Source organism: Anolis carolinensis, chromosome 6 (assembly GCF_035594765.1).
Source record: "Anolis carolinensis isolate JA03-04 chromosome 6, rAnoCar3.1.pri, whole genome shotgun sequence".
In the NCBI taxonomy this organism is placed as follows: domain Eukaryota; kingdom Metazoa; phylum Chordata; class Lepidosauria; order Squamata; family Dactyloidae; genus Anolis; species Anolis carolinensis.
Genome location: NC_085846.1, coordinates 31,259,266 through 31,381,505, shown reverse-complemented (window position 1 = coordinate 31,381,505; position 122,240 = coordinate 31,259,266). Strand labels below are relative to the sequence as shown.

The following is a 122,240-nucleotide window of genomic DNA, read 5'->3' as shown; positions in this document are numbered from 1 at the left end:
ACTAAAACTCAGTCCAACACTTTCCATGCCTCATATTGGCTTTTCTGAAAATGACTTCAGAAAATGATTTTCTTGAAGTCACATGAAGCAAATGTTGCAATAAAAATTTGGAAGGAAAAATGCTACACTGTGGAAAGGACAAGAAAAATATGGACATTTCACCCAAGAAAGCTCAGTGAATGGTAGCTACATGGAAATAGTCACACAGGTATGTGGAATTTTCCAGTGCCTGGAAATATCTATGGGTTTTTTCCGTGAACCAGTTTCAGAGACATTTTAAAGCACTGAAAATACACAGTAATATATTAGTAAGAGTTTCAACAACACATTCCTGACAACATTTCTGAAAATGCGTTAACTCGCAACAGCCCATCAAAACAAACAACCGCAGTCTATAAACATCTTATTCTCCAGCACGGTACACAAAGCAATTATTTCCAAAGAGACTTTCCAAAAGATAATTTGAGAATAAACTGTTGTCAAAATTGCGGGGTTTTTTCTTCATATCTTCCATTTAATTCTTCCTCTGCTAAGGAGGAGTACTTGGGGTATATCTACACTGTAGAATGAATGTAGTTTGACACTACTGTAACTGTCATGGCTCAATACAATGGGTTCCTAGGAGTTGTAGTTTAGCGAGGCACCTGCACTATTTGGCAGCAAAGGCTACAGACCTTGTAAAATTATAATTCCCAGATTCCCATAGCATTAAGCCATGACAGTTAAAGTGGTGTCAAAATGTATTTCTTCTACAGGGCAGATGCATCGCTGGACTTTTTTTTTTTTTTTTTTGGCTTGTGTTACTAAAACATCACAGCCACTGATGATATTGTATCATCTATATATATAAAAGAGTGATGGCATCACAGCGATTCACAAAACAACAAAAGTACAGGCCCCCCAACCTCAAAATTTGACAACACAACCCATCATCCACGCCTCAAGGTTGATACAACAAAAAGAAAAGAAAAATAAAGTCCTAATTAGAGGGAGAGCAATAATTTTTTTTATCCAATTGCTGCCAGTTTAGAGGGCTAATCTCTGCCCACTTGGTTGCCTAGCAACCAAGGGACAGCCAGGTTTCAGTTAGGGGAAAGGCAGATTTAGGCCTCACTTAGGCTTCTTCCACAGATTATCTAATTTGCACTGGATTATATGGCAGTGTAGACTCAAGGCCCTTCCACACAGCTATATAACCCATTTATAATCTTATATTATCTGCTTTGCACTGGATTATCTTGACTCCGCACTACCATATAATCCACTTCAGTGTGCATTTTATACAGCTGTGAAGAAGGGGCCTCATATAATCCAGTTCTGAGCAGATAATATAAGATTAGAAATATACAGTAGAGTCTCACTTATCCAACGTAAATAGGTCGGCAGGATAAGTGAATATGTTGGATAATAAGAAGGGATTCAGGAAAAGCCAATTAAACATCAAATTAGGTAATCGTTATACAAATTAAGCACCAAAACATCATATTATACAACAAATTTGACAGAAAAAGTAGTTCCATGCACAGTAATGCTATGTAGTATTTACAGTAGAGTCTCACTTATCCAACACTCGCTTATCCAACATTCTGGATTATCCAACGCATTTTTGTAGTCAATGCTTTCAATATATCGTGATATTTTGGTGCTAAATTCATAAATACAGTAATTACTATATAGCATTACTGTGTACTGAACTACTTTTTCTGACAAATTTGTTGTCTAACATGATGTTTTGGTGCTTAATTTGTAAAATCATAACTTAATTTGATGTTTAATAGGGTTATCCTTAATTCCTCATTATCCAACATATTCGCTTATCCAACGTTGTGCCGGCCCATTTATGTTGGATAAGTGAGACTCTACTGTACTGTATTTACAAATTTACCACTAAAATATCACAATGAATTTAAAACACTGACTACAAAAACATTGATTATGAAAAGGCAGACTGCGTTGGATAATCCAGAACGTTGTATAAGTGAATGTTGGATAAGTGAGATTCTTCTTTAATATGAAATAATTACTGGGATAGAATAATGCAGAACAATATAATATCTAAAACCAGGACAGTAAATAAACAGGGGAATTACACACAGGAAACAATCAGGGCCAGCTAGCACCTCCCAACAAAGTATTCCCATCATCAAAGTCTGGCAAATCCTGTTTTCTCAGGGCCACAGACAGTAGAAGCACATAAAATATCGCAAACAACACCACTCTGAAAACAAGGGAATTCCAGACAGGAAACAATCAGGGCCAGCTAACACCTCCCAACAAAGTATTCCCATCATCAAAGTCTGGAAAATCCTCTGTTTTCTCAGGGCCACAGACAGTAGAAGCACATAAAATATCGCAAACAACACCACTCTGAAAACAAGGGAATTCCAGACAGGAAACAATCAGGGCCAGCTAACACCTCCCAACAAAAAATTCACTCAGGGAGGAAACAGCCAGGCTTTAAAGCTGCAAGGCCATTACATCCTAATCATTTTTCCTAATTGCAGCATTCATACTTGCCTCCAACAAACAAAAAAAACCAATCAGAAATATTGTATATTCACAACCTTTAGGAAATAATATCCCCTGATGGCGCAGCGTGTTAAAGCGCTGAGCTGCTGAACTTCTGGACCGAAAGGCCACAGGTTTGAATTGGGGGAGCGGAGAGAACCCCCACTGTTAGCCCCAGCTTCTGCCAACCCAGAAGTTCGAAAACATGCAAATGTGAGTGCATCAATAGGTACTGCTCCGGCGGGAAGGTAACACCGCTCCATGCAGTCATCCCACATGACCTTGGAGGAGTCTACGGACAACGCCGGCTCTTCGGCTTAGAAATGGAGATGAGCACCAACCTCCAGAGTCAGACACGACTGGACTTAATGTCTGGGGAAAACCTTTACCCTTGACCTTAACTACCACCAATTCCTCAATACTTTATTTCCCATACCACCAGACTTCGCCACAGCAACGCGTGGCCGGGCACAGCTAGTTCTTACTAAAATAAAAAACTAGAACACTGTTTCTGTATTACCAAACAATTTACTGTTTTTCAGGGTCATGGAACTCACTGCAATTGCTGCAAACTGAGCTCAAGGTGCAAACATAGTTTGAAACTATGTATAGTATACACTAATCCCCCAGATGTTTGTGCCAACTGGAGCAACCTTTGCTGAAAATGAGAGTATTATACAGACGACATCCCTGTGCTTTTAATAACAACCAATCAGATATAAATTAAAGAACTATGCATATTCTGGCTTGGAGAGAAAGCAAGGAGGAAATGATTCAGTTTCCTAGTTTTTAAAAGACATGCAAAAAACAGGCAGCTGTGGTTAAGTGTTTGGAGAACTCAAAAGCAAGCAAGCTTTTTAAAAAAAAAAACTCTTTATTAATTTGCAGAAGTACATTACAGCAACCATCCCTTTGAAATGTGCCATTTTCTGGTATTTTGGTTTATTTTTATACAGGTTCTGCCCCTAGATTCTAATTTATATCATTCAAGTTGTAGGAACCCTTCCACACCGCCATATAACCCAGAATATCAAGGCAGATAATTCACAATATCTGCTTTAAACTGGATTATCTGAGTCCACACTGCCATATAATTCAGTTCAATGTGGATTTTATCCAGCTGTGTGGAAATGGCCCAGGACACATCAAAGCTGAAAAAAAGAGGTGGCACTATTATCTGTAACTGGTTCTTTTACATGTGAGATGAGTGGGAACTATGTGGGCTTCAAAATGATGTTGAACTACATCTCCCAGGAGGTCTATCCTGCAAAGGAATGGTGAAGGAATGTTGGAAGTTTTAGTCAAACAACAGTCAGAAGGTTCCATAGTGAGGCTGGATCTACACTGCCCTATATCCCAGGATCTGATCCCAGATTATCTACTTTGAACTGGATTATATGAGTCTACACTGCCAGGCAATCTGGCATAAGAAAATAATCTGGGACCAGATCCTGGGATATAGGGCAACGTAAATCCAGCTGTAGACTCATATAATCCAGTTCAATGCAGTTAATCTGTATTGTGAAACTGAATGATATGGCAATGTAGATCCAGTTTGAGGAGCAAGTCAGAAGACAACTGTTCCCCATTAGCCTGGACTTTTTTGCCCAACTTCTTGAGTGCATCTACACTGTAGAATCAATGCAATTTTCCCTGTCATGACTCAATGCTATGGAATTGTGGGAGTTATAAGTTTATCTGTCAAAAATTAGTGGCGAATCACCAGAATACAATGTCTGCAATTGAGCTATGGAAGTTAAAGTGATGTCAAACTGCATTAATTCTACAGTACAGATGCGCCCCTGCACCTTGTTTTGAGAAGTGGGCCAGCCAAGCTCCCAGCTACAAAGAAATGGACGAGTTCGTCTGTAACTCTAGCTTTTGCCACCAATTGGGCCAATAAAGTAGCAACTGTCCCATCACCTCTCAACTTCACAAAGTCATAAAAGTCCCAGTGGCAATACCTTGGAATGAAACTACATGAGAAACAAGATCAAATTTATTAAAATCACTGAGTTATGGAATTCATTATCAGGGGACATGGGATAATTTTGGCCACAAATTTAGAAAGCTGTGAAAATAGATTAGACAAATTCAGGGAGGATAAGACTTTACGTGGCAATTGCTTTTTTTCCGTATCAGAAGCAATGGGGATCACAGATATCATGTTGGCCACTATGGCCACTTCCACACAACTACAGTAGAGTCTCACTTATCCAAGCTAAATGGGCCAGCAGAAGCTTGGATAAGCGAATATCTTGGATAATAAGGAGGGATTAAGGAAAAGCCTATTAACCATCAAATTAGGTTATGATTTTACAAATTAAGCACCAAAACATCATGTTATACAACAAATTTGACAGAAAAAGTAGTTCAATATGCAGACTCTACTGTATATCAAATCCATATTGAACTGGATTACATGGCAATGTGGACTTAGGCCTCTTTCACCAAGCTGTATAAAATCCACATAGTACTGGATTATAATAGGAGCCGCAGTGGCGAAGTGTGTTAAAGCACTGAGCTGCTGAACTTGCAGACCGAAAGGTCGCAGGTTCAAATCCCGGGAGTGGAGTGAGTGCCCACTGTTAGCTCCAGCTTCTGCCAACCTAGCAGTTCGAAAACATGCCAATGTGAGTAGATCAATAGGTACTGTTCCAGCGGGAAGCTAACGGCGCTCCATGCAGTCATGCCGGCCACATGATCTTGGAGGTGTCTATGGACAACGCCGGCTCTTCGGCTTAGAAATGGAGATGAGCACCAACCCTGAGTCAGACACGACTGGACTTAACATCAGGGGAACACCTTTACCTTTTACTGGATTATATGGCAGTGTGGACTCAGATAACCCAGTTCAAAGCAGATATTGTGGATTATCTGCCTTGATATTCTGGGTTATATGGCTGTGTGGAAGGGCCTGCTAGTCTTGTTAGGCCTTTGATCTGAGCCAGCAGAGCACCTCTTGTATTCTCAAAATATTATCATAGTCAAGGATGGAGAAAACCTGATGTCTGCAGGACAAACAGCATGGCTGAGCATAGGACTACAGTGCTGGAGACCAGGGTTCAAATCCACTCTCAGCCATGGAAACCCACAAGATACACAAATCCCACTATTAACTCTGTCTTAGGGCCCTTCCAGACAGGCCCTATATCCCAGGATCTGATTCCAGGTTTTCTGCTTTAAACTGGATTATATGATTCCGCACTGCCAGATAATCTGGGATAAACAGAAAACCTGGTATCAGATCCTGGGATACAGGGTCTGTCTGGAAGGAAGGCAAAGGAAAAACCCCTCTGAACAAATCTTGCCAAGAAACTCCTGGGTTAAAATCGCCATAAGCCTGGAAATGAGGACACACAACAACATCCTGCAGATATAAACAATCTTCTCCATCTGCTTGCTGTAAGGCATTCCTAACCACAGGGTTAAGGTTATTATGAAAAAGTGGCAAAGGGAAGAATCTCAAGAGAAGAAAATCCGGTTGGAAGGTATGTTTTTGTCTCGAGGTGCCTCTGGAGAGATGGACACGATATAACAAGGACTGAGTTGTCTTGAAGGTCGTTCTAGGATATCCTCCAATCAGCCTGGTTTATCAGAATCAAAGTATAACAGAGTAGTTTGCATCATATGTAGAATGCTATGGCATAACATTCCAAGAAAATACATATATTGGAACATCAGGACTTCCTTTCCTCTCAGCCCAGAATTAGATCAGTAATTTGATTGATCTGTCTATCTATCTACTGGACCAAACTTGGCACAAATACCCTTCATTGTTAAATTTAAAATAATGGAGGGGTTTGAACTAAAAAAGTCATCCCTTCCAGACCCAGAGCAGATGGAAAGAAAAGGAACAGAGTTGATTGTCTGTAGCTAGGTGAGGTGGCCCTTTTCAGGTGGCTGGAAAATAAATGTAGTGAAGCGGATTGGATGGATTACATGAGTCTACACTGCCAGATAATCTGGGATAAGAAAATAATCTGAGATCAGAACCTGACATATAGTACAGTGTAGATGCAGGCAAAGAGAACCCCCTCCAACTCCTGAGCAAAGCCGGGTATATATGCTGATGAGTGTATTGCTACTCAAATTCTTTCTTTTTTTTTTAATTGCCCATGTAGGATTACAGATTCTTGTGGACAACGATTCCATTCTTAAACTTGAATCCTGGTTAACTGACTGAGCCGCATTCCTCTGTGGCTTGTAGACAATCTGGTGCAAGGTCAACCAAGAGAAACACAGTTTATGGGGTTAGCACTCCAAACAAAACAAGGATCAGGTTTTAGCAGGTATATTCTTGTTCCATCTGGGATCACAGCAAAACAACATCCACATATTTTTCTGCATTACATTACTGTAGAGCAGTAAAGACAAAGATGGAAAACCAGTTCAGATGGTTTGGATGTTTCAGATCCCTAAAGGCCAGTCCTGGAGGGAGGGGGTGTCAGTCTAAAGCATCTGACAGTTAAAAGTTCACCACCCCACAAGATATCCTGGTTGAATTTGTCTTGGAGTGCATCTACACTGTAGAATTAATACAGTTTAACACCACTTTAACTACCATGACTCAATGCTATGGGATCATGGGGTCTATCGTTTTACAAGATCTTTTAACCTCTGCCAAAGGGTTCTGGTACCTCACCAAACTAGGATTCCATAGCATTGAGCCATGGCAGTTCAAGTGGTATCAAACTGCATTAATTCTATAGTGTAGAAGATGCACCACAAGTTGGCATTCTATATTATCTGAAGTATTATGCAAGCATGGATTTTTATTTATTTATTTTTATTTTTGCTTGGCTTTATAGAATCTGCATGGTCCCATAAACTGAATAAATACAAATCCTCCGTTTTCTCTCAGCTCAGTTAGGTGCCTTCTGTCTGGATCAAGCCTCAAAAATTGTTGACACAAGGCTAAAAAGGTTATTGGTTTTTAAAGAACTGTTGGTACAAACCATCAAGATACTGGCTGGATTAAAAGGTCACAAGAATAGGATTAGAGGTGTCTAACCCAAGTTGAATTGAAAAAAAAACCCAACTATGCTCAGCATCTGATACACACAAGGAAAAGGCAGTTTACCATAGGGGCTCTTGTGGAGTTTTAACTACTAGCAGATATATCAATAAATATTTGTTAGGCATCAAGGGCAAGAGAAGTAAATTGAATACAATCAGCCAGTATTTTATTTATTTGGATACTTTCCTATACTTCTACAAGCAGAAATTCAAGAGACAATACTTTTTCTGTTATTTCAATACACCAGGTATGGGCAAACTTTGGCCCAAAGTTGAAGTCCAAAACACGTGGAGGGCCAAAGTTTGCCCATGCCTGGGATACACCAAAATGTTTCACTTGTTGAATGCTTGCCTACTATATAGTACCATTACTCTATTAGAAGAAAATATTACTTTATTGTTTTGGAAATTAGTCTCAAATGCATATCAGCTATTATACTGTGTTATTTGGTATCTCCTCGGGTTTGGTTCTCAGATTCACCGTGGATACCAAAATCCTTGGATGCTCACGTCCCATTATATATAACGGTACAGTTGTCCCTTATATGAAATGCTAGGTATGATTTTGAGAAGATGTTGTTGTTGTTCTTATAGCTGTTGAATATTTTCAAGTGAATTATTGAATATGTGGGTGCAAAATCCATGGATTCAGAGGATGAACTAAGTATTTTTTGTATCTTACAATGACAAAAGATACAATGAGAAAAGTAATTTGAATTATTCCTCTTCTTCCTTATGGAAGCCAATTTAGTAATTCACATTCATTGTTGACTTTTTTCATGGTGTGTTTTTAAACCATCTAGTGGTGTTTCTGAGAATATTTACAGTACATTTCCTCCCAGCAATTAAAAGCTCGCCATTTTGGTTTACAGGGCCCAGCTCTAATTTTAGAAAATTAAACTGTGAAGAGATCTACACCTATCCACAAGGTCTCCCCAAAAATGTATACACCTATGACATTGTATAATTCTTTTTCAAGAAATGCTTATGTCATTAATAGGTTTATAAATTCTAATAGCAGAGATTATAAGAGGAACCTTTAAGTGAAGTTTGCAGCTCTGTGCTTCAACAATACAAGAAGTGCATTGCCATGCAGGAACAAAAATTTTAACTCTTTACATAAAGGTTTTTGGGGTGTTTCTTGGCCATATCTCCTTCTATATTCCTCAGGAGAAAGACAGGTATGTTATCTCTCAACTCTAGGACTAAAATAGAAGCCAATTTATAATATAAATTCTATTTTAATGTGTTATATGTTATATTTGTAGAAAAAATCAGATCACTGGGTGGATACTGGTCAGCCTGGGATTTTTACACCAGCTTATAGTGAAAGAGCGGGCTGAAGAACTGAATAGTAGTGATACCACAAATTTGAGGTTTTTCAAGGACCTGCGGATACAGAGGGATGCCTGGCAAGCTTAGCTAACCATGAATGTTTTGAGTCAGGAATCAGGAATCTCACCAGGTTGAAGGCAAATGACAGAAGCATTTGTTCGGTCTGCACAAAAGAGACACTTGTACAGCAATGGGTGCTCAAAGGGTATAGAAAATGTGTTGTTGAAGGCTTTCATGGCCAGAATCACTGGGTTGCTGTGAGTTTTCCGGGCTGTATGGCCATGTTCCAGATGAATTCTCTCCTGACGTTTCACCCACATCTATAGCAGGCATCCTCAGAGGTTGTAAGGTCTGTTGGAAACTAGGCAAGTGAGGTTTATATATCTGTGGGATGTCCAGCGTGGTAGAAAGAACTCTTGTCTGTTTGAGGCAAGTGTGTATGTTGAAATTGGCCACCTTGATTAGTGTTGAAAAGCCTTACAGCTTCAAACCCTGGCTGCTTCCTGCCTGGGGGAATCCTTTGTTGGGAGATGTTAGCTGACCCTGATTGTTTCATTTCTGGAATTTCCCCTTTTTTTAGTGTTGTTCTTCATTTACTGTCCTGTTTTTAGAGTTTTTTTAAATACTGGTAGCCAGATTTTGTTCTGTTTCATGGTTTCCTCCTTTACATTGAAATTGTCCACATGCTTGTGGATTTCAAAAAAAAAAAGGGGGGGGAAACAGGCATCTTTATACATAAAAGTTTTCATGCATTAACATTGCTATGGTTCAAAATTCCCTCCCATCTCCCTGACTGACCAGCACCAAGAAGCTGGCTGGCATTTCCTAGTCCTTTGATTGACCAAGAAATGGGCCTTAACTGGTATGCTTGCTGATTGGCAAAGGAGGCGATGATGCAGTCAGGGATATCCTCCAAGCTGGAGACAGAAGTCCTGGGGCTTCCAATGCGCCAAAGGACATAGTCTCTGGGGTGGAAAGGTCTCCAGGGGATTGTGTCCACCCCTGGATGTGTAGCAATAGAATACTGGAAACAATGAGAGTCCAAAAAGGGTGAATGATGGGATTTGGCAGATACTGGGTCTGATTGTGATGACAATGAGCACTGAATTCTCAGACATCTTCCCATGTTGGGAAGACAAAAGAAAAGATCCCAGAAATGTCTATTGGCAATGGGAGAGCAATCAAAGTTTCTTTCTAAGCCTTTGTCTAGCGGATAGCTAAGATCTCCAAAGAGGAAGTTCTGGGTGGCAGGCGGGAGGCCTCACGCTGACAGGCAGGAAGTATTTTTGTGCAATAAATTATGTCTTGTCCCAGGTTTCCACACAGGGTTTGGGAAGGGTATCTGGAGTGGCTGAGATTGCTTAAGAGATTATTAGAGTTCATGCATATCTGCCTTTTATTTCATACAGTTTACTAAAATAAAGTAATAAAAATATAAAAATAAAGTTGATGTGGTGTTTCAATATAAGTTCTCAGGTGGAAGGAAGGGTGAAGGGAGAGGGGTCTCGTCGTGGCTGCATGCAGGATGGCGAAAGTTATTTGCTTTATTTAATTAATTCATCTGCACTTTTGTACACATTTGCAGAAGAGAAAAAATAAAAATAAAAGATACGTTGCATAGTAGAGTCTGGAAATGGAGGTGTAGGATACACTGTAGCAGCCTGAGCTGCAACTTGGTTGGGATGCGAGTGAGTGGGGCCATGAGGCGATCTCCAGCGGAGCTACGGATGATTGCAAATGCGGACTGGCTGAGACTGAACAGCTGAGTCCGGGTGCATGAATATGTGTGTGGGGTTGGGGGCGATGGAGTTAGGGGTTCTGCTGCTGGTCCCGGGAGGCTCGAGAGAGAGAGAGAGGCTGTAGGGACGGTGGCAAATGCAGTTTATTTGGCCCTCTGTGCTTGGGGAACTATGATTTGCTTGGAAGTAGAACTGGTTCTCTCATTTTACTGGGGGGGGGGGGGGGGTTGGCCGTGTTCGATAACAGTAGTGAGGCTAACCAGAACCATCTAGTTGACTACAAGGCAGTCCCCTGGTAGGAGTACTGTGTTGCTGGACTAGCCATCTGATCGGCCTGATAGACTGGGAACACACCCACTGACTGTATGTTAAATGTTGCATTAATGTTGTATAATTTTTCTCTCCACCCGCCCCCCTTTTTTTTTTAAACTTTGGTGGTTTGTTTGACTCTGTATTGTTTTCAATTCAATGTATATGGGCAATACAGGTTGTGCAGGGCAGAGGGAGATATGGTGATGGCAGGTTCACATGTCCTTAGAGGGAGGAAAGAAAAGTGCTTAAACCTATCTCACCTTCCAGTTACCCTGCCAGCCTGGGAGACTTCGAGAGTGAGCCAGGCAACGCACCAAACCTCACCTTGTTCTTAAATAATGTCAGGTCAGTTGAGAATAAGACACATATTATCTATGATCCTCAAAAATGAAGGGGCTGACCTGGCATGCTTCACTGAAAGTTGCCTGGGGGGGGTGATAGTGTTTCATATTTGACTTTGGAATTTTTCAATAACAACTGAACTAACCTAGGGTGCATCTATACTGTGTGAATTAACGTTGTTTGCCACCACTTCAATGCCATGAAATGCTGGGAGTTATAGTTTTACAATGTCTTTAGCCAAAAAGTAGTGGTGCCTCAACAGATGACAATTTCCATGATTCCGTTGCATTTGAACCAGGGCAGTTCATTAACTATGTTAATTCTACAGTGCAGATGCACCCCTAGACTCATTAACCTCTACAACTCTTTCAACATGTAGGATTAAAAACTAATCAAAGGACTGAATCTATTAGATGTATAATGAACAGGACTTTATTTCAATGAAATCCTCACATTTCCCCCTTTAGGGTCATCTATTGAAATCAAACTATGTAAGAACACAATGTTTACAAACACTTCCTGTTGCCCTTCTGAGAATGACATTGTTTCTAAGGCCCTTTCCAAACTGCTGTATAAAATCCACCTTGAATTGAATTATATGGCAGTGTGGACTCAGATAATCCAGTCCAAAGCAGATAATGTGGTCTATCTGCTTTGGTATTCTGGGTTATTATGGATGTGTGGAAGGGCCCTAAACCATGTCAGTTATGGATGGTCGTGTGACTCAGCTGGAACCTCAGATTGACTCTGATGAGGATGTTGAGATTCAGGTTCACAATCAGGTTCAAAATGTCTCTGTTGTAGAAGGTGAGGAACAGAGAGTGCAAGTTCATTTTCCCACAGCAAGGAATGATGTTGATGATACTGAAACTTTACTCTCTTTTTTTGAAGTCTTTTTTAGTTTATTAGAAAATAGAAAATAGAAGATAAACGCAAACAAATCAGGGCCCTGGCTGGCAAGGAAGATAAGAAAGAAAAAACAGCAACAACATATAATAAAGATCAGAGACAAAGACAAGGAGTATACGACAGATGAAGAAATAAGAGAAGAATTTAGGAACTACTATAGCCAATTGTATAAGCAAAAAGAGGAAGATTTGGAAAAGATTACAAAATATTTAGGAGAACAAAAACTGGACAAAATTATGGAAACAGAAAGGGAACATCTCAATAAAGAAATAACAGAAGAAGAAATTAAGAAAGCAATAAAAAATTTAAAACCTAACAAAGCACCGGGTCCAGACGGATTTACCGCAAGTTTCTACAAAGTTATGAAAGACGAGTTAATCCCATTTTTGAAAATACTAATGAACCAGGTATTGGAAAAAAACATTATTCCGGAATCGTGGAAGGAAGGAGATATTATCACAATTCACAAAGAAGATACAGATAAATCGGAGGTAAAAAACTACAGACCAATTACGCTATTAAATTTGGACTACAAAATTTTTACGAACATATTGGCAAACCGATTCAAAAACTTCTTAACAACATGGATTGGGCCAGAGCAAAAAGGATTTCTCCCGGGAAGGCATATGAAAGAAAATGTGAGAACTATAGTAGATGTAATAGAATTTTACGAAACACATCATCAAAAAGAATTGGCACTACTCTCGATCGACGCAGAGAAAGCATTCGACAACCTAAATTGGAGATTTATCAAATTACTATTTAAAGAAATTGATATAGGTTATCAATTTTACAATGCGATTGAAACGATATACACGGAGCAGAGGGCAAGAATTTTAGTAAATGGTCAATACACGAAAGAGATACCAATAAATAAGGGAACTCGCCAAGGATGCCCATTATCACCATTAATCTTTATCTTCGCAATTGAAATCTTAATAAGAAATATCAGAAAGGACGATCAATTAAAAGGAACGAAAATAGAAAACTATGAATTCAAGATGAGGGCTTTTGCTGACGACCTTATATGTATTATTGAGAATCCGAAACACCAAATTCAAAAGTGGCTCGACCGTATAGAGGAATATGGATCAGTGGCAGGCTTTTATCTAAACAAAAAGAAAACAAAAATTATGACAAAAAACATACCAAAGAAAAGACAAGAGGAAATAGAGAAAGTGGCAAACATCCAAATAATACCTAAAATAAAATACTTAGGAATCTGGTTAACAGCAAAAAATGCACACCTACTGAAAAATAATTACCAAATGAAATGGAACGAAATTAAAAAAGATTTACAGAACTGGAAAAACCTGAAAATCTCTATTTTAGGACGTATATCAATAATAAAAATGAATGTCTTACCAAAACTGTTATATTTGTTCCAAAATCTTCCAATAATAAGGAACAATAAACTTTTTATGGAATGGCAAAGGGAAATCACAAAATTTATTTGGAAGGGGAAAAAGGCAAGAATAAATTATACAATAATGACAGATGATAAAAGAAGAGGGGGATTCGGACTACCGAACTTAAAATTATATTATGAATCTTGTGCATTGGCATGGGTTAAGGATTGGGCAACCCTAGAAAAAAACAGTATGCTAGCATTGGAGGGCTTTGATTTGAGGAGGGGATGGCATAGCTATCTCTGGTACGGTAAAAGATTAGTAGAGAAAAACTTCGGAAATCACTTTATCAGATCCTCATTAATAAAAACTTGGGAAAAATATAAGGGAAGAATATATATGAAGACACCCCTATGGATTTCACCTTTGGAAGCTAATCAGAAAAAAAATTTGGATTGGACAAAATGGCCAAAATACAAAGAAATATTAAGAAAAAAGGATGGGCAATTTCAACTAAAACAACAAGAGGAAATAAGACAAAAATACAACAAAATGTCATGGTTTCAGTATGCCCAGCTAAAAGAACAATTTGGGAAAGATAAAAAATTAGGATTTAATGAGACTGAAAATTTCTGGGATACCATGATGCAAAGTAGCAAGAAGGAAATTGCGAGAATATACAAGAAGTTACTAGAATGGTCTACAGAGATAGAATATGTAAAAATATGTGCCACAAAATGGGCAAAGAATATTGGACGTTCAATTATGATGTCAGAATGGGAAGCAATATGGAATATAAAACAAAAATATACGTACGCCTCAGATTTACAGGAAAACTGGCTCAAAATGTTCCATAGATGGCACATCACACCAAAAAAGATAGCAACCATGTATAAAAACACAGACAATAAATGCTGGAAATGTAAAAAGCAAGAAGGGTCATACTTTCATATCTGGTGGACATGTTCGGAAACAAAATCATTTTGGAAAGCAGTACATGAAGAAACACAGAAAATACTACAAAAATCATTCCCAATGAAGCCAGAGTTTTATTTACTTGGGTTGACAGAGAGTATAATGAAATTGAACTCAAATGAGGACAAAATATTTACATACGCAGCGACAGCAGCAAGAATAACCTTTGCAAAATATTGGAAACAAAGAGAAATACCAACAAATCAACATTGGTTGGAGAAATTGAATGAGATATATGATATGGACAAATTAACATATCTAATGAAAACAAACAGGGGTAATACAATAAAATCAACTAACTGGGAAAAATATGTAGAATACAAGGAAAAGGCAAAGGAGAAATAAGCAAAGAAGAATCCGAGGACACTCACAATGACCAAAACTAGTCCAATAAATGTAAAAAAGAAAGAAATGGAACAAAACCTAGCCCACAAAGAATAGAAAGCGGAAGGACTTCTGTATCCCCTCCCTCCCTTCCCCCTTCCTTCCCTTTTTTTTTCTTTACCTCTTCTCCCCTTTTCACCAACCCCTGTGAACCATCTCCATTTTTATTTTTTACTGTACTGTATGTATGTGTAAGAAAATCTGAATAAAAATTTATTTAAAAAAGAAAAGAAAATAGAAGATAAAAAGTTATTTAAAAACAAAAGTAAAGTTCCAAAAGATCACTACAAAATAAAGTCTTAGAGCATAATTCAAGAAATCACCAGAAACAAACAAAGTCCCATTAGAGCATGACAAAGTCCCAAGACATGAACACAAGAGCTGCAAGATAATCCAGGAAAACGATAGCTTGCTTCTTGGTTGAACGAAAATTTGCTTTGACAAAGGTCTGTCTCCACATTGCTTTAATACCCTTTGCAAAACATGAAAGCATTTCTTTGGCCTCTGACCTCCTTCTTGTTTGCTATTCTCACACTCCTTCAAACTCTGAATTCCAAACCGTCAGCTTGATCTAAGGTTCCCGTTTCATCAAAGTCAGGCTGCTCGTTAGCGTCAGCCTGCTTGCTATCAGACTGAGAACTGGCCTCCTTTTCTAAGTCAATCTGCACCTGGCTAGTTTCAGTATCATCAACATCATTCCTTGCTGTGGGAAAATGAACTTGCACTCTCTGTTCCTCATCTTCTACAACAGGGACATTTTGAACCTGATTGTGAACCTGAATCCCATCATCCTCATCAGAGTCAATCTGAGGTTCCAGCTGAGTCACAACAGATGGCAGATTTAGAGCCCTTCCAGGCAGGCCCTATATCCCAGGATCTGATCCCAAGTTTTCTGTTTATCCCAAATTATCTAGCAGTGCTGACTCATATAATCCAGTTTAAAGCAGAAAACCTGGAATCAGATCCTGGGATATAGGGCCTGTCTGGAAGGGCCCTTAGAAACACTCTCAAGCAATTTGTATTTGTGGGGTGCATAAAACAAAGCACGTTTTACATTATTTACTGAATGGCCAGCTTTATCAAAACTGTGTTAGAGATTCCTGGGAAAAACTTCTTTACAGGCTGAGAGCTATGGAACTACCGTATGTTATCAGACTGTGACTCATACATTACATAAGCTGTCCTTATTTGTTAGAACTGCCAGAAGTACTGGTCATATATATAGGGGGGGGGGGGGGGGGAGAGACGGTGCAGCAGAGTCAATCTGATGTCATGGGCCATCCAATCCAATCCTCTGCCAAGAAGCAGGGGGGGAAAGCACCCCCCACAGAAGACTATCCAGCCTCTGTTTAAAAGCCTCCAAAGAAGGCGCCTTCACCACACTCCAGGGCAGAGAATTCCACTGCTTAACAGCTCTTCTCACAGTTTGGAAGTTAATATTAATATATGAATTACTTTATTTTTATATCCTGCCCCATCTCCCTGAAGGGACTCGAGGCGGCTCACATAGGGACCAAGCCCACAATACAAAATACCATCACGTACATTTAAAACATATAAACATAGAATCATAAAACATAATAAAACATACTCAAAACCAATAGCCAATAGTCTGGCACAGTGAACATATTCCACTGGGAGCAAGACAAATGTTGTCTGTGTACAGTATCTTACAACCTCTACTGAATGGACCAGAAGTGCAGTAACTGGGTCTAGGTGGAGGTAAGTTCTTAATGTTCAGGTGGAATCTCCTTTCCTGTAGTTTGAAGCTGTTGTTTCACATCCTATGGCCCTTCCACACAGCCCTATATCCCAGAAAATTAAGAAAGAAAACCCCACATTATCTGAGCGTGGACTCAGATAACCCAGTTCAAAGCAGATATTGTGGGATTTTCTGCCTTGATATTCTAGGATATAGGGCTGTGTAGGAGGGCCCCTAGTTTCCTGGGCAGCAGCATTGACTTAGGGCCCTTCCACACAGTCCCTATATCCCATAATATCAAGGCAAAAATTTATTTATATATTTATTTGCTACATTTATATGCCGCCCTTCTCACCCTGAAGGGGACTCAGAACGGCTTACAAATTAAATTTACATAGAATATATTATTATCATAGTACAATACTGGTAATAAATTACTATATTGTACTGTATCAATATATTGTAATATTATTAGTAATATTACATGTAAAATATAATATATAATTAATATTATATTGTATTATTAGTATTATATTGTATTACAATATATTTTGAATATTATATGTATATACAATATGTTATAATTATTATATATTAATGTAAATTATATTGTGTGTAATATAATAAAATGTATAATATAATAAAAATCCCACCTGCTTTGAACTGGGGCCCCTTCCACACAGCTGTACAAAACCCACATTGGATTGTATGGCAGTGTGGACTCATGATAATTCAGTTCGAAGCAGATATTGTGGATTTTCTCCCTTGATATTCTGGGTTATATGGCTGTGAGGAAGAGCCCTTGGTTTTCTTGAATCTACTGCCATATACTCAATTTCAAAGCAGACAATGTGGGATTTTATTCAGCTGTGTGGGGACCCTTCCACAGAGCCATATAAAACAGAATATCAAGGCAGAATAACCCACAATATTTAATTTGAACTGGGTTATCTGAGGCATCTTCCACACTGCTGTATAAAATCCACACTGAACTAGATTATCTGGCAGTGTGAATATTCCAGTTCAAAGCATCACCACAGCCACTATCAGGAGTTAAAAGCTGGATTTTTCTGGGACTAAGGGCCCTTCTACACAGCCCTATATCCCAGAATATCAAGGCATGAATGTGGACTCAGATAACCCAGTTCAAAGCAGATATTGTGGGATTTTTGCCATTCTGGGATATAGGGCTGTATGGAAGGGCTCTCGGTGAACAAAGGCCTCTCCTCCATTGCGCACTTTCCTGGGAAAGATTTGCTCTCAATCCAAACGACTTCCGCCCCGCCCTCGCAGCTTTGTGAGGAAGCTGCAGAGAACGCAAAACTGTTCGCCCCGCCCCACCCGCGTTATTTTGGACCAATCCCCTTCCTCGGCTGCTTTGCGCGGTTGACGTCACAAGGAAAACCAGCCTTGTCCTGTTTACCCGCAATGAATGCGCAGGCGCACTAGGAAAGGAGGCAAAGGGAAAAAAATTGCTCTGGCTGCGCAAGTGTGACGGACAGACGGCAACAATGCTTCCCCCCGCCCTCTATTCCGGCCAGCCAATCCCGTCTCTCGCCTCCCGGTGCGCGCTGACGTCACAAAGGCCGACGAGTTATATAAACCGTCAGTTGCGTAACTCCGCCCTTCCTGCTGCTGCCTGTTTTTCTCCCCCCGTCTCATTGGCCTCCCTTCACAGAGGTTGAAGAGCCGCCTTTCTCGCCGCCACACCGTCTCGCCTCTTCCTCCTCCTCCTCTGCTGTTGTTGCCTCCGACCCGGAAAAAAGGGAAGAGAAACGCGTCGTATGTCCGCTATCCAGAACCTCCACTCCTTCGGTGAGGAGAACGGAAAAGGGGGCTTTTAAAAATCTCCTTAAAATGAAGGGGGGGGGGGGGGGGATAAGGCAACTCTGTGGTAAAATTTTTATCGAAGGCCAAAGCGAGCGAGCTGGCCTCAAAATGGCGGCGGAGGCCATCTTAGGCCTTGAGGGGGTAGCTGAGGAAACTCCAACGAGGTTTCCTCAGCTAAGGAGGGAGGGGTTGTATTTGAGGGAGGGGATGCGCCATTTTGGTTCTCGAGGCGATTAGTAGGTTGAGGTAACATGGCATCTAGCTTTGAGAGGCTTTGGAAAGAGGCTTATGGTTTATGAGGGAGACTTTTACGTGAGACAAATGCCTTGGAAGCTGTTCTTGGCCTGTTTTTCTGTCTTTGTCCCGCGCTGACTGTGCCAAGTCGGAGACCGCCGCATTGTTTGGCGGCTCCGCCATCTTGTTTCCTTTCTCCCTTCCTCGCTGACGCAGCGCCTAATTGTTGGCGGTTGCGTCATCCCCGTGGAGGGCGGGGCTGCCTTTAGGTCACGTGAGCTGCAAAGGGGAGGGGCCTCGTCCTGGTAAAGGGGGGGCGAGTGAGTGAATGCTTTGCGGTGTTTGTTTGTTTATCTCTCCATACCGCGACTCAAAGTAGCTCACAGTCAAAAACATTACAACTTAAAATAGACAAATGTATAATAATAGAACAGTAAATCATATATTATCAGTAGTAATTTAATATATTAATATTACAGTGTTATTACATATTATATTAGTATTGTATTGTGTTGTCGAAGACTTTCATGGCCGGAATCACTGTTGCTAGGAGCCCCGGTGGCGCAATGGGTTAAACCCTTGTGCCGGCAGGACTGCTGACTCAAAGGTTGGATTGCTGACCTGAAGGTTGCCAGTTCGAATTCAGGGAGACTTTGGATGAGCTCCCTCTGTCAGCTCCAGCTCCCCATGCGGGGGCATGAGAGAAGCCTCCCACAAGGAAGGTAAAACAACAAAAAATCATCTGGGCAAACCACAGGCTGCCAATTCTCTCACACCAGAAGCGACTTGCAGTTTTTCAAGTCACTCCTGACATGGAAAAAAAACTTTATGTGAATTTTCTGGGCTTTATGGCCGTGTTCCGGAAGCATTCTTGCCTGACATTTTGCCCACACCTATGGCAGGCATCCTCAGAAGTTGTGAAGTGTATTGAAACTAGATCAGTGAGGTTTATATCTGTGGAAGGTCCAAGGTGGGAGAAAAGAACTCTTGTCTGTTGGAACCAACCTGGACACCTACTTGAGAACACAGAAATGCTGGACCACTCTTAACTACCACCATGTCAGACCACACAGAGAAGCCATTGAAATCCACAAGCATATGAAGAATTTCAGCAGAAAGGAGGAAACCAAGAAAATGAACATAATAATAACTTTATTTTTATACTCTGTCTTCCCAAAGGGGACGCAGGGCGGCTTACATGAGGCCAAGCCCGAATAAAAACAATAGCAGTATAAAACACAACAATAGACAAGAGACATGCACAATTATAAAAAATTAAACATTACCCAATAAAAACAAATGACAAAAACTAATAAAAACATGGATTAAAATGGAGAGGTTGTAAAAGTAGACTGGGTAAGGTGCACCATATAAATATTGTAAACACAAGGTGACTGAAATATTGTAAACACAAGGTGCTGCAAATTCTTGGAAGTGCAAATTGGGATGGGAGTAGACCCTGTGTCTATATCAAGTTGACAAAGGTAAAAAGTGCAAACCAGTACGAAATGGTCACAGATACAGGATTGTTATGGGGATGAGCAGTCTTTATCCAAAGGCCTGAGTGAAGAGCCAGTTTTTCAAGCTCTTTCTGAATGCTACCAGGGTGGGGGCTTGCCTGATTTCCCCTGGGAGTGAGTTCCAGAGCGGGGGGGGGGGGGGGGGCACCGCGGAGAATGCCCTCTCTCATCCCCACCAACCACGCCTGTGATGGAGGTGGGAGTGAGAGGAGGGCCTCCCCCAACGAACAAAGAGATTGTTCAGGTTTGTAGGGGGAAAGGCGATCACAAAGGTAGGAGGGTCCCAAACCATTCAGGGCTTTGTAGGTGATCACCTGCACCTTGAATTGGGTCCGGAAGGTGAACCGCAGCCAATGGAGCGCTTTAAGCAGGCTGCCAGTATTAAAACTTTTAAATTCAGTACAGTAAATAAAGAACAACACTCTGAAACCAGGGGATTCCAGACATGAAACAACCAGGGCCAGGTAACACCTCCCAACAAAGGAATCAGGATTTGAAACTGCAAGGCTTTTCAGTGCTAATGAAGGTGATGCAGCATTCACACTTGCCGCAAACAGACAAGAATTTCTCCCACCTTGGATATCTTCCACAGATATATGAACCTCGCTAACCTAGTTTTCAATATACCTCACAACCTCTGAGGATGCCTGCCATAGATGTGGGTGAAACATCAGAAGAGAATGCTTCTGGAACATGGCCATACAGCCCGGAAAACTCACAGCAACCCAGTATTATATTCTCCAAGAGCAAACCAAGAATGAGCAACTTGGAAGTTGGCAGTTCAAAAGACAACCTGGCAAAATGACACTACTTAGAAGAAACCTCCACCTTGTGTGATTGTGGAACAGAAAAACAACTCTGCATCTATGCTTGCCCACAGTGCCCTGCCTTGTGCACAGAGGAAGAACTGTTTAAAGCTTCAATGTGGTAGCTGTTGCTCCTTTTTGGTTTAAATACACAGAAGTTCTAGTGTGGTGATGTCTGGGAGGGGCTGTTGTGCCTTTTTGAAGACAAGATGGACTTCCAAATGTTCTTGTATGGATTTGTCTTGAATGTCAGGATGCTGTATCTAATGGCCAGTACACTTCCTTTTGCTTTTCAGACCCCTTTGCTGATGCAAGTAAGGGTGATGACTTACTTCCTGCTGGGACTGAGGACTACATCCATATAAGGATCCAGCAGAGAAACGGCAGAAAAACACTCACCACAGTCCAAGGCATTGCTGATGATTATGATAAAAAGAAACTGGTGAAAGCCTTCAAGAAGGTGAGTAGGAACGGGGATTTACATCATTTCCGAAAGTCATTTAAGCTAGAGTAAGGAAAGCATAATAATGAAGGTAAGAGTTGTTTGTATCTTAGCATACAGAAACCAGTCTATTACACAGATCTCAGTACATTCAGCTAGAGTTTTACTGTTTAGAAATAAGTTTACCACTGTAGTAAACTAAGAAGTTAATAGGGCCTACTCAAACATTAATATTGGTTATGTTCTTGTAGAAATTTGCCTGCAATGGTACTGTGATTGAGCATCCAGAGTATGGAGAGGTGATTCAACTTCAGGGGGACCAGAGGAAGAACATATGCCAGTTCCTCATTGAGGTAAGAAGTTCTGGAATGTCTCTTAAAATCTTTGCTTTTAACTAATTTAAATCTGTTTTTTTAAAAATTGTGGGCAGAAATAAGTTCTGTAACATTAGAGTCAAGGCAATTAGCATGAACCCAAGAAAGTACTAACATTTTGGCTTAATCTTATATTGATGTGATCATAGTTGGTGACTTATCTAGCTACTGGTTAAAAATCAGTATTAAAATATATTTTTTCTAGTATTTGAAATCCTTTCTTTTTTCCTTCTGCAGATTGGATTGGCTAAAGACGACCAACTGAAAGTCCATGGGTTTTAAGTGCCTGTGGGTCACTGAAGTCTCCAGGGAGAAAACATCCCTGCAATGAGAAATTCTTTGTGTCCCGCGTCACTAGTTTAATAACAAGCCATCTTGCATAATGTAATCGCATCAGGTTCCCTTTAGTCTGGACTAGTGTAACTCAGCAATGTAATAAACTGACAAGAGCCCACGTTGTGTCGTCTTGCTGTCCCTCATTTAAACCAGGCCCACTTGTGGTATCAAGCCAGAAGTTTATTCTGCACAAGACATTTCTGTTAGAAGGCTCATGGATGTTCTGGCTCTGCTGGGGACTTGTCTATACGTTTAGAACACCTCTTGCTGCAGATATTCAGGACAACAACTAGCAGTGTCTGTCCGAAATGAACTGTTGACAACCAAGTATCAAAAGGCAGGGGCTGGGTCTGAATTTACCTTGGCATATCCGAAGGAATCTCTCCTCAAAAGTATTGGGGAATGTGGAATTCAAAGACCCCTTGGGACAGGCACTGAGGTGATGAAACCAGATATACCAGTAGCAGGCTCAGAGTTGAGGGAGCAGTTTTTAAATAGGATGTCTTTGCAAAGCACTGCTTTAGTAACTAACAACCCTGTGAAGCAACAGATTTCTTGGTTTGAGTCCTGATGTTCTGTGTAATGTATTTAAACACTTATTTAAATAAAAATGATTTTCTGAAACAGTTTCCTTGTGCTTTTGATACCTGGGTAAAACATGGGAGTTTTATCAGTTCTAAGTAATTTACAGCTGTCTTTTGTGTTCCCCTTAAATCAGTGATGTCAAACTTGTGGCCCTCCAGTATTTTGGACTTTAGGTCACAGAATTCCTGACTATTGGGCAAGCTGACTCAGGACATTTGGAAGTCCAAACACCTGGAGGCCACACCTGCCCTAAATGGTGCACAACCCCAGCACAAGAAAATGCCAACCTCTTTTCAGCAGATAAGGCTGAAAATGAAGGAAGGCCAGGCGTAATGCCACTATCTGGGGATGATCCTGTTAACATCCTCAGCATTGTGATGCAATTACAGGGTTAACCGCTTACAGCATAATTAGATCAGCATTTGGGTTGCGTGGTGTTGGTTAGGCTTTGATGTGATATAACCCTAGAGAACATGAAAGGCTGAGAATAGGAATTTATACTTTACACTAGCCAAAAATAAATCCTGGAAAGAATCCTTGGATATTAGTTGGACTGAAAGTGACCCAATGCACTTAATACATTTGAAAAGAGATCACTGGCATTAATAAATGCGCAGTAACTGCTCTTAACTGTATACTATTGACAATAGCTGCTAAATACCATGCCACAGTTCTTTCCCTGCAGCATTAAGGAGTGGTGTATGTTTTCGAGGCAATCTATTGACCAAAGATAGGTGAATGTCAGTTTTCTTATGCAAGGAATAGTGTGGTAGTTATGCCAGTTCTTTTCTCTACAATATAGCCACAGCACCTGGTTTCTTGTTCAGGTAGTAACTAGAACTAATCACAGCTTTTAGGAATTGCCGAAAGCTAAAATGCTGCATTTGATGTATTCCACTAATGAAGTCCATACATTTTAAAGCAGGCTCCTCATATACCTTTATGTAGTGAACTGTAGAAATCCTTTCAGAACCTTTCATCCCCACAAACTATTTCAGTCCAGTCACATCCAACCAAAGAACTAAATAATAAACTATTAGGCCCTTGGAAATTATGAAAATGCAATTGTTTTAACTGCCTGGAGATGGCATGTTTAGTATTGTGGTACTAGTCTAGCAAATCTATTTTTTAGATGTCTTTATCAGAAACCTAGACCTGCAGTGGTGATTATGCTATCTGTCTTGTATCAGATCTGCAAGTCCCAGATAAACTTGGTAACTGATCCTAGAGGCCAGACACCTGAAAGGCACCAATCTCGGAAAGCAAGCACGGTTATTACTGAAGGCAATCCCTTTTTCCATACATTGTAGTCCAAACATTAATGAAGTCACTCACTAGAGCTGGGAACGGGTTGTATGTACACTATTCTTAGCCACTTGGGATCCAGTGATACTAACCCAAATTACAGCTTTTTCAGAGAAAGTGCAAACCTATCTGCAATTGAATATAGTGAGTTCTCGGAGCAGCCCAATCAATAGTGCAGAATTTAGTAGTCCCACTAGTTACAGCCTCCAAAGAATCAGAGTTGGAAGAGGCCACAAGGGCCATCCAGTCCAACCCCCTGCCATGCAGGAAAAGCACCAATATGGCCTCAGTTGACAGAAGAGAAAATCTAGTTGGTTTTCCCCAAATCCCATATGAGTAAGAACTATTGAATCAACTCAGCACAACTTTTATGGGGCTGAACAGAAACACATAAGTGACTCTTCTAGAAATAACCATGTAGGTAAGAACTGAACCAATTGTTTTGCCATTGTCAGTAACTCCTTTCTTTCCTCATCCTTTCTCCATCTGTAGCATTGGTCTCCCAAGTTACCATGAAAAGTAAGCAGAAGGAAACTTAGGACTGAGTTCTTCAAATACCAAAGACTGGTAAAAAGACAGATGGGTCCTAGGTAAAAGTAAAGGTAAGGGTTTTCCCATGACATTAAATAGTCGTGTCTGACTTGGGGGGGGCGGGGATGCTCATTGTCATTTCTAAGCCGAAGAGCCAGTGTTGTCCATAGACACTCCAAGGTCATGTGGCCGACATGACCTCCTGGAGTGCCGTTACCTTCCTGCTGGAGCGGTATCTATTGATCTCACATTTGCATGTTTTCAAACTGCTATGTTGGCAGAAGCTAGGGCCAACCACGAGAGCTCACCCCACTCCCCAGATTCGAACCGCCAAACCTTTTGGTCAGCAAGTATAGGAGCTCAGCGGTTTAACCCGCTGTGCCACCAGGGGCTCCAACATGGATCCTAGAGCAAATCAAATTCAAACTCTACCTAGAAGCCAAGATGAGTAAACTGAGACAGTCATACTTCAGACATATCATGAGGAGATAACATTGGAAAAGATAACATTTGGCAAAAGAAGTGTAGAAGGCAGCAGGAAAAGAGAAGACTGCATTCCAGATTGATAGACTCAGTGAAGCAAATCACAGTGCAAGAATTGAGCAGGGCTCTTAATAACAGGACAATTTGGAGGTTTCTCATCCATAGAGTCACCCTTGGTCAAAATCAATGGCAGTTAACAACAATAATGTCATGAGATGATCTTTCCCAACCCACAGGGTCAAATTTGTCTCTGTCCAGCTTTCACAGCAATATAGTGGTCCCTCTGGACCCGCAGGCTCTGGAGTGATGATTTCAATCGACTCCGGATTCTTATACTCTGTATTAAATGCCAGTGACACAAATGTGGACACACTGAAGTTGTGTTCACATTGTTGCCATTTCCAATCCCCACAGATACTGTGGGTGAATTTTCCATAGAAATGACAAATACTAAGGCATGGATGAGTCTGATTTAGATATTTCATGATACATTGTTGCATTTGAGGATCTTATTCCAAGTTTTAGCCTCGAATACCTTGATTGCAATTGTGAGCTAGTAAGTCTTTTAACTATTTTGATGTCTTCATATTCACTCCAAAGCTATATATATCACAATATTCATTCTTAATATTCAATTGTCGTACTGCTTTTGCACTTTCTTTTTGTTTTTCCCTTATTGTTAACATGGCTATTTGTACAAACCAAAGGCATTGAGACCTTATTGGTTGTGCGCATACCTTGAGAAGTCAGACTTGGCCTTGGTGGTCCACGCTCTTGTTACATCCTGAATAGACGACTGCAACGCACTCTATGTGGGGTTGCCTTTGAAGACTGTTTGGAAGCTTCAAGTGATCCAACGGGCGGCAGCCAGATTTCTTACTGGAGTGGCGTACAGGGAGTACCCCCCCCCCCCCAGCAAAATCGGGTTAGCTCCCTCTCTCCTGACCATCAGAAAGAAATTAAAAACATGGCTGTGGGACCAAGCATTTGGACAGTATTGCAGTACAATAAGTGATGATGAAATATATGCAATCACAACTGGAATGGCTCCTTGACTATGATTTCAGATTGTTTTGGGTTTTTTTCAAAAATTGGTTTTAATGTTTATATGCTTTAACTTTATGTTTTTAATGTATATAACTATTTTATTATATGTCTGTTTTATGTGGCATTGAATTGCTGCTTATTGTAAGGCCGCTCTGAGTCCCCTTCGGGGTGAGAAGGGAGGGGTATAAATACAGCAAATAAATAAATTAAAAAGGAAGGGGAAATTTAACTGTTTAATTGTCATTTAAACTAAAACTAAATGTCTTTGGGCCCCTGGTGGTGGTGCAGTGTGTTAAAGCGCTGAGCTGCTGAACTTGCAGACCGAAAGGTCCCAGGTTCAAATCCTGGGAGTGGAATGAGCGCCCGCTGTTAGCCCCAGCTCCTGCCAACCTAGCAGTAGGTTGCAAATGTGAGTAGATAAATAGGTACCGCTCCGGTGGGAAGGTAACGGCGCTCCATGCAGTCATGCCGGCCACATGACCTTGGAGGTGTCTACAGACAATGCCGGCTCTTTGGCTTAGAAATGGAGATGAGCACCAACCCCCAGAGTCGGTCACGACTGGACTTAACGTCAGGGGAAAACCTTTACCTTTACCTTAAATGTCTTCACTAAAAAGCCTTACCAGAATGAAGCTGATAAATTTCAAAATGAAACCATTTTTCAGGATTGCTAAAACAGACCTTCATAAAAACACATCTCGGTTTGAATCTGGGGAGAGTGGCTGAGCTCCCTCTGTCAGCTCCAGCCTCCCATGCAGGACATGAAAGAAGCCTCCCACAAGGATGGTAAAACATCAAACATCCAGGCACCTTCTGGGCAACGTCCTTGCAGACAGAAGCAACTTGCAGTTTCTGAAGTTACTCCTGACATGGAAAAAAATGCCTTTTTTTTTTTGCTTTCTTTTCCCTTTATTCTCTCTTTTTCATTCACTTCCCTCATCTCTTTCCCCCATTTAATTTGTCTTCCTCTGTCCATGTTTTTCTTGAAAGTCACTCAGCCTCAAAGCAAGGCGCAGACACATGTACACATACCTTCCAAAATATAAATCCTCATTAAATTGCTTATTTCCTGCTGGGGTGGATTTTCCGACATTTAGAGCAATAGAACAGGTTTGGCTCTTGGCATGCACGTCAGTGAAACTGTAATGTAGTGTAACTTCCTGTGTTTTCCTCCATGATTATGAAGACACATGCAGATAGATGTTAAATAAATTGAGGCAAGAGGTGGCATGTGTTTCTATTAATTTCTCTTTAAATATTTGACAAGGGCCCAGACTGGGAAGACTGACAGTATCTCTACATAAAGATGTCATTGATTTTCTCCCTAATGGGCTGCATCACCATTCTACAATATTTACAAGATCTGCACTTGCGTTGTCAACAGAATGACTTCTTAGTGATTCTTCCTTTAAATAAACATTATTAACCTCAGGAGCTTGTAAATCAATCTCTTTCTTATCTATTAAGTACCGGAGTCAATTGCAGCTTTCATCTTTTCTTGCTATGAGGGCGAGGAAACCAACAATTTTGTGATATGTTTGTAGCCAAATATGCTCTTGCATATCAAATTTAGACAATGGAGTGACTTTTTTATAATCATCAGCTTGAAACATGGGATCATTTTCTTTAGCAGAATGATATATTTTAAAGTACTGTAATACAATAACAGCCATCTGTTGTGTAACAACAGAGGGTATGTTTCTGTCCTTCAAGTGCATTGTTTTTTTGTTTTTTTTAACAAGGAGCCAACTGAAGTATCAGCTTTACCCAGGTTAGAAATCTGGTCTCTGGCTTTGTTGTTCCTGGTTAGACAAGTCACATCTAATGGCAGAGTTGGTCCTACAGACTGCGAAAATATTTTAAAGACATATTTAAAAGAAGAAAAAAAATAGGGATGTAATCATTTCCAACCAGTAGTTTATTGGTATTTATGGTGAGTTTCAGATGTTCTAGGACAGGGGTCAAATGCATTTTCACTGCAGGTCACATCAGTCTTACTGATGCTTTTGAAGGCCACGTGTTCTTATGTTGTTTGGGCCACTGCCCCATGTAAGCCGCCCCGAGTCCCCGTGGTGGCGGGATATAAATAAAGTTTTATTATTAGTTTTATTAAGATTGTAAAGAGATAACTATGTTGCAGGCCTATAGGCAAAAAAAAATAAAAATTGGGGGGGGGGGGGTTGAAACTTTATTTCTCTGAAATTTCTTTTCAAGTCAGAGTCTCCTGATTTGGCACGAGAGCTCAACAAGGCTCTGAAATCATTATGCATCATTATGCAAACATTCTTCACGGGTAATAAGTCCTGAATTATTGCTACTTCTTGTCGGCCACAAAGGCCTGTAGTGTTCACAACTGGCAGAAGTTTCTTTCTGTTTTCTTCTGCTATCTTCTTATTTCCTTTATCATGATGACTGGTTACATCATCAAAGAATTTTCCACTCTGAATTAGCAAGTTTTCAGCCAATTGCAAGTTGTTCTGATGGTACTGTTTTTGGGTGTCAGTGGAAGACTTCTATTGCATTTTTCAATCGCACCAATGGTTTAGCAACCAATGCAGCAAGCTTCTGATGACCACCTTTACTCCCAACTTCTCCAAACACCACACCCTACTTACAGAGTGCACCTTATACATGAAATGAGTAGGCCAACCAGGGAAATATATTGAACCATTTGGGTTGAAAACTTAGATGCCTCTTCTTATCCACAGGAAATACATAACCTGGCAATGGAGTCTGGATTTTGCACTCATTGAGCTTTCCCTTGGTCATCAGAAGCAGTCTTGTTCATATAAAGTCCAATGACACAGATTCTTATCTTTGCTCCTGTTCCACTGTTTCTTTGGCAGGGTTTGGATTAGCTGAACCAATGGTAGACACCCCAGTTTCCATAAGTTTTATCTGCAATCCAGGTCGAATCCCTCCACCCCCACCTTAGGCTTTTCCTGCCAGCTGTGTGTAGACCAATTTGATTGCTTCCACTTTGTCAACTATTGCTACTATTGCAATGTAAATTGGTAGAAAGGTAGGTAGTGGTAGTGTGACTAATCAAAATTTGGTTGAGATAGTGCTTGCAGTTCTGGAGGGACTCTAATGTTTGGTTCTCATAAACTTCTAATGATTTTGTGCGAATTTGTCGTTTAACCATTGCAGTTAGAAGCTGCCTTTGAACCATATTAAATGATCAGTGTAGATGAGGGTCCTAGATACTTCCCCAATTATCTGCACATTTTCTGGCATTTTAACAATGCAGTTGGGAAGAGACTGAAAAATCCTCGTCCCTTCTTGGAGTCTTTCTCATTCTCTCTGGGATGGATGTAGGCAACAACCAATGGGATCACTCCACAGATAATAATAACTAATAACTTTATTTATATCCCACCACCATCTCCCTAAAGGAAGAAAAAGGCCTCCTGGCTTTTTACCCACTATTGGAGGGCACTAGATGTATAACCCATGGCAGTAGCCAGAGGGTGAGGTTTTAGGGTTCAACCCCTCCCCCCTCCCAAAATGTGTCAGGTTAAAAAAAAACTGGTTTACTCATAAATTTTAACTGGTTAACCAATTTATGAGTAAACCAGTTTTTTTTTAACTTGACATATTTAGGGAGGGGTTAAACTTTTTACCATCCCCCTCTGACTACGGCCCTGTAACTAGCCCTCTTTCCCCAAAAGCAGAAGTGGGCAAATAATAATAATAATTATTATTATTATTATTATTATTATTGTTATTTTATTTTTATACCCTGCCTCCATCTCCCCACCGAGACTTGGGGCAGCTAACCTAGAGCCAAGCCCAAATAACTACAATAAAACTAGTGGCAAAAAGATTCAAGTTTTGGAATACTTCAGATTGTGAATAAGGGAGACACATCCTAGATTTAACTGCGTTTTACAAACTCTTTTAAATGAATGTTTTTAATAACGTTTGTATTATCCTCTGTTTTTAATTCGAATTGTGAAGTTTCTTGAGTTCTGTTGGGGGGAAAGTAGTTAAAGGTAAAGGTTTCCCCTGATGTTAAGTCCAGTCATGTCCGACTCCAGGGTTTGGTGCTCATCTCCATTTCTAAGCCGAAGAGCAGGCGTTGTCCATAGACACCTCCAAGGTCATGTGGCCGGCATGACTGCATGGAATGCCGTTACCTTCCCGCCAGAGTAGTACCTATTGATCTACTCACATTTGCATTTTTTCGAACTGCTAGGTTGGTAGAAGCTGGAGCTAACAGCGGGCGTTCATTCCGCTCCCCGGGTTTGAACCTGGGACCTTTTGGTCTGCAAGTTCAGCAGCTCAGCGCTTTAACACCGGAGGCTCCAAAAGTAATTAATGATTTATAAAATATTTGATTTGTGGGAGAGAGTAAATGAATAGAAGTACATGAAATATGAACATATCTCCTCTACATGTCCTGCTATATATGTGTGTTGTGTTGAGAGGTGGAGCCTAGTGTGGCAATGTATACAGGAAAAGAGTCCTGTCCTATTTGTTTTTCCTTGAAAATGGAATATACTGTGACAATTACATGATTGCAGGGTCACTATTTGAACACAGGAGGTCACCCTACATACACAGTGTTTGCGCCATAAAGGGTGATTTGTTGTGGATGTTGCACAGCCAAAGTTGAGGGACACTGTTTCTTTACTGTTGTCTGAGTACCACCATTCTTCTATTGTGATTGCTGAGAATAAAAAACAGCTGAATAGCAACTAGTGAATGCTCAAGGCATAAGCTGCTCTGAAAAACCCAACACTATCTACACAGTTATCAGTTTGACACCTATAGTGGTTGGTGAGTCCCATGTCAATCATGCAATGAATCTGAAGTTACTTTCCCCCCTAAATTTTAAACACTCTTTCTAGGGTAGTGGTTCTCAACCCATGGTTCCCCAGGTGTTTTGGCCTACAACTCCCAGAAATCCCAGCCAGGTTACCAGCGGTTATGATTTCTGGGAGTTGAAGGCCAAAACATCTGGGGACCCACAGATTGAGAACCACTGGTCTAGAGGCTGAACTCTGTCCCAAAGTAAATAAAGCACCTTGGATAGCTTTTAAAATTCAGACTATAATGTAAAGTGGATTAGCTGCTACACTGGCATGGATGCTACCATTGGCAAGGATTTATCCTATTGAATCCTAAGATTTGAACATTGGTGAGGGCTTTGCTTATTTATTTATTTGCAGCATTAGTAAGCTCCTCTCCAGCCAAAAAGTTCTGAAGGCAGTTTGTCAATGCCTTCAAGTGGTTTCTGACCTATGGCTACCCTGGGTTAAATCCTTGTACCGGCAGAACTGCTGACTTAAAGGTTGGGTTGCTGACCTGAAGGTTGCCAGTTCAAATGCGGGGAGAGCATGGATGAGCTCCCACTATCAGCTTCAGCTCCCCATGCGGGGACATGAGAGAAGCCTCTCACAAGGATGGTAAAACATCCCGGCGTCCCTGGGCAACATCCTTGTAGACAGCCAATTCTCTCACACCAGAAGCGACTTGCAGTTTCTCAAGTTGCTCCCAACACGGAAAAAAATCATTAAAAATAGAGTTGGAAAAAACCACAAGAGCAATTTGATCATCCATGCATGCAAATATTGATATTTAAATATTTCGTTAAAAATGTAAAGTAACCTGAGTCCTGATTTTAAGGGAAGGGTAGAGTATATAGTTGTAAGCAAATAAATAAGAGTCTGAGTTCTCCAAAGTGTTGAACCCCAGTCCCCATCCCCGTATCCCTTCAAATACATCACTTTCGTTAACTCAGATGAAATCTGGACTGAAACTGAAATACATTTAGCACCACTACTCTGATCTGGGAGCCAACAAACTCCACTGCTCTAAAGCACTAGTAGAAATCCACAAAGGCAAAAAGATGGAAAGAACAAATGACGTAGTGCTGTTGATACTGGGGGTAAATACAGCCCTTTATTGAAGTAGTCCAGGCAAACTTATAGTGACTACTATGGTAAAGGTAAAGGTTTTCCTCTGACATTAAGTCTAGTCGTGTCCAACTCTGGGGGCTGGTGCTCATCTCCATTTCTAAGCCGAAGAACCAGCATTGTCCATAGATGCCTCCAAGGCCATGTAGCCGGCATGACTACATGGAGTGTCGTTACCTTCCCACCGGAGCAGTATCTATTGATCTACTCACATTTGCATGTTTTCAAACTGCTAGGTTGGCAGAAGTTGGGTCTAACAGTGGGAGCTCACCCCACTCCCCAGATTCAAACCACTGACCTTTCGGTCAGCAAATTCAGCAGCTCAGCGGTTTAACCCAATGCACCACCAGGGGTCACATAGTGACTACCATGAGCAACCATTTTCTGTCGCTTAAGCATCCACACTGAAATTCAGCCATTGATCAGTTGAGGAGAGTGTTGCCCATTGCCCATATGCTGCATACAATGTGCTCTCAAAAGTCATCAAATCAGAACTGTAATCCAACAAAGTTTAGAAACCACTTGTTTGTAACATTCCAGACAATTCTTTAGCTCTGTGCTGAAGTTTCTAGATATAATACAATCAGTTGTGTATGTTTTAAGTAAGAGTATATTTGGGGGTTTTTAATTAGTCTAAATAAAGCATCTTGGACATCTGCACGCTGCATTCATGGTTGAGATTTTGACTTTGCCAGCTGTACGTGTGGTGTGTTGAAATTCTATAGGTACTGTATACGTGTAAATAAATGCTTGCCCACAGACTAAAATGTCTGATTTTTCAGGAATTATACAATATGCTGTGATAAGGAGCTCTACTGGTTGCACATCTGCCTAGCACACATGCTCTCATTCAGGGAAAAGTAATAGTTAAGAGCTCTGCTTCCACAAACCTTTTTTTAAATGTCCAACTACAAAGTGATCAATCTTGTGCATATAGATGTTTGACTGGGATCAGCCAGGAAAGTGCTTCTTGCCATCTTGATGTGCCAGTAAAGAGAGAATAAACTGTTTGCATTCCCAACGGAAGTGCTGAATGTTGAACAATTCCTGATAGGTGTGATCACTTCCTCATTAACTTTTTCTTTGGCCATTTAAATTTCAATTATTCCCAAGTAAGAAACAATTTGTTTAGAGAACAGCTCTCTGGTCCCTAACATTGAACAGGATGTCAAAAATAGACAGACCCCAACATATGGAGGTCAAAATAGGCAGAGGCCGATAATACGTTCCATTTAAAGAGATCACCTATTCCATCTACTTATATTGTGTGTTCATATGTATGTATTAATTGGACCTGTTGCCATGAGATTTGCTGACTGTGTTTTTGAAAGTGAGGCAACTGCCTCAAACAGCAAATTCGGATAATATTTAAATGTATCAAATAGTCACTTATTCAATTTCATATGTATTTGTTCCCTTTAGGCTAGAAAGAAAGGATTTTCTGATCCAGGTGCCAGAATTTGGCTGGCACTAGATATGATTCTCTTTGATTTGTGCAAGAGGGACCAGGTACTTTTACCACCCGAATAACCAAAATATCTCAAGCCTGTCCACTTAGGAGACTGATTTTACACTGCCATATAAAATCCAGATGATCTGCTTTGAACTGGTTTATATGGCAGTGTAGACTCCAACCTTTCAAATATTTAAACAAGAGTATTATGTTCCCTCTCAAGCTTCTTTTCTTCTAAACATACCAAGCTCCCTATGCTGATCTTCACGGTTTCCAGACCTTTTTACCATTATGTCACCCTCCTCTGGACACGTTCCAGTTTGCCAATATCCTTCTTGAATTGTTGTGCCCAGAAGTGAACACAGTATTCCAGATGAGACCTCACCAAAACATAATAAAGTGATACTATTACTTCAATTTATTAGACACTACCATTTCCCCTCACAATTGCATTGGTTTTTTTAAACTGCTGCATCAAACTGTTGCCTCATGTTCAGCTTGTGGTCTGCTAAGTCTCATATTTATTTATTTATATTTATTTATTTACATCACTTTTACCTCGCCTTTCTCTCCAAGGAGACTCAAAGCGGCTTACAGTAAATGGCAAAAATTCAATGCCTAAAAACAATGTAAAAACAACAATTCATATAAAACAATCTACAAACAACAGTTCATATAAAACAGATACCATTACAAAATAAAATCACATTATATAACATTTTAAGAATGTCCAAGATTAAAATCCATTCATCCAGAATCCTCAAGTCTTCGTACAGGTCATGTAAAGTCCATGTTCTCATTCATTAAAAGCTTGCATGCACAACCATGTCTTTAAGGCTTTCCTGAAGCCTAGGAGAGTTGGTATCTGCTGTATGTTGCTGGGGAGGGTGTTCCACAGCCGAGGAGCCACCACCGAGAAGGCCCTGTCCCTTGTTCCCACCAGCCTTACCTGCGAGGCTGGTGGGACCGAGAGCAAGGCCCCTTTAATGACAGGCGTCACCAGTTTTATATCTCTGCATTTTGTTTTTCTGCCTAAGTGTAGTATCTTGCATTTCTCACTGTTGAAATTCATTTTGTTAGGTTTGGTCCAGCTCTCTAATCTGTTAAAAAGTCGTTTTGGCTGTTGGTCCTGTTCTCTGGGTTATTAGCTAAATGCTAATGTTTGTGAACCTAGAGATACTCCTAGATATTGAGTCACACAGAAAAAGGCAAATGAAACACACATTTATTGTGCTATGTGACAGAAATCCTGAGGTCTACTTCTTTAACTCGCTTCCTCAATAACCCTTATGGCAGCAGGCACTCTTTTCATATGATCTATTCTATTTACTGAACCCATTTAGCAGTGAAGTATTTGGCTTCCTTAAAGAAATATGGAAAAATAACAATAAGGACAACAGCAGGATAAATATCAAATGATGATATATGTATAATGAAATTCATATTATGGTAAGGAAGACATGTGGTTGCTGTCTTCTGTGCCATGTATGACTTCAATTGGGCTTTTAGCTCTGTGTGGTTTTTTTCAAGTTGCTGATAAATTATTCTTTTGCTTCCTATTTTCAAGTGGCCTTTGGATGAATATTCAAAGCTGTATCTGAAGGCTGACATCTCCTGTTTTTGAAGCAAAATATCTTGATGGGTAGTGAGTGCTGTCAAATGGTCTCTATTTTAAATGAAATAGTTGAAAACTGGTACGTCTACTAACTGTGGAATAAAGCAGTCAACTAAAAGAACTTTGGGGTGTTATTTTTTTGATATGTGATTGTATGCATTTCCAAAATTTTGGCTTTGATGGAACTGTCCATTTAAATACTTCTCATGCTTTAAAGCAGTGATTCCCAACCTGTGGTCCATGTATCACCTGTGGTTCCCAAGAACTAAAATATGGTCTGCGGACTCACCGTTACTATACTGTTACAAGAGCAACTGGTCTCGTGAAATCTTCTTATAGTGCTGAGGCAATGGGGATGAGGGGAGAGGCTGACTACCCACAAAGGTGCAACAACAAGCCTCCTGACTGCTGCTTCTCCTCCTCCCCCCTCCCCCAGAGCAGAGCCATTCCATGTGGTGCCTGGAAGCGGGAACGCCTTGGTGTCTTCATTTTTAGGCCTGTTCCTGAGGTTATTTGGGGTGCTGATTGAGAAAATTACATTGGATAGACCACATCAGCTCTATATCAAATATGGTTTTCTGTGGGTGAGCGACTACTAGATGGCATATGTTTCACATCAGAAACCAGAGCTGATGTGGTCTATCCAATGCAATTTTCTTAATCAGCACCCCAAATAACCAAATCAAATCTAAAATTGACCAAAAACTGATTCGTAACCCTTTTGGTACTAATGTTGGAGAGTGGTCCCTGGTCAAAATGGTCCCTGGTCAAAGTGGGTCAAGTGGTCCTTGGTCCAAATAAAGGTTGGGCGCCATGTTCCCAGGGGCGCTATTGAGCCCCTGGGAGGCGTGGCCACACTTGGCCCCGCCTCCGGCGTCCTGGCCCTGCCTCCCGCGCTGTGGGAGGCATGGCCGCGCGACGCGGTAGGCGTGGTCAAGTCTGGCCCCGCCTCCTGTGGCGCCTGCCGTAGGGACAGGGTGCCCGCCGCGGGAAGCAGGGCTGGCCACGCCTCCCGCGGCGGGCACCCTGTCCCAGCCAAGCCGCAGCGCACGCCCGCTGCAGCTTGGCTGGGAGAGGGTGCCCGCCGCGGGAGGCGTGGCCAACCCCGCTTCCCGCGGCGGGCACCCTGTCCCAGCCAAGCCGCAGTGCACGCCCGCTGCGGCTTGGCTGGGAGAGGGTGCCTGCCGCGGGAGGCATGGCCAGCCCCGCTTCCCGCGGCGGGCACCCTTGTCCCAGCCAAGCCGCAGTGCACGCCCGCTGCAGCTTGGCTGGGAGAGGGTGCCCGCTGCGGGAGCTGTGGCCAGCCCCGCTTCCCACTGTGGGGGGCGGGGTCAGGGCACCCGCACGCAGCGTAGGGGGCGGGGCCAAGTCTGGCCCCGCCTCCCACACTGCCCCACGCCGTGGGGGCGGGGTCAGGGCACCCGCGCATGGTGTGGGAGGCGGGGCCAGATCTGACCACGCCTCCCGCGGCGCGGTGGGGGGGGCGCAAACTTTTTTTACGTACCCCTGAAGATTCCCTTGGGCCGGTACTGGTTGGGAACCACTGCTTTAAAGGCAGGGATGGATAATCTGATGCTCCTGGAGAACACAATTAAAATAGGGAAGGCTTAGGCATGTAAAAGATGAGGCATGGCATTCAAATAAAGAGAGAACCACAAATAATCCAGAGTGATGGCTGTTCATGGGTTTGTGGGAAGAGTGGCCAGCAATCAGAAGATCATCTGTCAAATAAAACAGTTGAGTCTTTCCAGATGAGTGTTAGTCAGCTTTTAGTTATCTATGTCACTTCTCTTCCTCCTTGTCCTTGTTTGGTGCTATAGGCAAAAAAGGAAGAAGAAACCATCATTTGGGAAGAAGCAATACAAAGGTTATATGTGAAAATCTGCATGTAGATCTGTCTAAGGCAATGCTTCCCAAATGCTGGTCCTCCAGACAGGCCTGTAGCGAGGGGGGGGGGGGGGGGTTAGGGGTTCAACACCCCCCCCCCCCGAAATTTTTCAAGTTATAAAAAAAATCTCGTTTACTCATGAATTTTAATTGGTTAACCAAATCCCCATGCTAAGTCTATGAGATGCAAAACATTCCCTCCAGGCACTATCTCAAGCAGATATTGACAGGTTTGTAGCGGGGAGGGGTATGTGCTAGGGGTTCAACCCCCCCCCCCCCCCCGAAATTTTCAAAATCCCTCCCGAAATTTTTTTCTGGCTACGGCCCTGCCTCCAGATGTGTTGGACTTCAGTTCTCAGAATTCATGAACAAGACTGACTGGAGCTTATGGGAGACTGAGTCCAGAACAATTGGAGGACCAATGCTTGGGAACTACTCCTATAAGCATCTACTGCTCTCAAATCAACAAATCTCAGCTGCTTTAGAGCAGAGGGGAAGTTGTGAGATCCTCCAGATGTTGAGTTACACCTTCCAGCAACCTCATGTAGCATATTAAGTGGTAAGGGAAGCTTTGCAGCTCGTTCACATCTGGAAAGCCACATCATTCGAATTCCATACTTTAGATCAGGGGTCCTCAAACTTTTTAAGCCGAGGGCCGGTCCACAATCCTTCAGACTGTTGAGGGGCCGGATTATCATTTGAAAAAAAAATCTCAGTTACCCTTGTTGTCTTATATGTGTTTTATTGTATTGAGAAATGAGAATTTTTGTTGTTATAAGAAATGTATGGAGTTGCTCGGAAACCTCTCAATAAAAATTAATTATAAAAAAAGAAGAAAAAAATACAAACAAATTCTGATGCACACTGCACATGTCTTATTTGTAGTGCAAAAACAACAAAAACAAAAACAATGAAAGAACAATACAATATTTAAAAATAAAAATAATTTTAACCAACATACATTTATCAGGATTCCAATGGGAAGTGTGCTTCTGGCCAATGAGATAGTCAAGTTAATTAGGGTTGTTGTTGTTGTTGTTGTGTGCCTTCAAGTCATTTCAGACTTTGGGCGAGCCTAAGTCTAAAATGTATTTATTTATTATTTATTTATTTACTACATTTGTATCACACCCTTCTCACCCCAAAGGGGACGCAGAGTGGCTTACAAATTATATGTACATACAATATATTATATTATTAGCATAGCACAATATTAGCATTATATATTACTATATTGAACTATACCACTATACTGTAATATTATTAGTAATATTATATGTAATATAGAATATATAATTAATATTATTATTAGTGTTAAATTGTATTACATTATAATATTATTATCAATATTATATGTATATACAATATATTATATTATAAAACTGAGGGCGGGGGCCAGGTAAATGACCTCGGAGGGCCGCATCCGGCCCCCGGGCCTTAGTTTGGGGACCCCTGCTTTAGATGATGGGAAATGCATAGTTTAGCTGTGCTTTTAGTTGCACTGAAAATAATGTTAACTCGTGACCAAACAGATATGAAGAAGGAGAGGGATGGAAGACGTTCAACGCTCAAGCTTATCAAGCCAATGAAATAAAGGAGGAGGAGGAGGAGCAAATCCAACTCTGACTTTAAAAGGGCAGCTAGTTGTGTCAGAAGAAACAGAGAAAAAAAAATTTCACTGAAACTCCTGCAGGTAAGAGATGGAACCCTTGGGTTAGGGTGATTTATCTAAAAGTGTAACATAAACCTATTTTCTTATTTGTGTTCCCAGGAATCCTTCAGCATCTCGCCTTTAGATTTTCCCTTTTTCTTCTCAGATGAGTGCTAATTCATTCATATGGATCATTCATTGGCTCTCTGAAATATATTATGACTTTTTTTCTATCCATTTGAAGTTTAGGATGGTACAAGGAAAAGGGGGAAATCTGTGCGCTCTTGGCCATAAACTGTTCAGACAGATGTACTGTAGTTAACAGACCAAATGTAGTATTTATTGTTTGCATCTATATAACCAACTATAATTTTGTTTGCATGAAAAGGAATCTTGTAGTACCTTAGAAACAAAGTGAGAGAATGAGGTTAGTAGCATAAATTCTTGCAGTCTTAGAATTAATGCAATAGAATCGTGGTCTTTGGAATACATTTTAAAAAGGCATTCAGCCTAGGGTTCAACAGATATAGGGCCCTTCCAGTCAGGCCCTATATCCCAGGATCGGATCTCAAGTTTTCTGCTTTAAACTGGATTATATGAGTCCACACTGCCAGATAATCTGAGATAAACAGAAAACCTAGAATCAGATCCTGGGATATAGGGCCCATCTGAGGGCTCTTCCATAGAGCCATATAACCCAGAATGTCAAGGCAGATAATCCACAGTATTTGCTTTGAACTGGGTTATCTGAGTCCGCACTGCCATATAACACAGTTCAAAGCAGTAATGTGGGATTTTGTACAGCTGTGTGAAAGGGGCCTGGAAGTTCCCATAGTTGCTCAATTCTGTTCCTCATTTCTATTGGAAATGTGGAAGCTCTTGGTTTTCAGATAACCTATTCACAAATAATGAGGAAAACAAATATAATTGTTTTTTAAAAATCTGTCAAATCTGAAAATTTTAAGAATACGATTTGCACAACAACAATAAAACTGGAGAATTCTGGCAACTACTGTCCAAAAATGTAATTTCCCCAAGCTCCAGAAGGAGGTGGCATTAATTCTTCCAAATACATTATACAAGGAAACATGACTTTCATAGGCAAATATTATTTTATTAGAATGTTTGCTGTGTATGTGTACTGTGATCCGCCCTGAGTCCCCTTAGGGAGATAGGGCAGAATATAAATAAAGTTTTATTATGTTGTTATTATTATTATTATTATTATTATTATTTTCAGTGCCATGATTACAGGTTTTTAAAAATCATGTTTACTTTCCTTTTTAAAGGGCAATTCTCATTGTTTTATTATGTTCTTTTTTTTTAGTATTAGTATCTATCCTGTGAACTGCTTGAAATAAATGGCTCTTGGGTTGTATAGAAATTGAATGAATGCAAAAATCAACAGGAACTGAAGACATATCAATACGCCAAGAAAAGTATTGATGAAATATATATGTGGGGGGGGGGGCTTCCAGACAGACTGTATATCCCAGGATCTAATCCCAGATTATCTGGAAGTGTGGACTCATATAATCCAGTTTAAAGCAAAAAACCTGGGATCCAATCCGTGGGTGGGGTCTATCTGGAAGGGCCCAGAAAGACCTGAAAGGCTTGGAAACACTATTCTGTGGGCTACAGTTCACGCAATTTCCCTGTCTGCATGACCAGAGGTCAAGAAACCAATACATTCTGGGAATTATGGTCCAAACATTAATTTTCTATGCTACATGAGACCTGGGAGATTGTACACATCTTCTAACCTCCTCCTAATCTCTTTCCAGAAATGTATACCAAGCTGTTTGTCACCCTTCTGCTGGTTGCCCTCATAGGCACCAGTCTCTCAAGATCTGTGTCCACATCCTACCAACTGGATGATGAGCTAAGCATGAAAGCAAAGGCTGTGGTACCAGGACTGGACAGAATGCAAAGGAGAAGCAGTGGGGAGCTGGTCCGGCGAAGCTGGTCTGGACCTCTGTCTATGGACCAGAAGCATCTGATCTCCCAGTTTCTGCCTCATCTCTATGCAGGTTGGAGAAGTTGCACATGTTCCTTTCACTGTTTCTGGTACAGCCTTCCCAGTCAATCTTAATGTAGGGCTGGATTTATTCTGCCTAACAGTTCCCAGAACTAGTTCAGAACTTTGGATAACCTCTCTAAAGTTAAATCTAGAGAGAATTTCCAATATATATTTATTTACATTTCATTCTTGATCTTACCACGAAGAAACCATGGATAACAGTAAACCCAATTCCACCAAAAATTACCATAGAGCAACCTTGAATGACCTTGAAAATTCAGAGTTACTGTTAGGAAGTTGATGGTCCTCCACAGTAAATAATAATAATTATTATTATTATTATTATTATTATTATTATTATTTATATTACGCCCTTCTCCCCGAGGGGACTCAGCAGATTGCAATATATAAACAGACACAGGCAAACATTCAATGCCTCGATTACAATGACATAAAATTAGGCACAAATACACAGACAAAGGCAAAGGCTTCTCCTTTCATTTCTAGCTCTGGAGGTGGTGCTCTTCTCTGGCTCTGGGAGAGATGCTCTTTCCAAGGTGAGGAGACAGTGTCAGTAGATACCTCCTGGTCATGTAGTCAACATGACTACTTGGATCATATTTTTCCGCTGAAGCAGTACCTATTGAGCTACTCACAGTTCAGCAACACAAGGGTTTAACCCATTGCAGCACCGCCGGCAATACCAGAGAATGGCCTGGAGGACTTAGAAATTTTTAGAGAGGGTATTTTATCTTGGATGCAAATTGGTGGAATCACTGGTGTTAGTTCTACAGATATGGAGATAGTACTGTATACTTATATTTATATTTTACTTCCTGCCTTTTTCCTGGCATGATGGTTTACAGCATAGAATAAATAACAAATAAAATCCTGAAAAATATTAAACAAGCTATCATATTAAAATACCACTATTTAAAAGCAAATCAAAGCATTAAGAATAAAACAATAATGGACACCTGATTTAAAAATCCCTCTGTGGAACCACTTTAAAATGTCTATTTAAAAAGAGCTTTACCTGCTGGCAGAAGAAGAGCAGAGATGGGACTAAACTGGTCTGCTCTGGGTGAGATTTAAATTCTGCTAACATGGATATTATTGGCTGCCACCAGCTTCCAGATGTATTGGATTATAGCTCCCATTGCTTCCAGAGGTTACTAAGTTGGGCCCTGCATATGAAATAAATTCCTAAGCCAAGGGTCTATCTGGCTTCATAAATACGAGCGTACAGTGACGGGTAGACATGGTGTTAAATTCAATATTGGTTTATCTGATCCATTCCTTCCTTTTTGTGTTAAAGATATGAATATTCACACATTTATCCACCCATTCCTTTTATTTTCTTATAAAAGCTCTGTGAAAGGGGGTAGTCAGGCAATTGGCAACCAGTGATGAGCATGGAGGATGTGTGCTTCAGACCTACAGGACTCCTCAGTGTTTCTGTTTTCAGACTTTGATTGGGAAGAGACATAGTAAAATGAATCAAATGGAAGCAATTACAAATTATTCCCCACTCTCTAAAAATGATTTTGTATCTTCACCTTAAGATAGTCATCTTTCTAACTGAACAGATGGCTGCATCCTTATAACTCAAAATCGTTACACTGTCTGGAAGATATGAGTAAGGACTATACTCTAAGTATCCCCAAAAAAGGTATATGTTAGGATTTCAACTTTGTTTCTGGATTCTCCGTGAGTAGCTTAATTAATAGGGAATATAAGTCATATTAGCAAAAATACAAGGGATATATCTTTTTAAAGGTTTAACTGGCAACATGGAACAATGGCCCCGTCGATCAGATATTAAAATACTCTATATAAGGAAGGCTGTACAAGTTTTCCTCCCCAGACCAAAGTTCATAGCTTGAGGGCAGAACCACCCACTGATGAAAGATTAGCCCAAGGATAAGATATTATCCCTCCCCTCTAAGAGCAGGTGTAATGGAATAGCATTTCATATGACCTACCTCTGCCTGCAGTTAACCACAATGTCTATTCCCTCCAACAGAAGAGCTGACTGGCAAGGAAAGTAATGCGCAAGACTTCAACTCTCACTTCCCCACCTGGATAGATTTTGGACGAAGAAGCCTTGAAGACTCAGGTGTAGATGCTTAAGTGATTTGCTACCCAGGAATGAATCCAGCCTCAGGAGGGAATGCGTGGCTGATTGAGAAATCTGTGGATATTCAAGAGCATCATTTTGCAAGCGTTTTGTCAATTTCCTCAGCAAATTTTCATGCATGTTTTTTGCCAATTAAAAATGCACATCTTTATATGAAATCTGTATATGAGTGATTGCCAAAGTGGGGACGGGGCAAGGTTGATCTCTTGGGTTCTAGCATGGTTTGCTGATGTGCAACTTCAAAAACAGCTAGCAGAGCAGAATGCGTGCCTGTGTTCATGTTTGAAACAGTGTACACTAGCTAATAGGGCAAATAGCACTGGGCTTCGTGAACACTGACAACTACGACCACACATTTCTGACTCTGTTAGACTAAGAATAGCTGATTTTAGATGGAATTTGAAATAAGGGGGATTCCTATCCACCCCAGTCCAAACATACTCAATCTTATCTAAATTTAAATACAGTAGAGTCTCACTTATCCAAGCTAAACGGGCCAGCAGAAGCTTGGATAAGCGAATATCTTGGATAACAAGGAGAGATTAAGGAAAAGCCTATTAAACATCAAATTAGGTTATGATTTTACAAATTAAGCACCAAAACATCATGTTATACAACAAATTTGACAGAAAAAGTAGTTCAATACGCAGTAATGTTATGTTGTAATTAATGTATTTACGAATTTAGCACCAAAATATCATGATATATTGAAAACATTGACTACAAAAATGGCTTGGATAATCCAGAAGCTTGGATAAGCGAGGCTTGGATAAGTGAGACTCTACTGTAGTACTTGGGGAAATAGAAGCCATTTACTAACAGGATAAGGAAAAAATCATTCCCAAACCTCACAGTCATTGCTGTCAGAGTTAATAATGCAATAACAATGTACTAACCTTATTCTAAATGCCCCACTTGTCTTGATGTTCCATAACAATGGCAATATATCCCAATGAATGTAAGTTGGAAAAATGTACATTATTCTAGACCAGTGACTCTCAACCAGTGGGTGTCCAGGTGTTTTGGCCTTCAATTCCCAGAAATCCTAACAGCTGGTAAACTGGCTGGGATTTCTAGGAGTTGTAGGCCAAAACACCTGGGGACCCACAGGTTGAGAACCACTGCTCTAGACCATCTTATCCTGCCCAAATAGTGGTGCTAGTCATGGAGAAGGGGCAGGGGGGGGGGAGTGAACCTAGGGACCTTATCCCATGGACCTTGAGAAGTGTTGAGTTTATCAAAAGGAATCCTTCAATTAAATCCCCAATTGTCCTGTTTCATGTTCTGTCTTCCCATCACATGTGTTTTCCCCCCATTGTTGCCCAGTTCCAAACCATCAAAGAGAGAATCCTTTTCTTCACCCTCTCTGTATTATTTTTTTAAAGTCAGGGAATACTTCAGTATCAAAAGCCAAGATTATTATGGACCTCATCATATGGGGGTGGGGGAAACAGGTGAATTTTAAACCTCTTTGCAATAAGTCTTTCCAATACCCTTCATTAGACAAGTGTAATTATAACCCCTTTGCAGCAATCCCCTCTTGCAAGTCATTGCTTCCCTTCATTACACCAGTGTAATTTTAAACTCCTTTGTCACAATCCCCTCCTTCTAGGCTTTGCTTCCTTCTATTAGACCAGTGTTATGTTAAAAAGCTGATTCAACACAGGTGAATCTGTCAGATCCCACCCTACTTCATTTTTGTACTTTAGAAATGGAATATAATGCATCCTAGTCTCCTGAGACAATTTTTGATTGTCTTGTCCCCCCCCCCCCTCTTTTTGACACTGTTTTCAATGTTTACATTATGGAGCTTGTCGGGAGCAGACAAGAAGTCCCCCTGCGTCGTGGGATGGGCTCAGTCGCTTTCCATTCCCTAAATTGATTAAAACTGTTCAAAAACGACCCAAAGTAAATGGGAAAAGATGGCTCAAATACAAAACCACAAAATTACGTTTCAAAACAAGAGCTAAGCATTTTAAAATCCTACTTCAAGTATACCTTGCCAACCCCATAGTGCTGCAGCCCCATACAAAAAACTCACTGTAACAATACGGCTATTGATCTCAGTAAGCAGCACACACCGAGAGAGAACACACCACCTTGCAGTATAGTTTCAAAGTTTAGGAGTCAGTTATTCCACTTCTTGGCAAAATTCCTTTTTAAAACTGCATTGCCCAGAATTCCCCTGACATTGGGGTGTCCATGCTAATTGGAGGATTCTGGCAGCTATAGCTTTTGGAGAGGCATGACTTTTTAGAGATCATAATCTTTTGGAGAAAAATAACATTCACAACCATTTGAAAATCATGTAAAAGTATGATTTTTTCAGAGAAGAGCCAAAAACTTGTTTGAGTAAAATCTTCTCTTCAGTGGTATATATTGACATGTACTTATGCAAGGCAATTTGGATTTCAGTTGTCAGAATGATAACCTAGTTGACTCCGATCTGTTAGGAACAGAGATTATGTCAATGCACAAAATATATCTACTCTCCCATAAAATATCTTGCTTCTATATAACACTCTCAAGAGACAAAAATAAAGTAGACTTTGTTAAAAGTAACAACTGGTTTACTCACCACCTTCATGTATTTAGCATACAGGTACATAACTTGTCAATCCAGTTACAGATAGGATTTGAAGTACCGGTAGTTTCTTTGTGCAAATAACACAGGGCATTTTTCTTATAATCAACAGAAATATGAGTTTGCTCCTAACAATCCATAGTCTAATCAGTCTCATAGAGTCTCATGGAGTCTGTGCTCTAATGGAGCCTGAGATCTCAGCCATCCCAGATCTGATCATGTGGCCTGTAGCCCCGCCCACAACCTCAAGAAACAGAGTACAGTAGAGTCTCACTTATCCAAACTAAAGGGGCCCGGCAGAACCTTGGATAAGCGAATATCTTGGATAATAAGGAGGGATTAAGGAAAAGCCTATTAAACATCAAATTAGGTTATGATTTTACAAATTAAGCACCAAAACATCATGTTATACAACAAATTTGACAGAAAAAGTAGTTCAATGTGCGGTAATGTTATGTTGTAATTACTGTATTTATGAATTTAGCACCAAAATATCACAATATATTGAAAACATTGACTACAAAAATGCATTGGATAATCCAGAGGCTTGGATAAGCAAGTCTTGGATAAGTGAGACTACTGTAAATGGAACGCTGCATACCAAAACATACATATGCAATACGGTATATATATTGGGGCCAGCAACATGGAGCAATTACCCCATGGATCAGAAATGAAAATATTCCACATAAAGAATACAATACATATACAATACAGTAAACAGAATCACATACAAAACGAATTATTAGTGGAGGCTTGAAGAAGGTTGCTATTTCCAACAATATCTCACAAGATAAGCTTTTCCAGGCTCTGACAAGCAACATTCAACATTTAGGATGAATCTGTTAGATCTCTCCCTTTGAATTAGTCAATTGCCTAATTCAAAGTAGGAAAACAGAAACATTTAACTAAAGGACAGGAGGCAGGACAAAGTATCCTCGACTGTGTTGGAAGATGGAGAAAGCTCAGTAGAGTGCCCAAGTTCTTTCCCAGGAACTGACCAGAAGATATTATTAAGAAAGAACTTTTCAAAGCAAATCCACCCAACTACTCACCACTGAGATTGTCTTACATCACATTATGCGCTCTTGAAACTATACCGTGATTTGTTTAATGTCAATTGGGGGGGGGGGGGGGAGGCAAGGAGGAGAAATCTATGTGAGTTGAGATCTGGCATGTCCCACTGGTCTAACTATATCTTTCCAGTTCTCTAAGTTTTATGAGGTTGTTCTGTTTCATGCTGCTCCCCAATGTCCTAAATCAGCCCTGAGTCACGTTAGAACTTTCCTCTGCCCTTCCTAGCCTCCAGGCTTCACTGCTCCCCATGGTAACTTTAATATTTGATATTCCTCAACCAAGAAGAACTGCAAGTAACACCGACAATGTACAAAGGTTGCGTTTCAATGCTGTTTATGTTAACTGCCCATGTCATCCAATCCGCTTAAAGCACATCAGATCCCAAAGTGCCATTTTCAGATGCATGCTTGGATACACAGCCCTGGCTTTCACCTTGATAGATCTGCCATCTTCTATCAAAGGAAATTCTGGGTCTTTGCAATCTGTTTTTGGCATTCAAGCCCACCTGAAAGCCCCTTCTCTTGGGGTCAAGAGTAAATCGCTTCTTCCAGAAGCTTCCAAAGCAGTCATTCGCTTTTTGAATGTACTCATCCTTCCATATTCACTGGGGTTAGAGGCACAGGACCCCCAAGAAAAGAAAAAAAGCAACTACTCTGTAAATTAAAAAGAATCTATTTCTTTTTGATCTGAGAGAACATGTCTCTGTGGCCCCATCTACACTGCCATATAAAATTAAGCTTATCTGGTTTCAACTGGATTATATGGCAATATAATGCTGTTCAAAGCAGATACTCTGGATTTTATATGGCAGTGTATATGAGGCCTATGAATTTCTAGGTCCACCCATGTGGTCAATTTCCATTAAAAATGATCAAGAAGCACACTGGACGATCTAGAGAGACATACAGTGGTGTTCTATCTAGAAATCTTTAGTTCACTAACAAGCCATAGAATCACACTGACGGTAAAGGTAAAGGTTTCTCCCTGACATTACGTCTAGTCGTATCCAACTCTGGGGGTTGGTGCTCATCTCCATTTCAAAACCGAAGAACCAGTGTTGTCCGTAGACACCACCAAGGTCATGTGGCCAGCATGACTGCATGGAGTGCAGTTATCTTCCTGCCAGTACTTATTGATCTACTCACATTTGCATGTTTTCGAGTGCTAAAAATCAGCAAAGGTATTCCAACTACAGTAGAGTCTCACTTATCTAACACTTGCTTATCCAAAGTTCTGGATTATCCAACGCATTTTTGTAATCAATGTTTTCAATACATTGTGATATTTTGGTGCTAAATTCATAAATACAGTAATTACTATCTAGCATTACTGCATATTGAACTACTTTTTCTGTCAAATTTGTTGTATAACATGATGTTTTGATGCTCAATTTGTAAAATCATAATCTATTTGATGTTTAAAAGGCTTTTCCTTAATCCCTCCTTATTATCCAACATATTCGCTTATCCAACATTCTGCCGGTCCGTTTATGTTGGATAAGTGAGACTCTACTGTATATCATATATTTTAAGTGATATACAACAAGGGATAAGCACCCGTTGCTCTTGGCAACAACAACAACAACAACAACAACAAAATTTATTTATATACCGCTCTATCTCCTGTGGGGACTCAGAGCAGTTTACACATAATAAAAACATTCAATACATATACATCATACAAAATACAAGAAACCAATATAAGAGCAATTAACAAAACATATTTAAAATTCCAACATTTTACAACATAATACCTTAATAAAAGCAAATGCAATGGCTCCCTTGGGTGATTACACAGCCAATGGGTATACAATATAAATTGAACAAGATGGCAGTATGGGCCAGGGTAGGACTCACGTGGTAAAAATAGGCATAAACCAGAGGTGAAGTGTAATAGCAAGGAACCTAGGCCAGGATTACACCACTTCAACCTACTGTATAACTATGCCAGAGGCATTTGGATGGCGATTCTATGAATTAGAATACTGGACTAAATGGATCATCTATCAATCTTATCCAGTGGGCTCTTCTTATATTCCTGTATGATGTCTTCCTCTTTTGTGCTGCAAGCCTTTACACAGTGGAGTGATTACACTATGCAACACAATTTTTGTCACTGGGTTATAAATGTCATTTCCTAAATTGCACTATCATAAATAGATGGAAAAAGTTTATTAAACTGCAAAACCTTTGTTTTTCTGGGACATCCTGCAGCTCATTTTGCTACAGTTTTTCAATGAATGTCTCATCAAGTCTCAGCCAGTTCAACATAGTTCGTGGCAGTGACAAAAACGAAGTTTCTGGAGTAGAACAAATACTTTCAAAGTAAGTACCGCACAATTGAACAGGAAATAACATTTTCAAACCAGGAACATGTTTTTTCCTCAAATCTTGTTACATAGTGTTATCATTTTTCCAGTAAGCAAAGACCTTTTCAAGGGGAGGAGCAAATATGAATCCATCTTTAAAAGAGCAGCCTGCTGTGTCAGGAATAGCAGAGGACTTCGAATCTGGTGCAGATATTTGATAAGATTAATCTTGCAGGTAAGAGCAGGATGCCTTCCTTTTCTTTGTCCATATTCTTCGGGGGTTTCTTATTATTTCCATTTTAGGATACATCTACACTGGAGAATTAATGCAGTTCGACGCCACTTTATCTGCCATGATTCCATGGCATTGAGTTTTACAAGGTGTTTTGCCTTCCCTGCCAAAGAGAGCTAATGCCTCACCAAATTATAATTGCCATGATTCCACAGTATTGAGCCATGGCAAATTAGTGATAGCAGATTGCACTGAATTTACAGTGTAATTGCATCCATAGACACAATTTTGGCACTATTGCCACAATAGTAACTCTCTCCCCAACCTATTTTAGCAGGCAGCAGCTGCATGGGGATCAGGAGGTACATTCTAGGAATGATTGAAGGACATTTAAATGATATTTTCATCAAGTTTGGGGTTTGGGGTGGAGAGTGAGGTCTAGAGGATTTAGTTAAATATACTTGACTAAAGGTTGATCTTCACTGTAGAACTAACACTGCTTGATACCACTTAAATTGCCATGGATTCATGACAGTTATAGTTTGGTGAGGCACCAACCCTCTTTCGCAGAGAACTTACAACTCCCACAGTATTGTGCCATGGCAATTAAAGTGGTGTCAAACTGCATTAATTCTACAGTGTAGATGCACAAAACATGTGCCAGTAATAACCTCATCATCTCTGTTTTTTTCTAAGCTGTCACAAGATCCCTTTGCAGACAAACAAAAATGCAATTGGATAAATAGGTGAAATCAATAAATATTACATTTGGTTTGTTAAGCCACCTGTGATGAGCAGGTTAAACTGCTGAGCTGCTGAACTTGCTGACCAAAAAGTCAGCAGTTTGAATCCGGGGAGTGGGGTAAGCTCCTGTTGTTAGCCCCAGCTTCTGCCAACCTAGCAATTCAAAAACATGTGAGTACAGTGTTCCCTCACTACTTTGCGGTTCACCTATTGTTCTACAGTGTTCCCTCACTTATTGTGGGGGTTACGTTCCAGCACCACCTGCAATAAGTGAAAATCCGTGAAGTAGGGACACTGTATTTATTTTAATATTTATACATTATTTTAGTAGTTATGCATTATTTTAAGTCTTATCAACCAATCGTGTGTTGATAAATCGCCTCCTTCTCCTCCCGTTGCCGCTTGGGCTCCTTTTCTCTCTCTTCGGCTTCTTCTTCCTCCCTTCCTTAGGCTGTAAATTGTAAATCTTTATGATTTACAATATTCTTTTAGAGTTTATTGAAAAACCGCAAAACAGCGAATATGTGAAAGTGAACCACAAAGTAGTGAGGGAACACTGTACTCACATGTTTCAGAGTGCAGAATAACAGCATTGAACGGTATTATATAGCAGTGTAGACTCATATGATGCAGTTCAGTGCCGTTCAATCTGCATTATATGAGTCTACACTGACCAATAAAATGCAGTTCCATCTGCATTATATGGCAGTGTAGATGGATCCCCTAAGTGGTTGAGAAAAGTAAAGTCTGAGAGATGTGTGCATTTGCAGAGGGGACAGTGATGAGATGGGACGTGATATTGGGCAAACAATGTAATCTGTGCCTAATCTTTTCTCCCAGAGATGCATACCAAGGTGCTTGTCTGCCTGCTTCTAATGGCTCTCATTGGCACCAGTCTCTCAAGATCTGTCTCCAATGATGAGAGCGATGACTTAAACAGGAAAGGGAGGGATCTTCCAAGACGAGACGACAAGATTAGAAGCCTTCCTGGTAGGATTGTGAAGAAATTGACCTTGTCTGCTAACCCATTGCCAAACCAGATAGCACAGCTTGTAAGCCACGTATGAAATGGAAGTGCAGGCAGTCCCCAAGTTGCAAACAAATGACTTACAAATGACTCACAGTTAAGAATGGGGGTGAGACAACAGGAAGTGAGAAAATCTATCCCTCGGAAGGGAAATTCACTCCTGAAAGAATTATCATGGGAGAAAAGTGTCTCCAATGAAAGTTTATCACCAATCCTTTTTTTTTTTCAAAATTCTAATTCTCACAGGGATAGAAAGTGAGATGAAATAATCTGAACAGGGGCACAGCCAGCAAAACAAACACCACAGGGGGGTTCACCTATCCCTATGCTATCCAAAGCTGACAGAAAGCGGAGTTACACTAAAAAATGTACCTACATGCAAATTCAAGTTATGAACCAACCTACAGAACATATCTTATTCATAACTTAGGGGCTGCCTGTACAACCATTTCCTCACATTCCACCTCCTCTTACATACAGTGCCAGCGTGTTGAAGAAAGAATTGCTTAGACAGGTTTGTCTAGTCCTGGGTGGAGAACGTTAAGTTTTTCACCTCTAGACTCTAAAAACCAATCTGTCCTATTAAGCAAGGGTTAGGTTCATGGATGATGGGAGGTGGAATCCTAGAGCATCTGAAGAGCCATATATTTCTTACTCTAAGATGCCATTAAATAATAGATATTATTTTTCTCAGATCTTGAATGTAGCCTCCTTCATGAGGAAGAGTAGGTTTCCCAGGCATATCTGACGCTCTAGTGAAAATATGGCTATCTGCTGGGCTGGGGAATTGGCTTATCCCTTCACGCAATGTAAAATTGTGTCCTTTACAGTATTTACAATGGGAAAATCGTGGTTTTTTGGCTGTTTAAAAAGCATTTTCAAGCTGCGGATGGTGGAATCAGTGAATGCAGAATCTATTAATCCAGAGTACCAACTGAATACTGTATATAAACAGCTGTCCTCAGCTGTTGGGGAGACCAGAAACTGCAGGCTTTATTTTAGACCACATCTACACTAACCATTAGGTTGATGTAGAGCAGTGGTTCTCAACCTGGGGTCCCCGGATATTTTTGGCCTACAACTCCCAGAAATCCCAGCCACTTTACCAGCTGTTAGGATTTCTGGGAATTGAAGGTCAAAAACATCTGGGGGCACCAGGTTGAGAATCATTGATGTAGAGCCAGGTCAGCTTCATGGTGGCCAAATGATACATGGGGCTGATCTGGGGTAGCACAGGGCAAGACCACCTTTATATGGATTTTGCACTACTGGATGATGGGACTCACTCACATCTCTGCAGAGGCTGAGGAACTCTCTGTCTGACCCCAATCTGGTGTAGGGCATGCCGGCTCAACATTGGAATATGGGTCAGTGCACTCTTGGATAAAGGAACTGGGAAAACCTCTTCTGAGTACTCGTTGGTTAAGAGAACTTTATGAAATTCATGGATCTGTTGACCATAATCAACAGGTGACTTGAAGCCCTTCTAGCTGTAGTAGAGCCACCACTCGCAGCATTCTTCACTATTGTTTATGCTGGCTGAGGCTAATGGAAACTGTTGCCCAATAAAATCTGGAGGCCCATGTTTTGTCCACTCACGACATTGCCAGGCAGTTTTAACCAATTTGTGACAAACTGCTTTCAACTTTCTTCTCTCCAACAGGTCCTCAGATCCCTTCCTTTAGTGGCGACTGACCTTATGACTTCCCTGGGGAATGAGGTCAGCCCCTCCCTCCTGACCTTCCGTAAAAAAATGAAGATGTGGCTTTTTGACCAAGGCTTTGGAAATCTGGTGGCGTAATAGATATGAAAGATGTGCAACTGACCACTGGAACGGCCCAGACTATGCTTATGAATCCATAAGGATGGATTTAAATACTTTAATTGTTTTAATGGTACAGTTATTTTAATAGTCCTGTTTTTAAAGGCATTGTCTATATTGTAAAGCCGCCTTGAGTCCCCTCCAGATTGAGAAAGGCGGGATAAAAGAGTCGCAAATAAATAAATAAATAAATAAATAATCAATTCTGGTGGAAGCATAGATTTTTGACACTTCTAAAACTCTGAAGTGGAGATGTCTGAGAGATCTTCTACCTAAGAACGACAGCAGAGAGAGGTAGAAGAAGTGGCACGGAGTCCCAGGCAACAAATCATAAGCATGTTGTTTTTCCATCTATGTTTGTGTCAATAAAAATATACTCTCAGCATCTCAGTTGTTCTCAAACTCCAAAAAGGTAGTCTTCAGGATTCTGGCCAAGCTTTCTAACAAATTATCCCAGAAAGAACAAACAGAGCTCTGTGCATGTCCGTCTGTGCCCCATGTGATGTGAATGAGGTCGATGGTACTCTAACTGCTGTGAATAACTAACTAATCACGCACCGTTGAATCAAAATGAAGAGTGTTTGGGAATGGCAGAACAATCAATTTTTGAAGTGTAACCATTGGTTTTAACAGTCTTCATATCTACAGCCTTGAAAGAAAGTCTGGAAAAAACTTGGTCAGATGTGTTGATCCAAGTCAGCAAATTGGCTGTAGTCTTTTTCGGCTCTAGCAGCAGTTGGGTTTTGAAAACCCTAACTATTTTTAAAAATTAAATAGCTATTTTAATTATCAAAACATTTGTTCCTTGCCTCTCAGACCACCAGACTTCCAAAATGAGATACAACACATAAAAGCAGATAAAGCTTCATTTAACAACCTTGTTGAATAGAGTGTTTTTGCTTTTGGCAATCACCTTTTCCATTAAGGTTTCCTTGTTCCTTGGGAACTGGCCAGGGCAGCTTCTTAATTCAAATTCCTCTGAATGGAAGTAAAAGAGGCTGCCCTCTTTTTTGGGAGTTTGGAGCACAGAACCCTCATGAAAATGAAAAAAAAAACCCCCACAAATTAAAAAGCACTATTTTTATCCTCTGGGTATCCTTAGGTCCTCTAGCATAATTCTTATGGTCCATCTTCATTGGAAGTTGACCACAGAATTACACTCGATAACCAAATGCCTAGGAATCTCTAGGTCTTCCAGCATAATTCTATGGCACTATTTTACCAGAAGTTGATTATGTTGGAGAACCTACAGATTCCTACAGAGAACTGGCACAATTGCCGTATTTCTTTGATTCTAAGATGCCATTGATTGTAAAACACATAGTAATTTCAGTCATACCTACATCACTATATCTATATATATAAAAGAGTGATGGTATCATGGCGACCCACAAAACAACAAAACTACAGGCCCCCCAACCTCGAAATTTGACAACACAACCCATCATCCACGCCTCTAGGTTGATACAACAAAAAGAAAAGAAAAATAAAGTCCTATTTAGAGAGAGAGGAATAATTGCTTTTATCGAATTGCTGCCAGTTAGAAGGCTAAGCTCCTCCAACTTGGTCTCCTAGCAACCCAATAAAAAATAATAAAAAACACTAAAAAATTAATACAATAAAATACTAAAATAACAGAAAATAACTAAAAATACTACAAGAAAATATAATAAATAAAAATATAACTTACAATAAAATTAATAAAAAATGCAAAGAATGTCAAATAAAAATTACACAACAATTTTTAACCAATACCACCACTACTTTGCCACAGCAACGCGTGGCCGGGCACAGCTAGTATATATATATATATATATATATATATATATATATATATATATAGCACACACAATTCTAAGAAACACCCAATTTTTAAAGATGTTTGGGGAGGGGAGTGCATCTTAGAAATTCGGGAAAAGTCCAGCTCCTTTGCCGCCATAGCAGCCTCTGCTTCCGCTTGAAGAATCTGAGCTTTAAGCCTCATTCTCTCTGTTTCTTTGGAATTCTGGGTTGCCAAATAAGCACTGCTATGATAGGAACAAGCACTATCTCTGTCATGATTAGAATGTGAGCGATGACTACTGGCAGATGACATATTTGACCGGTGTGTGACAGAACTTTTGGTGCTCTGTGGCCGAGAAGGGTAAAACCCCTGACTGACTTGAGAATTCTGAGATGGGGATGTAAAGTAAACCTCACTCAACTGAAATTCTTGAAGCTGAGACTGAGAGGCTTCAAGCACAGCATTAACTCCACTTTCTTTATTTTGTGAGTCAAAGAGTAAAGCTTGAAGCCTTTCTTTGGCCTCATCATTATTAATGTCTTTAAGAACTTGTTGTTGTTTATCTATTAGGGCTTTCCATTGAGAAAAGGTGTCCAGGAGCCCTTTTTTATAAAATGCTATTTCCTCAAGGTTATTGGTGGTTGACAAAGTACGCATGGCATTTTCCAATTTTTTTCCAAGCCTTTTCAGCCTTTATAATTAAGCAGCTTTCGCTTTCCAGCAACCGTTGCAAGCCCTTTTCTGATGGGTGCTTTTCTCTATGGGAGCGGGTGCTATGCGAATGTCTGCTTGAGCTTCCCTCAGAAAGCCTATCCATTATGATAGATCACTCGTAAACTCTGTGTGGAAAGAGGACTGAACGTGTGACAGACTGCACACAGCCTACAATACCACCTATACTATACGGTGAAATCACAAAATATGGAATCGGTAGTGAGTATTAACTCCTTTCCTCAGGCAAAAGGCAAAACAAACATGAAACAAACTATTCCCCGCTCCTTTCAACCAAAGCACACATCCAAAGAAATCTATATAGAAAAGGTGGAAACAAAATAACTGCCAACCCTCTGCTTCACTTCTGTGAGGGAAGCTTAAAAGGACCAACACAAATGGCTGCCAAGCAGCAAACCCCCTTTTGGCGCCAAAACGCCTCTAGTAAGTGAAATAGCAGTTGGGAGCTCTGACTTTTAACTTTCTCAAACCCCTACACAGGGAGAAAGCCTATATTGTCTTTAAAAGGATGAACAGATCTTTACACTTAGAAAACCTGCTCTTTTCTCTCCCTCACACGCACACACGCACATAGCAGGGAGAGAGCTCAATATTTGTCTTTCAATAAGTAATCCTAAAATGGCAGGGTCAAACAGGATACTTATATCACTGTGGAAACAGTGTTTTCCTTTCTCTCACACGCTCAAAGGAGCGGGCACTATCTTTAATTTCTATAGGCAAAACCAAAAAATGGCGGGGCCACACAGGTTTTCTTGTCACTGTGATGCAGTGACTTTCTTAACACACTCCTGACAGGCAGTGGGCACTATCTCTCAACTCTCTAAAGGCAAATCCAATCGGCAGGGCCGAGCAGGTCATAAATCACTGTGAAGGCACGCTGGGGGAAAATGGCTATCTCTAGGTCTGGCTACCCAAGCAGCTTCGGTTTACCTTATAATTATACCTCAAACCCCAAAGTAAATACTCTAGAAGCTGATTAAAGATAACCAAAAATATGTTTATTGAAAACAAAAAACAGTCCTTTTAATGTATTAGAAATAATATGAGGTAAAATCACTGAAATTATACAGAAATAAAACTATATTGATTGAGAATGAAAGCTATAGAGATTATAAAGGATAAACACACAAGCTATGAGGAAACTATAAGGTAAGGACTATAGGGTATGTACAAGGCTATGATAAGCACTATCTATAATGACTTTAGTGGTAAATACCAGCTATAGTGAACTATCTATGACTATATGGTAAGTACTATCTATGATGGTAAGTACTTTACTATGAGGTATACTATCCAAGGTATAGGTAAGTACAAGGCTATGAGGTAAACTGTAAGGTAAGTACGTGGCTATGATGAGCTCTATCTGTAATGGTAAGTATGAGGCTATGAGGTAATTACATAAGCTAAGGTGGTAAGTACGAGGTGAACTATAAGCTTTGCTATCTTTGAGGTAAATACCTAAAGCTATGATGTGACTATAAGGTAAGCACGTGATTTATGTTGCCTGTTTGAATTTGCCAGGTCAAAGAACCCAGACCAAATTCTAAGACCTATCTCTAAGAGGTTTTTCTCTGGAATGCCAAATGAAGGGAAAAAGCCTCTAGAGCAGGGGTCCCCAAACTTTTGAAGCCGAGGGCCGGTCCACAATCCTTCAGACTGTTGAGGGGCCGAATTATCATTTGAAAAAAAAATACAAACAAATTCCTATGCATACTGCACATTTGTAGTGTAACAACAACAACAATGAAAAAACAATACAATATTTAAAAATGAAAACAATTTTAACCAACATAAACCTATTAGAATTTCAATGGAAAGTGTAACACAATATTAGCATTATATATTACTATATTGAACTATACCACTATACTATTATATAATATGTAATATATAATGTGCCGTCCGCCGGACAATAAAAAACTATAAAACTGAAACGTGCTGTCCTTTATCCGGGCGAACTGCAAATCCCTATAAGCTGTCCTATAGATATTGAACGACTGAGTCTGGATAACTTCAAAAAGGATGTTTATTCATACAAGGTTGTAAACCTGGCACAGATCTTAAAGTTGCAGAAAATGAAATAAATTTCTATAGGTTTTAGGTACAGAATTATCCCTGGTTCCAGAAAGCAAAGGTGATTATAAAACCACTATACCCTAATCACGCTGCCTATATTAGAAGGAGAAACTCTTTCCTTCCCTATCTTTACAGCAAAGATTAGTTCTAGAAGCGACAGAATAACCCTGCTCCTCTAACTAGATTTCCTATTCCAGATCAATATAATTCAATACTTATCTAATTTGGATAGGCTTAGATTGGCCTGGTTTTGAGGATGATTTGTCCCAGTTAGCCTTGCACAGCTCCAGCACGTTGGAAGACTATAGCCAGAAAGAAGCTCCAAAATGGAGACTAGACCCTGGTAAAAAGGGCGGTCCTAAGATGTTGCATTCTTTGACCAATCACTGCAAAGAAAACTGCAGCCAGCTCTTGCAGATTCCAAGCCACTTTTCCTAGGCTTTTGCAGCCAGAGGCTCAAACAAAATGTAAAGGAGGGAAAACAAACAAACGACCAATAGGTAAGGCAAACCATCGTCCTGGGGGACGGAACACTCCCCGCTAAATTCCCAGGATGTGGGAATTTACCAATCAAAAACATACAAACACCTTTGTATACACAACAATACAAACACTAGAACTTTAAACATCTCCAATAAGCAACACGAGGTCACTAATTGGTCTGTCCAAAATGGACACTTTGCCTCTGTTGCAAGTCTTTAATTGAACTTTCCTGACCTTACCGTCCGGGCAGGGAAAGGTCTTTAATACAATGCCCATGGGCCACGCATGGCGGGGCAAGTCTTTGTCCTTTAACAACACAACGTTGTTAACCTCAATGTTGTCCTGTGGGCTTTGCCAGATTCTTCTAGCTTGAAGCTGGCTTAAGTACTCAGCTTTCCACCTTTTCCAAAAGTGGTTGGCCAAGGACTGCACCTGTTTCCACAGGGCACGGTGAGTTCCGTCCGGAACTGGCAACATGACGTCCTTCCATCCTGGCACCTTTTGTGTCAAAATAAGTGCAGGAGTCAGTGGTTGTAAGTTCTCAGGGTCACTGGTAAGGGGAACCAGCGGCCGGTTGTTGATAATTGCAGTAACTTCCGCCATAAGTGTCACCAAAACATCATGCCTCAATGACCTATGACTCAAAAACATGGCATTAAGGATTTTGCGACTAATACCAATCATCCTCTCCCAAACACCACCCATATGGGAGGCGTGAGGAACATTGAAAGTCCACATAATTTGTTCAGTATTCGTAAAGTTCTGAACCTTTGGGTCTCTCCCAAACCTAGACACACAATTGAGTTCTTTGGTCGCACCTACAAAATTGGTGCCACAGTCCGACCGAATTGACTTAATTGGCCCTCTGAGGGCTATGAACCTTTTTAATGCGTTTAAAAATGATGAAGTGTCCATCCCTTCTATGACTTCTATATGGACAGCTCATATTACTAAACAAGTAAACAAAACTGCCCACCTCTTGTTATTTACAACACCACCCCTGGTTTTCCTAGTGACAACCTCCCAAGGACCAAACACATCGATTCCCACATGGGAAAAGGGTGGGTCTGTCAAAGTCCTATCCTGAGGTAGTTCTGCCATCAACTGACTTTGACAGTTTCGCCTAAGGCGCCTGCATTTAACACATTTGAAAATACAACTGTTGACCAACCTTTTGGCATTAACTACCCACAGACCTTCATTTCTAAGGGCTGCCTCAGTTAGAGTTCTACCCTGATGATGGATCCTTTCATGGTGATGCCGAACGAGCAGCAATGCAGTGTGACTATTAGGGGGTATGATGATGGGGTTTTTTACGCACACCTTGAGTTTAGCCTTGGCTAACCTTCCTCCAACTCTCAAAATACCCTCCTTGTCTAGAAATGGGTTTAACTCATTTAGAAGACTTTGATTAGGGATGTTGAGCCCTTGCTCTAGCCTAGCTATTTCCTGCTTGAAAGCAGATCTCTGTACTGACTTGAATATGACGCTCTTAGCCTTTATCATATCCTGGACCTGTAAAGGCTCACTATCTTTGCAAGCTAAACGATGTATAAGCCTAGCAACTGCTCTAAGAAGACTGTGCCACTCCGAAAAACATTCAAAACGGTGTGGTTCCAGGCAAGATCTTTGGCCCATCTTGATTTCTGTGGTCATCTTGCAAACTTTCACCTCTGGAACGGACTCGGGCAATTCTGTATTATCGGTGGGAGAAAAGGCTGATGGAAAATTGACTTCGGTCAAGCATCTGGGGCCTGTCAGCCAACTTGAACTTAACACTCGTTGAGTTGAAGCTCCTCTGGAAGCGATGTCAGCTGGGTTGTTGCTGGTGGCGACGTGGTGCCACTGGCTAGGCGTAGAACTGGATAGAATGTTGTTGACTCTATTAGCCACATACACCTTAAATTTCTTGGTCATGTTGTTAATGTAACCAAGCACAATTGTACTGTCTGTGTGAAAATAAACATAACTGTTTAAAAGATCTGGTCCCTTTAGCAAAACATTATTAAGAGAAATGCCTTGGCATGCGGCACTGGCATCGAATACAATTCGGACCTTGTTAGGCTTTTGGGGATGCGTGACTTTATGGAAAGGCAGGAACCAGTTTTCTTCATTGACCTCACTTTGATCAGAGACCTCGGCGTAGTTACTTTGGAACATGTCTTCCATAAAGCCAACGATTTGCTCCTTTACCTTGGGGTCTTTCTGCATCTTCTTCTTCAGTGACCAGAGTCTATTTTCTGCCACATGCCTGTTGTTTGGCAAAGTGGGTTTTTTTGCTTTAAAAGGCAGAGGGGCTATCCAATTTCCCTCGGGACTCCGGGAAACTTGAGAGTTCATGATCTCTAAAAACCTCTGTTCATCTTTGGAAAGCGCTGTAGTTTCATCCCTTTCGGAGACTTCAAAGATGGAAGAATACTCTGGTGTTATCCCCTGACAATAGACCGAGATATGACTCAAACAGCTATGCATTAGTGTGGGGCGACTACCTTGAAGCACATGCGCTTGACGAGTGCCCACCAACGATGGAGGGTGCATCCTATTTATGCACACTGGGCCTGTAACTGTCCAGCCTAGTGGTAGCAGCTGAGCAATGGGCGCCCCTGGAGGTCCCTTAACTTGGTCGTTCACATAGAACAAGTTCGGACAGTCCGCACCAAGCAGAAGGGCAATGTCCACATCTGGACGGAAAGCAGGTAAGGCGTTCTTCAGCCTTCGCAAGTGTGGATGAGCCTCCACAACTTCTCTAGTTACAATCTGCCTTTTGTTCCGGGGAATAGAGGAACACTCAATGAGGTCTGGTAACTCGAACAGTCTCTTCTGGTCACAAGAGGAGACAACAAAGCCGGATGCTATGCGACCCTGCAACTTCTTCTTCCCTACACAGGTGGACATGGTGTAGTCGACCGTCTGGGTTTTTATGTCAAACAGTTGGAAAAACTCTGGAGTCGCCAGGGAGGCGTCGCTTTGTGAATCCAAAGCCACGTAAAGTCTCTTTTTAAGCCAAGGTCTTCTGGCTGGATATACATCTGCTAGGCAGATGGGATGGCAGACTCTGAACTGGTGCACGTCAGAGCATAGTTCAGTACAGGCGACCGATGGGGCATCCTCCTGCATCCGTGACGCGGTCTGCATGTTGGTGGCTTCAGTAGATGACCCTTCTTTGGAAGACGTGTCCCCTTTGGCGCGGGAGACAGCGTCAGAGTTGTGCATCGCGGTGCAATGCTTAAGGCTGTTACACCTTGCGCATTTGACGTCCTCTTTGCAGTTGGATGCAAAGTGAGGAGTTGCTCCACAGCACCTAAAACATATGCCCAGCTTCTGTACAATCTGTTGTCTTTCTTTATAAGGCTTCTTGCCAAATTCCCGGCAGTTGGCCAAACTGTGAGGCTTTTGGTGAATGGGGCAGAGCACCTCCTTCACCTCTGACTTGGCTTCGTTGGCCCTGTGCTGAGTTTCAACAGCCTTAACACTAACCGGTCTTTTGGCCTCTCTGGATGGTTTTTTCTCCACTTTAGGTGCCTTCTCTGGCTGGGTCCCTTGGTATAAGGTGGGGAGGCCCGTCTGCGGATCATTCCTTTCTCTGGCCGCCCTGGTGATGAACTGGACCAAATGAGAAAATGGAGGGTATGCCTGGGAGTGGGCCTCCTTGTAGTTGAAGACCTCCTGTCCCCAGCGTTCTTGCAAAGTGAAGGGCAGCTTGGTCAAGATCTGCCTCTGGGACAGGTGCTGATCGAGGCACTTCAAACCGGGCAGTTCTGGATTCTCCTTGGCCGACTCTAATTCCGTAAGGAGATCGCTGAGGTCCCACAAGAGTTTGAAGTCTTTGAGTTTCAAAGCTGGGAACCTTTGGAGCTTGTCCATAAGAGATGCTTCAATCTCTGTGCTGGCCCCATACCTCTGCTGCAACCTGGCCCAGGCCTTTTCCAGGGCTTTGTCGGGATCGGCTACGTGGGCTGCGTAGATCTTCTTAACTTGTGAGGATGAGGCTGGGCCCAACCATGCAGCCAGAAGAGTCAGTTCTTCCTCAGGCAATAACTTTAAGTCTCTGATTGCTCTCTGGAAGGTGGCCTTCCAGAGAAGAAATTCCTCAGGCTTGTCCGAAAACTTTTCGACATCCTTGTCCTTAAGATCTCTTCTGGGGCTTCTGATGATGGAGACAAGCTGGGACTCTGGCGTCGAAGGGAACAATTGAGGAGTTTGCTGTTGTGGAGTGGACTCCCACCGTGCACCTTGCGTCAACCTTTGGCCTCTTGGAGGGATGACATCGACCACTGACGAATCGGTGGCTCCCTGTGCAGCTGTCTGTAAGGGCCAACTAGCACTTGGCCTTGAGGCCCTGATTGACTGACCTAGGGATTTAGCAGGAGGCACAGGTAGCTCGGGCAAGGGTGAGCTCCCCGCTATGACGCTCTGCTCTGCAGGAAACTCAAAAGTGACTTTGGGGCCCTGCTCTGGGTAAGGAGAGAAGTCTTCCTGTTCCTCATCCGAAAACTGGCTGTTTAAGCTATTAAGATGCACAAGCACCTTGGAAGAAGGGTCCTGCTTCGGCAACTGACTTACATTTTCTTCTGTGAGTGGCTCAATTAGGGCCTTGGCCAAAGTCTCAGCCCTTACCCTTTTGGCTGCGGCATCCATCTTTATTCTAAGCATTTCTATTTCACATTGCCTTTGGGCCTGTTCTATTTGCATTTTGCTTTGCAGTCGTTGCTCTTCTTCTTTAAAGGGAAGGGTGAGATCAGCTGCCTTAGCATCAGCCTCCGCCCCCGCTACCTTGCTCTTTAGCTCCAGACGTGCAGCCTCCTTAATGTGCAAGGCAGCTAGGGAAGAGATGGCACTCCCAGCAGCAGAAGACTTGCTAGAGTGGCTATGTTTAGATGATGCACACTCCCTTAGTTTAGATACCTGGCTAGAGCGGTTGGACTTAAGACTAAGTGCCACAGCAGGTGATTTTAAAAGATTGGTCTCATGGCTGCATAAGGAAGACTGATTTCCTTTTGGCTCAGACCTTAGATTAACAGGTGGAGAACTAAATTCCAAGGCATCTAGAATTGCCCTCACCTTATTTTCTTTCTCATTAGTGTCAGCTAAGACACTCACTATTTCTAACTCTGAATCCTTGGCGTTAATGCGCTCGAGGACCTGGACTATCTTAGACACCAAACCCCTCCAGAGACCGAAGGTCTCTTCAAGGTCGGTCTGTAATATGGATGGCACCCTTGTAATACCCAAGCTCTCAATTCTGTCCATCAATGTTACAATTCGCTCCCATGCCGAACCTAACCTCACATGGAGGAGCTCCTTTTCATCTATTAGATGGGCTAGCATCTTGGCTGAAGGGTGCTTTATCCTTTGGGGCCTTTCATTCCTACTTTCAGCCTCAGAAGGAGGTATACCATCTGTATCATCTTGAAATTGCATAGACATTATGTATTCTTAATAGCAAGTAAATTTACAACAAAAGCAAATACAACATACCAGCAAGTAAATTTACAATAAAAGCAAATGCAATATATAATACAATGCACAACACTTAACCATAGCAATATATATCACTAAGTAACTATACTTTTCAAAGATTGTGACCTTTGGCGCCAGATTTTAGTGGGCAAGCTGCAAAATGCCAACTGACAGCAACTTGCCACTTGATACCTCCCTTGCCCGAGTGACGTAAACTGCCAAAATGGCGACTTCGCCAAATTTTCAAGCACCTCGTGCTCTGCGGCTCGAGGCCTGCCGCCGAAGGAGCACCGAGGCTGGCTTTGGAAAGGAGGAGAGAAAAGACGCCTCCTCCCCGCTGTGAAGGGAGGTCACCACCGCAGGTCGATGAAACAGGTCACCACCGCAGGATGATGAAGCAGGTCACCACCGCAGGACGATGAGGCAGGTCACCACCGCAGGACGATGAGGCAGGTCACCACCGCAGGACGATGAGGCAGGTCACCACCGCAGGACGATGATGCAGGTCACCACCGCAGGACGATGAGGCAGGTCACCACCGCAGGACAATGAGGCAGGTCACCACCGCCAGGCGACCGTCCCGGCCGAGCGCTTCTGGACTCACCACCTCCGTGTAAGCCCAGGACCTACTGCTGGAGCTCCGCGGCTCGATGCCTGCCACCGAAGGAGCTCGGGGTAGATTGCTGGGTTTTGCACAGCCGTGCAATTGCAGAAACAGCCGCAGGGCTACGCGCACACACGCAAGCTGAAGAGCAGGATACTGCAGAGGCTGAAGAAATGGAGCCCCACTCTCTCACTTGCCTTTCGGCCTGGCAGCAAGCTTTCACTGCAACAGACCACAAAATCAAAGTCTCTATGGCCGTGCAAGCTAGCTGAAGCGGAAAAACCGCTGATCGTCCTCAAAACTGTGCCGTCCGCCGGACAATAAAAAACTATAAAACTGAAACGTGCTGTCCTTTATCCGGGCGAACTGCAAATCCCTATAAGCTGTCCTATAGATATTGAACGACTGAGTCTGGATAACTTCAAAAAGGATGTTTATTCATACAAGGTTGTAAACCTGGCACAGATCTTAAAGTTGCAGAAAATGAAATAAATTTCTATAGGTTTTAGGTACAGAATTATCCCTGGTTCCAGAAAGCAAAGGTGATTATAAAACCACTATACCCTAATCACGCTGCCTATATTAGAAGGAGAAACTCTTTCCTTCCCTATCTTTACAGCAAAGATTAGTTCTAGAAGCGACAGAATAACCCTGCTCCTCTAACTAGATTTCCTATTCCAGATCAATATAATTCAATACTTATCTAATTTGGATAGGCTTAGATTGGCCTGGTTTTGAGGATGATTTGTCCCAGTTAGCCTTGCACAGCTCCAGCACGTTGGAAGACTATAGCCAGAAAGAAGCTCCAAAATGGAGACTAGACCCTGGTAAAAAGGGCGGTCCTAAGATGTTGCATTCTTTGACCAATCACTGCAAAGAAAACTGCAGCCAGCTCTTGCAGATTCCAAGCCACTTTTCCTAGGCTTTTGCAGCCAGAGGCTCAAACAAAATGTAAAGGAGGGAAAACAAACAAACGACCAATAGGTAAGGCAAACCATCGTCCTGGGGGACGGAACATATAACATATAATTAATATTATTATATGGTATTACTACTAGTATTATATTGTATAACATATGATTATCATCAATATTATATATATATCCAATATATTATATTATTAAAACTGATATAAAATATTATATCTATATATATAAAAGAGTGATGGCATCAGGGCAGTGGACAAAACAACAAAACTACAGGCCCCCCAACCTCGAAATTTGACAACACAACCCATCATCCACGCCTCTAGGTTGATACAACAAAAAGAAAAGAAAAATAAAGTCCTAATTAGAGGGAGAGCAATAATTGTTTTTATCCAATTGCTGCCAGTTTAGAGGGCTAATCTCTGCCCACTTCGTTGCCTAGCAACCAAGGGACAGCCAGGTTTCAGTTAGGGGACAGGCAAATTTAGGCCTCACTTAGGCTTCTTCCACAGATTATCTAATTTGCACTGGATTATATGGCAGTGTAGACTCAAGGCCCTTCCACACAGCTATATAACCCATTTATAATCTTATATTATCTGCTTTGCACTGGATTATCTTGACTCCACACTTCCATATAATCCACTTCAGTGTGCATTTTATACAACTGTGAAGAAGGGGCCTCATATAATCCAATTCTAAGCAGATAATATAAGATGATCAATATACAGTAGACTCTCACTTATCCAACATAAACAGGCCGGCAGGATAAGTAAATATATTGGATAATAAGAAGGGATTCAGGAAAAGCTGATTAAACATCAAATTAGGTAATCGTTATACAAATTAAGCATCAAAACATCATATTATACAACAAATTTGACAGAAAAGGTAGTTCCATGTGCAGTAATGCTATGTAGTAATTACAGTAGAGTCTCGCTTATCCAACGTTCTGGATTATCCAACGCATTTTTGTAGTCAATGTTTTCAATATATCATGATATATTGCTAAATTCATAAATACAGTAATTACTACATAGCATTACTGCGTATTGAACTACTTTTTCTGCCAAATTTGTTGTCTAACATGATGTTTTGGTGTTTCATTTGTAAAATCATAACCTAATTTGATATTTAATAGGCTTTTCCTTAATGCCTCCTTATTATCCAACATATTCGGTTATCCAACATTTTGCCAGCCCACTTATGTTGGATAAGTGAGACTCTACTGTACTGTATTTACAAATTTACCAGTAAAATATCACAATGAATTTGAAACACTGACTACAAAAACATTGATTATGAAAAGGCAGACTGTGTTGGATAATCCAGAACATTGTATAATCGAATGTTGGATAAGTGAGATTCTACTTTGATATGAAATAATTTCTAGGATAGAATAATGCAGAACAATATAATCTCTAAAACCAGGACAGTAATAAAGAAATAAAGAAAGTAAATAAAGCAAGGAAATTGGAAATTCCACAAAGGAAACAATCAGGGCCAGCTAACACCTCCCAAGAAAGGATTCTTCCAGAAAGGAAGCTGAGAAGGCAGTGAAGCACTATGTATTACCAAAGTCATTATTATTACTATCATTACTATCCTTATTATTATTATTATTATTATTATTATTATTATTATTATTATTGTGTTGCGGTCAACCGTGAAAATGAATACAATCTGGCTCCAAGTATTCAAAAACACTAAAATCAGAATATATAAAAATTAATGTGGTATAATAAAACAGAACAATACAATCTCTAAAATCAGAACACTAAATAAAGAACAACACTCTGAAAATAGGGGAATTCCACACAGAAAACAATCAGGGCCAGCTTACACCTCCCAACAAAGGATTCCCATCATCAAAGTCTGGCCAATCCTCTGTTTTCTCAGGGCCACAGACAGTAGAAGCATATAAAATATCGCAAACAACACCACTCTGAAAACAAGGGAATTCCAGACAGGAAACAATCAGGGCCAGCTAACACCTCCCAACAAAAAAATCACTCAGGGAGGAAACAGCTAGGCTTTAAATCTGCAAGGCCATTACATCCTAATCATTTTTCCTAATTGCAGCATTCATACTTGCCTCCAACAGACAAAAACAAAACAATCAGAAATATTGTATATTCACAACCTTTAGGAAATAATATCCCCTGATGGCGCAGCATGTTAAAGCGCTGAGCTGCTGAACTTCTGGACCGAAAGGCCGCAGGTTTGAATTGGGGGAACTGACAGAGCCCCCACTGTTAGCCCCAGCTACTGCCAACCCAGAAGTTCAAAAACATGTAAATGTGAGTGCATCAATAGGTACTGCTCCGGTGGGAAGGTAACGCTGCTCCATGCAGTCATCCCACATGACCTTAGAGGAGTCTACAGACAACGACGGCTCTTTGGCTTAGAAATGGAGATGAGCACCAACCCCCAGAATCAGACATGACTGGACTTAACGTCAGGGGAAAACGTTTACCCTTTACCTTAACTACCACCAATTCCTCAATACTTTATTTCCCATACCACCATTCTTGGCCACAGCAACGCGTGGCCGGGCACAGCTAGTTGATTTTATAATGTTGATTTTAATGATTGTTTTTATTGATGTTGATGTTTTTTACTGGGATAATTGTTTTATTGCTTTGTTACTGTTTTGTTTGTTTTATCGGGCCTGGCCCCATGTAAGCCGCCCCGAGTCCCTTCAGGGAGATGGGGCGGGGTATGAAAATAAAGTTATTATTATTATTATTATTATTATTATTATTATTATTATTATTATTATTATATTATAAAACTGAGGGCGGGAGCCAGGTAAATGACCTTGGAGGGCCGCATCCGGCCCCCGGGCCTTAGTTTGGGGACCCCTGCTCTAGAGCCTAGCTCACAGGCTGAACCAACTCATACAAACCTAAAGGGGAGTCCCAAGCTCCACCCCCAAAACAGGAGCCAATGGAACATTCCACCCAAGAACAGCAAAGCAGGAAATAAGCAGGGGATAGGAACCCAGTAAGACAGCACAGCATATCTTTTCAGTTCTTTAGGCTTTGTGAGATTGTCACATTTTTTACTGTCCTCTGGTATCTTGAATCAAATCTCATAATTGAAGCCACATCAGAGTTTTGCTTCATGCTTTGCAATCATTGCCTAATATCAAAGTATTGATTCTTTAGTCCTGGCTCCTGGAAGGAGGAAGAAATCCCTTACCTGTGTTAATCAGTCAGGATGCATAGTCACTTAGGGGAAAGATGTTACACCTCACAGATAAAATACATAGTTTCAGATGTTTGTGTGTGCATGTCTGTATGTATGTGTATATATGTATATGTGTGTGTAAAAAGAGCTTTACCTGCCGGCAGAAGAAGAGCAGAGAGGGGACTACACTGGTCTGCTCTGGGTGAGATTTTCATTCTGCTAACATGGATATTATTGGCTGCCGCCAGCCTCCAGATGTATTGGATTATAACTCCCATTGCTTCCAGAGGTTACTAAGTTGGGCCCTGCATATGAAATAAAATTAATATGGTTATTCCTAAGCCAAGGGTCTATCTGGCTTCACAAATACGAACGTACAGTGACAGGTAGGCATGGCGTTAAATTCAATATTGGTTTATCTGATCCATTCCTTCCTTTTTGTGTTAAAGATATGAATATTCACACATTTATCCACCCATTCCTTATATTTTCTTATAAAAGCTCTGTGAAAGGGGGTAGTCAGGCAATTGGCAACCAATGATGAGCATGGAGGATGTGTGCTTCAGACCTACAGGACTCCTCGGTGTTTCTGTTTTCAGACTTCGATTGGGAAGAGATATAGTAAAACAAATCAAATGGAAGCAATTCCAAATTATTCCCCACTCCCTAAAAATGCTTTTGAATCTTCACCTTAAGATAGTCATCTTTCTAACTGAACAGATAACTGTGTCCTTATAGTTCAAAATCATTAAGGTGGAAGATATGAATAAGGACTATACTCTGAGCATCCCCAGAAAATGTATATGTTAGAATTTCAACTATGTTTCTGGATTCTCAGTGAGTAGCTTAATTAATAGGGGATATGTCATATTAGCAAAAATACAAAGGATATATCTTTTTAAAGGTTTAACTGGCAACATGGAACAATGACCCCATTGATCAGAAATTAAAATACTCTATATAAGGAAGGCTGTACAATTTTCCTCCCCAGACCAAAGTTCATAGCTTGAGGGCAGAACCACCCACTGATGAAAGATTAGCCCAAGGATAAGATATTATCCCTCCCCTCTAAGAGCAGGTGTAATGGAATAGCATTTCATATGACCTACCTCTGCCTGCAGTTAACCACAATGTCTATTCCCTCCAACAGAAGAGCTGAGGCAAGGAAAGTAATGCGCAAGACTTCAACTCTCACTTCCCCACCTGGATAGATTTTGGACGAAGAAGCCTTGAAGACTCAGGTGTAGATGCCTAAGTGATTTGCTACCCAGGAATGAATCCAGCCTCAGGAGGGAATGCGTGGCTCATTGAGATATCTATGGCTACTTAAGAGCATCATTTTGCAAGCATTTTGTCAATTTCCTCAGCAAATTTTCATGCATGCTTTTTGCCAATTAAAAATACACATCTTTATATGAAATCTGTATATGAGTGATTGCCAAAGTGGGGACGGGGCAAGGTTGATCTCTTGGGTTCTAGCATGGTTTGCTGATGTGCAACTTCAAAAACAGCTAGCAGAGCAGAATGCGTGCCTGTGTCCATGTTTGAAACAGTGTACACTAGCTAATAAGGCAAATGGCACTGGGCTTCGTGAACACTGACAACTACGACCACACATTTCTGACTCTGTTAGACTCAGAATAGCTGATGATAGATAGAATTTGAAATAAGGGGGATTCCTATCCACCCCAGTCTAAACACACTCAATCTTACCTAATTTTAAATACAATAGAGTCTCACTTATCCAAGCTAAACGGGCCAGCAGAAGCTTGGATAAGCGAATATCTTGGATAATAAGGAGAGATTAAGGAAAAGCCTATTATACATCAAATTAGGTTGTGATTTTACAAATTAAGCACCAAAACATCATGTTTTACAACAAATTTGACAGAAAAAGTAGTTCAATGTGCAGTAGTTATGTTGTAATTACTGTATTTACCAGTTTAGCACCAAAATATCACAATATATTGAAAACATTGACTACAAAAATGCATTGGATAATCCAGAGGCTTGGATAAGCAAGTCTTGGATAAGTGAGACTACTGTAAATGGAAAGCTGCATACCAAAACATACATTTGCAACACGGTATATATATTGGGGCCAGCAACATGGAACAATGACCCCATGGATCAGAAATGAAAATATTCCACATAAGGAATACAATACATATACAATACAGTAAACAGAATCACATGCAAAACAAATTATTCGTGGAGGCTTGAAGAAGGTTGCTATTTCCAACAATATCTCACAAGATAAGCTTTTCCAGGCACTGAAAAGCAACATTCAACAGCTAGAATGAATCTGTTAGATCTCTCCCTTTGAATTAGTCAATTGCCTAATTCCTATCCCTTTAGCTGCAAAGGAGGAAAACAGAAAGATTTAACTAAAGGACGGGAGGCAGTACAAAGAATCCTCGACTGTGTTGGAAGATGGAGAAAGCTCAGTAGAGTGCCCAAGTTATTTCCCACTAAGCTTTCCCTGGTCCCCCAGGAACTGACTAGAAGATATTATTAAGAAAGAACTTTTCAAAGCAAATCCACCCAACTACTCACAACTGAGATTGTCTTACATCACATTATGCGCTCTTGAAACTATACCGTGACTTGTTTAATGTCAGTTGGGGGGGGGGGGGGGGGGGAGGCAAGGAGGAGAAATCTATGTGAGTTGAGATCTGGCATGTCCCACTGGTCTAACTATATCTTTCCAGTTCTCTAAGTTTTATGAGGTTGTTCTGTTTCATACTGCTCCCCAATGTCCTCTGCCCTTCCTAGCCTCCAGGCTTCACTGCTCCCCATGGTAACTTTAATATTTGATATTCCTCAACCAAGAAGAACTGCAAGTAACACCGACAATGTACAAAGGTTGCTTTTTAATGCTCTTTATGTTAAATGCCCATGTCATCCAATTCGCTTAAAGCACATCAGATCCCATTTTCAGATGCCATTTTCAGATGCATGTTTGGATACACAGCCCTGGCTTTCACCTTGATAGATCTGCCATCTTCTATCAAAGGAAATTCTGGGTCTTTGCAATCTGTTTTTGGCATTCAAGCCCACCTGAAAGCCCCTTCTCTTGGGGTCAAGAGTAAATCACTTCTTCCAGAAGCTTCCAAAGCAGTCATTCGCTTTTCGAATGTACTCATCCTTCCATATTCACTGGGGTTAGAGGCACAGGACCCCCAAGAAAAGAAAAAAGCAACAACTCTGTACATTAAAAAAATCTATTTCTTTTTGATCTGAGAGAACATGTCCCTGTGGCCCCATCTACAATGCCATATAAAATTAAGATAATCTGGTTTCAACTGGATTAAATGGCAATATAATCCTGTTCAAAGCAGATACTCTGGATTTTATATGGCAGCTAGCTGTGCCCGGCCACGCGTTGCTGTGGCGAAGAATGGTGATATGGGAAATAAAGTATTGAGGAATTGGTGGTAGTTAAGGTAAAGGGTAAACGTTTTCCCCTGACGTTAAGTCCAGTCATGTCTGATTCTGGGGGTTGGTGCTCATCTCCATTTCTAAGCCAAAGAGCCGGCGTTGTCCGTAGACTCCTCCAAGGTCATGTGGGATGACTGCATGGAGCGGCGTTACCTTCCCGCTGGAGAAGTACCTATTGATGCACTCACATTTACATGTTTTTGAACTTCTGGGTTGGCAGAAGCTGGAGCTAACAGTGGGGGCTCTCTCCGCTCCCCCAATTCAAACCTGCGGACTTTCGGTCCAGAAGTTCAGCAGCTCAGCGCTTTAACATACTATGCCATCAGGGGATATTATTTCCTAAAGGGTGTGAATATACAATATTTCTGATTTTTTTTTGTCTGTTGGAGGCAAGTATGAATGCTGCAATTAGGAAAAATGATTAGGATGTAATGGCCTTGCAGATTTAAAGCCTGGCTGTTTCCTCCCTGAGTGATTTTTTTGTTGGGAGGTGTTAGCTGTCCCTGATTGTTTCCTGTCTGGAATTACCTTGTTTTCAGAGTGATGTTGTTTGCGATATTTTATGTGCTTCTACTGTCCGTGGCCCTGAGAAAACAGAGGATTGGCCAGACTTTGATGATGGGAATCCTTTGTTGGGAGGTGTTAGCTGGCCCTGATTGTTTTCTGTGTGGAATTCCCCTATTTTCAGAGTGTTGTTCTTTATTTAGTGTTCTGATTTTAGAGATTGTATTGTTCCGTTTTATTATACCACATTAATTTTTATATATTCTGATTTTAGTGTTTTGGAGCCAGATTGTATTCATTTTCACGGTTTACTGCAGCACAATAATAATAATAATAATAATAATAATAATAATAATAAAAGTAATGATAGTAATGATAGTAAAAATAATGACTTTGGTAATACATAGTGTTTCACTGCCTTCTCAGCTTCCTTTCTGGAAGAATCCTTTCTTGGGAGGTGTTAGCTGGCCCTGATTGTTTCCTTTGTGGAATTTCCAATTTCTTTGCTTTATTTACTTTCTTTATTTCTTTATTTCTTTATTACTGTCCTGGTTTTAGAGATTATATTGGTCTGCATTATTCTATCCTAGAAATTATTTCATATCAAAGTAGAATCTCACTTATCCAACATTCGCTTATACAATGTTCTGGATTATCCAACACAGTCTGCCTTTTCATAATCAATGTTTTTGTAGTCAGTGTTTTAAATTCATTGTGATATTTTACTGGTAAATTTGTAAATACAGTACAGTAGAGTCTCACTTATCCAACATAAGTGGGCTGGCAAAATGTTGGATAACCGAATATGTTGGATAATAAGGAGGCATTAAGGAAAAGCCTATTAAATATCAAATTAGGTTATGATTTTACAAATGAAACACCAAAACATCATGTTAGACAACAAATTTGGCAGAAAAAGTAGTTCAATACGCAGTAATGCTATGTAGTAATTACTGTATTTATGAATTTAGCACCAAAATATCATGATATATTGAAAACATTGACTACAAAAATGCGTTGGATAATCCAGAACATTGGATAAGCGAGTGTTGGATAAGTGAGACTCTACTGTAATTACTACATAGCATTACTGCACGTAGAACTACCTTTTCTGTCAAATTTGTTGTATAATATGATGTTTTGGTGCTTAATTTGTATAATGATTACCTAATTTGATGTTTAATCAGCTTTTCCTGGATCCCTTCTTATTATCCAATATATTTACTTATCCTGCCGGCCTGTTTATGTTGGATAAGTGAGAGTCTACTGTATATTGATAATCTTATATTATCTGCTTAGAACTGGATTATATGAGGCTCCTTCTTCACAGCTGAATAAAATGCACACTGAAGTGGATTATATGGCAGTGTGGAGTCAAGATAATCCAGTGCAAAGCAGATAATATAAGATTATAAATGGGTTATATAGCTGTGTGGAAGGGCCTTGAGTCTACACTGCCATATAATCCAGTGCAAATTAGATAATCTGTGGAAGAAGTCTAAGTGAGGCCTAAATCTGCCTGTCCCCTAACTGAAACCTGGCTGTCCCTTGGTTGCTAGGCAACGAAGTGGGCAGAGATTAGCCCTCTAAACTGGCAGCAATTGGATAAAAACAATTATTGCTCTCCCTCTAATTAGGACTTTATTTTTCTTTTCTTTTTGTTGTATCAACCCTGAGGCATGGGTGATGGGTTGTGTTGTCAAATTTCAAGGTTGGGGGGCCTGTACTTTTGTTGTTTTGTGGGTTGCCGTGATGCCATCACTCTTTTATATATATAGATGTATATGAGGCCTATGAATTTCTAGGTGCACCCATGTGGTCAATTTCCATTAAAAATGATCAAGAAGCACACTGGACGATCTAGAGAGACATACAGCGGTGTTCTATCTAGAAATCTTTAGTTCACTAACATGCCATAGAGTCACACTGAAGGTAAAGGTAAAAGTTTCTCCCTGAGATTAAGTCTAGTTGTATCCAACTCCGGGGATTGGTGCTCATTTCCATTTCAAAGCCGAAGAACCAGTGTTGTCCGTAGACACCTCCAAGGTCATATGGCCAGCATGACTGCATGGAGTGCAATTATCTTCCCACCAGAGCGGTACTTATTGATCTACTCACATTTGCATGTTTTTGAACTGCTAGGTTGGCAGCAGCTGGGGCTAACAGAGAGAGCTCACCCTGCTCCCTGGATTCAAACAGCTGACCTTTTGGCCAGCAAGTTCAGCAGCTCAGTGGTTTAACCCACTGCGCTGATGCGGTCTCTTAGAGTAACACTGAAGGACCCAGAAATTCCTAGGGAGAGTATTTATAATCAAACCCATAATTAGCAAAATCCACATAAGTCAAATCCGGAAAAGTGGAGGGACTATTACAGGTTGAGATACCATCCGGTTCACTCCCACGCAAATTGACCCCCAGATTTGCCAAAGGTTTTCCAACTATATCATATACTTTAAGTGATATACAACAAGGGATAAGCACCCGTTGCTCTTGGCAGCAACCACAACAATCTTTATTTATATACTGCTCTATCTCTCGTAGGGACTCAGAGCGCTTTACAGATAATAAAAATGTTCAATACATATACATCATACAAAATACAAGAAACCAATATAGAGCAATTAACAAAACATATTTAAAATTCCAACATTTTACAACAACATAATACCTTAATAAAAGCAAATGCAATCGCTCCCTTGGGTGATTACACAGCCAATGGGTATACAATATAAATCGAACAAGACGGCAGTATGGGCCAGGGTAGGACTCACGTGGTAAAATAGGCATAAACCAGAGGTGAAGTGTAATAGCAAGGAACCTAGGCCAGGATTACACCACTTCCACCTACTGTATAACTATGCCAGAGGCATTTGGGTGGCGATTCTATGAATTAGAATACTGGACTAAATGGATCATCTATCAATCTTATCCAGTGGGCTCTTCTTATATTCCTGTATGATGTCTTCCTCTTTTGTGCTGCAAGCCTTTACACAGTGGAGTGATTACACTATGCAACACAGTTTTTATCACTGAGTTATAAATGCCATTTCCTAATTGGCACTATCATAAATAGATGGAAAAAGTTTATTAAACTGCAAAACCTTTGTTTTTCTGGGACATCCTGGAGATCATTTTGCTACAGTTTTTCAATGAATGTCTCATCGAGTCTCAGCCAGTTGAACATAGTTCGTGGCAGTCACAAAAATGAAGTTTCTGGAGTAGAACAAATACTTTCAAAGTAAGTACCGCACAATTGAACAGGAAATAACATTTTCAAACCAGGAACATGTTTTTTCCTCAAATTTTGTTACACAGTGTTATCATTTTTCCAGTAAGCAAAGACCTTTTCAAGGGGAGGAGCAAATCTGAATCCATCTTTAAAAGAGCAGCCTGCTGTGTCAGGAATAGCAGAGGACTTCGAATCTGGTGCAGGTATTTGATAAGATTAATCTTGCAGGTAAGAGGAGGATGCCTTCCTTTTCTTTGTCCATGTTCTTCGGGGGTTTCTTATTATTTCCATTTTAGGATACATCTACACTGGAGAATTAATGCAGTTCGACGCCACTTTATCTGCCATGATTCCATGGCATTGAGTTTTACAAGGTGTTTTGCCTTCCCTGCCAAAGAGAGCTAATGCCTCACCAAATTATAATTGCCATGATTCCACAGTATTGAGCCATGGCAAATTAAAGTGATAGCAGATTGCACTGAATTTACAGTGTAATTGCATCCATAGACACAATTTTGGCAGTATTGCCACAATAGTAACTCTCTCCCCAACCTATTTTAGCAAGCATCAGCTGCATGGGAATCAGGAGGTACATTCTAGGAATGATTGAAGGACATTTAAATGATATTTTTATCAAGTTTGGGGTTTGGGGTGGAGAGTGAGGTCTAGAGGATTTAGTTAAATATACTTGACTAAAGGTCGATCTTCACTGTAGAATTAACACTGCTTGATATCACTTAAATTGCCATGGATTCATGACAGTTATAGTTTGGTGAGGCACCAACCCTCTTTCGCAGAGAACTTACAACTCCCACAGTATTGTGCCATGGCAATTAAAGTGGTGTCAAACTGCATTAATTCTACAGTGTAGATGCACAAAACATGTGCCAGTAATAACCTCATCATCTCTGTTTTTTTCTAAGCTGTCACAAGATCCCTTTGCAGGCAAACAAAAATGCAATTGGATAAATAGGTGAAATCAATAAATATTACATTTGGTTTGTTAAGCCACCTGTGATGAGCAGGTTAAACTGCTGAGCTGCTGAACTTGCTGACCGAAAAGTCGGCAGTTTGAATCCAGGGAGTGGGGTAAGCTCCTGTTGTTAGCCCCAGCTTTTGCCAACCTAGCAATTCAAAAACATGTGAGTACAGTGTTCCCTCACTACTTTGCGGTTCAATTTTCACATATTCGCTGTTTTGTGGTTTTTCAATAAACTCTAAAAGAATATTATAAATCATAAAGATTTACAATTTACAGCCTAAGGAAGGGAGGAAGGAGAAGCCGAAGAGAGAGAAAAGGAGCCCAAGCGGCAACGGGAGGAGAAGGAGGCGATTTATCAACACACGATTGGTTGATAAAGACTTAAAATAATGCACAACTACTAAAATAATGTATAAATATTAAAATAAATATAGTGTCCCTACTTCACGGATTTTCACTTATTGCGGCAGGTGGTTCTGGAACGTAACCCCCACAATAAGTGAGGGAACACTGTAGAACAATAGGTAGCGCCCTGGCAGGAAGGCAAGGGTGCTCCATGCAGTCATGCCGGCCACATGACCTTGAAGGTGTCTATGGTCAACGCCGGCTCTTCGGCTTAGAAATGGAGATGAGCACCAATCCGCACAGTCGGACACGGGCCATACATTATTCACAAAACACACTGGGACCCACATATTAAAATTTCAGTTTTTGTTGGCCGGCCAGAATCCTAAAATAACACACAAAACAGCCCTTTTCCTATTCAAAGCCACACAGCTGAGAAGTGCATATCTGGAATCAATTGGGGTAAACTGTGGAGGTGATGCAGATATTTGACCTGAATGGGGTCTTGTTAACAGCTTGTTTATTTTAACTTCTTTTTTTACCGCGGGTTGTATGTTGTATGTTGTATGTATGTCTATGTGTTAAATGTTTTGATACGGCCGATGGGCTAATCAATAAAACGTGATTTGATGTTTGTTTGACTAGACTTAATGTCAGGGGAAAAGCTTTACCCTACCTTGGTTTGTTAATTACATTTCTCTGAATGGTTTCTGGCAAGAAGCACAGATTTTCCTCCTTTTCCTTGTACTATACTAAACCTCTAAAGATTGGGAAAAATTCATAATCTCAAAGGACAAATGAACAAACCTTGTGAATATCAATTCTGCAGCGTAAATCCACTCCCAAATAACATCTGACCCAAACTTCACCCCAAATTCAATAGAAATATCATGAAACCAGCTACTTAGTTAACTAAGGTCTACACTACAATATAATGCAGTTTCAGCGTGCAGAATAACAGCATTGAACGGTATTATATAGCAGAGTAGACTCATATGATGCAGTTCAATGCCGTTCAATCTGCATTATATGAGTCTACACTGACCAATAAAATGCAGTTCCATCTGCATTATATGGCAGTGTAAATGGATCCCCTAAGTGGTTGAGAAAAGTAAAGTCTGAGAGATGTGTGCATTTGCAGAGGGGACAGTGATGAGATGGGACGTGATATTGGGCAAACCAATGTAATCTGTGCCTAATCTTTTCTCCCAGAGATGCATACCAAGATGCTTGTCTGCCTGCTTCTGATGGCTCTCATTGGCACCAGCCTCTCAAGATCTGTCTCCAATGATGAGAGCGATGACTTAAACAGGAAAGGGAGGGATCTTCCAAGACGAGACGACAAGATTAGAAGCATTCGTGGTAGGATTGTGAAGAAACTGACCTTGTCTGCTAACCCATTGCCAAACCAGATAGCACAGCTTGTAAGCCATGTATGAAATGGAAGTGCAGGCAGTCCCCAAGTTGCAAACATCCAATTTACAAATGACTTACAAATGACTCACAGTTAAGAATGGGGGTGAGACAACAGGAAGTGAGAAAATCTATCCCTCGGAAGTGAAATTCACTCCTGAAAGAATTATCATGGGGAAAAAGTGTCTCCAATGAAGGTTTATCACCAATCCTTGTTTCCACAATAAGCCATTTTTTCCCCCCAAAATCTAATTCTCTCTCATAGAAAGTGAGATGAAATAACTTGAACAGGGGCACAGCCAGCAAAAGATACACCACAGGGGGGTTCACCTATCCCTATGCTATCCAAGGCTGACAGAAAGCGGAGTTACACTAAAAAAATGTACCTACATGCAAATTCAAGTTATGAACCAACCTACAGAACATATCTTATTCATAACTTGGGGGCTGCCTGTACAACCATTTCCTCACATTCCACCTCCTCTTACAGACAGTACCAGCATATTGAAGACAGAATTGCTTAGACAGAAGGCTTGTCTAGTCCTGGGTGGAGAATGCTAAGTTTTTCACCTGCTAGACTCTAAAAACCAATCAGTCCTATTAAGCAAGGGTTAGGTTCATGGATGATGGGAGCTGGAATCCTAGAGCATCTGAAGGGCCATATATTTCTTACTCTAAGATGCCATTACATAATAGATATTATTTTTCTCAGATCTTGAATGTAGCCTCCTTCATGAGGAAGAGTAGGTTTCCCAGGCATATCCGATGCTCTAGTGAAAACATGGCTATCTGCTGGGCTGGGGAATTGGCTTATCCCTTCACGCAATGTAAAATGGTGTCCTTTACAGTATTTACAATGGGAAAATCAAGGTTTTTTGCTTGTTTAAAAAGCATTTTCAAGCCACGGATGGTGGAATCAGTGAATGCAGAATCTATTAATCCAGAGTACCAACCGAATATATAAATTCTTAACAAAAATATTTAATTTCTTTTCTATTCCTCTTGAGACTGACCCATTTAAAGCAAAGGTGCACATTTTTATTTGCTTTATGCAGCTTTGTGTTATTCAACTTGCAGGTCACTGCGTGTACTTGATTGTGGAAACATAGCACCCCACAAAAGTCAACATTTCAACTGTTTAAAGTAGTGTAGGTAGTACCTATAATTAATATTTTCAAGTATGTAGGATAGCTCAGTATTATCACAGTGTTTCTCAAAATATTGTGGTTTCGGACAGTGACTGATCTGTAATTTAGATGCAAGGTTGTCGTAAATATAGAGTGCTTGCTTATGCTGAAGCATGAGCTTTGATTTCTTTAATTGTACATAAGAACAGGTAAGAAGTTTTACCCTTTACTTATTGTGACGTCTTAATGTGGTGCTCTTGATTTCTGTCTCCTCTGTATTGGGAATAATTTCATGGCCTCATATTAATACTGACCTTGGATTTAGGTGGCTACAACAATGATAAGATGCATTGGTGGAGGAAAGGCTGATTAATAGAGCTTTTAAGACCTGTTGATGGATGAAGTGTGCTGGGTATGGGTGGAAGCAACTGCTTGGGCTAAGTGGCCATGACAGTTTTAAATAAAAGCAGTTTGTTTCAGGAACTACCTAAAAGGCAAAAAAGATAAGATTGGGATGCTGCAGCTATGTTTATTCATGGGTGAAACAGTTTGGACTTGAGGCTAGGAGGAAGTCAAGTCCTCTTGAGGGAATCTGTCCAAGGAAAAAGAGTAAACAAAGCAAAGAGGGAGTACATCAAGTAACTAAAGAGCTCTAGTGCACTCCTCTGAACTAAAGCACTAGACTGCTCTGGCAGATAATTTGAAGCATGGTACCTAACTATCCTAAAGCCACCTAATGATCCTAAAGCCAAGCAGAGTCAGCTGTCCTCAGCTGTTTGGGAGACCAGAAACTGCAGGCTTTATTTTAGACCACATCTACACTAACCATTAGGTTGATGTAGAGCAGTGGTTCTCAACCTGGGGTCCCCGGATATTTTTGGCCTACAACTCCCAGAAATCCCAGCCAGTTTACCAGCTGTTAGGATTTCTGGGAATTGAAGGTCAAAAACATCTGGGGGCACCAGGTTGAGAATCATTGATGTAGAGCCAGGTCAGCTCCATGGTGGCCAAATGATACATGGGGCTGATCTGGGGTAGCACAGGGCAAGACCACCTTTATATGGATTTTGCACTACTGGATGATGGGGACTCACTCACACCTCTGCAGAGGCTGAGGAACTTTCTGTCTGACCCATACCCAATCTGGTGTAGGGCATGCCGGCTCAACATTGGAATATGGGTCAGTGCAGATTCACCCTTGGAGAAAGGAACTAGGAAAAACTCTTCTGAGTACTCCTTGGTTAAGAGAACTTTATGAAATTCATGGATCTGTTGACCATAATCAACAGGTGACTTGAAGCCCTTCTAGCTGTAGTAGAGCCACCACTCGCAGCATTCTTCACTATTGTTTATGCTGGCTGAGGCTAATGGAAACTGTTGCCCAATAAAATCTGGAGGCCCATGTTTTGTCCACCCACGACATTGCCAGGCAGTTTTAACCAATTTGTGACAAACTGCTTTCAACTTTCTTCTCTCCAACAGGTCCCCAGATCTGTACCTTTGGCGGCGACTCGCCTAATGACTTCCCTGGGGAATGAGGTCAGCCCCCTCCCTCCTGACCTTCCGTAAACAAATGAAGATGTGGCTTTTTGACCAAGGCTTTGGAAATCGGTGACATAATAGATATGAAAGATGTGCAACTGACCACTGGAACGGCCCAGACTATGCTTATGGATTATGGATGGATTTAAATACTATAATTGTTTTAATGGTACGGTTATTTTAATTGTCCTGTTTTTAAAGGCATTGCCTATATTGTAAAGCCGCCTTGAGTCCCCTCCGGGATTGAGAAAGGCGGGATAAAAGAGTCGCAAATAAATAAATAAATAAATAATCAATTCTGGTGGAAGCATAGATTTTTGACACTTCTAAAACTCTGAAGAAGCGGAGATGTCTGAGAGATCTTCTACCTAAGAATGACAGCAGAGAGAGGTAGAAGAAGTGGCACTGAATCCCAGGCAACAAATCATAAGCATGTTGTTTTTCCATCTATGTTTGTGTCAATAAAAATATACTCTCAGCATCTCAGTTGTTCTCAAACTCCAAAAAGGTAGTCTTCAGGATCCTAGCCAAGCTTTCTAACAAATTATCCCAGAAAGAACAAACAGAGCTCTGTGCATGTCCGTCTGTGCCCCATGCGATGTGAATGAGGTCGATGGTACTCTAACTGCTGTGAATAACTAACTGATCACGCACTGTTGAATCAAAATGAAGAGTGTTTGGGAATGGCAGAACAATCAATTTTTGAAGTGTAACCATTGGTTTTAACAGTCTTCATATCTACAGCCTCGAAAGAAAGTCTGGAAAAAACTTGGTCAGATGTGTTGATCCAAGTCAGCAAATTGGCTGTAGTCTTTTTCGGCTCTAGCAACAGTTGGGTTTTGAAAACAAATGAACTATTTTTTTAAAAATTAAATAGTTATTTTAATTATTAAAACATTTGTTCCTTGCCTCTCAGACCACCAGGACTTCCAAAATGAGATACAACACATAAAAGCAGATAAAGCTTCATTTAACAATAAAAAACACAACCACTTTTTTTTAAAGCCAGAGTTAAAACACTCCTTGAATACTCATTAAAGCAATTCCAAAAGCCACCCCTTTTGTAAGTTTGCAATGCCTGAAAATCATACACAATGTTTTACCCCTAGCTGTCTGATAAGAAGCTCAAAAGATAATGGAATCAACCTGACATTTGTTGGAGGAAACTCTACAACTGAGATGTCACTACCGAGAAAGTCCTTATTGTATAATCACCAGCCTGGCCTCTCAAATTGTTGGAACTTGTGCCACTGAGGAATTCAAATTCCTTGAAAATTCTTATGGGGGAAGATAGTCTTTCAAAAACCTGACCCCAAGCTATAGAGGGCTTTAAATGTCAAAACTAATGCAGCTTAAATGCAACTTAAAGAAGGCCGAGTCGAACCTTGACAGATGGCCTCTGACATACACATCAGATACCAGTCTGTCCACCACATTTGCACTACCTGTAGTTTGGGAACTTTTCAGAAGTATCCTTGTATAGAGTTCATTACAGTAGACTAGTGTGAAGAACTCTTTTTGTAACATCCTAATTGCACAAGCAAGATCAAGCTATCGCAAGATCCAGTACATTATATTATGCCTGGTATAACTCAGAGCAATGTATTGTTGGGAAACTCCATTCCTTTTCCCAATTTCTGTTAGTATTATGATTAAACTCAGGGGGCGCAGAAAAGCTGGTAAAGGGGGTCAGATGGCATCAATAACAAAATGAAAAGTCCCGTTGTTGATCTTGCTTGGTTCCATTTTTCTTTTGTGTCAGGAGCGACTTGAGAAATTGAAAAGCCAGGGGCAAATTTTAACAGCTAGGGGTAACTGTTAACACAACCCAGCAAAAGTTAAATTACTATTAAATCCCATCTAGTCATCTCTAATCACAACTAATTATTGCTGGATGGTGTTTGGAGACTGCGTATCTGGTTGCTATTGAAATCTTTTTTTAAAATGTCATTTTCCCCAATGAATTTTTTTCATGTCAAGAGCGACTTGAGAAACTGCAAGTCATTTCTGGTGTGAGAGAATTGGCTGTCTGCAAGGATATTGCCCAGGGAACACCCGGATGGTTTGATGTTTTACCATCCTTGTGGGAGGCTTCTCTCATGTCCCTGCATGGGGTGCTGGAGCTGACAGAGGGTGCTCATCTGCGCTCTCCCCAATTTGAACCGGTAACCTTCAGGTCAGCAACCCAACCTTCATGTCAGCAGTCCTGCTGGCACAAGGGTTTAACCCATTGCACCACCTTGGTTCCATTACACCATGGTAAGTGGAAGAGAGAAAAATATCTCAAGTGTGTCACACATCTCCTCTGCGAAGAACTGTTTCTATCTTTTGGTTAAAGTAAAGTGTCTAAAATGCCTAAGCTATTTTACTCAATTATGAAACACAATCTTTTAAGAAAAATTGTGCCATATCTCAATTGAAAAAACATATTCCTAACGACATGTGTATACAATAACTGAAGATGAAGCTAGATTGGGCAGAAATCTACAGCAGGCTACATTGGAAGAGAGGGCTTGCTGAATAGAGTGCTTTTGCTTTTGGCAATCACCTTTTCCATTAAGGTTTCCTTGTTCCTTGGGAACTGGCTAGGGCAGCTTCATAATTCAAAATCCTCTGAATGGAAGTAAAAGAGGCTGCCCTCTTTTTTGGGAGTTTGGAGCACAGAACCCCCATGAAAATGAAGAAAAAAATCTACTATTTTTTTATCCTCTAGGAATTCTTAGGTCCTCTAGCATAATTCTTATGGTCCATCTTCATTGGAAGTTGACCACAGAATTACACTCGATAACCAAATGCCTAGGAATCTCTAGGTCTTCCAGCATAATTCTATGGCACTATTTTACCAGAAGTTGTTTATGTTGGAGAACCTACAGATTCCTACAGAGAACTGCACAATTGCCGTATTTCTTTGATTCTAAGATGCCATTGATTGTAAAACACATAGCAATTTCAGTAGTACCTACACCTCTCTCTCTCTCTCTCTCTCTCTCTCTCTCTCTCTCTCTCTCTCTCTCTCTATATATATATATATATATATATATATATATATATATATATATATAGCACACACAATTCTAAGAAACACCCAATTTTTAAAGATGTTTGGGGAGGGGAGTGCATCTTAAAAATATGGCATATCTTTTCAGTTCGTTAGGTTTGTGAGATTGTCTCATTTTTTACTGTCCTCTGGTGTCTTGAATCAAATCTCATAATTGAAGCCACATCATAGTTTTGCTTCATGCTTTGCAATCATTGCCTAATATCGAAGTATTGATGCTTTAGTCCTGGCTCCTGGAAGGAGGAAGAAATCCCTTACCTGTGTTAATCAGTCAGGATGCATAGTCACTTAGGGGAGAGATGTTACACCTCACCGATAAAATACAGTTTCAGATGTTTGTGTGTGCATGTTTGTATGTATGTGTATATATGTATGTGTGTGTGTGTGTATAATTGTAGTTTAAGAGTATAGGTTGAGTATCCTTCAGCCAAAATGCTTGAGACCAGCTGTTTTGGATTTCAGAGTTTTTTATATTGGAATAGTGTATTTGTATATATAACGAAATATCTCTTAGATGGGTTCCAAGTCTAAACACAAAATTCACTGATGTTTCATATACACCCTATACACATATCCTATAGGTAATTTAACATAAAGGCATCACTATCTCAGCCACCCATGTGGACAATTTTCTAGTTTGGGGGATTTTAGAATTCAGAAAAAAGACTCTTCCGCCTCTATTATGAATTCAAGAATCGAATAAGTCTAGATTGTAGATGTTTGAGGACACCAAAAACACTATACCTTCTGGTCTGCAGAAAATGCAGTCATATCTATGGTAACCAACAATGTAGGGTTTCTTAAAAAGTATTTTAAAAAAAGTTTTCTGCTCTGATGGTAGCACAGAGAATACCGTATTTATTGTGCCCTTTAATGGCTAGATCATATTTGAAAGACTAAGTGAACTGATGAAATACATTTTACAAGGTCATGGTGCTGGGCGGGTGGGAAATTGATTAAAATATATTACAGACTTTAAAATAAGGAACAGCTGAAAACAGCTCTGTACAAAAGATCCGGAATTACGGTTTGCACCCAGACCACACAAACTCCCTGACCTCATTTTCAGGTCTGATTGAAAGGAGAGATTTGCACTGAACACACTTGCTGGAATTTAGTCTTGCAATATCTTTTTAAATATCAAGGTCTCTAGTCCAGGAATGCTTAAATGCAAGACAAAGCATCTTTAGTTTGCTATTGAAGACAAAAGATAGAGGCAGTAGTCCAAGGTAGATTTGGAGAAGAGATTTGGAATATCTCAGGCCCTTAACTCTTTCCGCAATATCAAGAGTGGCTCAAACTTTTTGCTGACTTCTGTAATGAAGGCAGCCTTCATTACAGAAAAGTCAGCCAGACTGGCAGCTGACATTTACGGCATTTCAGTGCTTGTTGACAAGATAGCAACCTCCATAATCAAAGCCTGAGAAAGCTATTATTTTGGACTACAATATCTGGAATCTCCCAAGCATGAGTTCAAAATGTAACAGTAAGGGTGATCCCGGGGATCAGGGAGTATATCATCTACTTTACAACATTGTTATGATTGCTGTTGTATGACCTCAAGTCATTTCCAACCTATAGCAACCCTAGTACTAATTTATGATGGGATTCTTTTGGCAAGATTTATTCAGAGGGAGCTTGCCATCGCCTTCCTCCAAGTAAGGGTTGGAACATCTCAGAAACAACATGGCAGGATTGTGTGTTTAGACTTGGATCTTATCCCGAAGACATCAGTATATGCGAATATTCCAAAAACAAAGAAAAAAATCTAAACTACGAAAAAAAACCCAAAACAATCCCTTATCCAAACAATCAACTTATCCAAAAAACAATTTCAAACTACGAAAAAAAAATCCCAAACACTTCTGCTCCCAAGCATTTCAGAGAGGGAATGCTCATCCCGTATAAGCCGTTCAGGGGTTGTGTGGAATGTCTCAATAAAGCAACTTGGTGGAATTTTGTGTTTAGACTTGGGTCCTATTTCTAATGTCTTCCTCTCTCCACACGCACACACACATACTAGTATGTATGCAAACATTTCATAATGCTGAAAAAGATCCTAACAATTTCCCTTTGGAGGTGTAGATTTTTCTCAATTCCTGTTGTCTCACTCCCGTTCTTAACTAGGAGTTGTTTGCAAGTCAGATGCTTGTAACGCTGGGACTGCCTGTATATATATTCCAAAATTAGGGGGAAATTCCAAAATACTTTTAGTTCTAATTATTTCTGATAAGGCTTGCATCCTATATCCAAGATGCCTATAGTGTTTTGGATTTTCCTCTTGGAATCTGCAATATTTGCATGTACACATACAAATATTTCATATATATATATATATAGAGAGAGAGAGAGAGATAGATAGAGAATAAATGAAAATATATGGTGTGTGTGTGTATATTGAATATGCATATACACACATATATTTATTTATTTATTATTTATTACAACATTCATATCCCGCCCTTCTCACCCGAGAGGGGATTCAGGGCGGCTTACAATAAACACACATATAAAAATTATACAATACACTATAATTATACAATACACATATATATGGAATATATATATATATATATATATATTCACACACACACATGCAAATATTCCATATGTATGTATGTGTGCAAGCAAATGGAAATGTATATGGCGTGTGTGTATCTATATATATAAAAGACAAATGGTGTCCTCCCCTGCCACTAAACAACAAAAGTACAAGCCCCAGAACCTAGAAATTTGGCAGCACAATCCACCATCCTTGCCCCTACCTTCCGACAACAAAAAGAAAAGAAAAATAAAGTCCTAATTAGAGGGAGAGGAATAATTGCCTTTAGCCAATTGCTGCCAGTTAGAAGACTAAGCTCCACCCACTTGGTCTCCTAGCAACCTAAGCAGGCCTCACTCTCTCTTCCACACTGCCATAAAATACAGATTATCTAATTTGCACTGGATTATATGGCATTGTAGACTCAAGGCCCTTCCACACAGCTATATAACCCATTTATAATCTTATATTATCTGTTTTGAAGTGGATTATCTTGAGTCCACACTGCCATATAATCCACTTCAGTGTGCATTTCATTCAGCTCTGTAGAAGGAGCCTCCTATAATCCAGTTCTAAGCAGATAATATAAGATATACAGTAGAGTCTCACTTATCCAACATAAACACCCTGGCAGAACATTGGATAACTGAATATGTTGGATAATAAGAAGGGATTCAGGAAAAGCCGATTAAACATCCCATTCCTTCATGACCCTATCTGCTGCCAAACTGCCATCCATGTCTATGCCAGGCATCCTTGGAGATTATGAGATCTGTTTGAAAACAGACAAGTGGGATGTTTATTTTTATCTCACCAATGATATCCAGGATGGGACAACTCTTATCTGTCTCAGGCGACTGTGAATGTTCCACTTCCCCACCTTGATTGCCATTGAATGCCCTTGCACCTTCAAGGCCTGCCTACTTCTTGCTTCAGAGAGGAATCCTTTCTTGGGAGATGTTAGCTGGCCCTCAGTACATCATGTCTGGAATTCCCTGATTGCTCAGTGCTGTTCTTTAGTTAACTGTCCTGATTTCACAGATTTTTTTTAATACTGGGAGCCACATTTTGTTCATTCCAGGCAGGCAGGAACCATCCAGGCTTTGAAGCTACAAGGCTACTCAGTGCCCATTCCAACATCCACACTTGCCTAAAGCAGACAACAGTTCTTTCTTCCACCCTGGTCATTCCACAGATATATAAACCCCACTTCTTTTCGTTACAACACATTTCACAACCTCTGAGGATGCCTGCCATACACGCAGGCGAAACATCAGGAGAAAATACATTTGGAACATGACCAGGCAGACCACAGAACTCAGAGCAACCCAATACAAAGATAAACAAAAATACTAAAATAAATACAAAAACTAATAAAAAATCAAAATAAAATAATACAATTAAAAAAAACATAAATAAAAATAATATAATAAAATAATAAAATATAATACATACAAACAATAACATAAAATAATAAAAACACAAATAATAATGAAAGAATAAAAATAAAATAAATACAAATAATACAATAAAAATAATAAAAAACACTAAAAATAATTAAAAACACAAAATTAATACAATAAAATACTATAATAACAGAATATAACTAAAAATAATACAAGAAAATAATAAAATATAATAAATACAAAAGATAAGTTACAATAAAATTAATTAAAAATACAAATAAGGTCAAATAAAAATTCCACAACAATTTTTAAGCAATACCACCACCACTTTGTCACAGCAACGCGTGGCTGGGCACAGCTAGTATATATATAATACTGTATATACACACATATATAGAATATGCATATATTCTCACACTCACACATATGCAAATATTCCATGTGTATGTGTATATATATAATGTGTGTGTGTGTAGTATGCACATGGAAATATATATGGAGTATATGTGTGTGTATAAATATGCATATTTAGATATATATACACACGTATATAACACACATATATGCAATTATATATATATATATACACACACACACACACACACACACAGTAGAGTCTCACTTATCCAACGTTCTGGATTATCCAACGCATTTTTGTAGTCAATGTTTTCAATGCATTGTGATATTTTGGTGCTAAATTCATAAATACAGTAATTACTACATAGCATTAATGTGTAATGAACTACTTTTTCTGTCAAATTTGTTGTATAACATGATGTTTTGGTGCTTAATTTTTAAAATCATAATCTAATTTGATGTTTAATAGGCTTTTCCTTAATGCTTCCTTATTATCCAACATATTCGCTTATCCAACGTTCTGCCAGCCTGTTTATGTTGGATAAGTGAGACTCTACTGTATATATATAGCACATGGAAATATATATGAAGCATGCAGAGAGATGGAATGTCTATATAATAATAATAATAATAATAATAATAATAATAAATAAAACTTTATTTATACCCCGCCACCATCTCCCCGCGGGGACTCGGGGCGGCTTACATGGGGCAGAGGCCCAAACAACATAGAACAAAACATAGGCAACATAATACAAATCACACTATAAAAAGATAAAACAGTAATACAATATATCAATTAAAACATAAATACAGGATAAAAATGCATTTAAAACACATAAATGGTAAAATCGTAATAAAAACGGGATAGATTATTAAAAACCCTCTGGGGCTGATTAATTAATGACTTGTTCCTGGTTTATAGATGTCATTTCCTAATTTGTTCTATTAACAACAAAAACATCGAAAAAGTTTATTACATTGCAAAAACTTTGTCTTTGCAAGGGATACATCCTACAGGACATTTTGCTATATTTTTTCAATGATTCTCTCATCCAGTCTCAACCAATTCAACCTAATTTGTGGCAGCCACAAAAAAAAAAGGTTCTGGAGTAGAACAACTTCTTTCAAGGGAAGTGCCGCGCAATTGGGAAAGAACCAGGAAACAGAAAAGTTTTCAATTTCGGTTACATAGCAGGTAGCATACGGCGCTAGGACCGCGCGGAGCCCGTCCCCGCGTCCGGAGGCGGCCCTTTCCTCGCCTTGCTGCCCGGAGCCTCCCGATGGGCCTCTGGCCGCGAGCGCAGGGCGGGCATGGAGCGGAGAAGCCGGGGGCTCCTGCTGGCTCTGGCGGCGGCGGTGATGCTGGTGCGGGCGGCGAGGGCGCAGTACGAGAAGTACAGCTTCCGCGGCTTCCCCGAAGCGGAGCTGATGCCGCTGCAGAGCGCCTACTCCTACGCGCTGGAGCAGTACGAAGGCGAGAACTGGAGGGAGAGCGCCCGCTACCTGGAGGCCAGCCTCCGCCTCCACCGCCTGCTCCGGGACAGCGAGGCGCACTGCCACAAGGAATGCGCTCCCGCCGAGGGAGGAGGAGAACGGGCGGCGGGGTCCGAGCCGGGCGCGGAGGAGGCCGGCGCCGCGCTGGATGACGAGTGGCTCCGGGAGATGGAGCTCTTCGGGCGGCTCCTCCGGCGCGCCTCCTGCCTCCGCGGCTGCAAGCGGGGCCTGCCCGTCTTCCAGCTCAGCCCGCCGCCCCCGGAGACCCTGAAGGACTTCCAGCGCCGGGCCCCCTACCAGTACCTGCACTACGCGCTCTTCAAGGTGAGGCCCGGCCACGCCCACGGGTTGCACCACCCCACTGGGATGGAATCCGGGGAGTTACCGTTTTTTAAGGGGGTGCAGTTTGGCACCGCTTTTACTTCTATGGAACTCTGGGAGCCCTAGTTTTACAAGGGGCGGAATTACACTCTAGAGCAGGGGTCCCCAAACTAAGGCCCGGGGGCCGGATGCGGCCCTCCAAGGTCATTTACCTGGCCCCTGCCCTCAGTTTTATAATATAATATTTTTATATCAGTTTTAATAATATATTATTTTAATAATATAATATATTGTATATACATATACTATTGATAATAATATTATCATGTTATACAATATAATACTAATAATGCCATATAATAATATTAAATATATGTTATATATTACAGTATAGTGGTATAGTTCAATATGATGATATATAATGCTAATATTGTGCTATGCTAATAATATAATATATTGTATGTACATACAGCTCTCCGAGTCCCCTTCGGGGTGAGAAGGGTGGGATATAAATGTAGTAAATAAATGTAGTAAATGAATAAATAAATAATTTTTGACTTAGGCTCGACCAAAGTCTGATATGACTTGAAGGCACACAACAACAACAACAATAACAATCCTAATTAACTTGACTATATCATTGGCTAGAAGCAGGCCCACACTTCTCATTGAAATCCTGATAGGCTTATGTTGGTTAAAATTGTTTTCATTTTTACATATTGTATTATTCTTTCATTGTTGTTGTTGTTGTTGTTTTGCATTACAAATAAGACATTTGCAGTGGGCATAGGAATTTGTTGGATTTTTTTTTTCAAATGATAATTTGGCCCTTCAACAGTCCGAAGGATTGTGGACCGGCCCTCGGCTTAAAAAGTTTGAGGACCCCTGCTCTAGAGCTAAGGCAGTTTGGCACCGATTTCACTGCTATGGAACCCTGGGTGTTGTAGTTTTCAGGCAGTTGGGCACCACTTTAACTGCTATGGAACTCCGGAAGCTCTAGTTTGACAAGGGGTGCAACTACACTGTAGAGTTAAGGCAATTTGGCACCGATTTAACTACTATGGAACCCTGGGAGTTGTAGTTTTCAGGAAGTTTGGCACCGCTATACCGCTGTGGAACCCTGGGAGCCCTAGTTTTAGAAAGGGTACAACAACTTCATTGCAGAGTTAAGGCAATTTGGCACCGATTTAACTGCTATGGAAGCCTGGGCATTGTAGTTTTCAGGCAGTTTGGCATCACTTTAACTGCAATGGAATCCTAGGAATTCTAGTTTTTCAAGGGATGCAATTGCACTTATGGCACTGTAGAGTTAAGGCAGTTTGGCGCTGCTTTAACTGCTATGGAACCCTGGGAGTTATAGTTTTCAGATGGTTTGGCATCACTTTAACTGCTCAAGAACCCCGGGAGCCCTAGTTTTACAAGGGATGCAACTACACCATAGAGTTAAGGCAGTTTGGCACCGATTTAACTGCTATGAAACCTTGGGAGTTGTAGTTTTCAGGCAGTTTGACACCACTTTAACTGCTATGGAACCCAAGAGCTCTAGTTTTACAACTACACTGTAGAGTTAAGGCAATTTGGCACCTCTTTAACAGCTATGGAATCCTGGGAGTTGTAGTTTTTGGGTGGTTTGGCATCACTTTAACTGCAATGGTACCCTGGGAACCCTAGTTTTACAAGGAGTGCAACTACACTGTAGATCTAAGGCAGGTTGGCACTGCTTTAACTGCTATAGAACCCTGAGAATTGTAGTTTTCAGGCGGTTTGGCCCTTTAACGGCTATGGAACCCTTTAATTGCTATAAAACCGGGGGACTTATAGTTTTTATAAGAGATGCAGTTTGGCACCAGTTTAATGGTTGTGGAACCATGTGAGTTATAGTTCTACAAGAGCTGTGTCTGCACTGTAGAAGGAAAGCACCATGACACTACTTTAATTGCTATGAAAGTTTTTACAATAGTTTTTACAATAGTTTTTACAATAGGTGCAGTTTGCCACCAGTTTAACTGCTGTGGAATCATGGGAGTTACTGTTTTATGAGAGATCCATCTTCTAGAATGAATGCAGTTTGACACCACTTCAAAGGCCATGGCTGGATGCTATGCAGTGATGGCAGTCATGCTGTCAAAGTGTTGTTTACAACTGTAACAGCTTCCTCCTGCAGAATTCAGGGGTTTGTAGTTTCGGGAGGACCTATCTGGACAGGAATGTTAAAGACTCTTCCATAAACTGCAAATCCCAGTATCCACAGGAGGCAGCCATAGCAGTTAAAGTGCAAAAATGTGCTTTCACAGTATGATAGTCTTTACAAGGTACACTGTTTAATTTATGCAGTTTGACACCGCTTTGATTACCATGGTTCAATGCATTTACCCAGCGCTTACACTGCAATGGCTCAACGCCATGGAATTGTGGGAGTTGTAGCTTTATGTGGGGGCAGACCATTTTGGGGAACCCAAAGCCTAGAGTACCAAATGTAACTCTTACCCAGTTTGGGCACATTCTCAGCAAGCATACTAAGCACAGCTCATTTCTTCCCATGTCAACTCAGAGCAAATCAGTGTTACTATTTTACCGCCTTGAAAGCAGAACTCAGTTCAATGCATAATGTTTAACCTCTCTAATTAAGGGTCAGCAGTAAGAGAAAAGAGACATAACTCTTGATGTGGAATCCCTGCATAACAGATTTGCAGGCCAGAGATTCTCTATCTCTGTTTGACGATGCCTTGCATAGTTTTTGCACATTGGCTATGCTGGGTGAGGATGCGGGACTCCCAAATTGCTCATTATAATGAGGAAGATTTTCCAATCAGTTCACTGAGGTGCTTACTAATTATATACTCATGGATAAGTTGAGCTCATAGAGAAGTCGAGGGCAGGTTTAAGGGGCAAAATTAAGGATTTTGTTATGACCTCTGGATAAGTCGAGGGGCATAAATAAAGAAAGGGAAACATTAATGCTACTTCAGGGAGACAGCTGCTATTTTCTTACCAAGAGAAAGGAGGTTGATGCTTCACTCTAGTGATCTCAGGACATGCTAAGCCAGTGGTTCTTAACCTGTGGGTCCCCAGATGTTTTGGTCTCCACCTCCCAGAAATCCTAACAGCTGGTAAATTGGCTGGGATTTCTGGGAGTTGTAGGCCAAAACACCTGAAGACCCACAAGTGGAGAAACACTGGGCTAAGCTTTTGCCCTTTGCCACTGTACTCGAGAAGGAGATTGTTCCTTTTTGGATAACAATTAAAGTCCAATGCCTAAAATGGCTTGTGGGTCTTTAAATTTTTTAGACTTGTACATAAATATATAGGGTAATTTACACATTCGCTCAGCCCAGGCATTTGATTTCAATGCCATTAGGGCTCAGTACTCATTTTGGTGTTTCTTTTATGATGAGTGCTCTTCCCAGATAGGTTTGCATTGTGGCATCCCTTCCTCTGAAGATGAATCAAGAATTGTATGGGTTTTTAAAAGGGTCCAGAGAGGACAGACCCTGCTGCCAATATTCATTCTTTCTGAGATGGTGCAGTGTGTTAAAGCGCTGAGTTGCTGAACTTGTGGACTGAAAGGTCGCAGCTTCGAATCCGGGGAGTAGGGTGAGCCTCCACTGTTAGCCCTAGCTTCTGCCAACCTGGCAGTTCGAAAACATGCAAATGTGAGTAGATCAATAGGTACTCCTCTGGCGGGAAGGTAATAGCGCTCCGGCCACATGACCTTGGAGGTGTCTACGGACAGACAACGCCGGCTCTTCGGCTTAGAAATGGAGATGAGCACCAACCCCCAGAGTCAGAAACAACTGGACTTAATGTAAGGGGAAAACCTTTACCTTTACCCTTAAGGAGATAATAGACATTGATTGAGATTTCAGCAGTTTCCAGGTTGATGCTTCTAGGGCCCCTTCTATAAAGTTGTATAAATCCAGATTATCTGATTTGAACTGGATTATATGGCAGGGTAGAGTCATAAATCAGTTTAAATCAGATAATCTGGATTATCTGTCTTTATATTCTGGATTATATGGCAGTGTAGAGTCATACATCAGTTTAAATCAGATTATATGGCAGTCTAGAAGGGTCTTAGAATTTATTTGAATCCGGAATATCCACCTGCCATATCAGAGGTGGGAAACCCATGACCCTTCACATCTGGTTAGACATTTACTCCCATCAGCCCCAGCCAACATCATTTTTGTTCAGTAATATCTCTCACCTACTAAACCCATCCATAACTGAAGGCCAATGGGAAGTGCTCTTTTTGTTGTTGCTGTCATCCTTGTGATACTAACCGCAGTACTGGAACAGGATTATTTTAATACAGTTGGAACTAGGAAAGGGTGAATTAAATGTACACTTCCTGCTATGTTGCATTGCTGATTTGCCTCCCTCAAACCCAACTGACACACACACACATACTGTAGCTATACACAGGCAGTCGCCAAGTTACAAACATCGAACAAGGGCGAGACAACCAGATGTGTGAGAAATCTACTCCTAGGAAGGGAAATTCCCTATTGGAAGAGTTATCATGGGGAAATATGTCTCCACTTAAACTTTCTCACCAATCCTTGTTTCCACAACAATCCAAATTTCAAAATCTAATTATGACAGGGAAGAAACTGAGGTGAAATCTTCTGAACAGGGACACATACAGAAAAACAAATGCCACAGGGGTGTTAATCCTTCCTTATGCTATCCAAAGCTTGCATATATATGCTGGAGCTACACTTAAAATCTTCCTATTTTGGCGTACATACAAATTCTACTTAAGAACAACCCTACAGAACCTACAGGGAGCCCCTGGTGGCGCAGTGCGTTAAACCTCTGAGCTGTTGAATTTACTGACCAAAAGGTTGGTGGTTTGAATCCGGTGAGTGGGGTGAGCACCCGCTGTTAGCCCCAGCTTCTGCCAACCTAGCAGTTCAAAAACATGCAAATGTGAGTAGATCAATAGGTACCGCACCTGCAAGAAGGTAATGGCGCTCCATGCAGTCATGCCGGCCACATGACCTTAAAGACAACACCGGCTCTTTGACTTAGAAATGGAGATAAGCACCAACCCCCAGAGTCGGACACAACTAGACTTAACATCAGGGGAAACCTTTACCTTTACCTTATACAGAACTTATCTTGATTGTAACGTGGGCACTACCTTTATATATTTACACACACATACACCAGTATCTTGTAATATGTAGTTAGATCCTAAAGTAAATTGGAAAACGTATGAACCTGTTGGACTTGCAAGTCTCATTTGTCTTCATCCTTTTCTTTGCTGGCCAGGACTGATGGGACTTGCAGCCCCAGGGGAAATGGAGGGTCAGATATTACCCATCCCTGGCTTTCTAGCACATCTGGCTTTCAAAAGCAGAACTTCTTTAGATCCCAAAATGTAATGAGTACTACTGTCCCCGTTAAAGTCCATGTCTCATCCAAATATTGTTTGTGTGGATTAGCATAAAATATACCTGCAGATTCAAATCCATGTATGTGTTTCCTGACAGTCTTCCATTTGGGGATTTTGTTTTGTTTGCAAAGCAAAAACCTTATTCATAAGATTCAAAGATCAGACAGTGGGGTTCATAGGTGGTTGCATGTTATAGAGAAGCACTTTCAGTGTCAGAATTTCTCACATATATAGAGCAATCCCCTTTGGTGGGTTGTTGTGAGTTTTCCGGGCTGTATGGCCATGTTTCAAAAGCATTTTCCCCTGACATTTCACCCACATTTATTGCAGGCATCCTCAGAGGTTGTGAGATATATTGGAAACTGGGCAAGTGGGATTTATATATCTGTGGAAGGTCCAGGGTGGGAGAAGTCCAGGGTGCTTGAGGCAAGTGTGAAGGTTGCAATTGATCACCTTGATTAGCATTGAATAAGCTTGCAGCTTCAAAGCCTGGCTGCTTCCTGCCTAGGGGAATCCTTTGTTGGGAGGTGTTAGCTGGCCCTGATTGTTTCTTGTCTGGAATTGTCTGGACAATTTCAACAGAAAGGAGAAAAATATGAAAATGAACAAATTCTGGCTACCAATATTTTAAAAACTCTAAAATCAAGACAATAAATAAAGAGCAACACTAAAAAAAATATGAGGGAATTCCAGCCAAGAAACAATCAGGGCCAGCTAATACCTCCCAACATGAAGGTCTTCCCCCAGGCAGGAAGCAGCCAGACTTTGAAGCTGTAAGGCTTTTCAGTGCTAATCAAGGTGATCAGTTGAAACATTCACACTTTCCTCAAGCAAACAAGAGTGATTTCTCCCACCCTGGACATACCACAGATATATAAACCCCACTTGCCTAGTTTCCAACAGACCTCACAACGTCTGAGGATGCCTGCCATAGATAATGGACGAAACGTCAGGAGGGAATGCTTCTGGAACATGGCCATACAGCCCAGAAAACTCACAGCAGCCCAGTGATTCCGGCCATGAAAGCCTTTGACAACACAATCCCCTTTGCGTCTGTTGGGTGAAACATTATCATTTCCCCTCCACAGCTCATTTGGCATTTGCCTGCAAAAAAAAAAATCACATTATTTTTCTCTTGCCTTTTTCCTTACTTCTTGAACTTTCCCTTAAAGTACTTTCATCTAATTTTGGATTGCCTGGCCCTTTAAATGTAGGCCTTCAGGAGAGGTTTTAGATGAGCAAGCAATGCCTTTGCCAGCAGCTTCTGGTCTTTTCCACTCCTTCTTCCCTCCTTCTGGATGAGGTAGTTTCCCCCCAGTCCTCCTGTACTAAAGACATTCAGTGCCACGTCCCAGGCATCTGCCACATTTATGAGAAAGTGGAATTCGCTTCTGAATTTCTCCAGCTCTTCAATCCCTGGCAGAATGCTGTCCCTTTGTGGAGTTTTGAAGTTGTTTAATACTTCAGCTCTTCATGAAAGTGATGCTAGAGACAGGATGAATGAGTTGGAGAGTTCTTTGTGCGGATGGATTGCTTTATGTAGCCCTCTTCACGTGATCAGGGGCTTAGAATGACTCTGATCGGTGGTGGCAAGAGGTTCTGCAATGATTATAAAATCCCACAAGAAGCAAGCTGCCATGCAAGGAGGAGGTTAGATTGGCCCCTTTGCGTGAGCACTCTGTCCCTCCCATCCAAATTTTCCACAACTCCAACTGAATGCAGCTACATATGTGGGAATAAAAACTTTTGATTCACAAATTCCTTTTGCTTAATAAGATCCATCTAGTTTGAGCCTCTCTAGACAATAAAAGGCACACACTCTTGTTTGTTCTTGTGGTGGCTGTTGATGATGCATCATTTCTCTTGCCCACAAATAAGTCTTTTAATTCATGGAGCTCATAGCTATCTTGACAGCCAGCAAAGCTATTCTTTTAGGCTTTCTAACGCAGATGCATGCACATGTGCCCGTTTTCCATATTCAGTGCTATTCTATAAAATATATGAGTGGTAGGCCCTGCAGTATGTGCAGATACATTTTCTTCTATGTGTCCAGACACAGGGACAAGCTCAGAGTAGCTTGCTGAGCTGTTGCTTGAGGCTGTTGTTTTCTGCCTTTAGAGTACCGTATTTCCAATTTGTCGTGAGCCTAAGGAAAATGTATAAAGTGGTTTTCTTGGCAAGATTTGCTCAGAGTGGGTCTGCCCTTGCCATCCTCTGAGGCCGAGAGTGTGTGACTTGCCAAAGGTCACTCAGTGTATTTTTATGAACAAGCTAATATTCAAACACCGGTCTCCAATTCCCAAATCATTACACCACTCTGACGCACTTCCCATTATTATCACCTCACACCCCCCTTATAATAATACATTTTATTTATATTCCACCTTTCTCCCCAGAGAAACTCAGAGCAACTTACAGTATCATAGAGCAGACAGAGGAAAACATTCAATGCCTTATTTACAGACATAGACATGCAACATAGACAAAGGCTTGGAGCCGGTGCTCATTTCTGGCTCTAGGAGGTGTGCTTTCTCCATTTTTCAAGTTGGGAGCCTGCAATGTTACCTCCTGACAATGTGGCTGGCAAGATTTCTTGGAAAGTCTCTTTGCCTTTTCCCACTTGAAGCAATACCTGTTTATCTTCTCACATTTGCATGTTTTCGAACTGCTAGATTGGCAGGGAAGCTAAGGCTGACAGGTGGGAGCTCACCCTTTCTCACAGATTTGAAATGCTGACCTGTAGGTCTGCGGATTCAGCTGCACAAGGGTTTAACCCATTACACCACTGCGGCCCCTTACCTGACTTCTTCCATCCCCTTCTTCTCTTGCTTAATCTTCCTTTGATCTTTACCTTCCAGCAAATCTGTATTTGTCTGCCCTTTGTTTAAAGCAGTGTTGTGGTGTAACTACAAGTTATTTCAGATTTATGATCACCCTAGATCAATAGGTACCTCTCCGGCGGAAAGGTAATGGCGCTCCATGCAGTAATGCCGGCCACATGACCTTGGAGATGTCTACAGACAATGCCAGTTCTTTGGCTTAGAAATGGAGATGAGCCCCCACCCCCCACCCCAGTCTGACTCAACTAGCTTTAATGTCAGGGGAAACCTTTACCAAAGCAGAATTTGTTCAGAATGGGTTTGCCATGTCCTTCCTCTGAGTATGAGAAAGTGTGACTTGCCTATGGTCACCCAGTGGGTTTCCATGGCTGGACAGAGATTCAGACACTGGCCTCTCCAGATGTTAACATAGAGTCATCCTGGCGGACCTCGCAAATTCCTAAAGATGATAACTCAAGACTATTCTAGGTCTCCCAGGGAAACTCTGCAGTGTGCTGAGACCTGAAGCCAGGTAATTTGAGGAATGTATTCCCTGAGGATACATGAGTCTTACTGTACTAGCCTGCCTCCCATTCCTTGCCTGTTCCATTCCTATGGTAATACAAAGATTGCCCATGGTTTGAGATTTTGGTTCTGAAATATTGGGGAATGGGATGCCATTGATCTGACACCCCTGGTGCAGACATGACCCCTACCACTAGAAATAGAATTCAGGCTGTACATAGGTGACTGGGTTTTAATTAATTTTGATTTCTTGGATAATGTGTGAAAGATAGCTCAGCAGCTCTACTCAAAATAGAGATATGCAAAGCTGTTGCCAGTCCTTAGTCTATTAGCTGCCAGTCCAGGATAAATTTCTTGGCAACTAAGATAATACAGTGAGAAGATACAAATATTGTTCTGATCCAGGATTATTCCACCCTGCTTGGACCTACCCTAGGATTAAACAAAGTTGAACAATCTGAAGTTCATTGTAAGCCTGCTGCACTCTCCACTTTCAAGTGTTTAGGAAGGCATCATGCAGCAGTGGCATAGTGTTTGTGGTTTCTGTGTATAGTAGGGAAAGCTGGAAAGTAAAGAAAATTGATAGGAAGAAAGTAAACTCATGTGGTGCTTGGGGCTAGAAAAGATCTTTATGGTTACTATGGTCTGCTAAAATGACAAATGAATGGGTCTTCATGCAGCTTAGGCTCGAAGTCAAAACGACTAAACCAAGGCTATTGTGCTTTGGACATATCACGAGAAGACATGAGTCACTGGTTAAAGACACGAATGCTTGACCAAGTAGGAGTCAGTACCAAAATATGAGGTTCACATTAAGGTAAATAGATTCAGCCAAGAAAGCCATTGCCCTCTGTTTGCAAGATCTTAACAGGGCTCTCGCCCGTGTCTTATCCCAACAATAACATGTAGAAGAAGCTTTGAGAGAGGGCTGTGGAAAGGGAAATGTGGGTGGGGTCCTTCTTGAATCATATCCCTAATCTCTCCTCAGAGATGTTGAGCCAATGTTTTCATGAAAATCATGTAGCTGCAGCTGGACTTTGAAAAATAAGGCCATAACTCAGGGTTATTGTTGGACTGTTATTCCCATCCGTTCTGGTCAACACAGCCAGTGATGAGAAATCATGGGAGTTGTAGTTCAATGATATCTGGATGACTGCAGTTCACCAACTGCTGCTTGTCTGATAGGACATCAAGAGATTTTAAAGAGTTTCTATAAAAGAGAGTAGGTTTAAAAGAGCAAGACTTGAGGCCTTATTAGAAATAATTGGTTAATAATGTAGGGATGTTCTCTTTTCTAATGTAAGGTAGAATTGGCTAAAAGGTACGATGTTTCAGGCAGAAGTCTACAGTCTTTCCTAGCACTATGAAATACTTCAATGAAGAATCCAATGAATGCAAAAGAAAAAAAACTGTCTCTGTGTTCTCCTTCACCCTGAATACAGTTGTTTCTTTCTTTGCCCATATGAGATGTGCCCATGGTGGTGAATCTTTCTTTCCACATCAGCATTTGACTCCATGATGAGAACACCAGGCGTAGTGGGGGTTAGAAAAACCATGTGGATGAGTGCATGCAAATACTGGAGGCAAATATTTCTCCAAAATGCTAGAATAGGCTGCAGAGGAAATGCTGGCATCAGACAGATGACTAAAACTTCAAGCTGGAAGATTTGTAATGCTGACTCAGAAACTCTCAGTGTAATGACCATTTAAAAAAAACAGAATTCTGGGAATTGCTTCATTGTAAACAGGTTATTTTTCCACAACTGCTTTGACATTTCTAATTTGTAATGTATGACTAAGATTTATTTGGGGAGCAAAGATAAATAGCAGGAAAGGGGTTAACGTTGAGAGGTTGAGTGCAGCAGAACCAACCCTGTCCAGTTCCCTGCATCAGTTATTCATAGCCAGGCCTGAAACCAAGTTGAAATGAATCTAGAAACAACCTCAATGCCCCCTTCCACACAGCTCTATGAAATCCACATTGAACTAGGTTATATGGCAGTGTGGACTTAGTTAACCCAGTTCAAAGCAGATATTGTGGATTATTTGCCTTGATGTTGTGGGTTATATAGTTGTGTGGAAGGGCCCCATGTCTTGCTCCAAATGATATGTTGTTTTCTCTTCCTTTCCAATTGATTTCCATAATGAAATTCATATTTTCTGCAGGGCCACACTATTCAATTTAGTATTGCAAAAGGGCTAGAAATTTATGAGATGGAATGAACAAAAGAGAGCCAAATTCATGCTAAATTTCCATGGTACACTAAAACAGAGAAATTTACTTGTGTGGTTGTGAATTTATGTCGTGTATGGGCTGGTCTACATTAGTCAAGTAGTGGGAAGAGTGTAAGAGTTGAAAAAAAAGCCCTCTCTGTGAAAAGTTGGTACTGTATGGAGCAAGTTTGTACATGGCCAATGAGGAGGAGGAGGAAGAGGAAGAGGAAGAAGAAGAGGAGGAGGAGAAGGAGGAGGAGGAGATGATAACTAGTCAAAATGAAGTGTTGAATACTTAGGCTTACTCTGGGACTACACAACCTGTGACTCATCGGCTGTGCATTTTGGCTGTAATCACTTGCTAGAAAGTCCACCCTATGGGATTTTCAGAAAGATAACTGTGTGAAGTCAGTTGCAGTGAAACAACAGTCTTCAAGGCTTCACGGGATCTTGAAACGTTTTATTATGGCCTACATTTGATGGGCCCTGGAGGGTATGCTTGAAAAAACTGTCATAATAAAATATGTTCCCATTGAAAATGCTGCAAGATTGTTTCTAAGCAGGCACCAAAAACAGGCAATTTATCCAGGTCTCTGGCATGCTAACGTGTGATGCATTTAGCTTGGCTTTCTACAATGCAGTCTAAGCCCTGCCACATGCACAGTGGAGAACCTTCTTACAGCGACATTTAACTTGGTGGACCTCATATCAAGCCAACCTGCCTTATTTTATAAACCTGGTGTATGGAGGCTGTCAGTGGCTGAACATAGGTAAGGAAAGAAACCATTTTGCACATGGTAAATCCTAGGACTAACCTATTATGGGGTTTTCTTGGCAAGAGTTGTTCACAGCAAGCCTGTGACTTCCTCTAAAGCTGAAACAGTATGTCTTGCCCATGGTCATTCAGTGCGTTTCGATTGCTGATTGGGGATTTGAACCCTGGTGTCTCGGGTTGTAGTCCAGTGTTCAAACCACTACATCACAGAGCCATTTTTATCTCTATTTGTTCATTTTTTAATGAACTGCTTGACTCCCATAGTGACATCACTACTTAAGGCTTAGGATGCATTAAAGAGTCATACCCTAATCTAAGATGGGTCACAAGAACAGCATGATTACCATACAAATATACAACATTTTAAAGTGGACACATGTTGATATTAAACATTTAAAGGTTAAAGTGGTTAAGCACTATCACCTTACACTACTTCTTCATATTTTTTTCAGGCAAATAAAATTGAAAAAGCCGTATCAGCTGCCCACACATTCCTTCAGAAGAATCCGAAGCATGAGATGACCCAAAAGTACCTGAATTATTACAAGACCATGGTGGATGTGGACGAGTACCTTATCGACTTGGAAGCACAACCCTATGAGGTGAAGGGAGGGAGAGGTGTTTGAGATATTGGGAAAAGAAAGAGATGATATCTGGGATAGAACCTCTGTTGGAAACCTTAAAGTGGAAGTAGGCAACATACTGTGTTTCCCCGAAAATAAGACAGTGTCTTATATTAATTTTTGCTCCCAAAGATGCTCTAGGTCTTATTTTCAGGGGATGTCTTATTTTTCCATGAAGAAGAATTCATATTTATTGTTGAACAAAAAAATGAACATTTATTATATACTGTACAGTAGTTGTCATCATAAACCAACATAACCAGACAAACTGTGAATCCTATCAAGAATTTCTTGTTACTACCATTATTTCCATGTACAATACTCTATGGTAGGTACATTTACCGATCCTACATGCTCAGGTGTTCTGTTCGTTGGGCATGCTTAGAAACAAAAACTTTGCTAGGTCTTACTTTCGGGGGAGGCCTTATATTTAGCATTTCAGCAAAACCTCTACTAGGTCTTATTTTCTGGGGATGTCTTATTTTAGGGGAAACAGGGTAGTGTCCTTCAGACATTTTGGATGATTCCCACAATCACTTACAATTGACTGGGATTGATGGGTAGTCCAAAACATCTGTCCCATTGCAAGTCTTTGCTTGGAAGGTCTGGATGAAGAGACAAGTGTTAACTCCTTAGAGCAGCAGGTGAATTGAGAGTTGTCATATTGAGGAAAGGGGCAAGATTGTTTTCTACTATTCTGTAGTGTAGGGCACAAAACAGTGGATTCAAATTGCAGGGAAAGAGATTTCACTGAAACATTAGAAAAAAAAACTCCCGGATGGTAAGAGCTTTCTTGGAGTGTGATGGAGCTCCTTCTATGGAGGTTTTTAAACAGAAGCTGGAAGACCATCTGTCAGGAGTGCTTTAATTTGTGTTCCTGGTTGGCAAAGGGGTGGAATGGATGGCCCTTGCAGTCTCTTCCAATTCTACAATTCTATGGTATGTGAATGGCTTCTTGCCTTTATTATACAGATTGATCAACTACTCCAGTGGTTCCCAAATTTATTTGGCCTACCGCCCCCTTTCCAGAAAAAATATTACTCAACGTCCTGGAAATTATTTTTAAAAATTGTTTAATAGCAATTAAACAGAAAGATATATGTACCTGTGGCCATCACCGCTTCCCTGGATTGCTGCAGCGCCCACCAGGGGGTGGTAGCGCCCACTTTGGGAATCACTGAACTACTCCAAAATCATCTACATAGGTGGTTGAGATAGTTACACCTTTGCTTTCCAATGGTTTAATGTACTAGGGGAGAAGCCATTTCAAAATAGTACATTTATGACAAATTAGAAGCCTCCTTAAAAACCTTCAGTTCTAAAAGCCTGTTAGAAAAGAAAGACAAAATATTGGTGACAGATGGACAGCAAAGAGGAAGTGCCAGAGCCTAGGGGTAGAATGTCCTATCTCTTGCCTCTAATAACCATACAGATGACGGCAATGAGACCATACAGTCTTACACATTTTCCCATGATATCTGATTGGTATTTAAGAAGACCAAGCTAGGTGGTTAACTGGATTACATCCAGCATGTCTATTGTTTCATGAACATGGACTCTTCTTCAGGCTAACCTGGCATCTTCCCTCTGTGTCTTGGCAGACAGTTTTTGTCAGATCAGTGAAACTTTATAACAGTGGCGATTTCCGCAGCAGCATTGCCGACATGGAGCATGCACTCTCCGAATACTACAAGGCCTATGAGAATTGCCTGGCTGGCTGCGAAGGAAGCTATGAACTCCGTGAATTTAAGGACTTCTATCCAGCCATTGCAGGTAAGAGCAATGTGGTAGGCCAGTGATACAATCGTCACAACAAACCAAGTGCACTGAGGATAGATCGATCATTGCAAAGTGAATGACAGCACCTCCCAGTTCAGTTTGGAACTTCCGTTAGTCAGGATACAGATGCTTCCAGATGTCAAATATGAAGCATGTGGCAAAATATTTCCCAGTTTTTAAATTATTATTTTTTATTTGAGAGAGAGAACAATGCAACTTCAACATAGTGGTATAGCAAAAGGTATACCACTATATTATGGTCTGCTGTCAGTTCAATTGGGCATAGACTTACTCTAATGTACAGTGTGCCCTCTAGATCCATAGTGGTTAAGTTGCAAGCATATGATTGCATCCTATATTATTAAATGCAGTGACATGAGCATGGACACTTCAGTATGCTTGTGTTCTTGACACTGATTTTTGTATAGGATGTGATGATCCATAATCAGTAGTAATCACAGATCTGGAGCCTGCAGATCTGTAGGGTCCACTGCACAATTCAATGAACAGCAAACTACTTAACACTTGATCTTATAGATCCTGCATCCCTTATTAGCATGAGATGATTTGGACAACAGATGATCAGAATCTTTGTAACCATCTAGCACAGGCATGGGCAAACTTCAGCCCTCCAGCTGTTTTGGACTTCAACTCCCACAATTCCTAACAGCCTACCAGCTGTTAGAAATTTGGGAGTTCAAGTCCTAAATACCCGGAGGGCCAAAGTTTGCCCATGCCTGATCTAGCAGCTGCTCAAAGACTCACACTTATTTTCATTTGATTCCTTTCTTGTCTCTTCATCTCCCACCAACCCTCCATCCAGATCATTTTGTTGAGGTCCTGCAGTGCAAAGTGGATTGCGAGGCCGATCTGATACCAAATGTAGGCGGCTACTTTGTGGAGAAGTTTGTGGCCACCATGTACCATTACCTTCAGTTTGCATATTACAAATGTAAGTCTCAAGGAATTGATTGTTTAGGGGTTGGGGAATTTATGTTGTTGACTGATAGTGGAAGAGTTTATTATAAGTCCCAAAATCCTTTGACCCAAGATCAAGAAGACAACTAATTTGCCAGACACCCCTTCCCTTCCCCCCTTTTCCCCCTTCCATCCCCTTCCTGTTTGTTCCCAGCCTTCAGTCTTGGAAAATACAAGTTGAACTGTAACAAATGTTGCAGTATGGTAGACAGTCATGGGTTTCTCCAAAATAATGTCGTTCCTTTCCTCTTACCAGGGAGTCCCCGGTGGCACAGTCGGCGATTCCTAACACCTAGTAAGCTGTCTGGAATTTCTGGGAGTTCTAGGACAGGAAAATGTCACCCCCAGTGCTGCATTTTAAGATGCCTGTTCCACTAACTTGATGTCTCATTATTTGCGCAGTGAATGATATCAAAAATGCAGTGCGAAGTGTAGCCAGCTACATGCTTTTTGACCCTGGGGATGAGGTCATGCAGCAGAACCTGGTCTATTACCGCTTCTACCGTGAGCGCTGGCATTTGGAAGAAGATGACTTCAACCCACGGCCGGTGAGATCAGGAGGATGTGTAGACATAAGGATTAAAATGTTCCTTGTGAGCAAGCATACATTTTATTTCCAATATTCAAGTCTTTCAAAAGTCTGCTACCCTGATGTACTAGAAGATGATACAGATAAATCAAAATTGTGCCACATTATATCAATTCAATATACCTGTATTAAAAGGTAGCAGATATTCTATTACTTCTTGTCCAGGCAGAAGGACAAAGGTAAAATAGTAGGACTTTCAACGCAAGCTTGTTTTCTTCTTCTCTTATTACCAGTAAGAGGAGAGCCAGTGTAGAGTACTGGACTAAGATGCTGAAAGAATATGGTTTGGATCCCCATTCAGGAACCAATTCTGTGATCTTGTGCAAGTCATGCTTCTCAACAGGGGGAATCTTTCTTTCTTAGAGAGTACAATGTCTCTGAGCTCCTTTCCCACTCTAGAATTATAGCAGTTTAATTCCATTTCAACTATCGCGGGTCTATCCTTTGGTTCTGGGATTTGTACTTTGATAAGGCACTTGAGTTCTATGGCAGATAATTCTAAATATCTGAAGAAATCACAAATTGTAGAATTTCCTGCAACAAAGCTACGGCAGTTATCAAAGTACCCCAAAGGCATCAGATTCTGTCAGGTGCTGTAGGCATTATTTTGGAGGCCAAACCACCTCTTAATACTCCTTGCTTAAGAAAACTTTGTGAAATTCAAAGGGTCACCATAAGTCAACAGATAATTTGAAAGCCCTTGCCCACACATGGTATCAAAATCCTATGATGTTCTATGTGAAAAGAGCCATATTTTGTCAACAAATTGTAGTGGCTGGGCCCAGGGTATCCCGTACCCTTTTGATTTCTCTCCAGGTTTGTACTACCTTTCTGCTAGAAGGTGACCATAGAATCATGCTGGAGGACCTACCAACGGCTACACAAGTGTTCTCTCTAGGAATCTTTAGGTTCTCCAGTGTAACTCTTTGGGCATTTCCACAAATGTTTATCCCATTGATGTGGAGGGCCAGTTGTATTTTATCAAATGACAGATCTTTCTCCTTGCCCTCCCAGGGTCCACCTGGTAGGTGTAGTAACACATCAAGCTGATAGAAAAAGTGTTTCCATGGCTAGCATTTTGAGGATGGAAGCCCCTGCATCAGGCATCCTCAAACTGCAGTCCTCCAGCTGTTTAGATTCCAACTTCCAGAATTCCTGACCATTGAACAAGCTGGAAAGGGCTTCTGGAGGTGGATGCCTGCTCTATATTCTTAGCAGTGAATGTCCCACTTTCTTTTAGGTTCATTGTTGGCTCCATCTAATAAAATGCCATTAGCTGCTCCCTTGTTTCCTATGATTGACTCTTTCTTTCTTGACTTGCAGGAAGCTTTGCGCTACCACAATCAGACATCCACACAGAAGAAGCTCTTGGAATTTGCCAGGCAGTATCTGCAACCAGATGATGAGGTGAGGACTCAGGAGATCAAAGTTAGTGTTATGTGGGGGTTGGCAAGAGTTGTACTGGGGAGATCAGGGGCTAAATCCCTTTGTATCTACTTCTGAGATGACTTTAGGTAGTTCCTTTCTCCATGCTCCTTCCTACACATCCAAGTCCATGTATGGACAGGTCATTTATGTTGTCAGACTACATCTCTTACTAGCCCTAACCAGCATAGCCATGGTGTACAATGGCTGTTAACACATTTCAGTAACATCTGGAAGGCCAGAAGTTACCCATCCTGTTCTCAACTAAGGAGGTTGGACTGAAGTCCCCATGGGGAAATGGGGTTGGGATATAAATAAAGTTTGTTGTTGTTGTTGTTGTTGGTGGCCCTTGCAGTCTCTTCCAACTCTACAATTCTAATTCTGTGATTCTAAGGATAGAGAAATGCCTAAGAACAAGGTAGACCAAGAATTGATTCCTGGTGCCCATCAGTCCTGCTTTGAAACAATTCAAAACTCATTTACTTTTAGAGTTCAACGGCACTTAAAACATTGCTGCAAGGGAAGAGAAGGGAGGAGGAAAGGGACAGGACAAAGGAGAGGGAATTTTGGGTTCTTATTTCTCTTAAGTACTAACTAGAGTTAACATTTCTGTAAGTATATATGCAAGAGTATCATGTTCTGTTGCACATTCATATCAAACTAGGGAGGTGGTTCGCAACCTTTGAGCCTCCAGGTGTTTTGGACTTCAGCTCCCACAGTTCCTAACAGCTAGTAAGCTGTCTGGAATTTCTGGGAGTTGAAGTCCAAAACACCTGGAGCCCCAAAGGTTGGGAACCACAGCACTAGAGCTAGCTTTATGTTAGTGATCACCCCAGTTTGGAGAGTAGGAGACCTAGGCATCTTCCCCATCTAATTACCTTTCCCAGATCAGGAAAGAAAGAATCTTATATTTCGGCAACATATCAAGCTGTATAAAGGTCTACACTGGAAGGACAATTAGTGTTTAGTGCATAGCCACATTCCCCAATTTGGGGCCTATCAGGTTGTATGACTGTATGATACTAGCCAGATTCATGAAGTTGCAGTCCACCAGTAGCCAGTGATGGCTTCCACATTAGTGATGGTGTGGTGATGAGTCTGGTCTGGGTTTTAATGTAAACTTGAAAAGGAGCTATCCAGAGTGTTGCACCTATGTTCAACTCATGGTATATATAAATGGAATCCAGCAGCAACTATTGGGTACCACTTATTTGTTTAGGGAGGCTGGTATGTCAGGTAAACATGCTCATGTATTCATAATCCTTGCATTTAGTGGTGTTGACTCTTGCCATCTCTTATTAACTTTTGCTCTTATCGAAATACATTTCTTTGGTCTTTTAAGTGCTCCAAAATGGGTAGCAGAAGTTAATGATCCCAGGTGACTGTTGATTTTTTTTTCAATTTTTTATATGTGAAATGTGATGGCTGTGATATTATTATTCTAATTGCTTATAGCATTTTACAGTTAACCATTCTGGCATCCATCTTCAAAGGTTCTAGGAATAACAGTGTAGCAGACTCTGGAGCAACTTTCTTCAACTATCAGAGAGACCATTTCCTCTTTTTTTCCTTTCCTATTTAAGGGAGAAGTGGAAGATGGCACAGAGACAAGTAATGTATCCTTGCCATCAGATGCTGAATTTGAGGGTATTGGTGACTATGAAGAAGGATTCTTGTCTGAATGGTGGCAGGAGCCAAAGTCTAAAGGCGACAAAGCTGACCAAGGTTACTAATCCCAGGATCGAAATGCTGACTCTTCGCCTTGTTTGTCCTCCTTCTGCATCTGCCTTTTCCTGGATTCCACCTCATCTTACCCTGCTTGATGTTTAGGCTCTTCCCCGCCTACATTTGTGTCTTCAGTGTGCCATCTCTGCTTCCGTCCATGTGTACCAGTCTATCCATCACTGTTGATATGCAGTTTGACTTCTCTTCTGGGGCAAATCTCAGAAGGCATTTCAAAAGCTTGGAATAAGAAATTAAGAGCTATTGCAGCTTTCTGTGGAAGTCTGAAAGATGTTCCCACTTCTTCTGCATGCACAACTCTACTGCTCTCTTTCTGCTTCATGTTCAGAAAATTCATGGTTGACTAAAGTTATGTATGCTGCATGGATTTTGAAGGATCATTCGGGCATGACTTCTCTGGAGAGCACGAACAGTCTTTTGGGAAAACTATCCACCCAACTGGTTGTGCAAAGGCTGGAAAAAGGTTTGCTTTTAACACACTGTGTTTTTTTATTTGCAGAGAGGCTCGAGTGAAGGGGTATGATTCCCCACATCATCTCCAGGCAAGGGGGCGTCTTAATTCTTTGCACCCATGAAGGTTGAAGCAGGCTGGAACTGGCAGGTGTTTCCACAATGAGTAGTTCAACACATTTTGTAGCTTGGGACTCTTTGCCCTTCTGGTACTTTTAGTTTTGCCCGTCAGGGTGTGAGACGTTCCACTTTCAACACCTGCCATGTAGGATTTTTAATTCCTCCCCAGATTGGAGAGGCTGGGCATGAGTACCTCTGAGCCAACTCATGGTTCTTTCTTTTCTCTCTCACTCTCCTGTGGTGCTCCATTTCTAGAAGAGTGCAATGAACAGGCTTGAAATCAAACCTTCATGAATGGGTCTGGTACAAGAGAAACAAAGTGCCTACTTCTGGTTTTACATGATCTCTGTTATTGTTACCTCAATACATCCTAGAGTCTAGTGGTTTACACCAGTTCACAACCCAACTACTCTCACATATAATATACACATACAGTGCATTGATTCCCCCAGAACCAAATTTAAGTCATTACCTCTTTTCTTAGTAGGCAGTAATGTACCTCTTTGAGGAGGGAGGAGGGAGTTCCAGAGCCAAGAAGGCCCTCTCTCGTTCCCACCAACCACACTTGTGACAGTGGTGGGACCAAGGGAAGGGCCTCTCCTGATGATCTCAAGGAGCGAGTGGGCTGATAGAAGATGTCCCATGGCTCAATGCTGTGGAATCCTGGAATCTTTAATTTGGTGAAATATTGGCGCTCATTAGAAGGCTAAAAGCCTTATAAAATTATCATCCCCATAATGTCATAGCATTGAGCAATTGCAGTTAAAGTGATGTCAAACTGTATTAATTTTATAGTGTAGATAAACCTTGAGCTGGGGTGTGTGAGAGGAGTTTCAGAAATTGTTTCTTGTTATTAAACCATTGGGAGCCAAAAAAACAAAAAGTCTTGTCAACATGCTGCAAATTACTCTGAGACCTCTACCAGCAGATCTGGATTGGCCCTTTGCCCACTTACTTTTTCAAAAACCAGACTTTCAACATACATGCCTTAAGTTGTGGATAGTTTTGAGCACTGAGACTTGTGTGCTAGAAGCCAAATATGGAAAAAAGAAATTTTTGGATGACATCTTTTTTTAAAAAAAATATTTTTATTAAAGATAGGATAGGTTTCTTTTACATAAAAAGTGGGAACAATCCAAAAAAATAGTAAAGTAAGGAAAAAAGAAGGAAAAGGGGGAAAGAGAAAAATTAAAAATGAGAGAAGAAGGGGGAAAAAAAGAATGATATGTTCTTCCATGTTTCTTCATGGTGGAAAAATTATTTCTTTCTTCTTCTATGGATGACATCTTCTTGAATCTTCCAGCTGGGAACTGTAGTCCAAAAATTACTTTTCTTAGCTCTGTGGAGAAATCAGTTGACACAAGCTCTTTCTGACCCAGTTCCCAAACAAAGAAATGGGTATGTTCATCTTTCCAAGTGCCTTTTTTAAATTTTGTAATGCTGCCTTTGTAATATTGTTTTCAGATAATTTAATGTTTTTAGCTTTGTACAGATTTTTAATTAATTTTAAGCTACATTTTCATAAAATACTTTTGGACCTTGTTCTTTATGGCATTTTTTTCATCCAAGGCCTTTGACACACACATCCACTTTGAGTTCTTGCATTCTGGCGAAGAGCCTCCTTTGTCATTCCTTTTCTTAGTTTTGCCAATAAATGGGATCAACATTTTTGAAGCATAGGTGCTTATTGGGAAGGGGAAAGGCTATGGTTATCTTTGGCCAAGTTTACAAATGCATACTGATAGCTTTTTAACCGCAACAGCAAAAGTTGTTTTGCATGTACAGTGTTCCCTCACAACTTCATGGTTCCCTTTTCGCGGATTTGCTGTTTTGCAATTTTCAATAAACTCTAAAAGACTATTATAAATCATAAAAAATTACAATATACAGCCTAAGGAAGGGAGGAAGGAGAAGCCAAAGGGAGAGAAAAGGAGGCCAAGCAGCAACGGGAGGAGGCGGCGATTTATCAACACACAATTGGTTGATAAAGACATAAAATAGTCTATAACTACTATTTTTAAAATAAATATTAAAATAAATATAGCGTCCCTACTTTGCGGATTTGGTGGTCCCGGAACCCCAGCGATAAGTGAGGGAACACTGTATTTAATAGCCAAGCAAATCAAACACTACAAACATACGGTTGGATCCAAACTCAGAAAGTTTTGGAAAATCAGGAATCTCCATAGCTTACTGGATGTGTGAACCTTTTGGAGATTAATTTACATTCACACTATTTGGAATAATAACCTTTTGGAAAGGCATGACCTTCCTGAGAAGAGTTAAATACTAATTTGAGTTAATTATCTTTAGTGGTAAATATGCACTAGTATTCATGCAAGGCAAATTAGGTTTCTCAGTTGTTAGACTGATATACCTGAGAAAAAGGGAGCCATTTTGTGTCAGTTAGTTGGCCACATCCCCTTCTGCCGGATGTAAAAGAAGCCGTTATAGATCACAGACTACCAGGAAATTCTAGAAGCATGATGTGCTTTCATTCAGTCCCAGAGTTCCAGGCTGTGACAAGTCATCTCATGTCTCCGAGGAAAAAGGAGCCATTTTGTGTCAGTTAGTTGGCCACGCCCCTTCTGCCTGAGGTAAATGAAGCCGTTATAGATCACAGACCACCAGGAAATTCTAGAAGCAGGACTTCTCTTCAGTCAATCCCAGAGTTCCAGGCTGTGACAAGCCATCTCATGTCTCTGAGGAAAAGGGAGCCATTTTGTGTCAGTTAGTTGGCCACGCCCCTTCTGCCTGAGATAAAAGAAGCCGTTATAGATCACAGACCACCAGGAAATTCTAGAAGCAGGACTTCTCTTCAGTCAATCCCAGAGTTCCAGGCTGTGACAAGCCATCTCAAGTCTCTGAGGAAAAGGGAGCCATTTTGTGTCAGTTAGTTGGCCACATCCCCTTCTGCCGGATGTAAAAGAAGCCGTTATAGATCACAGATCACCAGGAAATTCTAGAAGCAGGACTTCAGTCAGTCCCAGAGTTCCAGGCTGTGACAAGCCATCTCATGTCTCTGAGGAAAAGGGAGCCATTTTGTGTCAGTTAGTTGGCCACACCCCTTTCTGCCTGAGGTAAAGGAAGCCATTATAGATCACAGACCACCAGGAAATTCTAGAAGCAGGACTTCTCTTCAGTCAGTCCCAGAGTTCCAGGCTGTGACAAGCCATCTCATGTCTCTGAGGAAAAGGGAGCCATTTTGTGTCAGTTAGTTGGCCACGCCCCTTCTGCCTGAGGTAAAAGAAGCCGTTATAGATCACAGACCACCAGGAAATTCTAGAAGTAGGACTTCTCTTCAGTCAGTCCCAGAGTTCCAGGCCGTGACAAGCCATCTCATGTCTCTGAGAAAAATGGAGCCATTTTGTGTCAGTTAGTTGGCCATGTCCCTTCTGCCTGAGGTAAAAGAAGCTGCTATAGATCACAGACCACCAGGAAATTCTAGAAGCAGGACTTCTCTTCAGTCAATCCCAGAGTTCTAGGCTGTGACAAGCCATCTCATGTCTCTGAGGAAAAGGGAGCCATTTTGTGTCAGTTAGTTGGCCACGCCCCTTCTGCCTGAGGTAAAAGAAGCTGTTATAGATCACAGACCACCAGGAAATTCTAGAAGCAGGACTTCTCTTCTGTCAATCCCAGAGTTCCAGGCTGTGACAAGCCATCTCAAGTCTCTGAGGAAAAGGGAGCCATTTTGTGTCAGTTAGTTGGCCACATCCTCTTCTGCCGGATGTAAAAGAAGCCGTTATAGATCATAGACCACCAGGAAATTCTAGAAGCATGACGTGCCTTCATTCAGTCCCAGAGTTCCAGGCTGTCACAAGCCATCTCATGTCTCTGAGGAAAAGGGAGCCATTTTGTGTCAGTTAGTTGGCCACATCCCCTTCTGCCGGATGTAAAAGAAGCCGTTATAGATCACAGATCACCAGGAAATTCTAGAAGCAGGACTTCAGTCAGTCCCAGAGTTCCAGGCTGTGACAAGCCATCTCATGTCTCTGAGGAAAAGGGAGCCATTTTGTGTCAGTTAGTTGGCCGCACCCCTTTCTGCCTGAGGTAAAGGAAGCCATTATAGATCACAGACCACCAGGAAATTCTAGAAGCAGGACTTCTCTTCAGTCAGTCCCAGAGTTCCAGGCTGTCACAAGCCATCTCATGTCTCTGAGGAAAAGGGAGCCATTTTGTGTCAGTTAGTTGGCCACGCCCCTTCTGCCTGAGGTAAAAGAAGCCGTTATAGATCATAGACCACCAGGAAATTTTAGAAGCAGGACTTCTCTTCAGTCAATCCCAGAGTTCTAGGCTGTGACAAGCTATCTCAAGTCTCTTAGGAAAAGGGAGCCATTTTGTGTCAGTTAGTTGGCCACACCCCTTTCTGCCTGAGGTAAAGGAAGCCATTATAGATAATAGACCACCAGGAAATTCTAGAAGTAGGATGTGTCAGTCCCAGAATTTCAGGCTTTGACAAGCCATGTCAAGTCAATACTTCTAACCAGTTAATTCAGACCAGTTTACTTTACAAGCAACTTGCCTAATCAGTACTTCAACCAACTACATATGACCAGTTACTTAACGAGTTTACCTTTTACAACAGATACTTATAACCAGTTTTACCATCAATCAGTTTTACAGTCAATACTTCCTTTCATCAACCAAGAGTTAAACAGTCACTGGTTAACATCTTGGGCACAGGGTACCTTAGAAACCCCTATACCAGAGTCTGAGAGCAAGGAAAACAGTCATCTATTCTTCTCAGAATCATCCAGGTCTGGCAGCTTCAGAATCATTATGTTATCTCTCACGTTTTAAATATGAGCTTTGTGTGCGAAAACCAAATTAGTGCCTGTTAATAAATTGATTTCATTTTCCTAAAAGCAACAGCGTAGACATTAATTCTGTTAGGTTTCTTGTTCTAAAAGAAGGCATCAAGCATTCCCCAAGCTGACAGAAAGTTTAGACATGTTAACAACAAAGTTATCTTAACAACAGCTTGGGTGCAACAACACAGTGCGTGGCCTTTCCAGTCTAGGGTTGCCAAGTGTCCCTTACTATAAGGCAGAGCTTTCCAAACATTTCATGTTGGTAACACACTTTTTAGTATTGAATCGATTTGTGGCACAGTAAATCAGTTTTACCAATAAACCTGAGGTTAAACCAACACCTTACAAGAGATACAGGCACATTCATCAATAATATTAGCTGTGCCCGGCCACCATTGCTGTGGCTTATGGGAATCATTTGTTGGCCAGGTGGAATATCAGTGAATAGCCTTGCAGCCTCAAAGCCTGGCCGTTTTCTGGAGTAGCTAGAGTAGCACCCTCAATCAAAGAGCCGCTTTGAAGCCTGGCTACTTTCTTTGTAGGGGAATCATTGTTTAGCCAGCTTGAATTGCACTGAATAGTCTTGCAGCTTAAAAGCCTGTCCACTTTCTACATAGGGCATCCTTGCTAGGCCAGGTTAAATGGGACGGAGTAGCTTTGTGGCTTCAAAGCCTGGGCATTTTCATCTAGGGGAAATTTTGGTTGGCCAGGTTGAATAGCAGTGAATAGTCTTGCTGCTTGCAAGCCTGGCTGCTTTTTACCTTGCAGAATCCTTGGTTGGCCAGTTTGAATTGCAATCAATAGTCTCGGTGTGGCAGGTATGAATGCTGCAATTAGGCACCTTGATTAGCATTGAATGGCCTTGCAGCTTCAAAGCCTGGCTGCTTCCTGCCAGGGGAATTCTTTGTTGGGAAGTGTTAGCTGGCCCTGGTTGTTTCCTGTCTGGAATTTCCCTGTTTTCAGAATGTATAAAATCCACACTGAAGTGGATTATATGGCAGTGTGGACTCAAGATAATCCAGTTCAAAGCAGATACTGTGGATTATGTGCCTTGGCATTCTGGGTTATATAGCTGTGTGGAAGAGCCTTGCGTCAACACTGCCATATAATCCAGTTCAAATCAGATAATCTATTTTATAGGCAGTGTGGATGAGGCCTAAGTGCACCCTGCCTGTGCCCTGACCACCATTTTGGCTGAGGGAGTTGCTAGGACACAAAGGGGGTGCAGGGCCTAAAGGCAGTGCGGGGGGGGGGGGGGGACTCTAAAGGCAGCAGGGCCTACCTTTCTGACTGGCAGTTAGGAGGAGAAAAGCTCTTCCTCTTTCTCTGTAATTTGGACTATTTTTCTACGTTTTTTATTGAAAGACATATTTTGGATGATTATATCTTTTGTGGCCAAATTTGGTGTGATTTGGTTCAGTGGTTTTGTTGTTTACTCCATAGTAAAATGTCACATTACATTTTTATATATATAGATGTCCCATATTTGCAGGCTGGGAAGTTTTTCCCTTATAGGACTTGCCAGTGTTTCATATCATAAGAGATATACTGCTAAAGCTTTTTTATTTTATGTAGACTGAATGAGATGCTTAAAAGTCCCATGTTTTGGCTTGTGGGCCCTTCATAAAAATAGAAATGTGTGTATTTCTTATGCTACAACAGCCTTTTTTTCCAAAAAGAGAATGGGATATGCTCTGTATCACTCACTGGCATTCCATTTCTGAATGGAGAGATTTTGACTCTGTTCTCCAGCATTCAAACCACTACACCCTGCTGGCTCTGCAAATCAAAACAAGAAGAATCTGATTCTTATCCCTGACAACGGTCTCCTTTTCTCTCTTTCTGAACTGAACTGGTGCGTCCCACACCTTCCTTAGGTTTTCATCACCCCCTGGGCCAAACCATCAATTCACAGGTGTTGCAGGGACATAGTATCTCAAGAAACCTTGCTTTCTGAGCAGCAGCAGGAGAGAATCCAAATATGTGACATGCAGTGTTCGCTATCAGAAAGTAGTGATTAACATTTTCATTCTGCACTTTGCCCAAATCTATCTACAGTATGCACATAACAAAAGCAAAAAGTGTGTGGATGGGTGTGTGTATTTAGACAGACACGCTCTCACTTCCACAAATAGCTACAACTTTCACTACCTAGGAGATACCAATGGCTCTCCCTCCAATGACATTGCAGGTTATAGTGAGCATTATGGACATGTCCAACAGCCGTGCCAATGTCCTCCATAAACACCATTCTGCCCACCACCCAAATGAAAGCTTTCCTAGGGGGACAATTTCCTCCTAGATTTTATGTTTTTCCTTCATCACAGACACCCCAATGTTTCATACTTGTGTGGAATTTGCATGACCCCGCCCACTGCCACTTTTCTATGGCACATAACAAACAGGAATTGATCAGCAACTGAACATACTAGAGAAGTTTGGGGAGAATTCACCATGATTTATAGGACTTGTAGGTACTGGGATGTATAGTTCACCTGCAATTTTAGAGCACCCTGAACTCCACCAGTGATGGACCTGGAACTAACTTGGCACACAAAGCCCACATGACCAGCAAAACATACTGGAGGTCTTCGGAGGGATTTATAGGAGCTGTAGTTCACCTACATACAGAGCACACTATGAACCCAAACAATGATGGATCTGGACCAAACTTGGCATACATATCCAATATGCCCAAATTTGAATACTGGTGGGTGGGTTTTGAGGGGAATAGGCCTAGACATTTTGGTGTTGTACGTACTGGGATTGATAGTTCACCTGCAATTAATGAACACTCTGAACTCCACCAAAGATGTAATTGGACCAAACTTGGTATACAGAGCCCCCATGACCAGCAAAAAATACTGGAGGTCTTTGGGGAAAATTCCTCTTGATTTGGGGAAGTTCACCTACATCCAGAAAATATTGGGAACCCAAACACCCATAGATGTGGACCAAACTTGGTACACATACCCGATATGCTGAAATTTGATTACTGAAGGGGTTTGGGGGAAACTGACCTTCCTTTCTGGGAGTTGTAGTTCACCCACAACCAGAGAAACTGTGACCTCCACCAATGATGGACCTGGACCAAACTTGGCACACAGAATCCCCATGACTAACTCAATCTTCTGGAAAGGTTTAAGGGGACTGACTCACCATAGTGGGAGATGTAGTTTACCCTACAGCCAGAGAGCACACTGAACCCCACCAATGATACATCCAAAGCAAACTTGCCCAAACTTGCTCAACATAACAACCTTATGTATTTTATACAATTAAAAATTGACTTTTTCAAATAACCCGGGCAATATCAGATACCCAAGCTAGTATATAAATAGAAGATTTATGTTTCATCTCCATACATTTTGGCAACCCTAGGCTGTGGAGGCAATTCATGAACTAACACTAAGAGCTGTGGAGGGAAAGGTCATTTAAATGATGTGATGGAAGCCTCAGGTCCTGAAAATTCATTCTGGTATATGGTTGCTCAGAGAATACATGGAGACATTTGTGATACATGCTGGAATCCTCCTAAGACATTCCACAGGCATCTCTGACCAACACTGCCCAAGAACCCAGTGCCTTGGTTGCAGCATCGCCATGGATTTGGCAAATATGGAGGAGAAAATGCTGTGTATTGATTGTCCTGTTCTTTGTGAAATCCTTTTAACCCTGGCAATAAGTACTGTCATAGCCTTAGATTTCTATCTGATGTGGAAACTCCACCGAGATATACCTAAATGGAAGGAACTACATAGATGGTGTCAAATATGCTACAGAAATCTTTCTGCCTTCCTTGAAGGTTTATCCAAGCTTTGGCCCATCAGAGAAAAGGTAAGTACATTTGCCTTATTGTGGTCCAATGCCCCTGTCACTGCACATCATGCAACTGAGATCCTCTGCCTGTCTTCCTGTCTGTCTGTCCATCTGTCTATTCATGTTACTACTGGTTGAGTCTCCCTTATCTGAAATACATAGAACCAGAGGTTTTACAAGTTGCATTTTTAAAGATTTTGGAATAGCTGTATTTGCATATATACAAAGTGAATGAGGATTGGGAGTGAGAAGGGAGGTATAAATATTAAGCATGAGCGAAAAAAATCGTAAAAGTCGTTAATCGTAATAAATTCGTTAATCGTAATAGATCCGAATGGGGTTCCAAAATGGTTTGGTACTTCGGAATTAATCTTCCAATTCAAAGCTTGGTGCTCATGCCTCAAAATACCTTTGGATAACCTTTGGATATATGAGAAAGTGTTTTAATTCAACCAACCTTTTCTATTCAGGAGAGAAATCCCCTTCCTATTTTGGAGTGGTTGCTTTCTATGGGGCTCTTAAACCGGCTTCAGAAGTGGAGGGAGGATCTCCCTTGCAAACCACTTCATCTTCAAAATTTGGAAATGACTATAGAAACGAAGTGCCAGCGCCCCCTACTTTTGAAGCGAGTATTGAACCATGTTTTTCATGGATTGCTCATGCCTAATAAATATCTCCAGAGCCTGCTAAATTTTTTCCTTTATGACATATTTTCCTATGAGGAGGATGTTGGGAATGGTGTGTGTGTGTGGGGGGGGGAGGGGGTTATGTGTGGTCTCGGTATGCACCAATGCTGGGCAATGACATATCCTCCAACTATTAGGTAGGCTCCCAAAAAATGGATGTAGACACCCATCAAAATCTGGGACACTGAAACCGATAGTGGTTTACCCAGATTCCACAAGCCTATTGTCTGTTCTTTTTGGTTACAAGCTTTTGCCATCTTGACACTCTTTGATGTCGTTTGGCCCTATGAGTCCCCATTTATCTGTGAAATGTTGAAGGGTAACCAATGGTTTAAGAAATGCTCATTCCATAATTTGCTGCATAACCAGGATTTTCCCTTCTTGTCTTCTTTCTTCATAACAGGGTCATCAACTGCAGGAGACAGCAATGCATAGGGAAGGAGGTAACATTTATACTGGCCTCAAATGTCTAGAAGACTTCTTCTCTTGAAATATGTTTTGTCCCTAGTTTTCTCCCAAATCTATTAGAAGGTTTGAGAACAAGCTATGGGTGTGGGGATTCCTCTGGGGCATTTTAGGGGGTGCTTTTCAAAAGGGACGTAAGGAAAGAAGAACTATAGACCACAAGACTCTTTACTTTTCTTTGCAGGGGATATCCCGAATCTCTGTGGCAATTCCAAATTCATTCGTCTATGTTTCTGTGATGACCCAACATGTGTGGTGTGTAATGAGGCAAACAAGAAAACCATGTATTTCCGTGGTACTTCCAAAACCTTTTCTGTACTCCTCTGCGATGACCCAACATGTGCAATGTGTGATAAGTTAACCATGGAGGCCATACAGTTGATTTTAACTCAAAAGAAATAAATCTTCCCCAGAACTTTTTTTTTGGAATGTCCCATCCTTCCTTCTGCATCTTCCTTTTGAGAGAGGGGGATTGCAACTGCTAGTTTTTCCAAGCTCTGGTAAGAAGCTGAGAGTTAACAATAGGATTTACTATATGCTAATGTCCCTTTTTCATTAACAAAACCATGAAAGTGGCATTTTCCAAAGTCTGGCACTTTGAATCAGCATAGCAATGTGCCTGAAGGCAACAGACCTCAGGATGTTTTGGAAAGTATAGTGGGGCGCCCAGAGCCCCAGGAGGTGCAGCAGGTTAAACTGCTGAGCTGCTGTTAGCCCCAGATTCTGCCAACCTAGCAGTTCAAAAACATGCAAATGTGAGTAGATCAATAGGTACCGCTTCGGCAGGAAGGTAACAACGCTCCATGCAGTCATGCCGACCACATGGCCTTGGAGGTGTCTACAAACAATGCCGGCTCTTCAGTTTACAAATGGAGAGGAACACCAACCTCCAGAGTCAGACATGACTAGACTTAATGTCAGGGAAAAACCTTGACCTTTTCCTTAGTGGGGCTCTGGATCACCATACTAAAAAATATAAAACAGTCAGAAAGTTGAAAGGTTTGAAACAATATAGTCTTTGTGGGAGAGTTACTACCGCTGGTCCGCTGTTGGTATCCTTCTCCACAACTGCGAAAGTCAAGAAAAGAATTTTAAAAGAAATAAAAATTATGTTTTTATTCCAATACCTTTTGGAAACTATAAATTGTCCCCCCCCCCCCCCCCCAGGAAGTTTCTGCCTCCATCGCTGACATTGGTCTAACAGGTAAGACCAGTTTTCCTTTTTACAGCTATGGAAGTGGAAACATTCAATCATGGGACATACCAGACCCCCCCCCCCCCCCACTGATGGGTGGATGGACTGAGGAATACTATCTATATTGGAACTAAAAATAATGTGTCTCCCAAGGGAAGACTTCACCAAATTAAATGAAGATTGGGTTGGTAAAGTGTTTGAAATGGGAGAGATGCATAAGCTAACCATATTGGCTACAGGATCTGGGGCTCCACAGAAGTGGGTTGGATGGATGGGTGTCTTCTAGCTCTGTGATCCTTTTATTCCACCTGACCTGTCATCTCCCTTATTTGCTAGCACACAGTTTTCTTCCAGCCAGTGAAACTATGACTCGGGAGGCCAGGGTTCAATTCCTGCTCAGCCATGGAAACCCACATGGTAACTTTGGGCAAGTTGCACTTTCTCAGCCCTGGAAAACCTTGTGATAGAGTCACCATAAGTTAGAAATAGCTTGAAGACCCTGTTACACTGTTTGTCTTCAGGATCCATTTACACTGTAGGAATAGTTCAGTTTCACATCACTTTAAACACCATGGCTTAATGCTCTAAAATCATGGGAGTTGTAGTTTTACAACATTGTCAGCCATCTCCGCTAAAGAGTGCTATGCCTCACCAGATTACAGATCCTAAAATTTCATAGCACAGAGCTGTGTCAGTTCAATTGGTGTCAAACTGCATTAATTCTATGATGCAGGCGCACCCTCAGGCTCTTTCTACATTGCCATATAATCCATATTATCAAATCAGATAATCCACATTATCTGTTTTTACATGAATTATATTAATCTACATTGCCATATAAGTCAGTTATAGGGAAAGGTTTTCCCCTGACATTAAGTCAAGTTGTGTCCGACTCTGAGGGTTGGTGCTCATCTCCACTTCTATTTATTTATTTATTTATTTGCAGTATTTATATTCCGCCCTTCTCACCCCGAAGGGGACTCAGGGCGGATCACATTACACATATAAGGCAAACATTCAATGCCTTAACATAGAACAAAGACAAGACAAACACGGGGCTCCGAGCTGGCCTCGAACTCATGACCTCTTGGTCAGAGTGATTTGTTGCAGCTGGTTGCTCAACAGCCTGTGCCACAGCCTGCCCCCTAAGTCAAAGAGCTGGAGTTGTCCGTAGACATCTTCAAGGTCATGTGGCCAGCATGACTGCATGGAGCGCTGTTACCTTCCCGCCGGAGCTGCACCTATTGATCTACTCACATTTGCATGTTTTCAAACTGCTAGGTTGGCAGAAGCTCACCCTGCTCCCTGGATTCATACCGCCAACCTTTTGGTCAGCAAGTTCAGCAGTTCATCTGTTTAATCCAATGCACCACTAGGGGCTCTTTATTCAGTTATATAAAGCTGATAATCTGGATTGTATATGACAGTGTAGAAGGGGCCTCAGATAAAGGCCACTCTCCCATTGTCAGCACGGAAGTGACTTCCAGCTCTCACTTTCATTCCTGTATATGGAATGGAAATGGGGGTCATTTTCTCTCAGGCAGCAACATACTTTGGGTGAGCCAAAGTGCTGATGTTTTAAAATAGGCTTTTACGAGAGGTGTTTCAGTCGTCCACTAGATGGCAGTGTGGAGCTTTATACAAAATTATTATGGAAGATTTTCCTTATTGTGTATTTTATTAACATTACTGCTGGTTCAATGTGTTGTCGAAGGCTTTCATGGCCGGGATCACAGGGTTGTTGTATGTCTTTCGGGCTGTGTGGCCATGGCCACACAGCCCGAAAGACATACAACAACCCATTACTGCTGGTGTTGGTGGAGCTCTTTGTTCTTAGAGTTCCTTTGTAAGTCAGAGGTGATAAATGTTTTACATTAGATTTCTGGCAAGTCTTGGTGGGGCTTAAGGGTGTGTGTGGGGGAATGTATCTCTCCCCTGTATCCGGATCAGGGGCTGCTAAGATTTAAAGATATCTATGAGGATGGCATTCGGTTGCAAGGTGAAGTGTCTTTGTGCTCCTTGCTTTAAAATATCCATACTTTCTAATCCTGATGGCTGTTTGGTTAATAGGATCAATGTTTACATCCAAAGACGACCTTCATCTTTAAAAAAAAGGTTAACTGCAGGGATATAATAATAGTAACAAATGGACACCAGTGGAAATTTCTTCTTCTGCACAACTTTAAACCATGCACAAGGGAACAATCCTGTTTTCTTTTGTATCTAGACATTATATCTGCAGATACTCTCCTGCA

General features: G+C 41.1%; 2 protein-coding genes and 3 long non-coding RNA genes across 7 annotated transcripts; all 5 read left to right on the top strand.

Moving 5' to 3' along the window:
• Nucleotides 1-18,182: 18,182 nt before the first annotated feature.
• Nucleotides 18,183-22,740, top strand: eif1 (eukaryotic translation initiation factor 1). The gene is made up of 4 exons (XM_003222468.4): nucleotides 18,183-18,389; nucleotides 21,261-21,424; nucleotides 21,658-21,759; nucleotides 22,018-22,740. Exons 1-4 carry the CDS (start codon nucleotides 18,359-18,361, stop codon nucleotides 22,060-22,062), a joined length of 342 nt encoding a protein of 113 aa, XP_003222516.1. The 5' UTR covers nucleotides 18,183-18,358; the 3' UTR covers nucleotides 22,063-22,740.
• Nucleotides 22,741-48,251: 25,511 nt separating this feature from the next.
• Nucleotides 48,252-52,751, top strand: LOC103279249 (uncharacterized). The gene is made up of 4 exons (XR_010007157.1): nucleotides 48,252-48,739; nucleotides 48,834-48,958; nucleotides 50,540-50,689; nucleotides 52,390-52,751. It is a non-coding gene; the product is annotated as an uncharacterized LOC103279249 (long non-coding RNA).
• A 1,741-nt stretch (nucleotides 52,752-54,492) lies between these two features.
• LOC134292389 (uncharacterized) lies at nucleotides 54,493-69,224 on the top strand. 2 transcript variants are annotated; one of them, XR_009999620.1, is made up of 2 exons: nucleotides 54,493-55,264; nucleotides 68,955-69,224. It is a non-coding gene; the product is annotated as an uncharacterized LOC134292389 (long non-coding RNA). The 2 variants fall into 2 exon arrangements; XR_009999619.1 differs by lacking the exon at nucleotides 54,493-55,264 and adding an exon at nucleotides 55,281-55,486.
• A 5,832-nt stretch (nucleotides 69,225-75,056) lies between these two features.
• Nucleotides 75,057-80,683, top strand: LOC103279250 (uncharacterized). Its single transcript, XR_010007158.1, has 3 exons — nucleotides 75,057-75,206; nucleotides 77,518-77,667; nucleotides 80,328-80,683. It is a non-coding gene; the product is annotated as an uncharacterized LOC103279250 (long non-coding RNA).
• Nucleotides 80,684-88,988: 8,305 nt separating this feature from the next.
• p3h4 (prolyl 3-hydroxylase family member 4 (inactive)) lies at nucleotides 88,989-119,210 on the top strand. 2 transcript variants are annotated; one of them, XM_008113396.3, is made up of 9 exons: nucleotides 88,989-89,571; nucleotides 101,755-101,904; nucleotides 103,527-103,698; nucleotides 104,528-104,656; nucleotides 105,085-105,230; nucleotides 106,595-106,678; nucleotides 108,280-108,421; nucleotides 118,729-118,768; nucleotides 118,975-119,210. In XM_008113396.3, the coding sequence occupies exons 1-8, from the start codon at nucleotides 89,065-89,067 to the stop codon at nucleotides 118,758-118,760; spliced, it is 1,362 nt and encodes a 453-aa protein (XP_008111603.1). In that variant the 5' UTR covers nucleotides 88,989-89,064; the 3' UTR covers nucleotides 118,761-118,768; nucleotides 118,975-119,210. The 2 variants fall into 2 exon arrangements, with proteins under 2 accessions (XP_008111603.1, XP_003222630.2); XM_003222582.4 differs by lacking the exons at nucleotides 118,729-118,768; nucleotides 118,975-119,210 and adding an exon at nucleotides 108,939-110,551 and having other exon boundaries at nucleotides 88,990-89,571.
• The last annotated feature ends 3,030 nt before the right edge of the window (nucleotides 119,211-122,240 follow it).

Bases quoted from the DNA above. Each gene is read 5' to 3' on its own strand.
- eif1 (XM_003222468.4), top strand. From the start codon at position 18,359: ATGTCCGCTATCCAGAACCTCCACTCCTTCG. The intron at 18,390-21,260 runs GTGAGGAGAACG...TTTGCTTTTCAG, and splicing joins CCAGAACCTCCACTCCTTCG to ACCCCTTTGCTGATGCAAGT. The intron at 21,425-21,657 runs GTGAGTAGGAAC...ATGTTCTTGTAG, and splicing joins TGGTGAAAGCCTTCAAGAAG to AAATTTGCCTGCAATGGTAC.
- p3h4 (XM_008113396.3), top strand. From the start codon at position 89,065: ATGGAGCGGAGAAGCCGGGGGCTCCTGCTGGCTCTGGCGGCGGCGGTG. The intron at 89,572-101,754 runs GTGAGGCCCGGC...TATTTTTTTCAG, and splicing joins TGCACTACGCGCTCTTCAAG to GCAAATAAAATTGAAAAAGC. The intron at 108,422-118,728 runs GTTACTAATCCC...TCTTCATAACAG, and splicing joins AGGCGACAAAGCTGACCAAG to GGTCATCAACTGCAGGAGAC.